Source organism: Lycium ferocissimum, chromosome 8 (genome assembly GCF_029784015.1).
Source record: "Lycium ferocissimum isolate CSIRO_LF1 chromosome 8, AGI_CSIRO_Lferr_CH_V1, whole genome shotgun sequence".
NCBI lineage: Eukaryota > Viridiplantae > Streptophyta > Magnoliopsida > Solanales > Solanaceae > Lycium > Lycium ferocissimum.
The window spans coordinates 67179652-67306528 of NC_081349.1; the positions used below are offsets into that span (position 1 = coordinate 67179652).

The 126877-nt window shown below is 39.6% G+C and overlaps 4 non-coding genes and 22 pseudogenes across 4 annotated transcripts; all 26 read right to left on the reverse strand.

Annotated features, from left to right (window-relative positions):
- Window positions 1-22211: 22211 nt before the first annotated feature.
- Window positions 22212-22330, reverse strand: LOC132068955 (5S ribosomal RNA; annotated as a pseudogene).
- Window positions 22331-22558: 228 nt separating this feature from the next.
- LOC132069121 (5S ribosomal RNA) lies at window positions 22559-22677 on the reverse strand. Its single transcript, XR_009417687.1, has one exon. It is a non-coding gene; the product is annotated as a 5S ribosomal RNA (ribosomal RNA).
- Window positions 22678-22894: 217 nt separating this feature from the next.
- LOC132068979 (5S ribosomal RNA) lies at window positions 22895-23013 on the reverse strand (annotated as a pseudogene).
- Window positions 23014-23248: 235 nt separating this feature from the next.
- Window positions 23249-23367, reverse strand: LOC132068959 (5S ribosomal RNA; annotated as a pseudogene).
- Window positions 23368-43150: 19783 nt separating this feature from the next.
- LOC132068900 (5S ribosomal RNA) lies at window positions 43151-43269 on the reverse strand (annotated as a pseudogene).
- A 225-nt stretch (window positions 43270-43494) lies between these two features.
- On the reverse strand, window positions 43495-43613 carry LOC132068952 (5S ribosomal RNA; annotated as a pseudogene).
- Window positions 43614-43826: 213 nt separating this feature from the next.
- LOC132068968 (5S ribosomal RNA) lies at window positions 43827-43945 on the reverse strand (annotated as a pseudogene).
- Window positions 43946-44180: 235 nt separating this feature from the next.
- LOC132068946 (5S ribosomal RNA) lies at window positions 44181-44298 on the reverse strand (annotated as a pseudogene).
- Window positions 44299-47751: 3453 nt separating this feature from the next.
- LOC132069116 (5S ribosomal RNA) lies at window positions 47752-47870 on the reverse strand. Its single transcript, XR_009417682.1, has one exon. It is a non-coding gene; the product is annotated as a 5S ribosomal RNA (ribosomal RNA).
- A 225-nt stretch (window positions 47871-48095) lies between these two features.
- Window positions 48096-48214, reverse strand: LOC132068947 (5S ribosomal RNA; annotated as a pseudogene).
- A 560-nt stretch (window positions 48215-48774) lies between these two features.
- Window positions 48775-48896, reverse strand: LOC132068925 (5S ribosomal RNA; annotated as a pseudogene).
- Window positions 48897-49120: 224 nt separating this feature from the next.
- Window positions 49121-49238, reverse strand: LOC132068856 (5S ribosomal RNA). Its single transcript, XR_009417544.1, has one exon. It is a non-coding gene; the product is annotated as a 5S ribosomal RNA (ribosomal RNA).
- A 220-nt stretch (window positions 49239-49458) lies between these two features.
- On the reverse strand, window positions 49459-49577 carry LOC132068972 (5S ribosomal RNA; annotated as a pseudogene).
- Window positions 49578-49803: 226 nt separating this feature from the next.
- Window positions 49804-49920, reverse strand: LOC132068911 (5S ribosomal RNA; annotated as a pseudogene).
- A 222-nt stretch (window positions 49921-50142) lies between these two features.
- On the reverse strand, window positions 50143-50261 carry LOC132068915 (5S ribosomal RNA; annotated as a pseudogene).
- A 231-nt stretch (window positions 50262-50492) lies between these two features.
- Window positions 50493-50611, reverse strand: LOC132068912 (5S ribosomal RNA; annotated as a pseudogene).
- A 225-nt stretch (window positions 50612-50836) lies between these two features.
- Window positions 50837-50955, reverse strand: LOC132068935 (5S ribosomal RNA; annotated as a pseudogene).
- A 218-nt stretch (window positions 50956-51173) lies between these two features.
- LOC132068932 (5S ribosomal RNA) lies at window positions 51174-51291 on the reverse strand (annotated as a pseudogene).
- Window positions 51292-51527: 236 nt separating this feature from the next.
- On the reverse strand, window positions 51528-51645 carry LOC132068914 (5S ribosomal RNA; annotated as a pseudogene).
- A 222-nt stretch (window positions 51646-51867) lies between these two features.
- On the reverse strand, window positions 51868-51985 carry LOC132068983 (5S ribosomal RNA; annotated as a pseudogene).
- A 547-nt stretch (window positions 51986-52532) lies between these two features.
- LOC132069001 (5S ribosomal RNA) lies at window positions 52533-52651 on the reverse strand. The gene has a single exon (XR_009417582.1). It is a non-coding gene; the product is annotated as a 5S ribosomal RNA (ribosomal RNA).
- Window positions 52652-52877: 226 nt separating this feature from the next.
- Window positions 52878-52995, reverse strand: LOC132068910 (5S ribosomal RNA; annotated as a pseudogene).
- Window positions 52996-77382: 24387 nt separating this feature from the next.
- LOC132068933 (5S ribosomal RNA) lies at window positions 77383-77500 on the reverse strand (annotated as a pseudogene).
- A 214-nt stretch (window positions 77501-77714) lies between these two features.
- LOC132068962 (5S ribosomal RNA) lies at window positions 77715-77833 on the reverse strand (annotated as a pseudogene).
- A 222-nt stretch (window positions 77834-78055) lies between these two features.
- LOC132068887 (5S ribosomal RNA) lies at window positions 78056-78174 on the reverse strand (annotated as a pseudogene).
- Window positions 78175-78396: 222 nt separating this feature from the next.
- On the reverse strand, window positions 78397-78514 carry LOC132068924 (5S ribosomal RNA; annotated as a pseudogene).
- Between the last annotated feature and the right edge of the window lie 48363 nt (window positions 78515-126877).

The following is a 126877-nucleotide window of genomic DNA, read 5'->3' on the forward strand; positions in this document are numbered from 1 at the left end:
CATGAAACTTACCTTGGATGATGATGGAACAAGCCTTGAATGAGAATACTCTTTAAAAACCCAAACCCTACTACCCTCGTTGGGATTCTTTGAAAGGAGATGACTTCTACTTGGAGTCTCGTATGCTTTGCTCCCATGAATTTTAGGTTGTTGATCATCAATTTCCCTTGGATTTCTCTTATAGATGAATGTTAGAGTATTCTCTAGGGTTCTTGAAGTGAAAGAGTGGAAATGAAATGAATTAGAATGAAGAGGTCCCTTTATATTAAAAAAGAAAAGGCGAGACCATTATACGGATCCACATACGGCCGTGCTATTTATACGGACCGTAGATGTAACCGTAGATCTGTCCGGATGTGCTTGGCCTCTTTGGTCGATTATACGGTCCATTACGACCAGTATAAATTATACGGTCCGTAGGTTGGGCCGTGTAATGTCCCGGGGTTGGATTTTCGTTCTCGTCGACTCGTTTGATCTCGATCCTTATGGAACCTTCTTAGCACTTGTTTAACACTTCAATATCAATCTTAGGGACACTATAACGGGTCTCAAACCACCACTACACCATCAAGGAATCGTTACTCATTATTCCCACCCGATCGCAACATAGGGTTTGCTTTCTCGCGCTAACTCGTTCCTTACCTCGGATATCTTTGAAACTCTTAATTAGGGCCAGCACGTCCTTTCTTGCTCGATCAACATTGCATACGTTATGACCTTCTCTCGCCTACTCATTTGTACATGTACGGAAAATTTCCTAAGGCGTAACACATTCCCGTAATCTTGCTCTTGGGGTATGCTTTTGGATGGTTCCGACAATCTTGACGATCGGTCCTCTTTAATTTTCCTCCCAATCTCTCGGAAGTGCTCCTCCATTTGTAGTACCCTGTCCCTCAGTATCTCCGCTGTTTCGCCCACAGTTCGTGTCTCTTGTTCTCCTTGATTTGCCGTGGCGATTCAACCTTTTTTTATGGAAATAAAATTGGGCAAGTTTAAACCTTTTGGTTTTTCTTTTTGATGTGTAGTTTTCAGATCACCGGACCAAATGTGTTTAAGCCTTAATATATGATAACACACATAACAAGTAGATATGTGAAATAGCAAGCATTCATGTAATCATAGCAGACATTTATACTACTCGCGTTCCTAGAAACCTTTCGAGTTAAGGTTATCCTAATTGTTTGAAGCATCTGAAGTGCCATTTGTGAAGCTGAACTATTGCCCCGAAAAATCATCATATAATAACAACAAAATATCTTCCCCGAAGGGATTATAAAGATGATGGAGCCGACAAGGGGCCCAATATAAAGCAATAAATCAGCAAGGTACTCCTCCAAAGGAGTGGTCTAAATCCGAAGTCGCACTTGGTACATGTCCATTCTGACTATCACCAGATCCGTTTCTTCTAAAATCCGGGCTAAGTGTTCGTCCGTGTTTATCAGGCATTCTTTCAGGTGATCTTCTTCTTGATTGTTGTGGGAAAGTACAGGCCTTAGAGCGGCGCCGGGGCAAATGCCCACTAGCGCTCGTGATACTGGTCGCGCCTTGCTTCGAACACATGCAGGGCGATTTTACGTAGTTTTACGGTGATTTTACGTTTGACCTTTTCAAGTAATGCTTAGGTCAGCTTGTTTCGAAGTTGAAACGAAACCTTTCCATGAAGTATTCTACCATGTCTTCCCAGACATGCCTTTATCGCATGTCTTGAGTTGCGAACCATTCGAACTTCTCCAGTTAGGCTACGACTGAATAGTCGCATTATCAGAGGTTCATTTTTCTTTACTCCAACTAGTTGGTCACAGTAGGATCGGAGGTGTGCCTTGGGATTACCCGCTTTATTGAACATTTCAAATTTTGGGATTTTGAACCCCTCGGGCAAGTCTAGATCCGGATGCATGCATAGATTATCATATCTTAGGCCTATAGCCTTTCTTGCAGATCTGTTGGACTTCTCTAGTAATTCTTCCATCTTCATCTCCATATCTCTTTCCTGCTTGTCCTGTTCGGCTCTCCAGGCTTTTTCCATTTCTTCGTAATGGTCTAGTTCTTTGTTCCCCAGATAGCACTCGCTGGGGATGTTAGGAGTGAAGAATGAGACCTGATGGGTGGTGTGGTTGAGCGGGGCAGTGGTGGTTTGCCCGATTGGTGGAGCTGGGGTGCGCAATTGGCCTGGCGGACCGACAAAATAGTCAACTTGGTAGGAAGGGACTGAGTGGCTGGTCCCCAAAATCTGAGTGTATTTTGCTGGGGAAGGAGTTCGGTATGAGGGTCCAATGTGATTTGGGTTGGTGGAGCTTAGTGGAGGTGGGAGGGTTCCTTGTGGATATACAAGGAAATGATGGGGCATTGGTGAGCTCAGGAAAGGGAATGGGGGAGGAGGCCTCCTTTCCTCTGTCGAGGTGTCCTTGCCTATTTTTGTGGCCTCGCTCCGGGCTTCTTTTTCTTGGAGCTCCGTCATGGCAGTCAGTAATGTCGCTATCACATCTTCTTGAGTTGAAACCTCTTATGGGTCTTGGGTATCTCCTTCATGGAGAGCGAGCTTAGTTCCATTCTAGGGAGCACCAGTCATTTTCTCTTTGCCTTTGTCTGATAGGGATGCTAATGCAATTTTTGATTTTGTGAAGTATGCCAACTTTCAATACTATGCTAATCGACCTCGTTCTATAAGACAAGAATAACTTAATGGTAGATAATGTTAGTCACTAGTCATACAGTACAAAAACACGATATCACACATTGATATTTAAGTGCACATAGCACATAAAGTCATATATTAAGCTCGAACGCTTTTGATCTGCTATCTTAAAGGCTCGGATGTTTATAGCTTTTGATGTTTGGGTGGATCTTGATCCAATGGGCTTTATGGCTGACTTACCATGGCAAACTCTCCCCTGCCATAGAAGTTAATCCAATGGGGGGAATTGTAATTTATATTATGTAGGGGCCGAGTCTTACGTGGGCCTACGTATCCCCCGGGCGAAATCGGAGCCGTATCATAGTTCGTTTTACAAAAGAAGGATACATATATCTAAGGTATCCTTTAAGCTAAACCTAGCTAGAGACATACCAGGACCAGGCCCGGTTAGGGCTTCCCGCGTATCCCTCCATAGGGACGTCAGGTCAGCGCGGTTCCTTATAATATTTATGGGGAAGGGGTAACCTTTTATGTGTAAAAATGGGGACACCTATTATCTACCCAAAAATACCGCTCCGCGAATCGTTGTCCTTACGGACTCGCTCTCTGTCTCGTCCTTCTTTCCTCTTAGTACTGTGGTGGCAAGATGATCAAGATCTCTTCGGTGCTGATCTTGTGTTCCAGTTCGAGCTTGAAGGCATAACACTCTTCTATATCATGCCCCATAGCTCCTGTATGATACAGATAAAACTTGTTCCTGTTAGGCCCTAATCTTTTGTGGGCTCGTGGGTAGGTTCCACGGGTCTAAAGTTTTTAAAATCTTATAAGTTTATGCCTTTTAAAGGGGAAAGGGTAGTGATTTTTTGTGAAAGTGTTTAATGGATTCTGGCCCAAAACTTATCTCTGTTGGTTTTCAAAAGAGGCTCAAGACTAACCTTGAAATTGAAATCTGGTCTCACAGCAATTTAGTGGGCCGTGGCCCAAAACTCGACTTTTGTTGGTTAAGAATTATCAAAAATCGTCCCAGTTTTTAAAAGCAAGGCATAGTATACATTTTTTTTTACTTGATTTTGAGTTTACCATGACACCAAAAACCTTTTATTGCTATTCTTTACAAACTGGGTTTACTATGAAAAGAGTTGTGTCCCTTTTAATGCTAAGTGAAGACTTTTGACAATAATTTTCATAAAAATCATTTAGGTGCTAACTTCTACCTGAGTTTCTAAATCCAATTTATTTTTTGTAGGAAAAAATTTGTTTTGCTTTATTTAGTCTCTTTGAAAGCAAGAAAAATAAAAACGGGTTTTGGAAGTTCGCAAAGGGGGGCCTAAGGTCCAACTAAACGGCTTAAGCCTTTGTTTGCCTAAAGCGTCTAGTTCCAACCATTTGGTTTCCAATAATGTTGTGAGTTTACAAATACAAATATGAAGATAAACATTCATACAATAGGAATGAAATTAACTTGGGGTGTACCAAGCCCCTTAACCATTTTCACCCATGGTTGGGCCTTCATGGATATATATTAGCTTCCCTTTTTCTCGTACTTGGCCGAATTTGAAAGAATTATCCTATTGGGCCTTAGGCCCAATAGGGAGGGTGTCATCGACCCAAGTGGCCATGCGAAGAGTAAGAGGGGGGGAGAAAAGAAAAGGAAACTAGTTAGACTGAATCCTAAAAAAAAATTCACATAGATATACATGGAAGATACACACATATAATAATAATATTGAGATAGCAGTAGCCAAACTGTTCTAGCATGATATTTTTCCTCATAATGCATTTTAGTGATGTGTGGGCTGAGTATATTGGAGTGATATTAGGGTGGTTGCCACCCTCCTTGCTCCCAGTGTCGCATAAGATTCAAGGGGTTCCATCGAACCTCAGATATGGTTGGCACTGGGGGAAGGTTTGACGAATCCCAAATGGTCCTCAACATTACCACAATTAAGAACAGTTTTAGCCTTCATCCCAGTATAGAGTGCAAACCTAACTCTTAGGAAAAAGATACTACTTCACTCTATATTCATTACTACCACTTAATCACACCAAGGAAACAAGAGCATATTCATCACACTATGTAATGCTTTAAAGCTAAGAGTGGTCTATGCCAAGTAAACTTATCGGTTTCTTTATAAAAATGTACAGTCATAGCAAGTTTCAATATGAAATTCAGTTACAAACACACACTTCACATGTATAGAAAACGAAACAGAACCTAGTAAATAAGGAAATATGTTCCAAGTCACAGTTTACAAAGGCCAAGTATAGACTGAGCAGACAGAAGCAATCATAAAAAGAGGGACTAACTTAAGTCAAGCTTAAAAGACATGAATCATGGCAGAGGGGTAGGTGAATTCCAGGTCCCAGTTGGACCTAACAAGGTGAGGACATCAAGCAAGAGTATGCAAGCTACACATATAACATAAATGGTATGCATAGAATCATTTATGTCTCTTTGGGTGGGATTCTTTTCAGAAAAGAAACTACATGATCTTTAACAATCTTAACAACTCAGTTTCAGTTTCAATCCCTTGCTTATTCAAGTTTCCTATTTCATTGTAAGTTCTTCCCTTGGTATTCAATTCAGTCATGTACAGATGTTCCTAGGTTCACCAATAAGTCTTTACTAAACCACTTGTTAATGCATGTCTGATTTTAGCTCACTCCTTTAGGTGCTAGCAGTTAGATCTACCTGATTTAGGAAAGGTGTATTCAGTCAGCATTACCACCATGGGCTTAGGAAAGTGCCACGGTGCCTTTTATGCAAAGGGAAGGTGTGGTGAATCTAACAGAGCCATGATGACCCCTTTTTTAAACCCCTTCTCAAGGCCTTTTTGAAAAGACTCTTCCTAGCCATGTGGTTTCAGCTTACCTTCAAACCTTTCCAATTACAAAAGACATTTGTTACCAGGAATTTTATCTACAACCAAGTATCTTAACAAGTTCAAATGTGTGGCTATGTAATGGATAGGATGATTTAAGCTAGGATTATTTCAATACTAGAGGCTAGCAAAATCCATGCAGAGTCATAACACAAGCCAATATGTCATCAATAAGTTCTTTAAGCCACTTCACAGAACTACCCTAGACCAGCTTAGGAATTTAACAAGTTGTGTCATATCACAAACCTCATCTGGGCAGACCATAGAAAGTGTATATGTGACAGTCAAGGAGGTAAGGACAACCAAAATATCTTGACAGGGCATTAAAGATCAAGTCTAAACATAAATCATTCAAGCAGCGGACAGTAGGCAATTCCTATTTTTATCTTAAGCTGGTTATATTCCAACAGAACTCATGCAAGAAATTTCATGTTTTAACAACACAGGCCCAATGGCAATTTGATCTTGAATATGGGATAATTACTTTCTTTTAAGAAAAGCAATCAGAGCCTCTAGATAGAGCACGAAGGGAACTCAAACAACAATTTGCGAGATGGCCATGAGCCAATATTTATTTTTTAGTAAAAATCGTCCATTTTCCCAAACAAGACCAAATCCTTGAGCTTTTAAACACAATAAGATTCACATAAGGGGAAGATGGACAGGAAGAGGAAAGGTATGCATTAACTGGCAAATGAGGCAAATTCTTGAAACTATCATACAAGTGCAAAGAACAAAATGGCATTTCATAAACAAGTCGCATGGCAAACACTTTAGGTTTCTACTCCAATTTTTAAAAGACTAGTTACTTAGCAAAAGATTGACTCAAACCCCTTGCCAACCTAATCTCTAGATAGAGTCCTCCTCAACCTACACAGGGTTCAATCTAGGCTAGGCAGTCTCACCCTAATTTTCCCTAGTCATGTTTTAACAGGCTGAATTAGTAGAGTAATGGCACTTTGTTAAACTAATGGCTCATTATTAACCTAGCCTTTTCTTCCCTCTAACAGTTCTATTTCAACACCCTCCTAGACTTACTCTCATTATAGTTCTATCCCTGATTTGCCTATTCAAACCTCTAATTTAGTAATGATTAACTACTGAGACTAAATCTGTCACGACCCAACTAGGGGCCATGACGGGTACCCAGAGCTGACTACCGAGCACCACTTATCATGCTGACTGTCGTAATCAACCTGGGCATATATCATTTTCAACACAACTTATCATGAAACAATCTTTAGACTTCTCTCAAAACAGATATAAGCATAGGCCCATAAGGCTACAAAAATGATGTACAAAATCTACCATGAAGGAGTTACATGACATCTAAAACTCACATGTATGCATCTACGAGCCTCTAAGTGGAACACTGGAATCCTAGTGATGGGACAGGACCCCGCCATGCCCCATATCTGTACACAAGAAGAAGTAACGTCAATGAAATGACAAAGAGAATAGAATTGTCAAACTCATGAAAGCCTCATTATCATAGAACATATCGCATCTCTATCTCATAAGGAGCTCTTAAGAACCTTTAACTTCCATCTTCGAGGATGTAAGAAGATCACGGGAACGTAGGGAAGAAATCACAATACAAGAGTCATGCCTTTGAAAGAAGGGGACTAGCCTTACATACCTTTACGTCTCTCTAACTCTTCCAACTAAACATTCCCCTCCAAGTTCATGATTCTACATTCAAGAGAATTTGTACTGAGATTAGATAACCGAAAACATACTTGAAGCTAAGTTAAGGCGACTAAGGGCTAACGAAAATTGGGAAGCACTTTCTTTGTTTCTACAACTTTCTCAATATAATATAACAACTCCCTCCATATAATATAACAACTCCCAAACATCAATAACAACATTGATAATATCATAGTCAATAAACTTTGTTAAGCTAGACATCATTTAATTCTCAAAATTCCCTCTCAAAGTCATCCATAACCATGATTGTGACACAACATCATACTCATTCACATATAACGCTTCTTTAACATTCTTAACATAATTCATAACAAGATTATGCCTATAACATGTCAAGAACTATCAGTCAAGTCAAATCACTATTCAAGAATACCACTATTTCCACATTTGAACTCCATATTCTACTTTCTTCCTCAATCCAAGTCATTCAACCACTCAATACTCTTATTAGCATAAAATGAACACAAAACTCACTTCTAATGGTGTAGGAACGAGCTTCGGATGAAAATACTTCACTTGGAGAGAAACCCAACTTCAATTCCAAAGAGATACTTGGCTCCTAGCAACCCTAATGAACATCCAAACACTTGATTCTGCTAATTTTTGGTGCTTGTTCTTTGATCTCTCTTGAATTTTTGTAGGTATGGTGTATGGAATGTTATAGAGCTCTTGATAGGTGTGGAGAATGAATGAAATGAAAAATGAGGACTTGGGGGACTCTTTTTATAAAAATTAAAAACTGCCCGATGAGGATTATACGGACCCTTATACGGTCCGTATAAGTGACCGTATAATACCTCCAGTGAAAGACCCCTCTCTGGACAGGTTATAGGGTCCCTTATACGGACCGTATAAGTGGCCGTATAACCCACATTTTTCGAAGTTGATCCCGTTGTTTCGTTTGATCTCCGATCCTTATGGAACCTTCTTAACACTTATTTAATACTTCATTAACAATCTAGGGAGCATTATAACTCGTCCGCAAGACATTGTTAAATTAGTATTAGCTCGTTACTTTGCAAAACCATTCAGAAACACGACTTATACTTTGCTTACCTCAACGAACTTCCTTCTCTTGCCTCGAATGTCTTTGGAATCTTAATTAGAATCGTTAAGTACCCCTTCTTACTTGTTGGGACATCGTATGCGTCTTACCCTGCGTTATTCTATTTATCGCACAACAACATGAAATATTTCGAGGTGTAACACTCTTCCCCCCCCCCCCCATTAAAAACATTTGTCCTCGAATGTTAAGTTCTCGGGAATTTTACAAAAATTTCGCCAGAGTTTCCCCTGTAATATGGCACTACCATCCTGTCACAACAACCCACAATAACATCGCCTCATAGGGCTACAACACAATGGCAAGAAAATATGGCCACACACGACCAAAAGCATTAAAAAGAAAGCATTACATACCTTATGATAATAGCGTCTTATCTTGAATCTCTTCCGGGGGTGGAAACAATTGCTAATATTTGGACTTCATGTCTCCTTCTGCTTCCCAAGTCATTTTCTCTCGGTTATTGTTCCTCCACAAGACCTTAACTGAAGCTACCTCTTTATTTCTGAGTCTCCGCACTTATCCATCTAGTATGGAAACGGGTACCTATTCATAAGCCAACCTTTCGGTAACTTCGACATCATCCACTAGAACGATTCTAGATGGATCTCCAACACATTTGCGAAGCATCGACACATGGAAAATCGGATGAACTGGCTCAAGTTCTGAAGGTAAGTCCAGTTCATAAGCCACTTGGCCCACTTTTTGGACAATCTTATAAGGTCCAATATATCGGGGACTAAGCTTGCCCTTCTTGCCGAATCTCATTACACCTTTCATCGGCGACACTTTTAGGAATACCCAATCATTGATTTGAAATTCCAGGTTTAGTCGGCGGTTGTCTGAATAAGATCTTTGGCGACTTTGAACTGTCAACAATTTGTCTCTAATAAACTTGACCTTTTCCACCGCTTGTTGAATCAATTCCAAACCTATAAGTGGTGTTTCCCCGACTTCAAACCATCCAATTGGGGACCTACATCTCCTTCCATACAGAGCTTCATACAGAGCCATCGGATCTTTGGAATGATCTTGTTTTTATAGGCAAATTCAATAAGTGGCAAATGATCCTCGCAATTGCCTCTGAAGTCTAATATACATGCTCGCAACATATCTTCTAAGGTCTGAATAGTGTGTTCCGCCTGTCCATCAGTTTGTCGATGAAATGCTGAGCTGAGCCTTACTTAAGTTCCCAAACCCTCTTGAAAAGACTTCCAGAATTTAGCAGTAAATTGTGCTCCCCTGTCTGTGATATTAGACACTAGGACACCGTAAGTCACACTATCTCCTTAAGATACAACCTTGCATAATCTTCGGCTGAATATATGGTTCTGACTGGAAGAAAATGAGCTGATTTCGTGAGTCTGTCAATGATCACCTATACGGAGTCATACTTGCACCGAGAATGAGGCAAACCTACAATGAAATCCATATTGTTCACTTCCCATTTCCAAGTTGGAATTTTCATGGTATGTAACAATCCTCCTGGCTTTTGATGCTCAATTTTCACTTGTTGGCAATTTGGACACTCGGCTACAAATTTTGCTATGTCCTTCTTCATTCCATCCCACCAATATATTAGCTTAAGATCGTGATACATCTTTGTTGCTCCTGGGTGAATGGAATACCAAGAGTAATGAGCTTCTTCTAGAATCTGACGACGTAGTCCTGCAACATCTGGAATACATAGCCTGCCTCGGTACTTGAGAACTCCATTTACATAAACTTCAAATAGAGACTTCACTTTCTTAGGAATGTATCTCTATAGTGACTCAACTGGGGGTCTTCACATTGGCGCTTTCTCACCTCCATATCCAAGGATGAAGCAATTGGGTCATGAACAACAACTTCTGCATTGCCTGAATCAATTAAACGAACTCCGAGGCAAGCTAGCTGGTGGAGCTCACGAACTAGTTCTTTCTTCTCCAGTTGAATGTCACATAAACTACCCATAGATTTGAGGCTAAGAGCATCAGCCCCCACATTTGCTTTTCCCGGATGATATAGAATATTCACATCATAGTCTTTCAACAGCTCTAACCATTGCCTATGCCATAAATTCAACTCCTTTTGCTTGAAAATATACTGAAGACTCTTATGATCTGTATAAATATAAATATGTACACCATACAAGTAATATCTCCATATCTTCAGTGCATGAATAACCGCAACCAACTCAAGATCATGGGTCGGATAATTCTTCTCATGTTTCCTCAACTGTCTGGAGGCATAGGCTATAACCTTCCCATACTTCCTTAATACACAGCCTAACCCAACGCCGGAGGCATCACAATAAACAAAATACTCATTTGGTCCTTCTGGAAGTATCAAGACTGGAGCTGAAGTCAATCTATCTTTCAATTCCTGAAAACTGCGTTCACAAGCATCAGTCCACTGAAATTTTGCTAATTTTTGAGTTACCTTCGTTAATGGTGCCGAAATAGAAGACCACAAATCTTTTATAATAACCTGCTAATCCTAGAGAGCTACGAACTTCGGTGGACATTGTAGGCCTTGGCCAAGTCTTCACAGCCTCGATCTTTCGAGTATCCACGCGAATACCATCCGCTGAGATAATATGGCCCAAAAAAGTCACAGAATTCACCCAAAACTCACATTTTGAAAATTTTGCATATAGCTCTCGAGTCTGAAGAATTCCAAGGACAATACGTAGATGATCCGCATGCTCTGCTTCTGACCGAGAATATACTAGAATATCATCGATAAACACGATCACAAATAGATCTAGAAAAGTCCTAAATACATTATTCATCAAATTCATAAACACTGCTGGAGCGTTAGTCAACCCAAATGACATCACCTGAAATTCATAATGACCATATCTAGTTATGAAAGCCATTTTCGGAATGTCTTCCTCCTTGACTCTCACGTGGTGATACGTCGATCTTAAATCAATCTTTGAAAATCACTTGGCACCCTACAATTGATCAAACAAATCATCAATTCTCGGAAGTGAGTAGTTATTCTTGATTGTCACCTTGTTCAACTGTCTATAATCAATGCACATTCAAGGGAGCCATCTTTATTTCTTTCTTACAAACAAGACATTTGCTCCCCATGGTGATGAACTAGGCCTAATAAATCCCTTTTCGAGCAAATCTTTCAGTTGTGCCTCTAGCTCTTTCAATTCTGCAGGAGCTATTCTGTAAGGAGGTATAGAAACAGGCTCGGTGTTCGGCAGCACATCAATGGTAAAATCAATTTCCCGTTCCGGTGGAAGACCTGGAAGTTCATTTGGAAATACATCCGAAAACTCATTTACTACCAGGACAGATTGAAAAGTCAGCGGCTGTGCTTTAATGTCATAAATTCAGACTAGGTGATAAATATAGCCTTTAGCAATCATCTTCCTTGCCTTAAGGTAGGAAATAAACCTACCTCTTGGGGATGCTGTGTTACCCTTCCATTCAAGCATTGGTTCTCTCGAAAATTGGAACTGAACTATTTTCGTTCTACAATCCACATTAGCATAACAAAAAGCCAATCAATCCATGCCCATAATCACATCAAAAACTAACATTTCCAATTCAATCAAATCAGCTATAGTCTGACAATTACATACCACAATCACATAATTTCTATACGCTTGTCTAGCTATTACTAGATCACCAACCGGAGTAGATACCTTGAAAGGTTTAATTGGCACGAGTTTCACCCAATACGGCTAGCAATATACGGAGTGATATAAGACAACGTAGAACCCGGATCACTCAATGCATAAACATCATGAGAGAATATGGATAGTATACCAATAACCATATCAGGGGAGGACTCAAGATCCTGTCGTCCTGCTAAAGCATAAATACGAGGCTGGGGGCCACCTGAACTAGATGCTACCCCTCTGCCCCTACCATGGCCTGCTGAAGCCCGAGGAGCCTGCCCCACGGGGTTCACGAACGAAGAAGAGTCGGCTGCTGATCCTGTAGGCTGGGCCCCAACTCTATCACCCATCGACGGGCAATTACACATCATATGCCCAACCTGACCACAGGCATAGCAAGCATCTGAGCCTTGGCAACATGGACCCAAATGTAATTTCCTACACTGACTGTATCGTGGGACCAGTGGTCTCCCCTGACTAGGATCTCCTCCAAACTGGGAACCTGAAACTCTCGAGCTCTGACCTTGTCCTGAATAAATGGGGCGGTCAAATCTCCTACCCATAAATCGAGGAGGTGCACTAGTCGCAGACTGGCCTGAATATTTGGGATATGACTGCCTTTGACCCCCTCTATACTCGCTACTCGCACCAACAGATCTAGCCCTCTTACTTTGCCCTCTGTCCACGTCACGCTCACCTCGGTGCGGTTGCTGCTGCTCTTCTAAATTCTGGGTATGGGCCTGGATACGGGAGATGTCCATCCCCTCCTACAATGAAGCTGTCAAGCAATCTTTGAACAAATGTGGCCTTAAGCCACTCACAAATCGATGTACTCTGTCTCCCATCTCAGCTACCATAGCAGGAGCATACCAGGCCAATGAATTAAAATGGAGACTATACTCCCGAGCACTCATATTTCCTTGCTTTAGATTCAGAAACCTGTCAGCTCGAGCCCTTCAAACCTTGGGTGGCAAATAGTGTCGAAAGAAAGCATCTACGAATTCTTGCCAAACCGGGGGAGGTGAATTTTCCTTCCTCGAAGATATCTAGTTTTTATACCATAGAAAGGCGACATCCCGCATTCTATAGGACGCTAAATCTACTGACTCAGTATTAGAGGCATGTATAATCCTCGGCGTCCTCAACATCTTGTCTATAAATCCCTACGGGTCTTCATCCGGCTTTGACCCAAAAAATTTCGACGGGTTCAAACTCATAAAATCACGAGCTCTGGCACTAGTGGATCTATCACCCGGACCCGCACTCTGCCGCTTAGCCTAGGCGGCAACTAGCTATGTCAACAACTGAATAGCCTCGGTCATCTACTGACCCGAAGCACCCGGTGGAGGAACTGGAGGCACTAGAGCTGGAGCAGGAGCCCTTCATGCTTCTCTGAAACAGGCGGAGTGTGAGAGGTATGAGATGGAGCCTCATTGTGGGACTCACCCTCCTCTATACGTACCGGTGGCTCCTATTCAACCCGCCTTCCCGTAATAGTCTTGCCCTTCTAGGTGGCTGTTGCTTTCCTCTTTACCGATATCGCTGAAATCATAACGCACCATTAGGGAAAAGGAAATCTTATAACATAGATCTATCGCACGATCTATGAAGAAGAAAGACGGTCATTATTCCTAAATGCCCCGCAGCCTCTTGTTTATAAGTGTGGCGCGCTTCACACTCATAAACAAGACTCTACTGGACACGGCTCGTAGACACATCTTAGGATAGAACTACTCCGATACCACTTTTGTCACGACCTAACTAGGGGCCATGACGGGTACCCGGAGCTGACTACTGAGCACCACTTATCATGCTGACTGTCGTAATCAACCTAGGCATATATCATTCTCAACACAACTTATCATGATACAATCTCTAGAATTCTCCCAAAACAGATACAAGGATAGGCCCATAAGGCTACAAAAATGATGTACCAAATCTACCATGAAGGAGTTACATGACATCAACAACCCACACGTATGCATCTACGAGCCTCTAACTGGAACCTTTGGAATGCTAGTGATGGGACAGGACCCCGCCATGCCCTATATCTGTACACAAAAGAATATACCAACAGGCTGCACCTACGGAGTAGTGGGGCAACAACAAGAAGTAACGTCAATGAAATGACAAAGAGAATAGAATTGTCAAACTCATGAAAGCCTCATTATCATAATCATTTTCATAGAACATATCTCATCTCTATCTCATAAGGAGCTCTTAAGAACCATTAACTTCCATCTTCGAAGATGTAAGAAGATCATGGGAATGTAGGGAAGAAATCACAATACAAGAGTCATGCCTTTGAAAGAAGGGGACTAGCCTTACATACCTTTACGTCTCTCTAACTCTGCCAACTAAACGCTCCCCTCCAAGTTCACGATTCTACATTCAAGCGAATTCGTACTGAGATTAGATAACTGAAAACATACTTGAAGCTAAGCTAAGGCGACTAAGGGCTAACGAAAATTGGGCAGCACTTCCTTTGTTTCTACAACTTTCGCCATATAATATAACACCTCCCAAACATCAATGACAACACCCATAATATCATAGTCAATAAACTTTGTTAAGCTAGACATCATTTAATTCTCAAAATTCCCTCTCAAAGTCAACCATAACTATGATTGTGACACAACATCATATTAATTCACATATAATGCTTCTTTAACATCCTTAACATCATTCATAACAAGATTATGCCTATAACATGTCAAGAACTATCATTCAAATCAAATCACTATTCAAGAATACCACTATTTCCACATTTGAACTCCATGTTCTACTTTCTTCCTCAATCCAAGTCATTCAACCACTCAATACTCTTATTAGCATAAAATGAACACAAAACTCACCTTTAATGGTGTAGGAACTAGCTTCGAATGAAAATACTTCACTTGGAGAGAAATCCAACTTCAATTCCAAAGAGATGCTTGGCTCCTAGCAACCCTAATGAACATCCAAACACTTGATTCCACTAATTTTTGGTGTTTGATCTTTGATCTCTCTTGAATGTATGTGGGTATGGTGTATGGAATGTTATAGAGCTCTTGAGAGGTGTGGAGAATGAATGGAATGAAAAATGAGGACTTGGGCGTCTCTTTTTATAAAAATTAAAAGCTGCCCGACGAGGATTATACGGATCCTTATACGGTCCGTATAACTTATACGATCCGTATAAGTGACCGTATAATACCTCCAGTGTAAGACCCCTCTCTGGACAGGTTATACGGTCCCTTATACGGACCGTATAAATGGCCGTATAACCCACATTTTTCGAAGTTGATCCCGTAATTTCGTTTGATCTCCGATCCTTATGGAACCTTCTTAACACTTGTTTAATACTTCATTAACAATATAGGGAGCATTATAACTCATCCGCAAGACATTGTTAAATTAGTATTAGCTCGTTACTTTGCAAAACCATTCAGAAACACGACTTATACTTCGCTTACCTCAAAGAACTTCCTTCTCTTGCCTCAAATGTCTTTGGAATCTTAATTAGAATCATTAAGTACCCCTTCTTACTTGTAGGGACATTATATGCATCTTACCCTGCGTTAGTCTATTTACTGCACAACGACATGAAATTTTCCGAGGTGTAACAAAATCCACTCAGTAACTCCTCTAACTTTACACTTATATTGTCAACAACAAACTGATCACTTTCATTAGTCAGGTCTGATCAAGAGGCCATAACCAAGTGAAACTCCAAACACATCAACCTCCCATCAAGAGAAAAGAAAAAGCACATATTAAGCTGTTAACCTTGTTTTATTTTAACTTGCTTTCACAAATGAAACAATAAACTAGACTGATCCTCATAAAAAAAAAAAGCAGGGTGGTTCCTTATTTTGTAAAAAAAGGTGAATGCTTGATATGCCTGTGTCTCTAACCCTTTTCCATCATATTTACCAAGAACAATACAGTTATTGCCCATTTGTAGAGTTTAGCCGGCTAGCAAAAATAAGACCAAATCACATAGAAGATCAACCTAAGGTATTTGTACAGCAAGGTAGCATCAACCATGGAGGACATAACACATTTGCACACACTCTTTTAGGCACAGTTTTAAAAAGGGTTTTCACTCAAGCATGGTATGATAGGAATAGAGCGGTCTTACTTTGAAAAGAAACATCACAAATCAACTGGTGACAATCTACGACATGTTTAATAATGCAGATCAAGAGGTCCTTAAACATAACTTGAAAAAACACTTAAGTCATGAATTCCTTTTGGAGATAGGTACTATCATATCATGGTGCAAGTAATACAGCGATGATCCCACAAACATGTCATAGTGACTTTTTAACACTAAGCAGTATCATCAAACAGTCATATAGGCCAAATTGATATTCTAAGCAACCCTACAACAACCTAGGTATTCTCTGATTAAACTAAGACCCTCTTGTTTCAATATATATATATATACATTAATGGTGCACTGTTGATTTTGATCAAAAATTCAAGGCCACACAAGCTATTTCCAGATTCCAACAAACCTCAAACATCTTTGCAAAGTTATAGCACTGATCTAGGACATCCAACTTAAACCAAATAATGATATACTAGATTAGACACATAAACAAGGCATCATGTTTTTTTTAAAGGGTTCACTCTAAAGCTTACTAAACAGTGCTTAAATCAAAAATCATACTATAATGCCATCAACCAAGAACATTTAATAACACAGACTAGCTACTAACTTATAAAATGACAAAGAACATAAAAAAGGGGCTGGGTATTACCTTTTTTCGATGCAGCCTTTGTCAAGAATGGATTCACAAGCTCCTTGTGCTTCCAACCCAAACTCAACCACAACAAAGAAGAAAAATAAATAAATTTTTGACTAAAGGACTCAAACCAGACGAAGGGGTTTTCTTTTTGAGTCTAAAATTATACTTTGCTTAAATTTCAAGTTTTTAACTTAAAATTCTAGCTTTTCGATTTTTTTCAATTCTGAAAACTTGTTTTTGTGTTGAAGGTTGGGGTTCTATTATAGAACCTCAAGGCTGTGAAAAAACCTAATAATACCGATGTGGGATGAGCCAATTTCGTTCAAATCACCTTTGCAAATGAAAATCTACGGTTGAAATTGACCAGATCCAAGAACGTACGGCCAGATCTGAGTATTGTTCTACTCGATCTGGACCGTTTGTACTCAACCAGTTAAGGTCAAACAAAAATACAACAATATAATAGAGAATAAAGAACAAATGCAGAAATCGTGTGCTAGATTAAAAAATTAAAGGAAAAATCGAAAGTGAAACCGACTTAGACCACGTTTGGGGCGATTTTGAGTGAGAAATCATTAAATCATTAATTGTTGCATGCATTTGGATGCACAAAAAGTTGTTGAGGTCTGAGACCTCTGAACGTTTGCCATTTTTGGAGATGAGAGAGAAGAGAGAGCATAGGCGGCGCTAGGGTTAAGCTGGAAGAGGAAAGAGAGAAGGGGAGGGGGTGTTTGGCTTTTTTCTGAAAATGAGGAGGGAAAGGTGTAATTACCCCCTTATTATTTGACTTGGTCCGGGTCAGCCCCTATTGGGCTTGGACTCGGTCCAACCGTTTCTTGAGGAATAAAATGGGCCTCTTTTCTTTGTGTATACACCAAGTGTATACACATATATGTTGTGTATACTTGGTGTATATCTTTGAATATATTAGCTATTAAAAAAAAAAGAAATATTATTGAAGAAAATTTTTGTAACGGCCCGTTTAGTCGTTATAGTGTTTTGACCGATTAAACCTTGTTGACCCTTTCCCTGAGTCCCGTTAGTACAACTTATGACTTAGTGAAGCCATTAGTTTGGGTCCCAAGGCGTTCAAAGATGTTTTGAGTCTCGAGTGAAGGCTTAATTTCATAGTTTTGGGTTGACTTGGTCAACACTAAGTTAAAATGATCTCTTTTGAGAATTCCGAGGTCACGGTTGCGTCCGTAGCACGGTTTACAATCGTAACGCATATATGGTTTGTGTTCGGGAGGCTCCGGATGAGTTTCGGGGGCTAAAACGAAGTTTTGAACTAATCAGAAAAAGCGGCACCCGCTATAGCGAAGGGTGCACCCGCTGTGCAGAAATTCGTTTTTGAGATAATAGGTTTAATTTAATTTCCAAAATTGAAATAATTATGCTAGGATAATTAATTAAGGCCACTTTAGGCCCATTAACAATTGGACCGACATTTTAAAATAATTTTAATAAAATAATTAAGGCCTAATTTTTCTCATAATTAAAAATTCTTCAATTTTAATATTTTACCTAATTGTTTTTTTTATTTATTAGATACACCTATGTATACACCAAGTATGCATATATATATAGACAAGGTATATATATATATATATATATATATATATATATATATATATATATGTATGTATGTACAAGGTATATATATATATATATATGTATACACTTGGTGTATACATATACACTAGGCCCCTTGAAATTAATGCTGACATGTATGTACAAGGTATATATATATATATATATGTATACACTTGGTGTATACATATACACTAGGCCCCTTGAAATTAATACTCAGCATTTTGGACCGAGTCCAGCTCAAGACCAGGCTGAGACCCGGCCCAACTCGTTAATGAATAAGAATTACCCCACCCCACCCTTATTTCATTTTTTATTTCATTTTCATTAACCCCAACCCCTACCCGCTTCTTTTTCCCCCCTTTCTCGTGAAAACCCTAGTGGCCGCCTAGGTTTTCCCCGCCTCTCTCATGCTAAAAATGGCATATTTACAGATGTATGCTAACATGCACAGCATTTGTATGCTCTTTGTGGTGAAATATCAAAAGATTCACTTGATTTGATGATTCTCTCTTACCCGAATATGATATAAATCCTTTATTTACCCTCTATTTTCATATTTTAGTCAAAATTGTCCTTATCTTTTGCTTTAAAGTTTATTTTACTTGCATTTTTGCTATTGGTTCATGTTCATTGGGTCAAATCGATCCAAAAAGGGTCAGATCTGACCGTATGTTGGCGTACCTTAGATCTGGGTCGTAGATTTGTTGATTATTGGGTTTGATTGTGGAAAGGAGTTTTATCCCACATCGTTGTTATTGGTTTCAGTTGAACTTTTGGGGTTCTATAATAGAACCCCAACCCTCTTGCAAAAACAAGTTTTGGTGTCACGATCCATTTTGCTTAGGCCGTGCGGGCACTTACCTTCCCACCTTGGTAAGCGAACCCTCAACCCAACAATGAATAAATACACGAAGGAATGAAATAAATAGTAGAATAAAACAAATACGTAAGTCTCACGATATATCTATATATAAGTAGTAGAAAGTGCGGAAGACGATAAATACCCCCAGGGTCTAGTCTGAATAATACAAGAGCATCTAAAGAGAATAATACAATCTGGAATACTAATACATAAATGTCTATGTCTTTGAAATAAAAATAGGACATATGATAGGAAAGTTTTCAATGTCAGTAGACGCCATGCTCACCCTGGAAACTCGAGAGGAAGTTAAAGCGTCGATTAGCCACGGGTCTCTGAAGTTGATCCGACCTGGTACTCTGCATTCATAAAATAATACAGCAAGTGCCGGTCAGTACAAACAACAGTACTGGTAGGCATCATCGGCCGACTAAGCATAGTTAACACAATTCAGATAATAAACTATCTAAGCAAATAAACCAACCAACATAAGACAATCTAATCACAACCGAGTATCCGTCATCGCCTATGTAAAGCATCTAAACCCAAATAGGTCAAGTCTAAATATATCCGAACCAATCCAATCATCACAATCCAATCACCAAGCATCCCAATCAAGTCATAATGCAATGCAGTGCAATAATGGTATGAATGCAATGCAATGCCATGCGAATGAGGTGTACACATGTACTCCGGACGGAAATATCGACGTCTCGGTAGCACAACCCAGTGTGACTCGCGAAGTCTAAGTACCACCCATCCCGGATCTTTGCCTAACAGACAAAAGAGACCCCGGATCTTTGCCCACGGGGGGATTCTCATCGGCACCACCCTGGGGAACCCGCGGAGTCCATCCACCAACAATGATTCCGGGATATCATCGGAATCGGCCATACAACAACGATGCCGGAATAGATCATCGGACATCGGCCATCTCACAATCACTCAAGTAAAAGAGTCTATCAAATATCAGTTTCACATAATTAACGATTCTGGAATTGAACTTTGGGCATCGGCCTTCTCACAATCACTCAAGTAAAAGAGCTTATCAAATATCAGTTTCATACACTCAACAATTCCGGAATTGATCTTCGGACAATGGCCTTTTCACAATCACTCAAGTAAAAGAGTTTATCAAAATATATATTTACTCAATCGACGATCTACGGATCATCATAGGGTATCGGCCATGCCTCATGAATGTGTGAGAATGCGTGCAATGCGCATATCAATCATCAACAATCAAGTTTAAAATCACAAGTACCAACAATGGGGTACGCCAACAATGTGTCATATCACAATACCAACAGTGGTGTGCCAATGTATATATCACTATATCGCCAACAATGTATCAATACGATGTAACAACGCCAACAACATATCCAAGTACAAATACCAACAACGGGTATGTCAATTCTATCTCAATCAAGACAATAACACAAATTCCAATATCTACCAACTACTCATGGCATCAAATCATCACAATGGAACAATCAAAGCACACATCACGGGGTGGCTAGTTCCATCACACAACAGGGCCTAACCTAAGGCAATATCCAACCCGACTTCATACCCAAAGGTTCACATGCTGTCTCCGACATTATAGTCTAAATATGTGGTTCGCTATACGAAGTCTTACCAAAGGCAAGCCATAACTTACCTGGATTACCGAACCGCAACACCAATAACTCACTCATTTGCCTTGCTCTTCTGCTGAGGCTCAGAACCAAAGTAGTCTAAGCATAATCGAATTCTATATTAGTAATCATGAAGAATGATACTAATATTGCTACTATTTCAATTAGGTCAATTCTAACCCTAGAAATTGGGAAAAATGGGCCCACAAGGGCAAAACGGGAAATTCGAGGGCAAAATACCAAATTGAGTACTAGGTAATCATAACCCAACCACTAATTGTTGATTTAGCTCAAGGATTAGTCTAATTTCTGATTTCAAGCAAAACCCCCAAATTGGGTATAAACCCTAAGTCTTCAATTCCAAAATTCAATGCTAAAAGTGGAAGATATATGATTAATAAGCTTAGATTAGTCAGACCAATTTATCATTAATAATCCTAGGGACAATGTTCTACCAAAACCCTCTTTGAACTCTCATCACCATGGGTTTATTAAGGGAAAAGGGGAATCTAACATGATAATGGATTAAAGGAAGAATGAAGAGATGGGCGAGATTTACCTCCAAGATTCTCGTCCAAATATCCTTAAAAAGGAGTTTCTTTAAGCTCAAATATCGAAATGGGACATAATGAGGGTCTAAGTGTTTTTTAACACTTCATTAACTTTACAAAACTGCTCGTCACCCGCTTCAACGGCACTGGGACCGCTCCAGCGGTCACTTGACCGCTTCAGCGGTCGAGGCCAAAATCCCCTTCACCGCTTCGGCGGCAGGGCTACCGCTCCAGCGGTGCCGCTGCTGCGGTGCTGGTGCCGCCAAAGCGGACACCAGACACCAGAAACTTAACCCAAGTTTCACCTTTCGATCCGATTTTTTGACTAATTCTCGAGGCCATCTGCTCACATACCAAACACATAGTCTCACATAAAAACTTGCTACAAACGGGCCCGTGGCCTTGAAATTTCCAACGGAGGTCTCGTTGACCGAGTCAACCCCCGATGCCTTAATCTCAAATTCCCAACCCAAGTCCCAAAATGCATCCAAGTGAATTGGGAACCGAACCAAATACACACACAAGTTCTAAACGACCATCCAGACCTCTCAAAATCGATGAAATTCCGACAAAGGTTCATTTGCCCAAAAGTCAACTTTAGGTCAACTCTTTTTCACTTTGAGCCTATTTTTCCAAAAATTTGCCCGAACTCGGTCCAGACACATTGGGAAGAGTGTTAACGGTCCCCTCAGGTCAAAGGTGAGCTAATCAATGCTCGGTGACGGGCCAAAACACCAAAAATACTATAACGACCAAACGGGTCGTTACAGTATGTGCAAAACTTTAAATATGTGTAACTTCGCGCTCTGTTATCCGTTTTATGTGATTCTTTTTTTGATTTTGAGTATGTTTTTGAAATATAGATTATTTTTTGAAAAATATATATTAAATATACGAAAAAGAGCCTAGTCCGAACAAAAGGAGAGATGCAACACGAGGACTTCCCAGGGGGTCACCCATCCGAGTACTACGCTCGCCCAAGCATGCTTAACTTTAGAGTTCTGTTTGGTTCCGGTGCGTTAGTGCTTCTATGATCGAATCCATCAGTCCTAGCGCTCTAAATTTTCTTAAACCCTTTCCTTCCCCCACCTCTTCTCTAAAAATAAGGCGCATAAGTGCAAAAATTTAAATATGAGCAATTTCGTGATCCGTTATCCGTTTTATGTGATTTTTTTTTATTTTTAATTTTGAGTATTTTTCAGAGATCTAGCTTATTTTTCTAAAAATATATATTAAATAGACGAAAAAGAGCATAGTCCGAACAAAAGGAAGGATGCAACACGAGGACTTCTCAGGGGTTCACCCATCCTAGTACTACTCTCACCCAAGCACGCTTAGCTTCAAAGTTCCGATGGGAACCGGTGCATTAGTGCTGGTATGATCGCAGCCATCAATCCTAGTGCTCTAAAATCTCTTAAACCCTTTTCTGCCCCTCCCTCTGCTCTAAAAATAAGGCGTATAAGTGAACAACTTTTAATATGCATAACTTCGCTTTCCGTTATCCATTTTATGCGATTCTATGTGATTGAGTATTTTTTCTAGATCTAGCATATTTTTTGAAATAATATATTGAATATACGAAAATTAGCGTAGTCCGGAAAAAGGAGATATGCAACACGAGGACTTCCCAGGGGGTCATCCATCCTAATACTACCATCGCCCAATCCTGCTAAACTTCGAAGTTTTGATAGGATCTGATGTGTTAGTGATGGTATGATCGCATCCATCAGTCCTAACGCTTTAAAATCTTTTAAAACCTTCACTCCCCCGCCCTCTTCTCTAAAAATAAGGCGCGTTAGTGCAAAACTTTAAATATGAGTAACTTCGTGCTCCGTTATCTGTTTTATGCGATTCTTTTTTCTTTTCTTTTTTTGATTTTGAGCATTTTCAGAGATCTAGCTTATTTTTTGAAAAAAATATATTAAATAGAAGAAAAATAGCGTAGTTTGGAAAAAAAGGAGGGATGCAACAGAGGTACTTCTCGGGGGTCACCCATCCTAATACTACTTTCGCCAAAACACGCTTAACTTCGGAGTTCTGATGGGATCTGGTATGTTAGTCTTTGGTATTATCACATCCATCAGTCCTAGGCTCTAAATTCTCTTAAACCCTTTATTCCCCTCCCTCTTCTCTAAAAATAACTCGCGTATGTGTCACGACCCATTTTGCTTTGGCCGTGCGAGCACTTACCTTCCCATCTCGGCAAGCGGACCCTCAACCCAACAATGAATAAATACACAAAAGAATGAATTTAAACAGCGGAATAGAACAATACGTAAGTCTCACGATATATTTATATATAAGTAGTAGAAGGTGCGGAAAGCAATAAACACCCTCAGGGTCTAGTCTGAATAATACAAGAGCATATAAGGTGTTACACCCCGTATCTTCAAAGGAGCATTTATCAAATTTGAAACGTAAGTACACTTCGAAGTATAAGCAAGCATTATTAAGTATATTTAATGAGTGAAGGATGTATATAAGGCATACCAGAAGGTTTTATAAGGAAATGAGTGGAAGAAATAGAGTAGTACGACTTTGGAGAAAGGATGGGTAATGTTTTGTGCGAAAATTTTGGTCCAACTTGGGGGAGGAATATCTCTTAGCATATGAAGTGTTTTAAGGAGGAACAAAATTCTAAAATGAAGTTCCTCGAGTCTAGTTTCTAACGCAACAAACCGCTCATCGATAGGACATTGAAGTAAAGAATTATGGACATTACAAGTTCAGCTGACAGAGCAGTAACGCGTGCTACAGTATTGCTACAGTACCGACTGCTACAGTAAAATGCTACAGTACCCCCGACCCGAATTTGACCCTTATATAAAGGGTAATAACCCCTTTTTTTCATCAGATTTTCCTAGAAAATTCCAGAAATTGAAGAGAGAGAGAGAGAGTGAGAGAGAGAGAGAGAAACAAAAAGTGAGCAATTTTTAAGTCGCGGAGTAGTGGTTTATGTCCGGATAATGCATGGTTGTGATTCTAGTATTGTTTTGCGGTGGATTTTAGCGTGGATATTGAGGATGTTGCTGTCTTAACAAGAAAAAAGGTATGAATCTTTCTCTTTTTGTATTATTTAAGGCTTATTTACGGAGATAAAGTCGTTAAATAATTGTGTAGTAAGTTGGTTGGTTATGGAAGTTGAAAAATAGCGTGTGGGCTGTTTTATGGTACATATTGGTGTTGAAAATGATGTTATTGATGTTGGTATTTTTGTTGTTGTTGTTGGTTGTTGGATTGTGACTTCGGGCTAGGCATATAAACAGGGGAGGTGCTGCCCGAATTTCGGCAGATTATAAATGGATTTATTTGAAGGACTAAGGCTAGCGTATAACAATGAGTCTAACGATTGTGTGAATCCTCTTAAATATAGACTTGCGAGCTCGGACGAATAAGTGTAGATAATTGGAGGCTGAACAGGTATGTTAAGGCTCGTCCCTTTTCTTTCAAAGGCATGATTCCTATGATTATAACTCCATAAATGTTTTCATAGCCTCCTTGTTTTCAAGGTTAGAAGTTTACGATTCAAAGGCATAATTCCTTTCCTAATAATTCATAAATGTTTTCCAAAATGTTTGTATTTTCCAAACCAGTGATTTATGACTCCGTACGCTCTTATGATAACAACGATGAACACGTTTTCGCAATGATAATGATGATGTCAAAGACGAGAATATTGCTCTATGATGGTTGTGACGATGATGATGATCCTCTTCTAGAAACTCCGAAGCTATGATTTGAGGGCATTATAAGACTACTGAGCCATTCCATGAATCCCTAGATCTTACTTATTGTTGATGGTCTCGCCTCATGTTATTCGTTCCTTCGAGGTGAGATATAGCGAAGATAATGATTCTATTTCCAATGTTATCTAAGTTCATGATTCTCAAGATTCCCGTGACATCGTCGATTTCATCTTACGATGGTTAATCCTTCAGGAATGATATGATAACGATGGTAATGCTAATGATGACGTTGATTTCATTTCTGTATTTTTATGTGTATGTATGTATGTATGCATTGCATCCCACTGATCAACTGCGGATAATATCGAGCCTATATGGTCGAGTAAGATAATATCAAGCCTATATGGCCTTAAAAGGGCATTTAAAGGCACAGGTTGATCCCTTTTATATTACTTTATCTTCATACGTTCATTATATTATTTTTTGTGTTCGGTATCTCTTAATATGTTACTATTCATGTCTTACATACTCAGTACATTGATCGTACTGACGTCTCTTCTTGTGGACGCTGCGTTCATGCCCGCAGGTGTAGATAGACGAGACAAGGAGCACTGCCGGGTCTACTGACGTCCCTTCTTGTGGACGCTGCGTTCTTGTGGACGCTGCGTTCATGCCCGCAGTTCTGATTGGTGAGCTCCACTTCTTCCTGGAGCACTGCCGGGTCTAGATATATATATATATATGTATGTATGATTTTCGTTCAGGGTATGTCGGCGGCCCTGTCCCGACTTGTATACTTTAGTCATATTCATAGAGGCTTTGCAGACAGTTCATGTGTACAGCTTAGTCATAGTGTGACGATAGTAATGTCGGCATCATGGGTCTAATGTACATATACTTATGCATGATATTATGTTCGTATCTAGCCTCTTGATCCTATTGTTTCCATTTGAGACATGAAGGATGTAAGTTATAAGTTGGTTCGCTCGGTTTCCGTAAGGTGCCGGGTGCCAATCACGCCTTACCGAGGGTGGGGTGTGACATAAGGAGAATAGTACAATCTGCAATACTAATACATAAATGTCTATGTCTCTGAAATAAAAGTAATACATATGATAGGAAGGTCTCCAAGGTCAGCAGACGCCATGCTCACCCTGGAAACTCGAGAGAAGCCGAAGTGTCGATCAGCCTCGGGTCACGGAAGTGGATCCGACCTGGTACTCTGCATTCATAAAAGAATGCAGCAAGTGCGAGTCAAGACAAACAACGACTTGGTAGGCATCATCGTCCGACTAAGCATAGTTAACACAATTCAGATAATAAAGCAGATAAGCATATAAACTGTTATATCCCGTATTTTGTACATTGGGACATTCCGAGCTAACCATGAAAAGTTAAGGACAAGACTATTCCGGGATACGAGGTTGAGAATTTTGACCTTCGATTTTGTGTTAAGGCATAAGTTGCTTATGATTATGGAATATTCAGGAAAATTTGGGGTTAAAAGTGAATTATGAAAAGTTATTATTTTTCATGAAATAGCCATGTTGGCCGTGTGATGTGGTGTGGTTCCCACACATGGCTTGGCCAAATTAAATTCATCCAAGCCATGTGTGGGCCATGGTACACTTGTATAATTCATATATTTATACAATAGATGACAAAGCAAGATTAATTCATCATCTTTCACTCTAGAAACTTAGAGAAAACATGGAGAAAAAGAGAGGACTATTCGGCCATGGCTGGCCGAATTCATGCTCTTGGAAATTGATCAAAAAAAATATTTCTTCTAGGTTTTCAACCAATTGGAAGGTCCTAAACAACATGGAGTAGTTGTTGGAGCAAGCAAACCATTCATTCGTGCAAGACACAACCCTAGCCAAGTGAAGAACTAAGTGGAAAAGGTAAGGTTCAATCTTTTTACATGTGTTGTGGAAAAGGTAAGGTTTGTACATGTTGTAGTATGTAGAAATGGATGAAATTCATGAAATTCCATGTGTTGATGATGAGCCGTATAGTGGGCTGTTTTGGTAGATTATGATGAACAAATTTTACTTAGTGTTTTGGTTGTTGATTATTGTGGATTGTATGATGAAAATGAAGGTTTGATGGGTCAAATTGGAGTTGTAAACGTTTGTGGGCTGTTTTAGAAGTTAATGTGATTTTATTATAGTTTCTTGAATTTATGAGAATGATGTTGTTAACATGTGGATTATTGATGTAGTTTATGAATTTGGAAGAAAGAAATGTGTTGTTGTTGTCCCTATGGGAGTTGGAAGGTTTCGGGTAGCATTGCACATTGGTTGGGCCGTTTGAATATTGTGTGGATCGTTTGAAATGTTCTTGGATTTTGTTTGAATGGTTTCGGATTGGTATTTGAATGTATGAGCATTGGCGTTGGCTTAATTGTATGTGGTGATTTGAATGTAAACGAAATGTCGTCGAATTATATAGAAAAGAGTTACTAACGTTAGAATGCGTTTTGAATCACTTGTTGATGTTGTTAGTATGGTTTTTGGTATTGTTGTTGATGATTTGGCCGAGTTGAATTCTCGGGGTTGTTGAATTTATAGGGGAAATGCTGCCCAAATTTCGTAAATGAAGTGCTAGCTTAGAATTGGATTTCTAAGTGCTTATGACTAATGTTTGGTGTCTAACGACGTTATTGTAGATCTTGGGAAGCCGAGACTTAAGTTTGGATTAGCTTAGGACGCGGACGAGGTATGTAAAGCCTAACCTTTCTTTCTTTTGGCATATCTTAGTTGTAAGTAGGCTACGCTACGAGCCTCGAGGTAACTCTATTCTTGCGATCCGAGCATGTCTACGATTCTTATTCACTTCTTAATGTTGGCATTTGTAATGTACTAGAATAATGGTTCTTATGTCTTTGGTATGATTGGATTTCAAAGTTTGCATAAAAAGTTTTGTTCCTAAAGGGTTCTATGTCGAAAAAGGGCCGTAACTTTCGTAGACGAACCGGATCGCCTCGATATGCTCGTAGAAGGCTCTGTAGCGTATAATGACTATACCTTCCATAGGCGGGCTCGGATTGGGTTGACGCTCGTCCGTGGGTCCCGCGACTTTCCTTTGTTGGTTCTAACGACTTTTGAAAGAACTTAGCATGACTATCGTCTTAACCCTCGAGCGCCGATTACTTACTTACCTATCGAGTCTGTAATGACGATTATGTTCTTGACTTCCATAAGCTACTTCATATGGTTTTGATACGTATCTATGATTTCTAAATTTCCATTTGATAAGTTCCCGAGTGACATTCGGGGAAAACTTGATTTGACTATTCCCTTGATTTTAAATGATAGTTCGTTTTGACTATTCTATGGAGTTTTTAAAAATGTTTTAAACTGCATATAGTCTCCCACGACTCTGCTCGTGCATATGGTTGTTATATCTTTCGCCGAGTATCGGATCGGTTATGTTATCGTGCGCACTATGTTATATTCCGGTGTTATGCTGTGTTACGGTTCACCGAGCTCCTCGCTAGAGGGTCGGGTTCCGTTTATATTTGGTGTTATGCTGTGTTATGGCGTTATGATGTGTTATGATATGTGACGGGGATACGGAGATATGAAATCTTCTGGTGTTATGCTGTGTTATGGCGCCAATGACGGGAGGGCGACCATATTCCTGAGCCCCCATGCATGATTTGTGTTTTAATAAGTAAGCATTTTGGTATTTTGAAAGTTGCATTTACTTTCTGTGCTTCCTGGTTCTGATTATGATCCTGTTTACTGTATTTCATGCTTTGCATACTCAGTACATATTTCGTATCGACCCCTTTCTTCGGGTTTCGCGTTTCATGCCGCGGTACGGATACTCGTTGTGATGATCCGACACTTAGGATTTCCATTCGGCCTATTTTGGAGCGCTCCCTCGTTCAGAGCCTATGTATTGGTACGACTCTTCCGATGCATATGTATATGACTATTCATGGGTACGGCGGGGCCCTGTCCCGTCATATGATTTTGTTGTTACTCGTAGAGGTCTGTAGACATATGTGTGGGTTGTGGGCGGTTATTGTACCGTGTGTCGTGTGATTTGTATTCTGGACGTCCCCCTGTATTATGATAGCCTTACCGGCTTATGTGCGATGTATATGCTTATATGCGGCGGTTTGAGACGACGCCTGATTTTCGCATATGTATCCTCTGCTGAAAGTTATGACTACGATATGTATGTATGTGTTTGTGATAATTTTGGGGCGACGTATTACTATTCTGTATGTATAAGATCTGGTTATGCCAGCTATGGTCTGATGTTTGACTTTTATATATGTATAATCTGTTTGTACGCTGATTATGGTTAGCAGGTGCGTATTGGTGCCCAGCTCGGGCACTAGTCACGGCCTACGGGGTTGGGTCGTGACAGAAGTGGTATCGCAGCGTTCGTCCTCGGATTGTCTACGGCACCGTGTCCGGCAGAGTCTTGTTTATGGTGTGAGGCCACACTTATAAACAGGAGGCTGCGGGGCATTTAGGGATCAGTGACCCTTTTTCTGTCTTAGATCGTGCGATAGAGCCAAGTCATAGGAAATGAGATTCCTCGTACTAACTTTTGATTTCAGCGGAAGGACGACATCGACAGAAGAAAGTGATTGACGATGTTGGAAGTTACAAAGCACGCAGGTAAGTAAAGGCACGAAAGATATATGTCAGGTAAGGTATTGAGGTACGATTGAAATGTAAAGTTAAAAATTGGAAGGAAAAAAAAAAGGGTGGACAGGAAAAGGTAACAGGTGCAGTTCGAGTTGGACACACGAGGTAAGTCCATCATTTTCATACCGTTGTTAATATTGGGAGCCCTGTGTGGCTGCGATATGATATGATATGATATATATATATATATATATATATATATATATATATATATATATATATATATATGTTGGTATTTCTGCGTGCGGTGTTTTGAGATAAGTAAGAAATACAGAGGAAACTCTGCCAAAATTTTCCCAGAAATAAAAAAGAGAATGAGATATGGGTTTGTGATATGCCTTAAAAGGTTGTGTCTATATTAAGGATAGGATTTGACTAAGTTGCAGGTGCGGCTAACCTTGAGAAATAAGTTAACTGTTGAATTGATGGTAATAGTGATTAGGAGGTCGATATCGATATGATGAAAAGGAATTTGGAAAGGGCTTGTGATATTAAGAGATGACTTAGAAGAGGTTGACAAATCTTGATAGAGTGTTATATTAAGGTACCAACTGAATGGATAAACAGGGTTAAATTATGACGAGTTTATAGTTAGAAGAAATAATAGTACGAGTGAGACAAGAGTACATAGGAAAAAGAATTGTGATGGATATGAATGTATTGATAAGACAGCTTGTGACATATTAAGGGTAAGATTGATCAGAAAGGGTAAACGATTAAGAAGTGTTTGTCACACCCTTAATCCGATAGGGTGTGATGGGCACCCGACCCTTACCTAGGGCCGAGCGAACCCGCAGACTTTCGTAATACACATAATCATACTAAGCCCGCAAAACGTAACATGAGTACAGGGTGAAAATTTTTCAAAGAACAACATACTTTTCGCCTTTTTCAAATCAGATAAAATCTGTAGTCACAACAAATCTGTAACACAATGCATAATAATACATTGGCTTACATAGCCGATTACAAAACTGACATATCACACACACGACACCGTCTACAAAGTCTCTACCAACATCCAGATACCATACAAAAGCACCCAGACTCGGCAGCACTCCGGAGGGAATGGAGCTCGCCAATCCAGCTGGAACGTCCTCCGCTAACATCATCGACTCATCTGTGGGTACCTACGCGGCATGAAACGCAGCCCCCGAAGAAAGGGGGTCAGTACGGAATATGTACTGAGTATGCAAAGCCGAGAATACAGAAAACGAAATCATAACCAAAGTGAGGTGTACAGAACGTGAACATAATAACCCGAATACCAAAGTACTTACATCCAACATGCAAATCATACCTAAGGGGTTCAGAAGGCAAATAGGATAATCAAAATGTCAAAATGCTTCGCTTTCTTTTGAAAAACATTTCTGTCTCATACATACGGAAAATCAAACATATCATATGAGCTGACATTAACCGAATGCCGAGGAACGTACGGCCCGATCCATAAATAGTATAATAATGCCGAGGAACGTACGGCCCGATCCATAAATAGTATAATAATGTCGCGGAACGTACGGCCCGATCCATAAATAGTATAATAATCATAAAAATACCGTACCCAGCCCTCTAGTGAGGGACTCGGTAAATCAAATCATATCGTCATATTATCACATATCATATCACATATCATATCATATCATATCATATCATATCATATCATCAGATCATCACATATCACATACGGTCCGTAATGGGACCCGGCGGACGGAACGTGGTCGCCACTCCATCTGGGCGCCACAACACATCATACTTCGGAAGTTTCATATCTCCGTATCTCCGTCACACATCATATATCATATCACATCACTTACCGGCATACCGCAGCCAAGAACCTAGCGGTAATATCACATACCGGCATACCGCGGCCAAGAATCCAGCAGTAATATCACATCATACTTCGGAATCACATCATACTTCAGATTGTGCGCACGATAATAACCGGCCCGGGATCCGGTGAAGGATGTAACACAGAACGCACGAGCAGAATCGTAAGTAGCCATATGCATACAAATCTTTATTACACACTCAACAGAATAACTGAAGTGAACTATTATTTCAAAACCAAGACAATAGTCAAATCAGATTTTTTTCCGAATATCACTCGGGAACATATCAAACCGAACTTCAGAAACCATAGTCACGTATCAAAATCATAAGTATACGAATCGTTATTTCAGACTTAACAGACAAATATATAGTCATACTCGGGGGTCGGAAAGGTAGTCATATTGAATTCTTTCAAAAGCCATCAGAATTTTACAGAAGAAGATCGCGGGACCCACGGACGAGCGTCAACCCAATCCGGGCCCGCCTACGAAAATCATAGTCATCATATGTTATCGAATCATTATTACAAACTCAAAAGATAAGTAAACTGATCGTACTTGAAATCGGAATAATAGTCATATCATATCCTTTCAAAAAAATCGTCAGAAGTACATAAGAAAAGTCGCGGGGCCCACGGAGGGGTGTCGACCCAAGTCGGGCCCGCCCATAAAAATCATAGTTATTATACACGTCATAGAATCATTTACGAGCATATCAAGGCCATCCGGTTTTGTTTGTGAAAGTTACGGACGTTCGTAGTTTTCGACATTATTTAGGGACAAAACTCTTTTAAAAACCAAACTTTTATGCAACTTTTTGAAAATCAATCATACAAAGACATGTAAACTATAGCTTGTCCACATAAGGATGCCAACATCAAAAGCAAATACGACTCACAAACGTGCTCGGATTTTTAAGAATAGAATTACCCCCGAAGCTCATAACATATCATAACTTAGCCATATCTAAAATATGCCAAAAGAAGGAAGGTAAGCTTTACATACCTTGATTGCTTCCTAGGCTAATCCAAACTCAAGTCTCAGCTTCTCAAGATCTACAATAACGTCATCGCATACCAAACATTAGCCATAAGCACTTAGGAATTCAATTTCATGCCATCACTTTTATCTACAGAAATTTGGGCAGCATTTCCCCTATAAATGCAACAACCCCGAGATTTCAACTCGGCCAAATTCAACAACACAACAACACCAACAATCATTCCAACAATATCCACAACCAATTCGAAATGCATTCGAACATTAATAATCCTTCTCCACACATTCCGACAACATTCCAATTATGTTCACTACAACTACATACATATAAACCAACATATAGTCAAACCAACACTAATGCTCACATACTCAATTCAATTTCATACATTCAAACTAATATCGACGATCGCATATTCAAATACCAATCCAAAACCATTCAAACAAGATTCAAGAAGGCTTCAAACGATTCGCACAACATTCAAATGACTCAACCAACATACCCAAAATCCGAACCTTCCAATTTCCATAGGAACATTAACAACACATTTCTTTTCTTTCAAATTCATAAACCATATCAATAATCCGCATGTTAGCAACATCATTCCCATAAATTCAAGAAACTATATTAAAATCACATTATCTTCTCTAACAACCTACAAACGACTCCAACTTCCATTTAAATCATTAAACCATCACTTTCATCATAGAATCCGCAACACAACATCCCAAACATACTAAAGAGAATTAATTCTTCACTTCTACACAACATAGCATATACACGGCCATAACACAACAATTACAACTTCAACTTGAATCATTCAATACCTTCATCCTCATCACATATTCCATGACAACAACAACCAAAAATACTAAATAAAATTGGGTCATTCCTTGCCATATAAAACAGCCCACTTTCGGCCACAACATCAACACCATGATTTCATGAATTTCATTCATTTCCACATACTACAACAACACCCAAGCATGCACAAACCATTCATAACATATTAAAAGAGGATTAAAACTCACCTTTTCCACTTTGTTCTTCACTTGGCTAGGGTTGGGAATTGCATAAATAAAGGCTTTACTTGCTCCAACAACTACTCCATATTGTTATACACCTTCTAAGGAGTTGAATTGCTAGAAGAAATAATTTTTTTGGACAATTTTTCTTGGCACCAATTTTGGCCAGCTTCAGCCGACTGCTCCTCTCTTTTTCTCCTCCATTTTTCTCCAAGTTTCTAGAGTGAAAATAATGAATTAAGCTTGCTTTGTCATCTATTATATGCATACATGATTCATCCATGTGTCCATGGCCCACTTATGGCTTGGATGCATTTTATTTGGCCAACTCATAGGTGGCATCCCACTAGTGCCACACGGCCAAATGGCTTGTTTCATGAAAAATTAATAACTCCCAATAATTCACTTTTGACCCCAAATTTTTCCTTATTCCAAATTTACCCTTAACACTGCATGCCAATGAAAAGATGAATATGCAACTTGTGCACTTTTGACAAAATCGGAAGAAAATATAACCTTATCCTTGACTTATCATGACTAACTCGGATTATCCCAATGTACCAAAATACGGGATATAACAGTGTTATACTATAAGATTGACTACGAACAGGATATTATGTAAATATAATAAGGATTGTTATGAAAATGAGCAAAGCCTAGCGAGAAAGTGACTAAAAGATATGACGTGATCTATGTGACTAAAGTATAAAGGTGAGCTATTGAAAAAAAAAAAAAGAGGGATTCATGAAGTTCTTCTATAGGGAAAGTTCAGAATAGAGATTATGAGATAACGAAGGTGATAGCGAGCACAAAAGAAGGAGAGTTTAATTGGAAGGAGGAAATGAAAAGAAAAGCGGGCGAGATAACAGTGCAGTAATAGATTATGACATGTATAGCCAAGAATACGAGTAATATCAGTGACGGAACTGTGAAAGATCAAGCCATAGAAAGATGAGCAATGATGTAGAAAGAGTGCTAGAAAATGACTGGTATGGTAAGAACAAATAGGGATGAACAGAATATGATTTGAAAACGAGAAAGGGATTATGTAGGAGTAATATTTTCCGAAGGACATAGAGGTATTATAGAATTCCTCGTGCACAGAAAAGAAGGATGGACATAGACTGGAAAAAAATATGGTAAGGGGATGCTAAAGGAAGCACCCAAGATAGACGTAATTAAATGGGTACGAATATGGAACAAAAAGGGAATACATAGTTATGAATGTAAAGGTGTAATGCGACGACATGGCGACAAGATAAGACTAATATGGAGACGAACTTGGTATGTTTTTGAGTAAGTTAGAAGCCTGTGTTGGGTACACAGTAAGGGTAAAAAGGCATAAAGCATAAAGGGGTACTGCGTGCGCATGACTTCACCTCGAAAATAATGGAATCTTTAAGCGACAAAGACGGTAGGCTTAAGGAACAGATGGCGCAGTATGATTTCATCGAAAGAAACAGATGATATAAGTTGAGATAAAGATCTGGGGACACTTATCGTTGGAATATAAGTGCCACCTAACTGAGAATTTGGAATGCCTACAAGTATTAAATAATTATTGATTGGAGTAAGAGACTCTTTCTGATTCGGCGGGAGATGTGTTATGAGGACGTCTTGAAACCTGTTAAGACTTCAATTTACTCCAGATTAGGTGATGAGGGTCATGCGGTGAGCTGGACGCGATCATACTAGCGTTAGAGCACCGCATTTCATCAGAGTCCCAAAGTTAAGCGTGCTGGAGTGGGAGAAATTTCAGGATGGGTGACCCCCTGGGAAGTGTTCTGAAAGTTCTATAGAGTCGGACACAGGAAAGACCAATGGGAAGCTAGGGTAGCCTAAGAGAAATCCGAGCATACAGAGTGGGCAGAAACCTTAAGAAGTCACATAGGACGAGGCAGACTGAACCAGTGAAAAGAAAGAAGGCGCATTACAGCTTTAGAATCAGGGTAAGTTGAATAGCGTTTGGGAATATTTTGTAAGCAAGATGGTAGCAATTATGTATACGTATGTATATGATATCCCATACATGGCTATATTGAATCCCAGCAATCGACGTTGTGACATATTGGAAGGCATTAATCGGACAGGGTAATGAAGTTCAAGTGAAAGGGAATAAAATGGCACAAACGTTATAAGGCGAGTTGATACTGTTTTCACTACAGGTTAAGCTCGGGAAGTTCTAATACAATGATATTTTGGAAGAGAAAGAAAGTGAGTAAATGGAAGATAAAGGGGCCAAAATGTCAGAGAAAGCGAAAGAGTAAGAAACATGAGGGGGTAAAGCCTCCAGGAGAGACGACGGGCAAAGCACGACGCTATTTAGATAAAAATTTGAGGGTAGGCGTGTGAGAGGGATAGAGTGTGGTAGTATGGAATAAAAGAGGAGTGTGTGGGGTTGAAGAACAGGCTTCGATGAGTGGGATGAGAGGATAGTGACCACGACGATGGATATCTAAAAACTATTGGTGTATTAGGACCTCCTTTTAAAGGGGGGGGGGAGCATATTGGACTTGAAAAAGATTATGACGTTCTTATGCTCCAGAAGGGAAAATTTATTAGCTTGGAGCTAGAGTTCGAAACGATCGCCAATACAAGGAAATCGGAGACACGTATACTTGTGTTATGGGAGAATCGTAAGGGAGTAAGAATTTTTGTAACCCTATGCTTTTGGGTTGTATTGTAAGATTTGAGGGATAAAGGTTAAAGAAACGATTACGGCAGTAAAGCTAAAGGAATAGTTGTGGCAAGAGCCCAAGGATTTAGTTTGAACTCGAATTATGAGTTGCCATAAGTGTAGTTGTACTGTGAGGTATAGCGAAGGGTGCAGAACCATTTCATATATACATACTTTGGATCGACGGAAGTAGTCCTGGGAAGGAACTAGGAGGAATAGTTAAGGGACATAACCATTATACCCACTAGCAACAAAGTCATGTTGAGTGAGCACTCGGAATGTAAAGGTAAATGGTGACGAGGATGTAAGGACTAATGACGTTGATCATTGAACCGCAAGTGAATCTCGATACAGTATGTCACCCGCAGACCGAGCGTACTGTCCAGACGCTAAGAGATATATTGCGGGCCTGCGTTCTTGATTTCAGAGACAGCTGGGGTGATCATCTGCCACTTATGGAGTTTGCCTATAATAATAGCTACCATTCTAACATCCAGATAGCCGTATGAGGCTTTGTATGGCAGAAGGTGCAGGACACCGATTGGCTGGTTCGAGGTTGGCGAAATTAAGTTAATTGGCCCAGAGAGGATTCAGCAAGCTATTGATAAGGTGAAGCTTATTCAGGAAAGGTTCTTAGCAACCAGAGTCGACAGAAGTCATATGCAGATAGTCGACGTCGACACCTAGAGTTCCAGGTCGACGATTGGGTATCTTTGGAAGTGTCACCCTTGAAGGGTGTTATGAGAGTCGGCAAGAGAGGGAGGCTCAGTCCGAGGTATATTGGACCTTATTGGAATGTCCGTAAGGAAGGCAAGGTTACCTATGAATTAGACCTACCGTCTGATTTGGGAGCAGTGCATCCAGTTTTCCACGTGTCTATGCTTCGCAAATGCATTAGTGACCCTTCCAGAGTATGTCCTACAGGTGACATCCAGGGATAGAGGAATTAGCCTACGAGGAACAACCTATAGCTATACTGGATCGTCAGGTGAGAAGATTGCGTACTAAAAACATAGCTTCCATTAAGGTGTTATGGCGGAACAATAGCAGGGAGGAGATGAAGAATACGTATTCCTACTTATTTCCTATGTCTTCAGGTAATCCAAATTCCCAGATGGGTTATGTTGATTGATTAGTGAATTGTATGTGGCAGCTATGAAAGAGACTCCCCCGAAGTGCTTATAAGACCCGGTAAGACCAGTTTAACATTCGAGGACGAATGTTCTAAAGGGGGGGAGGATGTTATATCCCGTATTTTGTACATTGGGACATTCCGAGCTAACCATGAAAAGTTAAGGACAAAACTATTTCGGGATACGAGGTTGAGAATTTTGACCTTCGATTTTGTGTTAAGGCATAAGTTGCTTATGATTTTATTGGTATGGAATATTAAGGAAAATTTAGGGTTAAAAGTGAATTATGGAAAGTTATTATTTTTCATGAAATAGCCATGTTGGCCGTGTGATGTGGTGTGGTTCCCACACATGGCTTGGCCAAATTAAATTCATCCAAGCCATGTGTGGGCCATGGTACACTTGGATAATTCATATATGTATACAATAGATGACAAAGCAAGATTAATTCATCATCTTTCACTCTAGAAACTTGGAGAAAACATGGAGAAAAAGAGAGGACTATTCGGCCATGGCTGGCCGAATTCATGCTCTTGGAAATTGATCAAAAAAATATTTCTTCTAGGTTTTCAACCAATTGGAAGGTCCTAAACAACATGGAGTAGTTGTTGGAGCAAGCAAACCATTCATTCGTGCAAGACACAACCCTAGCCAAGTGAAGAACTAAGTGGAAAAGGTAAGGTTCAATCTTCTTTTACATGTGTTGTGGAAAAGGTAAGGTTTGTACATGTTGTAGTATGTAGAAATGGATGAAATTCATGAAATTCCATGTGTTGATGATGAGCCGTATAGTGGGCTGTTTTGGTAGATTATGATGAACAAATTTTACTTAGTGTTTTGATTGTTGATTGTTGTGGATTGTATGATGAAAATGAAGGTTTGATGGGTCAAATTGGAGTTGTAAACGTTTGTGGGCTGTTTTAGAAGTTAATGTGATTTTATTATAGTTTCTTGAATTTATGAGAATGATGTTGTTAACATGTGGATTATTGATGTAGTTTATGAATTTGGAAGAAAGAAATGTGTTGTTGTTGTCCCTATGGGAGTTGGAAGGTTTCGGGTAGCATTGCACATTGGTTGGGCCGTTTGAATATTGTGTGGATCGTTTGAAATGTTCTTGGATTTTGTTTGAATGGTTTCGGATTGGTATTTGAATGTATGAGCATTGGCGTTGGCTTAATTGTATGTGGTGATTTGAATGTAAACGAAATGCCGTCGAATTATATAGAAAAGAGTTACTAACGTTAGAATGCGTTTTGAATCACTTGTTGATGTTGTTAGTATGGTTTTTGGTATTGTTGTTGATGATTTGGCCGAGTTGAATTCTCGGGGTTGTTGAATTTACAGGGGAAATGCTGCCCAAATTTCTGTAAATAAAGTGCTAGCTTAGAATTGGATTTCTAAGTGCTTATGACTAATGTTTGGTGTCTAACGACGTTATTGTAGATCTTGGGAAGCCGAGACTTAAGTTTGGATTAGCTTAGGACGCGGACGAGGTATGTAAAGCCTAACCTTTCTTTCTTTTGGCATGTCTTAGTTGTAAGTAGGCTACGCTACGAGCCTCGAGGTAACTCTATTCTTGCGATCCGAGCATGTCTACGATTCTTATTCACTTCTTAATGTTGGCATTTGTAATGTACTAGAATAATGGTTCTTATGTCTTTGGTATGATTGGATTTCAAAGTTTGCATAAAAAGTTTTGTTCCTAAAGGGTTCTATGTCGAAAAAGGGCCGTAACTTTCGTAGACAGAATCGGATCGCCTCGATATGCTCGTAGAAGGCTCTGTAGCGTATAATGACTATACCTTCCATAGGCGGGCTCGGATTGGGTTGACGCTCGTCCGTGGGTCCCGCGACTTTCCTTTGTTGGTTCTAACGACTTTTGAAAGAACTTAGCATGACTATCGTCTTAACCCTCGAGCGTCGATTACTTACTTACCTATCGAGTCTGTAATGACGATTATGTTCTTGACTTCCATAAGCTACTTCATATGGTTTTGATACGTATCTATGATTTCTAAATTTCCATTTGATATGTTCCCGAGTGACATTCGGGGAAAACTTGATTTGACTATTCTCTTGGTTTTAAATGATAGTTCGTTTTGACTATTCTATGGAGTTTTTGAAAATGTTTTAAACTGCATATAGTCTCCCACGACTCTGCTCGTGCATATGGTTGTTATATCTTTCGCCGAGTCCCGGGCCGGTTATGTTATCGTGCGCACTATGTTATATTCCGGTGTTATGCTGTGTTACGGTTCACCGAGCTCCTCGCTAGAGGGCCGGGTTCCGTTTATATTTGGTGTTATGCTGTGTTATGGCGTTATGATGTGTTATGATATGTGACGGGGATACGGAGATACGAAATCTTCTGGTGTTATGCTGTGTTATGGCGCCAATGACGGGAGGGCGACCATATTCCTGAGCCCCCATGCATGATATGTGTTTTAATAAGTAAGCATTTTGGTATTTTGAAAGTTGCATTTACTTTCTGTGCTTCCTGGTTCTGATTATGATCCTGTTTACTGTATTTCATGCTTTGCATACTCAGTACATATTTCGTACTGACCCCCTTTCTTCGGGGGCTGCGTTTCATGCCCGCAGGTACAGATACTCATTGTGATGATCCGACAGCTTAGGATTTCCATTCAGCTATTTTGGAGCGCTCCCTTGTTCAGGAGCCTATGTATTGGTACAGACTCTTCCGATGCATATGTATATGACTATTCATGGGTACGGCGGGGCCCTGTCCCGTCATATGATTTTGTTGTTACTCGTAGAGGTCTGTAGACATATGTGTGGGTTGTGGGCGGTTATTGTACCGTTGTGTCTGTGTGGTTTGTATTCTGGACGTCCCCCTGTATTATGATAGCCTTACCGGCTTATGTATATGCTTATATGCGGCGGTTTGAGACGACGCCTGATTTTCGCATATGTATCCTCTGCTGAAAGTTATGACTACGATATGTATGTATGTGTTTGTGACAATTTTGGGGCGACGTATTACTATTCTGTATGTATAAGATCTGGTTATGCCAGCTATGGTCTGATGTCTGACTTTTGTATATGTATAATTTGTTTGTACGTCGATTATGGTTAGCGAGTGCGTATGGGTGCCTGGGCTCGGGCACTAGTCACGGCCTACGGGGTTGGGTCGTGACATAAACCAACCAAGCATAAGACAATATAATCACAACCGAGTATCCGTCATCGCCTATGTAAAGCGTCTAAACCCAAATATGTCAAGTCTGAATATATCCGATCCAATCCAATTATCGCAATCCAATCACCAAGAATCTCAATCAAGTCATAATGCAATGCAGTACAGTAATGGTATGAATGCGATGCCATGCCATGCAAATGAGGTGTTCACATGTACTCCGGACGGAAATATCGACGTCTCGGTAGCACAACCCAGCGTGATTCGCGAAGTCTAAGTGTCACCCATACCGAATCTTTGTCCAACAGGCAGACGAGACCCCAGATCTTTGCCCACGGAGGGATTCTCACCGGCACCACCCTGGGGGACCCATGGAGTCCATGCACTAACAACGATTTCGGAATATCATCGGAATCGGCCATGCAACAACGATGCCGGAATAGATCATCGGACATCGGCCATCTCACAATCACTCAAGTAAAAGAGTCTATCAAATATCAGTTTCACACAATCAATGATTCCGGAATTGAACCTCGGACATCGGCCTTCTCACAATCACTTAAATAAAAGAGTTTATCAAATATCAGTTTCATACAATCAACGATTCCGGAATTGATCTTTGGAAATCGCCTTTTCACAATCCCTCAAGTTAAAGAGTTTATCAAAATATCAGTTTACTCAATAAACGATACCTGATCATCACCGGGTATCGGCCATGCATCATGAATGTGTGAGAATGCGTGCAATGCGCATATCAATTATCAACAATCAAGTTCAATGTCACTAGTACCAACAATGGGGTACGCTAACAATGTATCATATCACAAGTACCGACAATGGGGTACGCAAATAATGTATCATATCACAAGTACTAACAATGGGGTACGCCTACAATGTATCAATATCACAAGCACCAACAGTGGGTACGCCAATAACGTATCCAAGTACAAATACCAACAACAGGTATGTCAACTCTATCTCAATCAAGCCAATAACACGGATTCCAATATCTACCAACTACTCATGGCATCAAACCATCACAATGGAACAATCAAAGCACATATAACGGGGTGGCTAGTCCCAACACACAATAGGGCCCAACCTAAGGCAATATCAAACCCGACTTCATACCAAAGGTTCATATGCTGTCTCCGACATTATAATCTAAATATATGCTTCGCTATACGAAGTCTCACCAAAGGTAAGCTATAACCTATCTGGATTGCCGAACCACAACACCAACAACTCACTCATTTGCCTTGCCCTTTTGTTGAACCCCAGAACCAAAGTAGTCTAAGCATAATCGAACTCTATATTAGAAATCATGAAGAATGATACTAATATTGCTACTATTTCAATTAGGTCAATTCTAACCCTAGAAATTTGGAAAAACGGGCCCACAAGGGAAAAACGGGAAATTCGAGGGCAAAATACCAAATTGAGTACTAGGTAATCATAGCCCAACCGCTAATTATTGATTTAGCTCAAGGATTAGTCTAATTTCTGATTTCAAGTAAAACCCCCAAATTGGGTATAAACCTTAAGTCTTTAATTCCAAAAGTCAATGCTAAAAGTGGAAGATATATGATTAATAAGCTTAGATTAGTCAATATCTAGCATAAACATCACCAATTTATCATTAATAATCCTAGGGACAATGTTCTTCCAAAACCCTCTTTTAACTCCTATCACCATGGGTTTATTAAGGGGGAAAGGGTGAATCTAGCATGATTATGGTTAAAAGGAGAGTGAAGAAATAAGTAGGATTTACCTCCAAGATTTTCTTCCAAATATCCTTAAGAGCTGACTCTTCAAGCTCAAATATCGAAATGGGATATAATGAGGGTCTAAGGGTCTTTAACACTTCATTAACTTTACAAAACTGTCTGTCACCAGCTTCAACAGCACTGGGACCGCCCCAACGGTGCCGCTCCAGCGGTCACTCTACCGCTTCAACTGTAGAGGCCAAATCCTTTTCACCGCTTCGGCGGCAGGGCTACCGCTACAGCGGTGCCGCTGCTGCGGTGCTAGTGCTGCCAAAGCGAACACCAGGCACCAGAAACTTAACCCTAAGTTTCACCTTTCGATTCGATTTTTCGACTAATTCCCGAGGCCATCTGCTCACATACCAAACACATAGTCTCACATAAAAACGCGCTACGAACGAGCCCGTGGCCTCAAAATTTCCAACGAAGGTCTCGTTGATCGAGTCAACCCTCGATGCCTTAATCCCAAATTCCCAACCCAAGTCCCGAAATGCATCCAAGTGCATTGGGAACCGAACCAAATACACACACAAGTTCTAAATGACCATCCGGACCTCTCGAAATCGATGAAATTCCGACAAAGGTTCGTTTGCTCAAAAGTCAACTTTAGGTCAACTATTTTTCACTTTGAGCCTATTTTTCCAAAAATTTGCCCGAACTCGGTCCAGACACATTGGGAAGCGTGTCAACGGTCCCCTCGGGTCAAAGGTGAGCTAATCAATGCTCGGCGATGGGGCAAAACACCAAAAATACTATAACGACCAAACGGGTCGTTACAGTATGTGCAAAACTTTAAATATGTGTAACTTCGCACTCTGTTATCCGTTTTATGCGATTCTTTTTTTGATTTTGAGTATGTTTTTGAAAAACATATATTAAATATACGAAAAAGTGCCTAGTCTGAACAAAAGGAGGGATGCAACACGAGGACTTCCCAGGGGGTCACCCATCCTAGTACTACGCTCACCCAAGCATGCTTAACTTCGGAGTTCTGATTGGTTCTGATGCGTTAGTGCTGCTATGATCGAATCCATCAATCCTTGCGCTCTAAATTCTCTTAAACCCTTTCCTCCCCCCACCTCTTCTCTAAAAATAAGGCGCATAAGTGCAAAATTTAAATATGAGCAACTTGGTGATCCGTTATCCTTTTTATGCGATTCTTTTTTTTTTTATTTTGAGTGTTTTTCAGAGATCTAGCTTATTTTCCTAAAAATATATATTAAATAGATGAAAAAGAGCATAGTCCAGACTAAAGGAAGGATGCAACACGAGGACTTCTCAGGGGTTCACCCATCCTAGTACTACTCTCACCCAAGCATGCTTAGGTTCAAAGTTGTGATGGGAACCGGTGCATTAGTGCTGGTATGATCACAGCCATCATCCTAGCGCTCTAAAATCTCTTAAACCCTTTTCTGCCCCTCCCTCTTCTATAAAAATAAGACGTATAAGTGAAAAACTTTTAATATGCATAACTTCGCTTTCCGTTATCCATTTTATGCTCTATGTGATTGAGTATTTTTTCTAGATCTAGCATATTTTTTGAAATAATATATTGAATAGATGAAAATTAGCGTAGTCCGGAAAAAGGATATATGCAACACGAGGACTTCCCAGGGGGTCATCCATCCTAATACTACCCTCGCCCAATCCTGCTAAACTTCGAAGTTATGATATAATCCGATGTGTTAGTGATGGTATGATCGCATCCATCAGTCCTAGCACTTTAAAATCTTTTAAAACCCTTACTCCCCCGCCCTCTTCTCTAAAAATAAGGCGAGTTAGTGCAAAACTTTAAATATGAGTAACTTCATGCTCCGTTATCTGTTTTATGCGATTCTTTTTTTCTTTTCTTTTTTTGATTTTGAGCATTTTTAGAGATCTAGCTTATTTTTTGAAAAAAATATATTAAATAGAAGAAAAAGAGCGTAGTTTGGAAAAAAGGAGGGATGCAACAGAGGTACTTCTCGGGGGTCACTCATCCTAGTACTACTCTCGCCAAAACATGCTTAACTTCGGAGTTCTGATGGGATCTGGTATGTTAGTGCTGGTATTATCACATCCATCAGTCCTAGGCTCTAAATTCTCTTAAACCCTTTATTCCCTCTCCCTCTTCTCTAAAAATAACTCGCGTAAGTGTAAAACATTAAATATGCGTAACTTCGCGCTCCGTTATTTGTTTTATGCGATTCTTTTTTTTTTTTTTTAGTGTTTTTTTGAGATCTAGCTTATTTTTATAAAAAAAAATATTAAATAGATGAAAATGAGCATAGTCCGTACGAAAGGACAGATGAAACAAAAGGACTTCCCAAGAGGTCACCCATCTTAGTACTATTCTGTAACGACCAGTTTAGTCATTACCATAATTCTGAAGATTCGCAACTTTGACATCCTGTACTTGTTCGGTTCGTTGCGTACCCCCTGTGAACATCTAGCCTAATGGGACGCATCGTGTGAGTAGGAATTAAAATATCAAATTTTGGCCCTTGGACCAAGTCAGACTGCCCTAGCGCTAGGTTGACCGCCATAGCATTCACGCCTCAGCGACCTATGCCTCGCTGAAGTGAAGGCGGGAAAGATTTCATCAGACCGCTTTCGCGGTCTTGAGGACGCTAAAACGATGCCGCTGAAGCTGTATCCCGACCGCTGAATTGTTAGACGACTAGTGGCTGACTTATTTAAAGCCCCATTTATTGACTTGACCTAATATTTCATTTCCCCAAGTTACATCCGACACAGAGAGAAAATTCCAGCCCTAGAGACTTAAATGTTGGGAAGGTAACCTCCTTAAATCCCTCATTTCAACTCCCTTTAATTCTCTCTTCCTTCTTAAACCATTTATGGTTATGGCAAAGCATTAAATGAGGGTTCTTTCTCAAAATTCTTAACAGAATATTCGGTAAAAGTGGTATTGTTGACCTAGAGTAATTAGTAACTTAAAGATGGCTTATTTATTGGAAGATCTAGATTAATAACTAGTTCTAAGACAAATCCTTTCTACTTCTCAAATGGGTTAACTTATTATGTGTTAATAATGAGGAATGTGAATTAGTGAGGTAAGTTTGACTTAGGTAAACCTTGATTTCTATAAAAAGAGGTGAAATAGCAATAATTTGAGAATCTAGAATGTTATTTGAGAAATGATGATTTTACCCCTATGACCCCAAATTCCTAAAATTATTGCTTACTTGAAATTACCCATCGTTCCTAGACCTCTTGAATCTACAAATTCCCTACAAATATGGAAGATGGAGTCCAAGTGGATGTTTGTGCACCTGTTCGGCCTTAAGGTAGGTTACAGCTTCCCTCTCTTGTTAGACTCTGGTTAGACTTTCATATACGCGTGTTAGATGAAGCGGAGAATACATGTATAGTATTTCGAAGTTAGGTTGGATATTGTCTTAGGTTGGGCCTTGTGGTGTGATTTGGGGGCTAGCCACCCCGTTGCGTTATTGACTTATCTTGTTCTATTTACTTATTAGCTCGTTGCCACGTTGAGACATCGGATATTGGTGATTAGTGATATATCATGGCTATGATATTGCGGTACTTTACTTGATTGATATTGAGATGAGAAGTGATTCCATGGTGGCTTATTGTGCAGCCTTATTATTGATATTACTTGTGTGCTATGTGTGGTACTTTTTGGGATTGAATTGGTTGTTAATATTACATTGCATCGTATTCGTACTCATTTTCATGATACATTGATATTGCATGGTTATGGTACCAATGATGATAAGTGAGAGAGTGTAGCCTCCGAGGTCTTTGCCAGAGAGCGTAAAAAAGAGATGAGAGTCCGTGATCCGAGGTTATTTATCGGAGCGAAATGAGTGTACGTTGCCCGAGGTCTCTTTTCGGGAATGAATGAGTTCTCGATGCCCTAGGTCTCTTGTCGGGATTGAGAGAGTGCTCGTTGCCGAGGTTGTTGCCAGGAATAGTGGTACATGGACTTCGCGGGTCCTCCATTAGTCATGATCTCCTAGATGTGGAGGTATTCCCTCCGGGACATGTTGTACAAAGACTGCATTGGCATTGCATCCACATTACATACTTCATTGCATTGCATCTTATTCTTCCATATGCTCCTTGTTGTGATGTTGATTCGTGATTGATTATTCTTGAGACTTGGCACAGTTGGGTTTAGCTGCTATAACATAGGTGATGACTTGTTGTGATATGATTGGGATATATTGGTTCGAAATGCTTATACTGATACTTGGCATACATCCCTATTGCATTTTGTTGTCTCTCTTATGTGCTTAGCGTGATTTGGATTGTTGCTTAGATATGGATTGTGTTGGGATCTTTGTGTGTGACAAAATGGGGATGGAGTACTGTAGTTATACTTGGGTCTTGGATGAATACTCTTGAACTTGAAACATTTGGGGCTTAGTTGCTATAACCATAGGCTGTGATGTTGGATTGGGAAAGTGTGGCGCTAGATAGTATTAATACGAGTGTGTATAATTTGCTAGGTTGGGTGAGTAATGAATATTATAATGACGAGAGAGTTTTCCTTAAAACCAATTGCGGATACGATAGATGGTAGGTTGAGTGTGGTATTAGCATAGGATTGGCCCTGTTAGTAGTCGTAATGTTGCGGTATTTTGAGCATGGCTATCTAATTAGTATGCTAGATGCACTAGAACTTAAGGAATGATAAAAGTTAAGGAAATGGACTTCTAGAAGAGCGTTATTTGAATAAGGCTATATTCATGAATTGACTTAAGACCGCCTACCATGTTTATTTGTGGACTCTATTACTGTTATGTTATTCTAACCATTGTCGGCCTATGATGCTTACCAGTACTAGTGTTGTATTGATACTACTCTTGCTACATCCCTCTCGGCGTGTAGAGTTGTGCAGTTTATTGGTTGATTTTGAGTTTCCGGAAGATGTGCGGTGCCTATCTTGAAGACCTTCATCATCTTATTTCTAGATAGGGGTTAAGTCTTTTTTTTTTTCATTGTACTTTGTCTAAGTCGCTCTTGTACTAGTCTAGACTAGGTCATAGGAAAGGAGTCGGATTTATTAAAAATTGTTTGTAAACACTTCCGTTTATTTATGTATATTGGTTTTACTTCTGCATTTCGTTGTGTCTTAACTTAATGGTAAATGGATCTTGTTTCATGATTGTAAATGAGTTGGGTTTTAAGTTAAGGGTTCCCCTACCGAGGTGGAAATGGTAGGAGCTGCGCGACCCTAAAATGGGTCGTGACATATTCTCGCCTAAACACGCTTAACTTCGAAGTTCTGATGGGATCCAGTGCGTTAGTGCTAATATGATCACATCCTTCAGTGCTAGCGCTCTAAATTCTCTTAAACCCTTTGCTCCCCCTCCCTCTTCTTTAAAAAAAAGGCGCTTAAGTGCAAAACTTAAAATATGCGTAACTTCGCGCTCTTTTATCCGTTTTATACGATTTTTTTTTTTTTGAGTATTTTCTGAGATGTAGCTTATTTTTTGAGAAAAATATATTAAATAGACGACAAAGAGCGTAGTCCGGACAAAAGGAGGGATGCAACACGAGGACTTCCCAGGTGATCAGCCATCCTAGTACTTATCTCGCCCAAGCACGTTTAACTTTAGAGTTCTAATGGGATCTGCTATGTTAGTGCTGGTATTATCACATCCATCAGTTTGAGGCTCTAAATTCTCTAAAACCAGTTATCCCCCCTCCCTCTTCTCTAAAAATAAATCGGGTAAGTGCAAAACTTTAAATGTTTAACTTTGCGCTCCGTTATCCGTTTTATACGATTCTTTTTTTTTTTTTAGTTTGAGTATTTTTCCGAGATCTAGCTTATTTTTCGAAACAAATATATTAAGTAGACGAAAAAGGGCGTAGTCCGGACAAAAGGAGGGATGAAACACGAGGAATTTCCAATGGGTCACCCATCCTAGTACTACTCTCGCCGAAGTACGCTCAACTTCGAAGTTCATATGGGATCTGGTATGTTAGTGCGGATATGATCACATCCATCAGTTTGAGGCTCTAAATTCTCTTAAACCCTTTATTCCCCCTCCCTCTTCTCTAAAAATAACTCGCGTAAGTGTAAAACTTTAAATATGCGTAACTTCGCGCTCCGTTATCCGTTTTATGCGATTCTTTTTTTGATTTTTAGTATTTTTTGAGATCTAGCTTATTTTTCTAAAAAAATATATTAAATAGAAAAAAATGAGCGTAGTCCGGATAAAAGGAGAAATAAAACATGAGGATTTCCCGAAGGTCTCCCATCCTAATACTATTCTCGCCCAAACTCGGTTAACTTCGGCGCTCTGATTGGACCGATGCGTTAGTGCTGGTATGATCGCATCCATCAATGCTAGCGCTCTAAATTCTCTTAAACCCTTTATTCCCCCTCCCTCTTCTCTGAAAATAAGGCGCGTAAGTGCAAAACTTTAAATATGCATAACTTCGCGCTCCGTTATCCGTTTTATAAGATTCTTTCTTTTTTTATTTTTTTTTTTTCGAGATCTAGCTTATTTTTCTAAAAAAATATATTAAATAGACGAAAAAGAGCGTAGTCCGGATAAAAGGAGGATGCAACATGAGGACGACTTCCCGAGGGGTCACCCATCCTAGTACTACTCTCGCCCAAGAATGCTTAACTTCGGAGTTCTGATTGGTTCTGATGCGTTAGTACTAGTATGATCGCATCCATTAGTCCTAGCGCTTTGAATTCTCTTAAACCCTTTCCTCCCCCTCCCTCTTCTCTAAAAGTAAGGCACGTAAGTGCAAACCTTTAAATATGAGCAACTTCGTGATCCGTTATCCATTTTATGTGATCCTTTTTTTTTATTTTGAGTATTTTTCCGAGAACTAGCTTATTTTTTAAAATTTTTATATTAAATAGAAGAAAAATAGCGTAGTCTGGACAAAAGGAAGGATGCAACATGAGAACTTCTCAGGGGTCACCCATCCTAGTACTACTCTCGCCAATGCACGCTTAGCTTCAGAGTTCTAATGGGAACCGGTGCGTTAGTGCTGGTATGATCGCATCCATCAATCCTAGTGCTCTAAAATCTCTTAAATCCATTCCTGCCCCTCCTCTTCTCTAAAAATAAGGCGTATAAGCGCAAAACTTTTAATGTGCGTAACTTCGTGTTCCGTTATCCGTTTTATGCGATTCTATGTGATTTTGAGTATTTTTTCTAAATCTAGCTTATTTTTCAAAAAAAATATATTGAATAGATGAAAATTAGTGTAGCCCCGACAAAAGGAGATATGAATTACGAGGACTTCCTAGGGGGTCACCCATCCTAATACTACTCTCGCCCAATCCCGATAAACTTCGGAGTTCTGATACGATCCGATGTGTTAGTCATGGTATGGTCGCAGATATCAGTCCTGGCGCTTTAAAATCTTTTAAAACCTTTACTCCCCCTCCCTCTTCTATAAATATAAGGCACGTTAGTGCAAAACTTTATATATGAGTAACTTCGTGCTCCGTTATCCATTTTATGAGATTCTTTTTTTTTTATTTTGAGCATTTTCCGAGATCTAGCTTATTTTTTGAAAAAAATATATATTAAATAGACGAAAAAAAGCGTAGTTCGAAAAAAAAAAGGGATGCAACACCAGTACTTCCGGGGGTCACCCATCCTAGTACTACTCTCACCCAAACACGCTTAACTTTGGAGTTCTGACGGGATCAGGTACGTTAGTGCTGGTATTATCACATCCATCAGTTTGAGGCTATAAATTCTCTTAAACCCTTTATTCCCCTCCCTCTTCTCTAAAAATAACTCGCGAAAGTGTAAAACTTTAAATATATGTAACTTCGCGCTCCGTTATCCGTTTTATGCGATTCTTTTTTTGATTTTTAGTATTTTTTCGAGAACTAGCTTATTTTTCTAAAAAAAATATATTAAATACACGAAAATGAGTGTAGTCCGTACAAAAGGAGAGATAAAACACAAGGACTTCCCGGGGGGTCACCTATCCTAGTACTATTCTCGCCCAAGCTTGCTTAACTTCGTAGTTCTGATGGGATCCGATGCATTAGTGCTGGTATGATCGCATTTATAAGTGCTAGCGCTCCAAATTCTCTAAAACCCTTTGATCCCCTTCCCTCTTCTCTAAAAATAAGGTGCGTAAGTGCAAAACTTTAAATAGGCCGAGCGTCGCGCTCCGTTATTCGTTTTATACCATTCTTTTTTTTATTTTTTATTTTTTAGTATTATTCGGAGATCTAGCTTATTTTTCAAAAAAAATATATTAAATAGACAAAAAAGAGTGTAGTTGGAACAAAAGGAGGGATGCAACACAAGGACTTACCAGGGGATCACTCATCCTAGTACTTCTCTCGCCCAAGCACGCTTAATTTCGATGTTTTGATGGGATCTGGTACGTTAGTACTGGTATTATCACATACATCAGTTCGAGGCTCTAAATTCTCTTAAATCCTGTATTCCCCCTCCTTCTTCTCTAAAAATAACTCGCGAAAGTGTAAAACTTTAAATATGCATAACTTCGCGCTCCGTTATTCATTTTATGCGATTCTTTTTTTGATTTTGAGTATTTTTTTTGAAATCTAGCTTATTTTTCAAAAAAAAAAAATATTAAATGTACGAAAAAGAGGGTAGTCCAGACAAAAGGAGGGATGCCACACTAGGACCTCCCAGGGGGTCACTCATCTTAGTACTACTCTCGTCCAAGCACACTTAACTTCAGAGAACTGATTGATTTTGGTGCGTTAGTACTGGTATAATTGCATCCATCAGTCCTAGCGCTCTAAATTCTTTTAAACCCTTTCCTCCACCTTCTCTAAAAATAAGGGGCGTAAGTGCAAGACTTTAAATATTTGTAACTTCGTGCTCCGTTATCCGTTTTATGCGATTCTTTTTTTTTTTTTTTGAGTATTTTTCCGAGATCTACTTTTTCAAAAAAAAAAGAAATTTAAAAAGATGAAAAAGAGCGTAGTCCGGACAAAAGGAGGGATGCAACACGAGGACTTTCCAGGGGGTCACCTATCCTAGTACTACTCTCTCCCTAGCATGCTTAACTTCGGAGTTCTGATTGGTTCGGTGCGTTAGTACTGGTATTATCGCATCCATCAGTCCTAGCGCTCTAAATTCTCTTAAACCCTTTCCTCCCCCTCCCCCTTCTCTAAAAATAATGCGCGTAAGTGAAAAACTTTAAATATTTGTAACTTCGTGCTCCATCATTCGTTTTATGCGATTCTTTTTTTTTTTTTTTTTTTTAAATTTTGAGTATTTTTCCTAGATCTAGCTTATTTTTTATAAAATATATTTAAATAGACGAAAAAGAGCGTAGTCCGGACAAAAGGAGGGATGCAAAACGAGGACTTCCCTGGGGGTCACCCATCCTAGTACTACTCTCGCCCAAGAATGCTTAACTTTAGAGTTCATATGGATCAGGTACGTTAGTGCTAGTATGATCACATCCATCGCCTCTGAGGCTCTAAATTCTCTTAAACCCATTCCTCCCCAACCTCTTCTCTAAAAATAAGGCGTGTAACTGCAAAACATTAAATATGCGTAACTTCACGCTCCGTTATCCATTTTATGTGGTTCTTTTCTTTTTTTTTTTAGTATTTTTTCGAGATCTAGCTTATTTTGCTAAAAATATATTAAATAGATGAAAATGAGCGTAGTGCGGACAAAATGAGTGATAAAACAAGAGGAATTCTTAAGGGTTCACCCATCCTAGTACAATTCTCGCAAAGCACGCTTAACTTTGGAGTTCTGATGGGATCCGGTGCATTAGTACTGGTATTATCGCATCCATCAGTCCTAGCGCTCTAAATTCTCTTAAACCCTTTCCTCCTCCTCCCTCTTCTCTAAAATTAAGGCGCGTAAGTGCAAAATTTAAATATTTGTAGCCTCGTGCTTCGTTATCCGTTTTACGCGATTCTTTTTTTTTTTTTTGAGACCTAGCTTATTTAAAAAAATATTTAAATAGATGAAAAAGAGAGTAGTCCGGACAAAAGGAGGGATGCAACACGAGGACTTCCTAGGGGATCACCTATCCTCCTAGTACTACTCTCGCCCAAGCATGCTTAGCTTCTGATGGGATCTGGTATGTTAGTGCTGGTATTATCACATCCATCAGTCCGAGGCTCTAAATTCTCTTAAACCCTTTATTCCCCCTCCCTCTTCTCTAAAAATAGCTCATGAAAGTGTAAAACATTAAATATGAGTAACGTCGTGCTCCGTTATCCGTTTTATTCAATTCTTTTATTGATTTTGAGTATTTTTTTGAAATCTAGCTTATTTTTCAAAAAAAAAAAATATATTAAATGTATAGAAAAGAGCATAGTCAGGACAAAAGGAGGGATGCAACACGAGGACTTCCCAGGGGGTCACCCATCCTAGTACTACTCTCGCCCAAGCATGCTTAACTTCGGAGTTCTAATTGGTTCTGGTGCATTAGTACTGGTATAATCGCATCCATTTGTCCTAGCACTCTAAATTCTCTTAAACCCTTTCCTCTCCCTCCCCTTTCTTTAAAAATAAGGCATGTAAGTGCAAAACTTTAAATATTTGTAACTTCGTGCTCCGTTATCCGTTTTATGTGATTCTTTTTTTTTATTATTTTGAGTATTTTTCTGAGATCTAGCTTATTTTAAAAAAAATATATTTAAATAGATGAAAAAGAGCATAGTCCGGAAAAAAGGAGGGATGCAACACGAGGACTTCCCCGGGGGTCACCCATCCTAGTACTACTCTCGCCGAAGAACGCTTAACTTCAGAGTTCACATGGATCCGGTACGTTAGTGCTGGTATGATCATATCCATCAGTCTGAGGCTCTAAATTCTCTTAAACCCATTCCTCCCCCTCCCTTTTCTCTAAAAATAAGGCGCGTAAGTGCAAAACTTTAAATATGCGTACTTTCAATCTCTGTTATATTAAATGTTGACACCTAATTTTCACCTCATAAGATACGCATTTTAATTTTTAAAATTCCCGAGTCGAAGATAGAGTAAGGATGCACCCTTAAAAAATTAAAATTTTAAGAATCCAGAGAAAATTGAAAAAAAAAAAACTGACGTTTAATTATTATTTCATAAGAATTGACAATTACAAGAAAATTACGAGTTATTTTCTTTCACAGATATAATTTGAAAAGGAGATAAATATCCTGCTCCGTCTACCTTGAGAAATTTTTTAATTAAGACTACGTATGAATTACGGCTCATTTTGACCGCATCATCACATTTTTAATTATTGTTCGGAACTATGTCAATATTGAGCTCGTTTTAAAGCTTGCATTTTAACTTTACGAGTTTAAATTTTTATTTAGCCTAAATAATTAATATATTTAGCTATATATACATTTATAATATATAGTCTATTAAATAAAGAGGGGAGTTAATTTAAATTTTCTTAAAACTTGGGGGGGGGGGGGGGGGGGGGGGGGGGGTTTCTTTTTAAAAAAAGAGTGGAAGTTTATTTTTAATAAACATTCCACCCCCCCCCCCCCAAATTTTCATTTCACCACGCCGACCCTTTTACCTCTGTGAGAGGCGATTTCAGGCGATTTAGGGTTCCGCCATTGGCGGTCCACCTGCGGCTATTTATGGCCATTTTTGGCCGGATTTTTAAGGGCTTTTGTTCCTTCTCACGAGTTCTCATGATCCCCAGGTTCAATTTCCTTAGACTTGTGTTTTTCTATACCTAATTGAATCCTAATTAAGGATGTTACTCTAGGTTTCTTCATGTTATGGTTGCCATGGGTAGAACCATGAGCTCTTTGCCATCTTATGCCCCATAACACTCAATGAAGAAACCTAAGGGGAAATTTCCTAGGTGGATTCGTGGTTGGGTATGATTTTGGGGGATTTTATCTTGTTTTGTACTATTGTACCGTTATAAGGTGGTAATTTTGTTTTATTGATGACGAGGCATACTATCCTAGTATTTTATGATTTTATTTGCATTTTTTTGGGTACAATTAGTTAGATTCTTAGTTACATTATGTGATTTGTGTGAAAATTTTGTTGGATAAGGTACAATTTGATACAAATGTGCTGAAAATTCGTTTTGTCGTTTACTAAATTTGAATTTGCTTAGGATAGGGTTTTTGGAATTGGGATCTTTCCATTTCTATCCCTAGCATCATTTTTGTGCTATAAATAGAAGAGTTTATTGTCATTTGAAGAAGGCTTTTTTTTTTCCCGAAAATTTCCTAAGAATTGAAAAGAGTTCTAAACCCTCATTACTAAAATCCTATTAAGATATCAAATATACTATAGATATACTACTGAAACTACTACAATATATCAATACTATACATATATTATCCACAAATATACTACAATATATTAGAAAAATTCAAAAACAAAGGATGCTTTAAAGGATCTTGGGTGTTGGTGTTGAAGTTGTGACCCAATTTCTCTCATTTGATCTTTTGGTTGCCCCATAAAAAGGTATTATCCTATTCCAGTGCATTTTTCCTATTTCAACTTATTTGATGTATTATCTTGCCTATGTTTGATGTTAAAGCTATTTCAATTTTGCTATTGGAAGAACCTAGTATTTATACATATTTTAAGGTTATTCATGTTGATAGAAGCCCTATTTGGCTACTGTTTCATTAAAGCTTTAAGGTTGTTATGATATAAGGGAAGTATAATGAAGTTTAAAATAGTGCCTTAAGTATTTCTTTTTAGGTTTATGACTAAAAATAGAATTTAAGATAAGTATGTTGGTTTCTTTCTTTTTTCCTGATTAGTTTACTGTTTTCATTGAAGTTCTAAGGATGCTGTGAGGGTCCTTAAGTGTTAATTAGTAGGTTCAATGTAAAAATGAAGTTTAAAATGAAGTAGGTATTAATTTGATTTTTGGTTTACTGTTTCATTTGTGGTTTTAAGGGCTGGGGTGTCATCTTGTCATTTTGGAACTACTTGGACATTTGTTCTGAGATTCCTGTACACCTATAGTCTTGCTTTGTTTGCATTAAGTCCATTTCAAGTTTGTTTATTGGTTCTGGACCACATGACTTGATTTACAGGTAGTTGTCTTTGATTATCATCTAAAAACTATGTGAAATCTTGAAAACCAGCTTTTGTCCTCATATTTTATTGATAATAGTTGGGACCTAGTCTAATAAACATCTTAAAAGGACCCTAGAGAATGTTAAATGATCTTTTGAATGAGAACTAGCCCTGAGAATGACTTCAAAACCTCCTTGAATTCCCTATCTTGTACCTAAAATGATTGATAATGCAGTAAGAAAAGGATTCTGCATAATCTAGTGACTGATTTGCTTATTGTGCATTTTGTCATTTTTAACCTGGCTGGACATTTAAAAAATGCAAAAATGGTTCATTTGACTTATTTTCTAAACTCCAAGATTGTTGAGTATGGTTTAAAGCCTCTAAAAATTGAAGAATTTTTTTAAAAGTGGGAATTTGATACGTCTGTGACTTGTCTAGTTGATCTATTGAGCACAATTTGAGTTTTATTTGAATTTGTGGGTATGCTAGTCATTTGTTTAAGTTCTGTTGAGTTTGCCTTGATTAGGTGAGTTTTCAGACACCCCCTTTGCTTGCTAAACCATGTAGCAAACAAGAAGGACTAAAGCATTAGCCAAGAAGTGAGACTTTGAAACTAAGTATAGTACTAAGGTCATGATCTTCCTGATTTGTTTGCTTATGGATGAGCCTGCAACTGCATATGCTATCCTTTATATACTGTTTGACCATAATACTCTTGAACATCCTATTTTGTGATCTATGACAGAGGTATGAACAACTTTTAAGACTTGAGACTGTTTTCATATACATCCTCCTACCATATGTGACTTGCCAATGATCCTACTTGATTCATGATTACTCTTGCCTAATTTGATTACCTTTTACATCTTAGTTGAACTCTATCTTGACACTACATTTGTGATTGACTCTGTATGTGCAAATCCTGCAATACGGTAGAGAAGGTGATAGCTTAAGATCCTGTTAGTGTTCTTATGAAACTGCTTGAACATTAAGATGATCTTTTATGATTAGCTGGACCTTTATGATTTATAAATAAGCCTAAGCTGGAATATAAAGGCCTGAGTCGACACCATATGGGCATTTGGCCATTTCTGTTCATTATCTTTAGTTGCATACCTACTATAAACTTGTTAAAATTGGAATTTGTCATGCCTAATGTAAAAGAAGAAACCTAAAAATCAAAACTGCCACAGAAAAAGTAAAATGTAGCACTTGCATACTTGTGCCCATCTTGTAGTTTGACTAGGAATTTCTAAGGTTTTCCTATATGAGATTCCTACTCTTACCTACCTGTTTGAGCTAGAACCTGCTTGACATCCTTTTGCTTGACCTAAGATAGGTGGTATGAGCCCTTTCTAGTTATGATTTAGATTTCCATGGACCTATAACTGTTCTTATATATGTATCATGCCATTAGTGACTTGATATGACTATATTTGGATCATATTTGCACCTAGGGTAGTATCATGTTCCCTTCATCCTATTATGAACTTGTTAAGATTGAAATTTGCTGAACCTAGTGTAATGCCAGAAAATTGAAACTAAAATTCTTTGAAAGGGCCAAAAATGCAGTACTTGCCTATTGGCATTTGACTTTATAACTTGCTTGTGGACTTCTGTGGCTCACATACATGACCTCTCACCCCTACCCTTTTAGTTTTTCTGCTATGAAATGTTTAAAAATGATGTTTTGGACCTAGGATAGTATCATGTCCCTATCTATGCTATTTGAAACCTCTACTTGCTACATGTGTAGTTTCTGTGCAAATTCTGTAAAATAGACTAAGCGTGAACTATTTTGGGGCCCTGCTAATGCTTTAATGAACCTTTAACTGGCCTATCTTGCTATCTTTGAACTTGTTGGGATTAAAACTAAGCTAAAATGACCATAGACTTGTAAATTTGCTTCTGTGACATCCTTGTTGATAACGAATAGACTTGAAAAAATGGTTTTTGGTATTTGAATTTGTTCATTATTGGACAGGTGTGACTTCTAAGTCATTTAACCTCTAGTTCTACCCCTTCTTTGATTGCTGACTCTTTAAAACTGGAAATAGAAATATGAGGTGCGTTTGGTAGTTTGTTTGTGTATCGTTTCATCTTGTTGTGCTTGATTTCATGTACCTTTGTCCCCTCATCCCCTTGATGTAGCTGCTGCTTGTTTCCTTAGCCATCTTAACACCCCTGTGACTCATTAGCCTAAGTTACATTACTAAAAAATTGTTGAACTATGTGGCTTTTGCTTTTGCTTGTTGTTCTTTGTTTGGGTCATCCTCTTTGCTTGCTTGCTTCTGGGAATTTGCATTCCTCCTAATTCAAATAATGAGCTAAACACTAGTCCTAGAATGAATGAGTTTTTTTGACTTTCTGAAAAATTTGTTTGAGTTAAAAAATGGATATTAAGTGAATTGGGAGGGCATGCCTTAAGGTTTTTCTCTCCCATGGTGCGTATAAGGAGTGTATATCAGGTATATTGAGAGTATGCCATATGGGTTTTTCTCACCATTAGTCGTATATCATTGGAGTATATCTCGTATACACAGTCTTGACACTTATAAATTTTGAGAGGAGATTGAGTGGTATACTGGCAGTATATCATGTATATTAGAGTTCTGATACTTAGGAGGAAATTGAGAAAAAATAGAGTAGTATGCCAATGGTATATCATGTATACCACCTCTTGACACTTAGAATTTTTTTAAGGAGAGAATGGCTTGGGCTTGGGCCTGTCATCTGTGTTTCCATACTTGACTTATTATTACGACTATTCTGGGCTTATTTTACTTGAACCATCTGATTATCTACTGCTACTAGTTATAATATCTGGGCTTGGCCCAATAACGCTGTAATTCATTTTTTGGCTATGTAATAATTATTGTAGGCTTTAATTTGTGTACTTAGTTTAATCTATGAGTGTATTCTAATGTCTTGTATACTCGTTTGTACCCTTGTCCATCCAAACTCGTTGGTGGTGTTATATCCCGTATTTTGTACGTTGAAATATTTTAAGTTGGTTGTGACAAGTTATGGACAAGATTATTTTCCGACTTTGTTTTAAGACATAAATTGCTTGTGAATTTGGTTGGATGGAAATATTAAGGAAAATTTGGGGTTAAAAGTGAATATTGAAAAGTTAGCGTTTCATGAAAAATTATTTTCTTTTAGTATTCCAACCAATTGAAAGGTCCTTATTAACGTGCTTAAAAATTGACAATCATGTTGTTGCTTCATAATTTAAACTCACGTTGACAGTATTATATTTCGTATTTTTGTACGTCGGATTATTCGCAAGTTGAGGTGGGGCCCACACATTGAGATTTTTTTTTTGGGACATGAGACAATTTATATGAATCACATATGTGAAGTTAAACATAACTCAAGAAGGACCCTTGAGCCAAATCAAAGTGGAAGTCCTCCAAGCAAATATTTTTAAGTAATGTTTTCGGGTGATCGACTTCGAGCGAGAAACGGTATTATAAGTTTGGAATTTGGAAAAACACCAAAGATAGAAGTTGTAGATAATGGAATTATCTTTCCAACCATAGGTCGTGAGGATGACATCGGGATAAGGAGATATGGACGTTTTAAGCGAGAAGGTCGTGGGCTAGGCCCAAACCGGGCCCAATCGGGTTAGGCCCATGACCTATGCCTATTTAAGTGAAATAGGAGATATGGACATTTTAAGGCAGAAAGGTCAGTGGGCTAGGCCCAAACCGGGCCCAATCGGGTTAGGCCCATGACCCATGCCTATTTAAGTGAAATTTCAGCCCTTTCCACTCATTTTTCGGACCAAGAACACCCAGAAAATTCTGGAAAGAGAGAGATAAGAACCTTGGAGAGAAGAAAAACTAATTTTGACCAAAATCTGAGCCCCGAATTCCGAAGCCCATGAAGAGAAAAGTGTTGTACGCTGCGTTGTCTTCAATTTAAGCTAAAAATCAACCAAGGAGAAGAGTGATAACGTGGGGGCTGCATGCTTAAGGTATGAATACGGTTCCTTTTCATTGTTAACGAGTGTATTTAGAATTTTAATGGATTAAAACGGAGGGAATAGTGTGTAGAAATTGATGAAATTCATGAAACTTTGTATGTTGATGTTGAGCCGTGAGTATGGGTTGTTTTGTGACAAGGAATGAACTAAATTTACTTAGTGTTTTGGTTGTTGTTGTTGTGGATTCTATGATGTAAAATGAAAGTTTAATGATTCAAGTTAAAGTTGTGTTTGTTTTGGGCTGTTTTGGAAGTTAATGTGATGCTAATATAGTCTCTTGAAATTATGAGAATAATGTTGTTAACATGTGGATTATTGGTATAGTTCATGAATTTGGAAGAAAGAAATGTGTTGTTGTTGTTTTTATTGGAAATGGAGGGTTTCGGTTGAAGTAGTATATTGATTGGGTTGTTTTGAATATTTTATGGATTGTTTGAAATGTTCTTGAATCTTGTTTGAATGATCTCGGATTAGTATTTGAATATGTGAGCGTTGATGTTAGTTTGAATATATGTGGTTGGATTGGACATAATTGGAATGTTGTCGAAATATGTGGAGAAGAGTTATTAGCATTATAATTCGTTTTGAATTGATTGTTAATGTTGTTAGTATACTTGTTGGTATTGTTGTTGAAGATTTGGCCGAGTTGAATTCTCGGGGATGCTGAGTTTACAGGGGAAATGCTGCCCAAATTTCTGTAAATAAAGTGCGAGCTTAGAATTGGATTCGAGGTGCCTATGGCTAATGTTTGGTGTCTAATGATGTTGTTGTAGATTTTGAGAAGCCGAGACTTGAGTTTGGATTAGCTTAGGAAGCAAACGAGGTATGTAAAGCTCAACCCTTCTTTCTTTTGGCATGTCTTAGACGGGATTAAGGTATGACATGATTTGTGCCATGGGGTAACTCCACTCTGAAGTTTCGAACATGCTTATGATTCATATGTGCCTCTTAATATTAGTATTCTTAATATGGTCGTATTATGGTTCTTATGTCTTTTGGATGATTGGATAAAAAAAAATGTTGCATAAAGAATTTTGTTCTTAAAAGATTCTGTAACTACGAACGACCGTAACTTTCACATATGGTCTCGGATTGCTATGAAACGTTCGTAGAAGTTTCAATAATGAGTAATAATCTTTAACTTTCATAGGCGGGCCCAGATTGGGTTGACGCTCGTCCGTGGGTCCCGCGACTTTCCTTTGTTTGGTTCTAACGACCTATTTTTGAAAGAACTTAATGTGGCTATGATTCCGACCCCGAGTATGATTACTTACTTATCTAGTGAGTCCGAAATGAGGATTTTATGCATATGATTTTGATACGTAACTATGATTTCTAAATTTCTATTTGGTATGTTCCCGAGAGACATTCGGAGGAAACTTGATTTGACTATTGTTTGGCTTTTAAATGAGGGTTTGTTTGATCATTCTGTTGAGTCAGTAATGATGATTTATGTGCATATGGTTTCTCGATTTGTAAATGATGTGTCTTCTGAAGTATGATGGGTATTCTGAAGTATGATGTGTATTTCGAAACATGATGTGACACGAAGTATGATGTGATACGAAGTCTGATATGATATATGATAACGGGATGATATGATGATCTTATTTACCGAGTCCCTCCTTTGGAGGGCCGGGACACGTTATATGATGTATATATGTGATACGGAGTGTGATCGAGTTGGCATCGCACCGGTGGTGGGGCAAACCCAATGGTGGGGCAAACCCAGTGGTGGGGCAAACCCAATGATGAGGCAAAATTCCACATTGGTTTAGGCAAATCCCACATTGGTTTAGGCAAATCCCACACTGGTTTAGGCAAATCCCACATTGGTTTAGGCGAATCCCACATTGGTTTAGGCGAATCTCACATCGGTTAATGTCATCTCATATGATAAGTTATGATATTATGATGTGTTACGGTATGAATATGATGATTATTCGCTTATGCCACTCAGTTCCATTATGGGCCGGATATGATACATGACATTGATATGTATGATTCGTATTTCAGGAGTAAGCATTTTGGCATTCTGATTATTATATTTATCTTCTGTACCTCTGATGTACGATTTGTGTTTCAGATGCAAGCCCTTTGGTATTCTGGTTATTATGCTCACTTTCTGTACTCCTTACTTCGATTATGATCTCGTGTTCTGTATGCCATGCTTTACATATTCAGTACTGACCCCCTTTCTTCGGGGGCTGCGTTTCATGCCGCACAGGTATATACAGATGAGTAGAAGATGTTCCAGCGGGATTGGCGAGCTCCATTTTCTCCCGGAGTGCTGCCGAGTCAGAGTGTTAGAGTTGTGGTATTTCGGGTCATGTTAGAGACTTTGCAGACAGAGTCGAGTGTATGATATGTCAGTTTGTACGCGGCTATGTGGGCCGGTATATCATTATGCATTATGTTACAGATTTGTTTTGCAAGCGGCTATATAAGCCGATGTATTGTTGTGCATTATATTACAGATTTCATACGATTGCAGATTTTATTTGATTTGAAAAAGATGAAAAGCATGTTTGTTTTCCGAAAAATTTTCATTATGTGCTTATGTCATGTTTTGCGGGCTCAGTGTGATTATGAGGATTTCGAAGCCAGCGGGTTCGCTCGGCCCTAGGTAAGGGTCGGGTGCCCATCATGCCCTATCGGAAATTATGGTGTGACAAATTGGTATCAGAGCAATTCGTCCTAGGGGTTGTCTGCAAAGTCGTGTCCAGTAGAGTCCTGTTTATGGTGTGAAGCGCGCCACATTTATAAACAGGAGGCTACGGGGCATCTAGGGTGGTTACTCTTCTTTCACATCTGAGATCGTGCCATAGAGTCAAGTCATAGGGAATGAAATTCCTTACCCTGATTTTTGATTTCAGCAGAAGAATAGCATCGACAGAAGGAAGTGACTGACAATATTGGAAGTTATAAAGCACGCAGGTAAGCAAAGGTATGAAAGGTATATGTCGGGTAAGATATTGAAGTGCGATCGAAATGTGAAGTTGAAAACTGAAAAGGGAAGTAAATAGGAAAATGTAACAAGCGCAGTTCGAGTTGGACACACGAGGTAAGTATATCATCCTCGTATTATTATGGATATCGGGAGCCCTGTGTGGCTGTGATATGATATGATATGTATATATATGTTGGCCCTGTGAGGCACTGTTGGTATTTCCTGCGTGCAGGTTTTGAGATAGTAAGAAATATAGAGGAAACTCTGAAATTTTCCCAGAAAAGAAAAAAAAAAAAAAAAGAATGAGATATGGCTTTGTAATACGACTTGAAAGGTCGTACCGATAGTAATAGTGAGATTAAGACAAGAGTACAGAGGGAAGGAATTGTGATGTATATGAATGTATTGATAAGACGGCTTGTGAGATATTAAGGATAAGGTTGATCAGAAAGGGTAAAAGGTTAAGGAGTATTACACTATGAGATCGAATACGAACGGGACAATGTGAATATAATGAAGATTGTTGTGAAAATAAGTAAAGCCTAGTGAGAAAGTGGCCAAAGCTATGAGGTGATCTATGTAGTTAGAATATAAAGGCAAGTGTGAAACGGAAAAGTGAGCTATAGAATGATTAAGGAAGGCATTAATCGGACAGGGTAACGAAGTTCGAGTAGAAAAAGAAATATGATTGGTAGATGAGAGTACATGCTATGGTAATAAAGGAAACCCCTCCGAGATCCTTATAAGACCCTATGAGACTGGTTGAACATTCGAGGACGAATGTTCTAAAGGGGGGAAGGATGTTATATCCCGTATTTTGTACGTTGGAATATTTTAAGTTGGTTGTGACAAGTTATGGACAAGATTATTTTCCGACTTTGTTTTAAGACATAAATTGCTTGTGAATTTGGTTGGATGGAAATATTAAGGAAAATTTGGGGTTAAAAGTGAATATTGCAAAGTTAGCGTTTCATGAAAAATTATTTTCTTTTAGTATTCCAACCAATTGGAAGGTCCTTATTAACGTGCTTAAAAATTGACAATCATTTTTTTGCTTCATAATTTAAACTCACGTTGACAGTATTATATTTCGTATTTTTGTACGTCGGATTATTCGCAAGCTGAGGTGGGGCCCACACATTGAGATTTTTTTTTGGGACATGAGACAATTTATATGAATCACATATGTGAAGTTAAACATAACTCAAGAAGGACCCTTGAGCCAAATCAAAGTGGAAGTCTTCCAAGCAAATATTTTTAAGTAATGTTTTCGGGTGATTTGACTTCGAGGGGCAGAAACGGTATTATAAGTTTAGAATTTGGAAAAATACCAAAGATAGAAGTTGTATATAATGGAATTATCTTTCCAACCATAGGTCGTGGGCCCACAGGTGACATCGGGATAAGGAGATATGGACGTTTAAGGCGTAAAGGTCGGTGGGCTAGGCCCAAATCGGCCCAATCGGGTTAGGCCCATGACCCATGCCTATTTAAGTGAAATTTTAGCCCTTTCCACTCATTTTTCAGACCAAGAACACCCAGAAAATTCTGGAAAGAGAGAGAGAAGAACCTTGGAGAGAAGAAAAACCAATTTTGACCAAAATCTGAGCCCCGAATTCCGAAGCCCATGAAGAGAAAAGTGTTGTACGCTGCGTTGTCTTCAATTTGAGCTAAAAATCAACCAAGGAGAAGAGTGATAACGTGGGGGCTGCATGCTTAAGGTATGAATACGGTTCCTTTTCATTGTTAACGAGTGTATTTAGAATTTTAACGGATTAAAACGGAGGGAATAGTGTGTAGAAATGGATGAAATTCATGAAACTTTGTATGTTGATGTTGAGCCGTGAGTATGGGCTGTTTTTTGACAAGGAATGAACTAAATTTACTTAGTGTTTTGGTTGTTGTTGTTGTGGATTCTATGATGTAAAATGGAAGTTTAATGATTCAAGTTGAAGTTGTGTTTGTTGTGGGCTATTTTGGAAGTTAATGTGATGCTAATATAGTCTCTTGAAATTATGAGAATAATGTTGTTAACATGTGGATTATTGGTATAGTTCATGAATTTGGAAGAAAGAAATGTGTTGTTGTTGTTTTTATTGGAAATGGAGGGTTTCGGTTGAAGTAGTATATTGATTGGGTTGTTTTGAATATTTTACGAATTGTTTGAAATGTTCTTGAATCTTGTTTGAATGATCTCGGATTAGTATTTGAATATGTGAGCGTTGATGTTTGTTTGAATAAATGTGGTTGGATTGGACATAATTGGAATGTTGTCGAAATATGTGGAGAAGAGTTATTAGCATTAGAATGCGTTTTGAATTGATTGTTAATGTTGTTAGTATACTTGTTGGTATTGTTGTTGAAGATTTGGCCGAGTTGAATTCTCGGGGATGCTGAGTTTACAGGGGAAATGCTGCCCAAATTTCTGTAAATAAAGTGCGAGCTTAGAATTGGATTCCGAGGTGCCTATGGCTAATGTTTGGTGTCTAATGATGTTGTTGTAGATTTTGAGAAGCCGAGACTTGAGTTTGGATTAGCTTAGGAAGCAAACGAGGTATGTAAAGCTCAACCCTTCTTTCTTTTGGCATGTCTTAGACGGGATTAAGGTATGACATGATTTGTGCCATGGGGTAACTCCACTCTGAAGTTTCGAACATGCTTATGATTCATTCATATGTGCCTCTTAATATTAGTATTCTTAATATGGTCGTATTATGGTTCTTATGTCTTTTGGATGATTGGATAAAAAAAAATGTTGCATAAAGAATTTTGTTCTTAAAAGATTCTGTAACTACGAACGACCGTAACTTTCACATATGGTCTCAGCATCCTATGAAACGTTCGTAGAAGTTTCTATAACGAGTAATAATCTTTAACTTTCATAGGCGGGCCCGGATTGGGTTGACGCTCGTCCGTGGGTCCCGCGACTTTCCTTTGTTTGGTTCTAACGACCTATTTTTGAAAGAACTTAATGTGGCTATGATTCGACCCCCGAGTATGATTACTTACTTATCTAGTGAGTCTGAAATGAGGATTTTATGCATATGATTTTGATACGTAACTATGATTTCTAAATTTCTACTTGGTATGTTCCCGAGAGACATTCGGAGGAAACTTGATTTGACTATTGTTTGGCTTTTAAATGAGGGTTTGTTTGATCATTCTGTTGAGTCAGTAATGATGATTTATGTGCATATGGTTTCTCGGTTTGTAAATGATGTGTCTTTCGAAGTATGATGGGTATTCGAAGTATGATGTGTATTTCGAAACATGATGTGACACGAATTATGATGTGATACGAAGTCTGATATGATATATGATAACAGGATGATATGATGATCTTATTTACCGAGTCCCTCACTGGAGGGCCGGGACAGGTTATATGATGTATATATGTATTCTGGAGTGTGATCAGTTGGCATCAGAGCCGGTGGTGGGGCAAACCCAAGGTGGGGCAAACCCAGTGGTGGGGCAAAATTCCACATTGGTTTAGGCAAATCCCACATTGGTTTAGGCAAATCCCACACTGGTTTAGGCGAATCCCACATTGGTTTAGGCGAATCCCACATTGGTTTAGGCGAATCCCACATCGGTTAATGTCATCTCATATGATAAGTTATGATATTATGATGTGTTACGGTATGAATATGATGATTATTCGCTTATGCCACTGTTATATCCCGAGTCTTTGCCTATTCGGAAAAATTTGAAATAAATTGGGCTTGAAAGAAATAAGATTATGTTTGATTTTATTTCATAGGTGTGTTGTTCATGACCAATTAATGTGGAAATAGTGAGAAAGGCGAGGGGCAAAATCGGAAATTTTGAAAATTAATTTCGGGAATTACAAAATGAGGTCCACAATCAATTGGGCCAAAAGAACAAAAGAAGAAAAAAATTTGGCCCAAAAGAGAGGGGTGGCCGGCCAAGCCTTGGCCCAAAGCCCATGTTTTAATTAATTTTTCATGTGATTAATTGAATAAGGGGAGGAGGAAATTAATAGAAGCTTCAAAAAGAAAAAAAAGAAGAAGAAGAGCAAACATACAAGGCCATTCGGCCATTGCACCCCAAATTCACCCCCTTGAAATCTTGCTTCCAAAATTATTTTCTTGTGGTAATTCTACTAATTGAAGGACCCTCTTCAACGTGGTGTAGCTATTTCGGAAGATAGACCGCTTGTTTCGTCAATTTGACGCCTTGGCCAAGTGAAGAAGTTAGGGAGAACAAGGTAAGATTTCATTCCTTTCATCTTGAAAGAGATATGTATATGTGTTGTAGAAGGTGGAAAGGGGTGTAGAACAAAAAAATTGTGTGTTGTAGGTGTGTAGGTGTGTGGCCGAAAATGGGGTTAAGGGAGGAAGTAGATTAAATTACATTTGCTATATTAATTGTGTTGTAATGGCTTTGTGGAGTAAATGGAAGAATGTTAGCTATAATTTGCATGAAAATTGGATGAAAAATGATTGTAGGAAAATTAGTGAATTTATGGTAAATCTATGTAATTGCGAGAATGAATTGTTAAGGTGCAAATCATGATTGTTGTTAATGAATTCGGAAGGTGAAAATGCGTTATGAATATTTATGCCGAAGAATAGAGGTTTCGGACGAATTATGGTCTTGGTGGAAATTTTGTATGTTTTGCAAATAATTGGTATCATGCCATGTAATGCTTCCGAATTGCCTTGGAATGATTATGAATTAGCGAATAGACATGGAAATATTAATGTTGGATTGGAAGTGCGAAGTTAGGTTAGAAGTTGTCGCACTATATAAGAAAAATGCTATTCACGCTAGAAAGCGTTTTAGTATATGATTGTTGATGTTGTTGGTGTTGTTGTTGGGCTGTTGTTGATATTTTTAACCGAGTTGAAATCTCGGGGTTGGTGTATTTACAGGGGAAGTGCTGCCGAAATTTCGGTAGAATTTAATGTTCATTTGGAATTGAATGCTTAAACGCTTATGGCTAATGTTTGGTATATTGGCGTTATGTAGATCTTGGAGCATCCGAGAGTTGAGACTTGATTTAGCTTGCGAGCGGACGAGGTATGTAAGGCGTTATTTTTCTCTTCTTTAGCATGTCGTAGTACTACTAGGCTATGACTCGAACCTCGGGGTAACTCCACTCTTAGAATCCGAGCCTAGATGCGTATTTTATTCGTGCCTAAAGACTTATTCTTTGATGTAACTAAACTAAGGTCCTTATGTTTCCAAAAGATGAAATTCCAAAAGTCTTATAAGGAATTTTGCTATTAAAAGGTTCCAAACTTCAAACGTCCGTAACTTTTGCATATGAGCTCGGATCGCCCCAAAACATAATAGGTAACCTTATAAGACATAGCATTCCCCTAACTCCCGTAGTCAGGCTCGGATGAGGTCGGCACCCGTCCGTGGGGCCCGCGGTTTTTCTACGATTCTCCTTAATGACCTCCAAGAAAGATTTAGTATTATTTTTACCTTGACCTCCGAGCATGGATTCCCTACTTATTTGGTAAGTTTAGAATTATGAATTAGATGCCTTTTGAATAAGGATTGTTACGCATATGACTTCGAAATGTAATTATGATTTCCAAAGTTCGTTTGATATGTTCCCGAATAGCATTCAAAAGGAAACTTGATTGACCGTGACCCTAATACGTAAGTAATGGTTCGTTCGATTAATTTACTAAATTTTGGTAAATGTTTGTCCGTATACGATTTATGAATTTTGTGCATTGTATATGATTCCTACGATTCTGCTCGTGCATATTATTGTTACTTCCTTCGCCGAGTCCCGAGCCGGTTATTATCGTGCGCACAATTCGAAGTATGATGAGATTCCGAAGCATGATGAGCGTCTGAAATATGATCTGATTCTGATATATGATATGATACGAAGAATGTTGAGTTCTGAAATATGATATGGTTCTGAAATGTGATATGATTCTGAAATATGATGCGATTTGGAGGAGATGTTCGGAGAATATACAAAACTTCCGAAGTATGATGAGTTGTGGCGCCCAAGGCAGGAGGGGCGACCACGTTCCGTCCGCCGGGTCCCATTATGGACCGTATATGACATATGTTTTTGACATACAGGATTTATGTTTATAGAATAAGCATGCTTACATTCTGATTACTATATTTGTTTTTACGTACTTCGTATATGATTTTCGGTAAGTGATATGTGTATAATGTATGTGATACCTCACCGAGTCCCTCACTAGAGGGCCGGGTACGATACGTATTTACGACGATGCGATGATCTGATTATGATATGGCTTGGCTTACCGACTTGTGTATATGCATAATAAGCGGTTCAAAAGGCGAGTTATGTTTTTTTTTTTTTGGATTCTATACTTATCTCTATAACCCTCATTCCTATTTTGATTCTGTTTAATGTATTTCCTGCTTTACATACTCAGTACATACTCCGTACTGACCCCCTTTCTTCGGGGGCTGCGTTTCATGCCGCGCAGGTACAGGTACTCGTTTGGGTGAGCCGTCAGCTTAGGACTCCGTTCAGCTACTTTGGATTGCTCCTTTGTCCGGAGCCCACATTTGGTACAGACCCTTCTGTTATATATATATATTTGTGTATATTTATTCCGGGTACGGCGGGGCCCTGTCCCGTCATATGATTTTGCTATGACTCTTAGAGGCCTGTAGACATGTACGTGGGTTGTGGGTAGCACATTGTTCGGTTATGTTTGTGTTCGTACATTTCCGCATTGTATGTATGGTTTGTATATATATATAGGTATGTATATGCACCACCGTGTATGTTTTACATATGAGTTCTTAATAAGATGCTATGAACGGGTTACGGTTAGTAAAGGGTACGAGTGCCCAGCTCGGGCACCAGTCACGACCTACGGGATTGGGTCGTGACAGAAGTGGTATCAGAGCGGTTAGTCCTCGGAATGTCTACAGGCCGTGTCTAGTAGAGTCCTGTTTATCGGTGTGTTGTGCACCACATCTATAAACAGGAGGCTACAGGACATTTAGGATATTATCCCCTCCTTCTGATCTTAGATCGTGCGATAGAGCTGTATTATCAGGATGACTCCTCCCTAACGAATTGCTATGTTTTCAGCGATGCCTCCGAGAAAGGCGACTGGGCAAGTTTACTGCAGTGGGAGAGACCAGTCGGGCCCAGAGAGTTACTAGGGCCCGTGCTCAGCTCGAGCCGGAGATTGTGCCCCCGTCGGCCAGTTCCGCCACCCCATCACCTTCAGAGAGGCACAGCGCGGCGGCGGCTGCGGGACGGAGGCGGCTCCACCGCCCGCCCCCGAGGTTCGAGTGCCGAGCCTCCCGAGCCCTCGGCCGGGAGCGGAGGACGAGGCTATGAGGACGCGTTCAACTATTGACCGGCGGGGCGCGGGGCGGGTCCCGAGACACGTAGCCGGGGATGATTACCGTGCTGGTGGACGTGATAGTCAGAGGGCCCGTTATTTCCTGACCTGTAATCCGCGAGTTCTTCGGGTCAAAGCCGAGGAGGACCCTCGAGTTCATTAGACGGATGCGGTGTACGCTACGCGGCTTGTCGGGCCTGCGAGGCGAGTCGGTGGAGTTGGCGTCGTATCGGCCGCACGACATAGCGACTAAGCCGGGTATGAGTCATGGGAGCTGTCCAGAGGTGAGGGTGCTTCCCCAGCCGTATGGGATGAGTTTGTGGAGGCCTTTCTGGGCCATTTTCTACCCCCAGAGACTAGACGAGCCAGGGTTCACAGATTCATACATTTGAGGCAGGACGGTAGGAGTGTTCGGGAGTACAGCCTGGAGTTTGATTCCCTGGCTAGATACGCACCCCATATTGTGGCTGACATGACTGACCGAGTGCACCAGTTTGTGATGGGGCTAGATGATTATACGATGAACGGTGTATGGCGATGGCCTCCCGGCCCGGCATGGATATTGCACGGGTACGGGCATATGCCCGGGCGTGGAGGGACCGACACCGAGGGCGCCGGCCCCGGGGAGTTATGACGGGGGCCGGCCCAAGAGGGCAGGGTCGGTCGGGTATTCTCGGAGATTTTCGAGGCGGCGACCTCGGCGAGCGACGCGGCCGCGGTGTTCCTCCCGGCCGGCCGGAGTACACCCCCACGGTTCGCGGATAGGAGGGCGGCTAGGCACGGGTATTCGGGAGCCGGTCGAGCTCCGCAGCTTCGTGGTCGCAGAGGGACGAGAGGTTCGGTCGGTCGAGGCCACCTATACCTCGGTGTTCTCACCGCGGGGGATATCATCCGGGGAGAGAGTGCTACCGTGCCACCGGTGCTTGTTTTGCTTGTGGCCGTCAGGGCCATGTTATAAGAGATTGTCCGTACAGAGGTGGTCCGGGTGGTGCAGCCCAGCTTACGGAGTCAGTTGCCGGTCCATCTCTCCCTTCCGCAGCGATGCGCCCTACGGGGCAGGATATGCCGGCACCAGCGGGCCGCGGCAGAGGTCGCGGCAGAGCCTCCAGTTCTAGCGGTCCTTCGAACCGCATATATGCTCTGACTAGCCGACAGGACCAGGAGGCGACACCAGATGTGGATACAGGTATATGAGCCTTTATTATAATATTTTTATGTATGTGTGTTTACTGTATGAATGTTATTTGATGGCGATGGGCAGAAATTCGGAAGCCGATAACCAAGTAGTTGTAAGTAACAGCGGTTAAGGCGTATTCATTGTCATTACGGCTCTAAGAGTCTAGGACGGGAAGTAGAAATAACCGTAGGTGGCAAGTAAATATGTAGAATCGAGAGAGGGGTAAAATAGTAATTGTGTTATAAGGGCGTCCGGGAACCTGTCAAGACTTTACTTTACTCCAAAATTATGTAACGAAGGTCGTGTGGTGAGGTGGATGTGATTATACCAGTGTTAGAGCATCGTATTTCATCGACGTTCCGAAGTTAAGCGTGCTAGAGTGAGGGAAATTCCAGGATGGGTGACCCCCTGGGAAGTTTCTGAAAGCCTTACAATTTTAGCCAGAGAGGCAAATGGGAAGCTAGATTAGTCTAAAGGGACTTAGAATATACTGAGTAGATGAAAATTTTAAGAGGTCGCGTAGGCCGGAGCGGACTAGACCGGGGAAAGAAAAAGAGGCGTCACAGTTCTGGAATTGGGGGTGGATTTGAGTAATGTTTAGGAATCTTTTGAGAGTGGGATGTTGGCAAGTATATATATGTACAGGAAAGTGGGTGATACCCTATATTAGCGGGTGTACGTATTTCGACAACCAATGTAACTGTATTTGGAAGGCGTTAATCGGACAGGATAACGAAGTTTGATTGAAAAGAAAAATAACTGGCGCGAATGTCCCAAGCAAGCTGATGCTGTTTTCGCGACAAGTTAAGCTTAGGAAGTGTTAATACAATAATACATGGAAAAAGGAAGAAAATGAAAAGGTTAACGGCACGGGAATCAAAATGTCGGAACAAAAGTGTTGCTTGACGAAGATTAGAAAATGCGGATAAGGACAAAATATAATCAAATAATGATAAGTACACCCCAAAAGGGGGGGTGTGAAAAATAAAATGTTGAATAGATACAATCGACATTACAAAATACCGGATACGTATTGGTATGGAAAGTTCTTTATCGAGACGAGTTCATAAGGCATAAAGCCAACAAGGAGGGGGTGGAAATTAGGATAGAAATTGAGATAGTGCTGAAAAATGAGTTGTAGGGGTTTTGGAGAATGTGATGTTAGAAAGCGGGAACAAAGTGAGAACGTTAGAGGAATGAGTAAAGGAAGGGAAAATAGAAGAGTTTAAATTAAAGGCAAGGAAGTAATCCGAGGAAATGCGTTTGAAGTGTTATAAGTCGGGTATAAGATGGTTTGAGCGAGATGATCAGAGTAGTTGGCTACCAAAAGAGGGCGAACTTATGTGCTCAACGAGAGGCGTAAGAAGATTCGACAAGGAGGAGGAGTCTAACTCGAGATATGTCTTGGACCTTGTTACATTGTTATAAGGTGAGAATGTTGCGCACTAAAGACGTGGCCGTCTTAAAGTGTTGTGACAGAATGATAATGGAAAGGAGATAACTTGAGAGGCTAAAGAGGAAATTACAAGAGAAATACCATCGGTAAATGAGATTGTATATTATGGCAACAAAGGAAACCCCCGAGATACTTATCCAATTTTATAAGACTAGTTGAACATTCGAGGACGAATGTTCTAAAGGGGGGAAGGATGTTATATCCCGAGTCTTTGCCTATTCGGAAAAAATTGAAATAAATTGGGCTTGAAAGAAATAAGGTTATGTTTGATTTTATTTCATAGGTGTGTTGTTCATGACCCATTAATGTGGAAATAGTGAGAAAGGCGAGGGGCAAAATCAGAAATTTTGGAAATTAATTTCGAGAATTACAAAATGAGGTCCACAATCAATTGGGCCAAAAGAACAAAAGAAGAAAAAAATTTGGCCCAAAAGAGAGGGGTGGCCGGCCAAGCCTTGGCCCAAAGCCCATGTTTTAATTAATTTTTCATGTGATTAATTGAATAAGGGGAGGAGGAAATTAATAGAAGCTTCAAGAAAAAAAAAAAAAGAAGAAGAAGAGCAAACATACAAGGCCATTCGGCCATTGCACCCCAAATTCACCCCCTTGAAATCTTGCTTCCAAAATTATTTTCTTGTGGTAATTCTACTAATTGAAGGACCCTCTTCAACGTGGTGTAGCTATTTCGGAAGATAGACCGCTTGTTTCGTCAATTTGACGCCTTGGCCAAGTGAAGAAGTTAGGGAGAACAAGGTAAGATTTCATTCCTTTCATCTTGAAAGAGATATGTATATGTGTTGTAGAAGGTGGAAAGGGGTGTAGAACAAAAAAATTGTGTGTTGTAGGTGTGTAGGTGTGTGAAAATGGGGTTAAGGGAGGAAGTAGATTAAATTACATTTGCTATATTAATTGTGTTGTAATGGCTTTGTGTGAGTAAATGGAAGAATGTTAGCTATAATTTGCATGAAAATTGGATGAAAAATGATTGTAGGAAAATTAGTGAATTTATGGTAAATCTATGTAATTGCGAGAATGAATTGTTAAGGTGCAAATCATGATTGTTGTTAATGAATTCGGAAGGTGAAAATGCGTTATGAATATTTATGCCGAAGAATAGAGGTTTCGGACGAATTATGGTCTTGGTGGAAATTTTGTATGTTTTGCAAATAATTGGTATCATGCCATGTAATGCTTCCGAATTGCCTTGGAATGATTTTGAATTAGCGAATAGACATGGAAATATTAATGTTGGATTGGAAGTGCGAAGTTAGGTTAGAAGTTGTGCACTATATAAGAAAAATGCTATTCACGCTAGAAAGCGTTTTAGTATGATTGTTGATGTTGTTGGTGTTGTTGTTGGTTGTTGTTGATATTTTTAACCGAGTTGAAATCTCGGGTTGGTGTATTTGTTGTGGGAAGTGCTGCCGAAATTTCGGTAGAATTTAATGTTCATTTGGAATTGAATGCTTAAACGCTTATGGCTAATGTTTGGTATATTGGCGTTATGTAGATCTTGGAGCATCCGAGAGTTGAGACTTGATTTAGCTTGCGAGCGGACGAGGTATGTAAGGCGTTACTTTCTCTTCTTTGGCATGTCGTAGTACTACTAGGCTATGACCTGAACCTCGGGGTAACTCCACTCTTAGAATCCGAGCCTAGATGCGTATTTTATTCGTGCCTAAAGACTTATTCTTTGATGTAACTAAACTAAGGTCCTTATGTTTCCAAAAGATGAAATTCCAAAAGTCTTATAAGGAATTTTGCTATTAAAAGATTCCGAACTTCAAACGTCCGTAACTTTTGCATATGAGCTCGGATCGCCCCGAAACATAATAGGTAACTTCATAAGACATAACATTCCCCTAACTCTCGTAGTCGGGCTCGGATGGGGTCGGCACCCATCCGTTGGGCCCGCGGCTTTTCTACGATTCTCCTTAATGACCTCTAAGAAAGATTTAGTATTATTTTTACCTTGATCTCCGAGCATGGATTCCCTACTTATTTGGTAAGTTTAGAATTATGAATTAGATGCCTTTTGAATAAGGATTGTTACGCATATGACTTCGAAATGTAATTATGATTTCCAAAGTTCGTTTGATATGTTCCCGAATAGCATTCAAAAGGAAACTTGATTGGACTGTGACCCTAATCTGTAAGTAATGGTTCGTTCTGATTAATTTACTAAATTTTGGTAAATGTTTGTGCTGTATACGATTTATGAATTTTGTGCATTGTATATGATTCCTACGATTCTGCTCGTGCATATTATTGTTACTTCCTTCGCCGAGTCCCGGGCCGGTTATTATCGTGCGCACAATTCGAAGTATGATGAGATTCCGAAGTATGATGAGCGTCTGAAATATGATCTGATTCTGATATATGATATGATACGAAGAATGTTGAGTTCTGAAATATGATATGGTTCTGAAATGTGATATGATTCTGAAATATGATGCGATTTGGAGGAGATGTTCGGAGAATATACAAAAACTTTCGAAGTATGATGAGTTGTGGCGCCCAAGGCAGGAAGGGCGACCACGTTCCGTCCGCCGGGTCCCATTATGGACTATACATGACATATGTTTTTGACATACAGGATTTATGTTTATAGAATAAGCATGCTGACATTCTGATTACTATATTTGTTTTCTGTACTTCGTATATGATTTCCGGTAAGTGATATGTGTATAATGTATGTGATACCTCACCTAGTCCCTCACTAGAGGGCCGGGTACGATACGTATGTACGACGATGCGATGATCTGATTATGATATGGCTTGGCTTACCGACTTGTGTATATGCATAATAAGCGGTTCAGAAGGCGAGTTATGTTTTTTTTTTGGATTCTATACTTATCTCTATAACCCTTATTCCGATTTTGATTCTGTTTAATGTATTTCCTGCTTTACATACTCAGTACATACTCCGTACTGACCCCCTTTCTTCGGGGGCTGCGTTTCATGCCTCGCAGGTACAGGTACTCGTTTGGGTGAGCCGTCAGCTTAGGACTCCGTTCAGCTACTTTGGATTGCTCCTTTGTCCGGAGCCCACATTTGGTACAGACCCTTCTGTTATATATATATATATTTGCGTATATTTATTCCGGGTACGGTGGGGCCCTGTCCCGTCATATGATTCTGCTATGACTCTTAGAGGCCTGTAGACATGTACGTGGGTTGTGGGTAGCACTGCTCAGTTATGTTTGTGTTCTGTACATTTCCGCGTATTGTATGTATGATCTGTATATATATATTCAGGTATGTATATGCACCACCGTGTATGTTTTACATATGAGTTCTTAATAAGATGCTATGAACGGGTTACGGTTAGTAAAGGGTACGAGTGCCCAGCTCGGGCACCAGTCACGACCTACGGGGTTGGGTCGTGACAGCCACTCAATTCCATTATGGGCCGGATGTGATACATGACATTGATATGCATGATTCGTATTTCAGGAGTAAGCATTTTGGCATTCTGATTATTATATTTATCTTCTGTACCTCTGATGTACGATTTGTGTTTCAGATGCAAGCCCTTTGGTATTCTGGTTATTATGCTCACTTTATGTACTCTTTACTTCGGGTATGATCTCGTGTTCTGTATGCCATGCTTTACATGCTCAGTACATATTCCGTACTGACCTCCTTTCTTCGGGGGCTGCGTTTCATGTCGCGCAGGTATACGGTATGAGTAGAAGATGTTCCAGCCGGGATTGGCGAGCTCCATTTTCTCTAGAGTGCCGCCGAGTCGGATTGTTAGAGTTGTGGTATTTTGGGTCATGTTAGAGACTTTGCAGACAGAGTCGAGTGTATGATATGTCAGTTTGTACGCGGCTATGTGGGCCGGTATATCATTATGCATTATGTTACAGATTTGTTTTGCAAGCGGCTATATAAGCCGATGTATTGTTGTGCATTATATTACAGATTTCATATGATTGCAGATTTTATTTGATTTGAAAAAGATGAAAAACATGTTTGTTTTCCGAAATTTTTTCATTATGTGCTTATGTCATGTTTTGCGGGCTCAGTGTGATTATGAGGATTTCGAAGCCAGCGGGTTCGCTCGGCCCTAGGTAAGGGTCGGGTGCCCATCATGCCCTATCGAAAATTAGGGTGTGACAGGTGGGTCCCAACGGGGCCCACTGGCGTATCTAGATCGAGTTTACCAACTTGGAGCAAAAAATGGAGCATATGTTTGGACCCAAGGATTACCCCAAATGCATAACACATTCTTATTGGGTTTGGTCGGCCCAAGTCCTTATCTCTTTACTTACGAATTTTATTTGAGTATCTATTTTATTTATTGGAACCCTTTTAAAATTTGTCATGAATTTATAGTTTCCAAACAACCATTTTTTAAGCTATAAAATTGATTTTTGATAAAGGTCAACGTGCAAATGATTTTTTTGAGACTAAAACTGCCTTCTGGGAAAAAAATGGACATTCTTTAAATGCAAATCATGATTTTGGACAAAAACGACTTGACAAATTTTATGGGCTTAAAGACAAAAACTGATTATGGACCGTGCATACGAACATTTTGGACAAAATTAGACATAGACTATTTTTTGAGATAATTTGGACTAAAAGGATAAAAATCTAAAAAATATAAAATATGGTTAAAATATGGATAATAATAGTATGCCAAATAATGATTTTATAAAACTTCAAAATCTTTTTTCTAAACTCGGGTGGGCTTATGTAGTGTTCTACTTAGGTTAACGCCTTCGGGTTATAACCTAGGTATTCTAGTCAGAAACCCAAAATGCCCAATTTTGGGCAAAGCTTTACCACTTTTATTTCTTGAAAGTGTTGTATTTTGCATGAATGACTAACCTTTATTTACGAGAATCTAAAACAAAAGCAGTTTTTATCAAAAAACAATTTATATTCACAAGGCATACTACTAGAACCCGTAGTTCAATCGTATTTTACGAATCCTTCATATCGGGGTGCCTAACGCCTTCCCCGGGGGATCACCAGAATCCTTACCCATACTTTGGTATAGATTGATTTCTTATAAAATTTAACCGTTTTAAATGAATCCTTTCGAACTGGTTTTCCTAACTTACCTATAAGTTAGGTGGCAACTCTAAAACGATGTCTATTTAGAGCACCATCCACGTAGGAGTTTATTTTTTCCTTTTTTCCGGTACGATTGACAACCGTACTTTCTCGGGACACTTTTTTTTTTAAATGAGGCAAGTGCAAATCCGAATCGGAAAAAATACGATACATTAAATAGATGAGAAAGATTGTAGTCCGGAAAAAAGGTGGGATGAAACACGAGGACTTCCCCAGGGGTCACCCATCCTAGTACTACTCTCGCCCAAGAACACTTAAATTTAGAGTTCATATGGATCCGGTACGTTAGTGCTAGTATGATCACATTCATCAGTCTGAGGCTCTAAATTTTCTTAAACCCATTCCTCCCCCTCCTTCTTCTCTAAAAATAAGGCACATACGTGCAAAACTTTAAATATGCATAACTTCGCGCTCTGTTATCCGTTTTATGCGATTCTTTTTTTGATTTTTAGTATTTTATCGAGATCTAGCTTATTTTTCTATATCAAATACATGAAAATGAGCATAGTCCATACAAAAGGAGAGATAAACACGAGGACTTTCTGGGGGGTCACCTATCCTAGTACTATTCTAGACCCAAGCTCACTTAACTTCGGAGTTCTGATGGGATCCGATGCGTTAGTGCTGGTATGATCGTATCCATCAGTGCTAGCACTCCAAATTCTCTTAAACCCTTTGCTCCCTCTCCATCTTCTTTAAAAATAAGGTGCGCAAGTGTAAAACTTTAAATTTGCATAACTTCACCTTCCGTTATCCGTTTTATACGAATTTTTTTTTTTTTTGAGTATTTTTTCGGGATCTAGCTTATTTTTCGAAAAACATATATTAAATGTACGGAAAAGAGCGTAGTCCGGACAAAAGGAGAGATAAAACACGAGGAATTCCCAGGGGGTCACCCATCCTAGTACTATTCTCCCCCAAGCACACTTAACTTCGGAGTTCTGATTGGTTCCTGTGTGTTAGTGCTGGTATGATCGCATCCATCATTCCTAGCGCTCTAAATTCTCTTAAACCCTTTGCTCCTCCTCCCTTTTCTTTAAAAATAAGGCGCGTAAGTGCAAAACTTTAAATATGTGTAACTTCGCTCTCCGTTATCCGTTTTATGCGATTCTTTTTATTATTTTGAGCATTTTTCCGAGATCTAGCTAATTTTTTGAAAAAATATTTTAAATGTACGGAAAAGAGCGTAGTCCAGACAAAAGGAGGGATGAAACATGAGGACTTCTCGGGGGTCATCCATCCTAGTACTACTCTCGCCCAAGCACGCTTAGCTTCGCAGTTCTGATGGGATCCAGTGTGTTAGTGCTTGTATGATCACATCTATCAGTCCTAGCATTCCAAATTCTCTTAAACCATTTCCTCCACCTCCGTCTTCTCTAAAAATAAGAAGCGTAAGTGCAAAACTTTAAGTATACGTAACTTCGAGCTCCATTATCCGTTTGATACGATTCTTTATTTGATTTTGAGTATTTCTTCGAGATCCAGCTTATTTTTTTGAAAAAATATAATAAATAGATGAAAAAATGAGCATACTCCAGACAAAAGAAGAGATGCAGCACCAGTACTTCCCTGTGGTCACCCATCCTAGTACTACTCTCTCCCTAGAACGCTTGACTTCTGAGTTCTTTTTGCTTCCGGTGCGTTAGTGCTGGTATGATTGCATCAATCAGTCCTAGCCCTCTAAATTATCTTAAACCCTTTCCTCCCCCTCCCTCTTCTCTTAAAATAAGTCGGTAAGTGCAAAACTATAAATATGCATAACTTCGTGCTCCGCTATCCCTTTTATGAGATTCGTTTTTATTTTTTATTTTTAGTGTTTTTTCAAGATCCAGCTTATTTTTCAAAAAAATGTATTAAATAGACGAAAAATGAGCGTAGTCCGGACAAAAGGATAGATGAAACATGAGGTCTTCCTAGGGGGTCATGCATCCTAATTCTATTCTCGCCCAAGCACACTTAACTTCGGAGTTCTGTTGGGATCCTGTAATGACCCGCTAGGTTGTTATCGGGGTGACTTAGTAAACTAGACCTCCGTTGAGAATTCCAAGGCTGCGGTTGAGTCGGTAGCGTGTTTTTATGTATTTGTGCATGTTTGGTTTGCGTCTGTAGGGCCTTGGATTTGAGTTGGGATTTTGGGGTGAAAAACTGGTGGAAAAACCCAAGCTACTGGTCAAAATAGACCACTGCTGCAGTTGTGGGACTGCTGTAGCTAGTCCGTCATAGCGGCTAGGAGACTGTCGCCGTGAGGCCGGGGAAATTAATGAGGTCTGCCATAGCAGGACCGCCGCAGCGAGAAATCGGCCGCTGCAGTGGTCGACGAGAGGCAGAATCAGCGTTTTATATTCTTATTTCTGAATTCATTCCCCACATAACTCCAAAACAGATTCCAAGAACCCTTGTGACAAATTTCTAAGGCTAGGGCTAAAATACTCTTGAAAGGTAAGTCTCAACCCTTTACTTTGGTCATTCCATCATCTTACTAAATTACATGATTAGTTTAAGGTTCGCTAATGGTGAATGAAAGGATGAAACCCTAGAACTTAAGAAACCCTTAAATAATGAATGGGTTAGTGATTTTGTTGTTATTTATTCATCCAAGGTTATGGATTATCATTTCCTAGGGTGGGAATTCAAGTTCCAATGGATGAGAATGATGTATTGAGACTTAGGGTTTCATAAAGATGGTAACTTTGGCATAAAAACTGCTTGTAAAAGGGTTGAATTGATTAGAAAACCCATGAATGGGAATAGTATAATGGTTGGGGTTGATTTTATGATGAATTCACATTTAGTGATAGTTCACCCTTTTGAAATGGGTAGAAGTAGTTGGGTTCTCTTCCCCAATTGTTGTTTGTTTGAGTAGATGATCCATTACTCACTTAGCGTTATGATTGCTAGACTTTGAACGTTCTGAAGCTTTGTGAAAGGGGAAAGCTATTTCGGAGTGATTGCATTGTTCCAGTTCGGCTTTGAGGTAGGTTACGGCCTACTTGATTTAGACTTTGATTAGTTGATTGTATATGTTATGAAATTGATAGGAGAAAGCACGATTAGGGCTTCAGACATAAAGTGTGATTGGAAATTCCTATGTTTGATATTGATTATGTGATGAACTATTATAATATGATAAAGAAGAAGTTAATGAATACTCTTCTCGTTGACTTGGAGTAATCCCTTATTCATGATATTGATGAATCGATTCTTGAGTCTTGATATGACTTGTGGCGTGGTGACTTATGCTCCTTGATATTGATTCATTGATTGTTCACATTCCTTATTGATTGTGGAATGGAAATACATTGTGATGAGAAAGATAATATAACTATGAAAAGGCACATTTGACAGGGGGTGAAGATGTGGCCTAGTTATGGGCTCGTGATCCGAGGTCAGTTCTGGAGCGAGTGGTACATGGACACCATGGGTCCCCTGCAGGTCATGACTATTTGGGCAAACAATACCATTTAGCATGTGTGTACAAATATGTGACAGAGTTGAGATAATTCGTGAGTTACAGTTGTGTTGGTAATAACATAGGTTGAGTTACTCTTATTGATGGTTATTTGTGTGGACTTGTCTTATTTTGGTGTTGGGTGATTTGTGTTGATAATTTCATATGGTTATGTGTTGTTGTGCCTATCTGTCTATTTTATTGATTTTATGATTTTACGCATGATACTTGTTACGGTTCACTTTTACGCGGGCGCATAAAAGCAACTAGGAGGTTGTTGGTGCTCTAATTGAATTTTATGCATTTTTAGAGTCGCCACCTAATTTATTAAGGGAAATTAGAAAAACCAGGTAAAAAGATTTTTTCAAGCAAAAGAGAAATCCTTTGGTACCAAAGTTCGAGGTAAAGGTTCTGGTGATCCTCTAGGGAAGGTTTTATGCACCCTAGTATTAAAGATCCATAGAATACGGTTGACCTACGAGCTTTAATGTGTGATTAATATATTTATTTGCTAAAGTGTTTAATTTTCCGCAAAAATTGTCATTCATTTATCATAAAATTCAAAATTTTGGCAAAATATCCCCTTTAGAATAAGGGGGTTTTGGTTTCAAAATCCGTACAAGTGTTCAACTCACTTTATTACCGGACTAAGACGCACTCAGGATTTCTCCCAAGTAGAGTCACTACTATTTTAGTCCTAATAAAATGAGTTTAGTACTTATAGGTTTTTATTAAATATATAGGAAAGTATGGAGTATATCTCCCATATATATATGTATAGAAAGAAAGTTTATTTAAATCCATTTTTTTCCATTTTTTGAAGCTCAATAAGTCAACTTATATTAATACCCAAAGCCATCTTATCTCTATTTAGTCCAAGTGAATTTCCCTTTGTTTTTTGTCCTTTAAGCCCAAAAATCTCATCTTTTCTTCTCTGAAAATTTCTCTAAGTCCAAACAGATTTAAAATGGATTCAGTATTTCTTGGAACTCCTAGATGTCTGTTTCTCAATCATTGATCCGGGTTTCGCAAAAAACAAATTTGGTATTCAAGTCTTTTTTTAAAGTCCAATTTCAATCCTAACTCAATGCCAAGGCCCAAAGGGACAAAACAATTACATATTTCGATCCGAAAACAGTTCATCAGTGGGCTTAAGGCCCAAAATCAATTTAATCATTGCCATTTTTATTTCCAGATTTTACAAAGGGCAGAGGGCCCAAACTATACTTAGTCTCATTTTGAAAATTATTTGACTTAAAACCAGTTTTAAATTTGAAAAGGATTAAGCACCGATTTCATGCAAGATTAATATTACTTGAGTTAAAAAAAAAGGTTTAGGCGACATTCCTAATAATACTATGCGTTTCCTAAGTTCTAGCATCCATATGGGTTTCAATGTTTACAAGTGTTTTTACAAATTACAAGTATATACAAGAATGAAATAAAGGAGAGGAAAGTTTAGGCTGGTGGGCCTACCTAAGCCCACCAGTTACTATATTCACCCATAGTTGGGCCTTCATGCAAATATTAGCTTCTCTTTCAAACTATCGGACTCGATCAAAGATAGAAAGGTTGGGCCAACAGGTTTCAGATGCAAAGGAGTGGCCCGAGTGTCCCGGTATGTAATCACTGTTACACCTCGTAGTTTTTGTACGTTGAGATTTGCTAGGTGCTAGTTGTTCAATTATGGACACTGGAGTTATTGTCGAAGTTATATGAGATTAGATGTGCTTATCTTGTGGTTATGAGGGTTTAAGCTCATATAATAGGTCATGGAAGGATTGGAGAACAAGTGAGTCAAGGAGATTAAGTTTTCGGAACTCTGGAGAAAAGTTGGGTAAGATTTCGCATGACAATTTTGGTTTAACTTGGGGAAAGAATATCTTTTAGCATATGAAGAGTTCTGAGGCAAAGTAAAAGCTTAAATTGAAGTTCAGGAAGTCTAGTTTCCAATGTAGCAAACCGCACATCGATCCGATATCGGAATCGACTGTTGTGAGCATTTTAAGATAGACTGCCAGAGCAGGGATTAACTATGCGCGAACGCGCCTGGAGGTAGCGCGAACGCGCCTGGAGGTAGCGCGAACGCGCAGAGGAGCTAGTGGATAGCTCAGCGCAAATGTACCCTAAGGTGGAACGACCGCGCTGAGCAAATTCTAGGTCGGTGCAAATCGACTCTAGAACTTTATAAAAGGGGGCTTACCCGCTCATTTTTCATCCAAACACCCCTTTAAACTTCCCAAATTCTCTGGAGCCTTCCCCCAACTTCCGGTCATAAAATTTTAGCGCAAATTAAGTGGAATCTCCTAATTTAGGTTCGGACAGCATATAGTTGTGATTATAATATCATATTACGAGGGATCTTGGATTGGATTCAAGGCGGATATTAAAGATATTGAGGTTCTAGCAGGAGCAAGGTATGAATCTTTCTTTATTGATATTCATTTAGGTTAGTTACGGAGGTAAAGCTACTAAATGATTGTATAATGAATTTGTTGGTTGAGAAATTAGATAAACATCGTGTGGGATGTTTTATGGAGTATTTTGGTATGGATGATGATGTTGTTGACGTTAGAGTTGTTGTTGTTATGTTGGTTGTTAGTATTGTGATTTTGAGCTAGGGATATAAACAGGGGAGATGCTGCCCGAATTTTGACAGATTCTAAAGGAGTTTAATTTAAAGACTTAAGATAGGCATATGACAACAAGCCTAACTATAGTATGAATTCTCTTGAATGTAGACTTACGAGCTTGGGAGGATAAGCATTAAGTAGTAGGAGATCAATCAGGTATGTTAAGGCTAGTTCCTTTATTTCTAAAGGGATGATTCTTTTCTTATGAACCCATACATGTTTTCCATAATATCCTTATTCCCAAAAGCTAGAAGTTCATGATTCTCAAGGTTCTTATGATGCTAAGGATAGACGTTTTTCTATGATGATAATGATAATGATAATGATCCTATTTTTAGAGATTCTAAAGCTTATGGTTTTGATGTTATTATGAGACTATTGAGCTTATTTCAAGATTTTCTTGATTTTATTCATTGTTGTTGATCTCACCTTATGTTACTTGTTCCTTCAAGGTGGGATATAACGATGATGATTGTTCTATAAGATAATCGGAGGTTACCGACCTTACATCACTCCGATAGAGTTGTATCTTTTAATTGGGCTCTCATGCATGCTTTATATATATATGTATGTATTTTAATAACACCGTGCCTACATGGTCGGCAGACACCACTTCGGTGGGCGGCTTATGGATAATGATAATAACACCGTGCCTATATGGCCGGGCATACACCACTAGTGGGCGGCCTGGGATGATTACCCGGACGCGGGCTAGTGATTATGTTATATATGTCTGAGAAATGGATTTTTTAAAAATAAAGCTAAGCATGCATGATATCTGCCTTACTAGGCAATCGGATGTACAGGTTAACTTTATCTCGTGCTATGTTCTATATTTCTTCTTATGTTATTTTCATGCCTTACATACTCAGTACATTATTCGTACTGACGTCCTTTCTTGTGGACGCTGCGTTCATGCCCGCAGATAGGTAGGTAGACGGACTTGCTCCTTTGGAGCTTATCAGCGGAGTTTCAAAAAGTCTCCAATTGTCGCGAAGATGCAGCTTATTGGTATTACTCTTTTGTGTATATATTTGGCACGGCGGAGTCTTGCCCCGTCCTTATGGATTCCTGTATTCTATACATAGAGGCTCGTAGACCGAAGCATATATCTAGATATTCCTTAATCTTATCAGTACATATTGATGTATAGTATTTGGACAGCCTTGTTGGCTTATGTTTATGGGCACGGTTGCTGATGATTACATAACGACGTGCCATTATCTTGTGATACATGTCCTTACAGAGTATGATGCATATGAGCTAGCTTATGGCCCACCTAGAAATGATTATGAGATGTATGTTTAGAGGTACTCGGTAGGTTAGCTCCGGGTGCCCGTCATGGCCCTCTAGTTGGGTCGTGACAAAAGTGGTATCAGAGCAGTTCGTCCTAGGGCGTGTTCACGAGTCGCGTCCGGTAGAGTCCTGTTTATGGGTGTAAAGCATGCCACACTTATAAATATGAGGCTGCGGGGCATTTAGGAATAATTGACCTTCTTTCTTATCCTAGATAGTGCGATAGAGCCATGTTATCAGGATCCCCTTTTTCCTAATTGTGTGCTATGATTTCAGTGATGCCTGTGAAGAGGAAAGCTACGGCTGCCCAGAAGGGCAAGACGGTGGCCGGAAGGAGGACATAACGGGAGCCACTGGCAGAGATAGAAGAGGGTAAGTCTCGTAACGAGGTTCCATCTCGGACCTCTCCTACTCCACCCCTATCAGAGGAGCATGCAGGGGCCTCGGGTCCCGGCTCCGCACCCCCGGTCCCCGCGCCGCATGCCTCGAAGCGCAGATGAGAGAGGCTATTCGCCGTCGACCCGTTAGTTACAGCTTAGGCCTAGCGGCAGGGCGCGAGCTAGGGTGATAGAGCTGTCAGCGAAAGAGCCCGTGATTTTATTAGTCTGAACCCTCTAGAATTTTACTGGTCAAAGCCAGATGAAGACCCGCAAGGCTTTATAGATGAGATGCTGAGGACGTTGAGAATAATACATGTTTCTGATACTGAGTCAGTGAAATTGGCTTCCTATAAAGTACGGGATGTGGCCGTCCATTGGTACAACGCTTGATGTCTTCGAGAGGGGCAAATGCACCTCCCCCAGTATGGCAAGAGTTCGTGGATGCCTTCCTCCGATATTATTTGCCACCGGAGGTTCGACGGGCCCGAGCCGACAAGTTCTTGAATCTCCGACAGTGGAATATGAGTGCTCGAGAGTACAGTCTTCACTTTAATTCTTTGGCTAGCTATGCCCCGACCATGGTAGCTGATATAAGAGATCGTGTACACTGATTTGTGAGTGGTTTGGGGCCACATTTGATTAAGGAGTGCTTGACAGCCTCGCTCCAGGACGGGATGGATTTTGCTCGTATTCAGTCCGATGCTCAAAATTTGGAGGAACAGCAGCAGCCGCAAAGGGGCGAGCGTGATTCTGATAGAAGGTACAGTAAGAGGGCCAGATCTTTCGATGCCGCTAGCAAGTTTAGAGGGAGTCAAAGGCAGCAGTATTCCAGTCATACAGGCCAATCAGCAGCCGGTGCACCTCTGTGATTTGCAGGCAAAAGATTTGATCACCCTATTTATTCGGGACCGGGCCAGAGCTCCAGGGTTTCGAGTTCCCAGCATAGAGGCGATCCCAGTCAGAGGAGACCACCCGTACCACGGTGTACTCAGTATGGTAAGCTATACTCAGGACAGTGCCGCCTGGGTTCAGATGTTTGTTATGCCTGTGGTCAGCCAGGACACATAATGCGTGATTGTCTATCAGTGACTGGCAGAGGTAGAATCTAGCTCGCAGGATCAGTAGCGGGTTCTTCATCATCCGTGCGCCCTTTGGGGCAAGGTTCGCAGGCACCAGTAGGTCGCGGTAGAGGTAGGGGAGAAGCATCCAATTCAAGCAGTCCTCATAACCATATCTACATACTAGTCGGACCACAGGATCTCGAGTCCTCTCCCGACGTTGTCACAGGTATATTGTCAGTATCCTCCCATGATGTGTATGGATTGATAGATTTGGGTTCTACTTTGTCATAAATTACTCCTTATATTGCTAATCGTATCGGGGTGAAACCTGAGTCAATTAAACCTTTTGAGGTGTCCACACCTATAGGGGAACCAGTGGTAGCTAGTCGGGTATATAGGAATTGTGTGGTTGTAGTCTGCAACCGCCATACTTTGGCTGATTTACATGAGCTGGAAATGTTAGATTTTGACGTTATTGTGGGTATGGATTGGCTGGCCTCTTGTTACGCCAATGTTGATTGTAGAACAAAGATGGTCCGATTTCAATTTTCGGGAGAACCAATCTTGGAGTGGAAAGGTAATATAGCATCCCTGAGAGGCAGGTTTATTTCCTATCTCAAAGCGAGGAAGATGATTGCTAAAGGCTATATCTATCATTTAGTCCGGGTTCATGACACCGAAGCAAATCTGCCAACTCTTCAATCTGTTCCAGTAGTGAATGAATTTCCAGATGTGTTTCTGGACGAGCTTCCAGGTCTTCCTCCAGAACGGGAGATCGAGTTTACCATTGATGTGTTGCAAGATACTAAGCCCATATTTATCTCTCTTTATCGAATGGCCCCTGCAAAATTGAAGGAGTTAAAGGCGCAACTAAAAGATCTACTTGAAAAAGGCTTTATTAGGCCTAGTTCATCACCATGGGAGGGGGGGGGGGGGGCGGTGCTGTTCGTGAGGAAGAAAGATGGCTCCTTACGGATGTGTGTTGATTACAGGCAATTGAACAAGGTGACGATAAAGAATAAATATTCACTTCCAAGGATCAATGATTTATTCGATCAACTGCAAGGTGCCAAATGGTTCTCAAAAATAGATCTAAGATCGGGATACCATCAAGTGAGGGTTAAAGAAGAGGACATCCCAAAGACAGCCTTCAGAACTAGATATGGCCATTATGAGTTTCGGGTAATGTCGTTTGGATTAACTAACGCCCCAGCAGTATTCATGAATTTGATGAATAATGTATTCAGGCCTTTCCTAGATTTATTCGTGATTGTGTTCATCGATGATATTTTGGTATATTCTCGAACGGAGGCAGAGCATGCAGATCATCTACGTACTATTCTTGGAATTCTTCGGGCTCAGGAACTACATGCCAAGTTTTCAAAATGTGAGTTTTGGCTGAATTCTGTCACTTTCCTGGGGCATATTATTTCAGCTGACGGTATTTGAGTGGATACCCAGAAGATTGAAGCTGTAAAGAATTGGCCAAGGCCTACAACGCCTACAGAGGTCCGTAGTTTCCTGGGGTTGGCCGGTTACAGTAAAAGATTTGTAGAGGGATTTTCTTCTATTTCAGCACCACTGACGAAGCTGACTCAGAAATCGATAAAATTCCAGTGGACAGAAGCGTGCGAGCGCAGTTTTCAAGAGTTGAAGGATAGATTGTCACACCCCAACATTCGTCAGGGTGTGACGGGCACTCGACTCTCATCAGAGTCAAGCGAACCCTTAAACGTCAACTCAATTTTTTTTTTTTTTTTTAAAACAAGAATTGAAAGTTGTAAATGAAATACCAAAATCGACGCGTAACTCGAGGCATCTCAAACATGATATATAGATACATACAACATAAAACAAGGCGGGCCAAAGGCCTCCGCCATTTCTGTACAACAAAATAACGGCCGACAAGGCCAAACAAGAACCATGACTCCCACGCCGTTCGCGTACTTCTATAGAGTATAACCGTACAATATATAAAGCTATACCAAAACAGGACAAGCCTCCGAGCAAATGGAGTCGCTCGACTCCCGGCTATCTCCCTCTAAGCCGGGTCCCCCGGTCGCGTCCCCGAACCTCGCGGGCATGAAACGCAGCCCCCGAAGGAGGAGGGTCGTACGGAATATGTACCGAATATGTAAAGCATCACCGAAGCAAGGAATAGGAGGGTTCAACAAAGAAGTTTAGATTACATCTTAAAAAAGTACAACGGAAAGCAAGTTTAGATTACCCGACATGAACTAAATATTTAAATAAAATAGTCCTTCGGACGGCCGCTTCCGGCCTAATAATAATAACAATAATAGTAATAACAATAGCAATATCAATAATAGTAGTACTAGTAATCCCCTTCGGGTGTACCGGTTCCGACATACGTCTATCCTGGCCCCTTCGGACATGCCGGTCCCGGAATAAAATAATGGCCCCTTCGGGCATGTCGGTCCAACATACGTCTACCCTGGCCCCATCGGACATGCTGGCCCCGACATAATCCTAGCCCCTTCGGGCATGTCACTCGCGGCATACGGCTACCCTGGTCCCATCGGGCATGCCACTCGCGACATAATACTAATCCTAGCCCCATCGGGCATAATAATAATAGTAGTAAGAATAATAAAATCTCACACCCCCATCGGAGTGGTTTTGTACGCACCCCTTCGGAGTGGTTTTAGAAAAGCCTTAGAAAATAATATATCACACCCCCTTCGGAGTGGTTTTAAGAAAGCTTTAGAAAATAATATATCACACCCCCTTCGGAGTGGTTTTTGAAAAGTTTTATAAAATAGCACTTAATAGAGTCATTTATAGAAGTTCCAAGGCAATTCGATTACATTCCGGCAAGTTACGGACGTTTGAGCATTTTTCCAACAAGATAGGAGGATACTAGTTCAATTGCACTGAATGAATAGTGCTCCATTTCAGAATTGGATTTCGGTGAACAGAATAACCCCCGAGGCTCAAATTCAAGCCTAGTACACCTAGGACATGCCAAAAGAAGGAGAGGGATAGCTTCACATACCTCACGGGTGCCTTATGCTCGCTTGAGCTCAATTCCCGTATCGTCCAGAATCTGCAAATGGTCACCTTTACCAGATTACTATTCATGAGAGTTAGCATTTAAGTCTTGGTTTCTATTTGGCTACCGAAATTTCGGCAAAGACTTCCCCTATAAATATAGCATCCCGAGATTCAACTCGGCTCGTAATAACAACAACCAACCCAACAACAACATCAACAACATCAATAATCGCTACAAAGCACATATGAACACAAATAGTCTTTCGTTCAACATAATACGTCAACTTCCGTTCTAACTTCACACTTTTCATCCAATATCGATATTTTCATATTTGTCTACTAATTCAAGGCCATTCAAATACGACTCAAGGACATTTCACCTTATTCTACAAAACATACAAGATTTCCATCAAACCATAAGTTATCCAAAATTTCTAATTTTCAACATAAATATCCACAACATATTTCCATCTTCCATTTCCATAACCCATAATCACAATTCACATCTAAGTTCTTACTTTCATCATTATATGAAAACTACATAAAAATCACATAATTTCTCATAACAACATAAAACCAATTTCAACACCAACTTAACTCATTAAACCTTTCTTTTTCATTACAAACGTCACAACAACACAACTAATATACTAAATAAAATTAAGGTCACCTTCCTTCACCAATGCTACCACACGGCCACACACTTCAACACACCATATTTCTATGATTTCCATTCAATTATACTCATCACAACACTTATAAATCTTCTATAACACGAAAAGAAAACACAAAATCCTTGCCTTTTCTCAAGACCATGGCTCACGGCCACCACCATATTTCACATGCACACACGCCATGCACACACACGTCATATTTTCATAATTCTCATACAATTCTAATCATTATATCATGCACACACCTTCCATAACTTGAAAGAATAGAATTCTTACCTTATTCTTCAAAGTTCAACTTGCCGCAAACGTCGTTCTTTTGCTTAACTAATTATATCACGTTGAAGAGCGTCTTGAGCTCGCTACTAATTCAAGAAAAACAAAATTTTTGGATGAAGCTAAAGGACTTGGAAATTTTTTTTTTCTTTCTTCTCTTCTTTTTCTCCTTGGAGCCGAGAGCTCTTCTTCTTTTTTTTCTCTTCTTTTCTTTTAATTTCTTGAAGTTTCTTGATCTTACCTTCCTTAAATAATTAACCACATGATTAATTATCATGGGTTTGGGCCAAGGCCACCTTATGGCCGGCCACCCCCTCCTTTTGGGCCTCTTTTCTCTTATTTTTTTTTGAGCCCAATTATTCCATGAGTCTTATTTTGCAAATTCCCGAAACAAATTTCCAAAATTCTAGTTTTGCCCTTGGCCTTCTCCAATGTTCTCGTGTCAATATTTTCCATAAGTAACGACATACACACCACATAAACTCAAAGCATAGCCTTATTCTTACAAATCACAATTATGTCCAAATTTTCAAATACGCAAGAATACCGGATGTAACATAGATTGACTTCGGCCCCAGTCCTAACACTTCCAGAGGGATCAGAGGGCTATGTTATTTATTGCGACGCTTCAGGTGTTGGACTAGGTTATGTGTTGATGCAACATGGCAAAGTTATTGCCTATGCTTCAAGGCAGTTGCAGAAACACGAGAAAAACTACCCGACTCATGACCTAGAGTTGGCTGCAGTTATTTATGCACTAAAGATGTGGAGACATTATTTGTATGGCGTTCATGTGGATATTTCTATGGATCATAAGATTCTCCATTATATTTTCAAACAGAAGTAATTGAATTTGCGGCAAAGGCGGTGGTTGGAGCTATTAAAAGACTATGATGTGAGTATCTTATACCATCCTGGCAAGGTGAATGTAGTAGCCGATGCTCTTAGCTGCAAGTCCATAGGTAGGTGATGTTCAGCAAAAGAAGAGGGAGTTAGTTCGTGAGCTTCGACAACTAGCCAGCCTAGGAGTTCGCTTAATGGACTTGGGCAGGCTTGCCTCGTTCCCAGCGTAAGTATGACTCTATATGGGTGATTGTTCCATTGTCACCAACTTATCCTAATCAAATGCGATATCCTCTGATCATTTCCTTCGGGGTTCTCCTCTTACCTTTGACCTTCTCCTGACTTTCACTTAATAAGTCTTTCCCATAATTTTGACTCACCTATCTGTCGTTTCGGTTTAGCAATCAAGTGGACCACTTAATTCCTTAACTGCCCATCTTCTATGTCTATATCCTTAAACCCTTTCCTTGCGATCTTATCTCCAACTACTTCCGTAACTTCTCCTTATTTTGGCTTTGCCCAGCCTGTTTCGCGTCTCTTTATTTCTTTACTAATGGACAACTTCTCTTGTTCGGCTGGGATACTTCTCCTTACTCGCTTTCTGGTGCTAACTTAGATTGTCTCTCTTAGTACTGGTTGACTTTATATATAGCATATCATGCCCTTTTAGCTTCTTGGTCGGACCCCTTAATTCCTTACAATCTCATAATAGTCTCATCTGCGGTATCGCCCGGGTGATTGGTATTAATTTCTCTCTACTAATGTCTTATTATTCTCAGTGATAATTTGTCCTCAAATTGTTTACCCAATGTATATCGAGTAGCCGAGAGGTTTATATTCAAATTGGACTCAATCAACCAGACTTCTTTTCACAATCTGTCCATGACAACAATCGTAACACAATACCTTATACACTTGTATACGACCCTTCCTCATTATTATTATTATTATTATTATCTCTCATAGAAAAGTTACATTCATAACATATTAACAATCGCAACGTAAGCTAGCTTACGACTCAAGATGTCTTTAAATCCATATTTGGAACTTCCCTCCAATTTCCTCTCCTTAAATCTTAACATAATTAACAAAATCTCGCTTAATCACAACCTTCTATAGTTATTCCTCTTTGCTAATACCATCATTTCCTCTTATACTAAAATCTCCTTTTTATTTCTTTCATTATCTTGTGAAGTACTTTGTTGCATATTTGAAAGTAACTCAGAATGTGAGTGATTTGAGCCATAGCCGGGGAACGTAATGTATTTTATTGATAGGATTTATTGTTTTGGTCTTTGCTAGTTCTTCACCATCTTGTCATGCATTCTTGTTCCACCTTTGTTTCGTTTCATATACACCTGCATTTAGTCCATTCCCACTTTCTGTTAGTAAACCGGTACATCTCAACTTTGGCTTCTTCTAGTCGATATATTTGCCCCTTTCCGAGCTTAGGAGTATTGTAATTCACCTCGAAACTGAATTTAGCTTTCCCCCGCCTTTTCAGGAATATGTTTATATACCAGTAACATTCAAATACTCGCCATCTCTGGTAAATATCTGGCCAGCTTTAGCGGTCCTCTAACTCTTTATCCTATATAATACTGGAATGCCTTTCATTGCTTGATTTTAGTCATTCCTCTTTCATTAGCTGAACTTTTGTACCGAGTCAAAAGTTTACACATATTGAATACAATTCCGACCACTTCTTCCTTTCGTGATCATTAATCCTCTAGGCCAATGAATTAATGGTGCCATCAAAGCCCATCAGACTCTTTATGGAGTTTCTCCCCATACACCGCTCCTTCAGTCGAAATCTTCATTTATAACTACCTTTTTACTGTGATCCTTCAGATTCTTAATACATCCAAGCTGTTTTGCATGAAGTTACTCGTCGTTATCCTTTTCCGCTAACACTACCAACCCTTAGTCCCTTATTTAGGTCTATCTGATTCCATCTTTCTTGCAAAATGACTTTAATTCTTTTACACCCTGGATCTTCTGTAACTAAGATTTTTGCATCATCCATAAGCTTTTGCTTTCAAGTTTCCATCACTAATTCTGCTTTGTTTCTCCATTACTCGGCCTTTCGTAGCATCCTTGTCTTAGAACTTCGAGTAAGGCTTTCCTTGAAATCTTCTAACCTTATCCTTTTTGAAGTGGTTCCTGGTTCCTCTTTCATTACCTTAGTTCTACCTTTGTCTTATATTCATGTGTCCTTATATTCGTACCTCCGTAGACGTCCTTGCCAATATATTTTATGTGATAAAATGCCCTTGTCGACACCTGGCTCTTTTGGTAACGTACATCGTTCTCTTACCTCGGTTACCTCTTTGTACTCTTAAATCATTAGCATATTTATACTCAAGGGTCATATTTAAACATATACTTATACCTTCCACTTCTTACCTTGAGAAAAAGTTACAACTCCTATCTAATCATCCTGACGCCTCACTAATGGAACACTTTGAAAGGTTTAATCGACTCACGTTTTACCCCGATCCGACTAGCAATATAAGGAGTAACAGATAGAAATGTAGGAATCGGACCAGTCAATACATATACATCGTAAGGAAATACTAATAATTTACCTGCAATAATGTTAGGTGAAGACTCATGACCCTGTCGCCTAACTAGTGCGTAGGTATGATATTGAGGATCACTCGACCTGGACACTCCTCTTTGATATCTACCCCGGTCTGTTGATGTCTGAGAGCTTTCCCTGGAGGGCGTAAGAATGACGAAGAATCGGCTGCTGATCCTGTGGGCGGGACCTTACCTTTACCACGCATCCATGGACAGTCACGCCTAATATGTCCTGGCCGAGCATAGGCATAGCAAATATCTAACCCCAATCGGCACGGTCGAGAATGCAGTTTGCCACAATGTGTACATCGTAATATAGGTGGTCTCGTCTGACTGGAACCAATCCTAATCTGAGAACTGGAAACTCTGGAGCTCGAACCGGCCTCCAATAAAACGGATCTATCAAACCCGGGTCCAAGAAACTGTGGAGGTGTACTAGTTGTTGAACGAGATGAGTGCCTAGAGAACAGCTGCCTCGGGCCACTTCTGAACTCACTGTCAATCCTTGAGGACCTGAACCTCTTCCTTTGGCCCCTATTACTGTGGCCCGCACCCTATTGCCGATCTTGAGCTGCTACTAATCGGGTCAGCAAAAGGATAGCCTGTCTTATCTCCTGGTCCGTGGCACCTGGTAGAGGAACTGGGGGTGCTGAAGCTGGAGTTGAGGCCCCTTCGTGCTTCTCTGAAATAGGTGAAGTATGAGAGGTCCGAGATGGAGCCTCATTATAGGACTCACCCTTCTCTATGTCTGCCAGCAGTTCTTGCTCAATCCTCCCTCCAGCCACTATCTTGCCCTTCTGGGAAACTGTTTCTTTCCTCTTCATAGGCGTCACTGAAATCATAATGCACGGTTAAGAAAAGGGGATCCTGATAACATAGTTCTACCGCAAGATTTAAGATAAGAAAGGAAGGTCAATCATTCCTAAATGCCCTGCAGCCTCCTGTTTATAAGTGTGGCGTGCTTCACACCCATAAACAAGACTCTGCTGGACATGGCTTGCAGACAACCCTAGGACAGACCTGCTCTGATACCACTTTGTCACACCCCAACCTTGGTGAGGCTTGACTGGCACCCAGCATCTCACGGAAACTGAGCGAACCCACTTATTACTCGCATTCTCTATGTCTCACATGGCAAAATAGGGCCAAGAAGGCCAACTGTGAATAAGGTAGCATGCATACATATAAGTACCGTAAGCTTACGACGTCAACATCTCCACTTAACAAAACATAACTAAGTTGTATACAGGAATCTGTCCGCAAAGCCTCTATGAACATGACTGGAGTACCGAAGTCGGGATAGGGCCCCCGACATACCTTTGATACAAAATGCATATACAAACCCAGATTCAGGAATGCTCCAGGAAAAAGTGAAGCCCGCCAAGTAAAACTAGTACCTGAAGGCAGCCTACTGTGGAGGGTCCTCGTCTCGTCTGTCTATATCTGCGGGCATGAACGCAGCGTCCATAAGAAGGGACGTCAGTATGAATAATGTACTGAGCATGTAAGGCATGCATGACAGAATAACAAGAGACATGAAGCATAAAATGAGATAAAGAGATAACCTGTACGTCTGATTGCCTCGTAAGGCGAATGTCATGCATGCTTGGCTTTTTCTTAGAAAAAAATTTCTCATACATATATACACAAAATAGTAATGCTGCGGAACGTGCAGCCCGATTCGTAAATAAATTATATTGTCGTGGAACAAATGGCCCAATCCATAGATCAGATAATAGTGCCGAGGAATGAACGGCCCAATCCATACCTATATATCCCGCGTCCGGGACGATGTCATAATATACCAGTTGATCAGGTGGCTATGCATATATATATATATATATATAAGGCTTAAGGCTTAACAAGAAAAAAGGTATGGATCTTTCTCCTTGGGTATTATTTAAGTCTTATTTACGGAGACAAAATCGTTAAATAATTGTGTAGTAAGTTGGTTAGTTATGGAAGTTGAAAAACAGCGTGTGGGCTGTTTTATGGTACATATTGGTGTTGGAAATAATGTTATTGATGTTGTTATTGTTGTTGTTGTTGTTGGTTGCTGAATTATTATTTCGGGCTAGGCATATAAACAGGAGAGATGCTGCCCGATTTTCGGCAGAATATAAAGTAGTTTGACTTGAGAGCTTAGCACAAATATACTACGATGAGTCTAACGATTGTGTGAATCCTCTTAAATGTAGACTTGCGAGCTCGGACGAATAAGTGTAGATAATTGGAGGCTGAACAGGTATGTTAAGGCTCGTCCCTTTCTTTCAAAGGTATGATTCCTATAGTATGATTTCATAAATGTTTCCATAACCTTCTTGTTTTCAAAAGCTAAAAGTCCATGGTTCTTAAAGCTTTTCATGATGTCGAGGATAAGAATGATTTTATGATGGTGACAACGATAATGATGATTTTGTGTTTTAAGAACTCAAGTTTATGATTTCAAAGCGAATATGAGAATGTGAAGCTACTTCTAGATTTTTTCAATTTTATTCATTGATGATGACTTTACTTCTAAAGGCTCCAAGGTGTATGTAAAGCTATCCCTTCTTTCTTTTTGGCATGAATTACATAAAACGAGCGAACGATGAGCATACATGACTCCAATGAACTCTAGTTCTCTGTGGTACTTGACATGACAGTTGCCTTTAATTCTCAAGTGTTGGTTCATTCTAATTATTCTATCGAGTCTCAAATGATGATTCAGTTTGTACATGATTGCTCCTAATATTCTATTCGTGTACATTGTTGTGGCCTCACTTCACCGAGTCCCTCACTAGAGGGCTGGGTATGTATTCGTGCATATTGTTAATGTCACGACCCAAACCGATGGGCCGCAACAAGTGCTTGACCATTGCCGGCCAAGCACTCCTATGCTTGCATTTACTTCTCACTGACTGTCCTGGGCCCATATACAATCTGTAACTATGCTAAACTGTCTCCAGAACAATCAACATAAAAGACACCGTACCTGGAACTCACGGCCAACGCATACACATAAACATAAACACTGAGAATAACAGCGTGAGCCGATTTGGCCGCCACACATATATATTGTACAACAAAATAAACGCCGATGAGGCTGCATAACATCACGACTACATATCACTGTCTACAGACCTCTATGGAGTACAAACTGTAGAAAGGACAGGACAAGGCCCTGCCATACCCATATATGTACATATCGGAATAGCATACCAAAAGGGCTGAAGCTCCGGATCAATGGAGCGTACTGACTGCCGCTGAGGGGAGGTCCTACTGCTGCAAATCGTCTAACTGGCTACCTGGTCCTGCGGGCATGAACGCAGCGTCCACAAGAAGGGACATCAGTACGAATAATGTACCGAGTATGTAAGGCATGAATAGTAATATAGTAAGGGATGTAAAGTATGACTAATAATAGAATGGAAATATAGAGCATATCGTGAGATAAAAGAGTAACCTGTACATGTGGGTGCCTCTTAGGGCGGATGCCATGCATGCTTAGCTTTCTTTGAAAAAAACATTTTTTGTTCATATATACAGAAAATAGAACATATCATGTTGCCGAGGCGTCGGCTCCGATCCATTTAACCACATATGTCCCGCGTCCGGGCATCCCGCGTCCGGGATGATATCATGTCATATTATACCAACTGATCAGGTGGCCATGCGTCTATAGCGCCTCGCCCTTTTTCCCATATTCCCCATATACATATATATATATATATATATATATATATATATATATGTATCATATACATATATCATATAAGCAGCATGCATGAGAGCCCAAGGAAAGTTATGTCTCTATCGGAGTGACGTAAGGTCGGTAACCTCCGATTATATTATGGAATAGTCATCATTGCTCTATCTCACCTTGAAGGAACAATTATCATAAGGTGAGACTAACGACAATGAATAAAATTAAGGAAGTCAAAAGATAGCTCAATAATCTCATATCGTCATTGAAATCATAACTTGGAACCTTTAAACATGAAATCGTTCTCATCATAGTCATCATAGAAAATATTCTCATCTTTGGCATCATTGTCATCATGATAAAAACATGTCCGTCGTTGTAGTCATAAAAGCTTAATTACAAAATCATAAACCTTTGTTTTGGAAAACTACGGACATTTTGGAAAACATTTACGGTTTATCAGGAAGGGAATCATGCCTTGGAATCATAGACTTTTAACTTTTGATAACAAGGAAGATATGGAAACATTTATGAAATCATAACATAGGAATCATGCCTTTGAAAGAAAGGGACGGCCTTAACATACCTTTTTCGTCGTCTTAACTTTAACTATTCAACGCTTGGCCTCCCAGGCTCGTAAATCTTATTCTTGTTAAAACAGCGATATCTTCAATATCCACCTTGAATCCACCGCAAAACCATACTAGAATCACATCCATGCGTTTATCCGAGCTTCGATTAATACTCCGTCGCTTGAAAATTGCTTACTTTGTGATCTCCTCTCTCTCTCTCTCTTCAATTTTTTGGAATTTTTTGGGCAAATCTGGTGAAAAAAAGGGATTTTTACCCTTTATATAGGGTCAAATTCGGGTCGGGTCACTGTAGCAATTTACTGTAGAAGTACTGTAGCATGCATTTTTGCTTTGTCAGCCGAACTTGTAACGTCCATAATTCTCTACTCTGATGTCCTATAGATGAGCGGTTTGTTGCGTTGAAAACTAGACTCGACGAACTTCATTTTAGGCTTTTGTTTCTCTTCAAAACACTTCATATGCTAAGAGATATTCGTCCCCCAAGTTGGACCACAATTTTCACACAAAACATTGCCCATCCTTTCTCCAAAGTCGTACTACTTCATTTCTTCCACTCATTTCCTTATAAAACCTTCTGGTATACCTTATATACATCCTTCACTCATTAAATATACTTAATAATGTTTGCTCCTTATATTCCAAAGTGGTTTTACTTAACCCTAACTCAACGTACTTATGTTTCAAATTTGATAAGTGCTTTTCGAAGATACGGGGTGTAACAGTTAATGTATCACTTCACCGAGTCCCTCACTAGAGGGCCGGGTACATATTCGTGCATATTGTTAATGTATCACTTCGCCGATCCCGGGCCTGGTACGTATTCGTGCACAGTTTCATTGCATTGTTCACCGAGTCCCTCAAGAGTTGGGTATGTATATTATATATATTTTACTAAGTCCTATAATGGGCCGGGTACGTTGTATATTTTATCGAAGCCCATAATGGGCCGGGTACGCTATATATTTCACCGAGTCCCATAATGGGCTGGGTACGCTATATATTTCACCGAGTCCCATAATGGACCGGGTACGGTATATATGTATATGACTTCATTCACCGAGCCCCATAATGGGCCGGGTACGGTATATTATATATATGCATGACTCTCATCTCATAAGGCACAGATGCATTGGTATCTTTGATTATCATACTCGTCTCCTATCATCTTTTTACTCAGTCATGATCTTATTTATTGTACTTCATGCTTTACATACTCAGTACATTTTCCGTACTGACCCCCTTTCTTCGGGGGCTGCGGTTTATGCCCGCAGGTACAGATACTCAATTTGATGATCCTCTTGAACTAGACTTCGCCAACTTTTGGAGAGCTCCATTGTTCCGGAGCTTGAGTCATTTTGGTACAGATCCTTTTGACATAGAATTATGCATATTCAAGGGTACGACGGGGCCCTGACCCGTCATATGTCACTATTTTACTCTTAGAGGTCTGTAGACATATGTGGGTTGTGTATATGGTTTGGTCGGCTATACCGATGTAGATCATTTTGGATGTTCCTGCGTACAGTGGCAGCCTTGTTGATTTGCATATTTTGTTATGTATGGTTAACTGTGACTCCTCAGGCGACAGGTTCATTCTGATATATGGCACTACGAGTCTATAACATGCTTTTACAGATTTCCACATTGTCCTTAGTATCTGTCTGACTATATCTAACAGGTTTGTATACGAGTGTCCAAATCGGGCACTAGTCATGGCCCATCGGTTTGGGTCGTGACCGAAGTGGTATCGCAGCAGCTCATCCTGAGTGTTGTGCTATCGTGTCCAGTAGAGTCTTGTTTATGGGTGTGAAGCCGCCCACACTTATAAATAGAGACGCCGGCAGGCATTTAGGAATCATTGACCTTTCTTTTTATCTTAGATCGTGCGATGAGAGCCAAGTCATAGGAAATGAAATTTCTTGTACTAACCCTTAATTTCAACGGAAGAATGTTGTTGACAAAGGAAGAGGATGATGATATTGGGATTACAGAGTTAAGTCACTTTGTTGAAATTACGTCATCATGATATGCATCTTCTATGAGAATAAATTGGTCATAATCAAGATAAGCCGATTGTATAGTAAAGGTGGGGAATTAGTTACATGTATAATTTAATGATAAGTTTAGTTGTAAGATTGAAATGACAAAAGTCAAGGAATCAAGACAGAGGTAAGTAATGGTAAAAAGGATTATAAGCCAGATATGGTAAGAATGTTGCAAGTATTATTGAAATGTATAGCCAATGAATGGAAGAGAAAGTGACCAGGGAAATATACAAGGACAATTGATAAAAGTTCAAATATATTCCAAGTTGGTGACGCATGAGGTAATTTTCGTCATCTTTGCATTTCTGTTCGATATTGAGAGCCCGGTGAGGCTAAGGTGTGTCCCTGTGAGGCATTGCATGTATTTTCTAGGCTGCGTGCAGGATTTGGATAGTAAGAAGTATAGGGGAAACTCTGTCAAAATTTTCCTAAAATTTAAGGACGAGGTCCAAGGATTTAAGAGATAACAAAGATTATACGTCTATGATTGCTATAGATTGATTAAAGGGAAAGTATAGGACACGTTGATATGGGATGATATAATAAAGACGACGCTACAAGTGGACATCGGGCATCAGTTATTGGAATCAAAAGTACTATTCCAGCTGGACAGATAGTTGGGCACATCACTATTTCGAGTATCCCCATAAATTTCGATCGAGAATGGCAATGAAATACAACACTATAAGGTAAAACCTTTAAGGGGGGAAACAAGTAAGCTTGAGTACGAGCACAAGGACTGACTAAGGTATTGGAGGAATTATGACACCCGACAATGGGGCAATCGAAAAGTAATAGGGAGTTATGAAGCAAGATGAGCTAAGAAAATGTAAGGAGAAGCCATGAAAGTGGACGGAGATAAGATCGCAAGAAAAGGATTCAAGGATATTGCGTTGGTCGAAACGAGCTGGTGAAAATGAACCCTCGCGAAATTTCAAGCCGCTAGTTATATCAATTGCAAGAGTATATGACATAGAACCATACAAACAATCGCCATGATCAGATGGCTAATAGAATGGGGCAAGCACGATGTGGAGGATACTTCACTACTGCTGCCCTCCGTACCAAGAGGAGGAAAATTTGGCTACGAGTATACGGTCTTTATTGGAACTTCTTATGTGTGTACAACTATTGCAAGATACCATTGATAGTCGACAAATGGAAGTTTTGAAAGGACTGATAACCAAAGTGCTTATAGATAACGGCGGCTAAAATTTTTTACCGCTACAAGGAATCTTAACATTTAGGAATGGAAAGCAGTTGTATATGTTGATTGATGGCTTGTCATCGGGAGTTCCAAAGGCTAAAATAGCATTTGCTTCGACGGAAGAGTTAGGAATCCTTTTAATCTGGGGGGAGATGCATTACGAGAATTTATCGGAATCCGTTAGAATTTTAGCTTGTTCTAGGTTATGTGATAAAGGTCACGCAGTAGGGTGGATGCGATTATACCAGCACTAACGCACCAGATCCCATTAGCACTCCAAGGTTAAGCGTCTTTGGGGTGATAGTAATACTAGGATGGGTGACCCCCTGGGAAGTGTACTAAAGGTCTTACAAATTTAGAGATAAGGGACAGATGAGAAGCTAGAGTAGTCTAAGGGAAATTGGAGTATGCGGAGTGGTTGGAAACCTTAAGAGGTCGCGAGGGACAAGGCGGATTAAATTGGTGGCGAGAAAGAAAGTGCATCACAGCTCTAGAATTGGGAAGAGTTTGAATAGTATTTGGAGATACTTTGTAAGTGAGGGGATGCTAACTATATATATGTGTAGGTATGATAGCCCATATGTGACCGCGCCAAATTGGTATGTGTGTCCTTAAAGAATTGGTGTTGCTATATATACCGAAGGCATTAATCGAATGGTAGAAGTTCAAGTAACAAATGTTACAAGGTAAGTTGATGCTATTTTCACTACAGGTTAGAATTGGAAAGTCCTAATGCCATAACGCCAGGAAAAGGAAGAAAGTGAGTATATAGAAAGTAAAAGGATTAGAATGTCTTAAGTGTAAGGAACGAGGGAGAGTGAAGTTTCCAAGAGGGACGATGGGTAAGGCAAGGGACTATTTGAATGAGATTCGAAGGTAGGCATGCGAAAGGGATAAAGTGTGGTAGTATGGAAACAAAAGATGAATGTGTAGGGTTAGAGAACAGGCTTCGATAAGTGGGACTAAAGGATAGTAATCACCAATAGGGATGGAAAGTAAGAGAAAGAATGATCAGGCCTTGCAACGATGCTAAGAGATTTCTAGCTCTCGAGAGGTATATAAAGGGATAAATGTGTAGTCATATTGACACGGTTGCCTCGGACACGGAGGAGCCTTCCTAAAAGATGGTTCAAAAATAGAACGGGTTTGCGCGTTTAAAGGAATATTTCATGGACTTTAGGGTGGAAAGAAGAGAGTATAATTCAGCGATTTCACGATACGAACAAGAAGTGGCAGAACACTGGAAGAACTACAACCCATAGGTGGACGCAAATAAGTAGTCAAGGAAAATTTCGGATAAGTGAGCTAAGTGAAAAAAAAAAAGATTGATAGTGGAGGTGGAAGAGTGTAGCATATTAACTCTCAATGATATATTGTAGACGCAAAGTGAAACCGGAAACTCAGAGTAAGAAGAATTTCAGTGATAATAGTTATGGAGAAAGACGAGGGATAAAAAGAGCAAACTGTGACCAAACGCTCCGTAAAATGTTTTGATGGATTCCAATGTTCCCATTAACCCGTTGATTCGGGAAATGTTCAGTCATAAAAGGTGGAAGTAGAAAGGCCTTAAAGAAGGCAGCGAGAGTGGATCTGTAATGCATAAGCGCTTCGTTTAAATGCAAAACCCTCGACTAGCTGAAAGAAAATAAGTCAAGTTATACGATGAGAGAACTCCGGTATTATGAGAGACCAACCGAGTTGGAAGATCGTTAGGGTTGGCCAATGACTACCAGTACTCGGGAGTTATTAGTGTGTAAGAACACCCTTAAAAAGGGGGGAAGAGCAGATCTAATTCTGAAAGGAGGTGTAGCATTGTCAAAAGTCCAAAGAAAGAAGGATGTTAGCTTAAAGAGGCCAAGACTCGGGATGTAATGGCATATCAAGAATGTATTAAAACGGAGCAGAAATGAATTAAAGTTAAGCAAACCACAAGCAGGTATGAAAAAGAAATTACGATGGATCAAGAAATACTTCATGCGGACGTGAGATATGATTTCCAGGCCCGGCATATTCTAAAGAGTAATAAAGAGAGGGAGAAAGGTCTTCAAAATGAATTCACAGAGAACGATGGAAAGGGTGACGAAAACAAAGGATGCCACAGTGGGGAGCTACCTATTAGTATGTAGATAAGGATGAAAAAAATGGCATGATTATCAGAGTACTTGCAAGACGACGAGTGATTATGGCATGATAAATCAAGACTACGATAAAGGAAACAGAACGAGCGCGGGATACGAGTTGATATCTGATTATGTACATAAGAACAAAGAGGTGATGGAGTGCATAGATGAGTCCAATGAAAGAGTTAAGAGCGCGGGAAGAAACTGACCAATGTATAGTATAAAGATACGACAATCGGATTCTAAGAGGAAGGCAACGAACCAACGGAGATGTTGTGGGTTGTAAACTACAACATTCGAGGACGAATGTTTTTAAGGGGGGAAGGATATTACACCCCGGGAAATTTCGCATTACCAAGACTGTAGGCGGCTTAGTATGAGCTCAAGGGAGAGTAAAGTTATACAAGGATTAGGGATGAAGATTATATATATATAGTATAATATATATATATATATATATATATATATATATATATATATATTGGAGACTGTATGGAGTAAATCAGTTAACACGTTACTTGATGAATAGCCTTCGTAACCGTAAGTTAAGGTGGGGCCCACATGTCGGGGTTTTATAAAGGATATATGAAAAGTGATATGAGTAGTACATGGGAAGTTGATCAAGTCTTAAGAAGGACCCTTAAGCCAAATATGTGCATAAGCCCTCCAAAAGGATGATTTAAGGATACGTTTTTGGATGATTTGACTTGTAGGGGCCAAAACGCTATTATAAGTTTGGAATTTGGAAACACACGAAAAATGAAAGTTGTAGATAATTGAAAGATATTTCCAACCATAGGTTGCGGGTCCTCATACGGTATCGGGATCAAGAGTTATGGTCATTTTAAGATAAAGACTCCAAGCTGCCAAATGGCTTTCGCGGGTCCCACTTGAGAAGGTCGTGAACCGATGAGAGGTATAAATACCCCATTAACTCCATTTTTCAGCATTTTACATTCTCAAAAGTCCTAGAAACTTCCCAACACAACCCCCAAACATTTATAGCCCATTAAATCAAGAATTTAACAAGATTACACCAAACTAGTCCATGAAAGGTGATTGTTCTTGCTTCTACTTGATGTGGTGGTAAGTTTGGTGTTGAAGAAAGTTGGTGTGGCTGAGTTTCTTCAAGTATAAGGTATGTTCTTCATCCTATCTCTTATGTTGAGTTGATTTGAAGGTTTAGCAAGTCTTAAAAGTGAAAATAGTTATGGAGGAAAGGTCATAAAGTGTTGTGTTGTAGTTGTTGTGTTTATGGACTTTTTTGAGCATGTTGTGGCCATGTGGTTGGGCTGATTTACATGTATAGAGATGGTATCTAATGTTGTTGGTGTGTTGATGAGATTATGCTCCTTGATTGGGAAGAAAGGAAGTGTATATTGTTGTTGTATGTTGAAAAACATCGTGTGGGATGTTTATGGAATATATTGGTATGGATAATAGTGTTGTTGATGTTGGTATTGTTGTTGTTGTTGATTGGTTGCTGAATTGTAATTTTGGGCTATGCATATAAAAAGAGGAGATGCTGCCGAAATTTTGGCAGATTCTAGAAAGATTTATTTGAAGGTTTAGGATAAGTATATAACAATGGGCCTAATCATAGTATGAATGGTCTTATATTTAGACTTGCTGTTCGGACGAATAAGCGTAGGATACTGAGGTTGAACAGGTATGTTAAGGCTCGTCCCTTTCTTTCAAAGGCATGATTCCTATGGTATGATTTCATAAATGTTTCCGTAACCTTCTTGTTTTCAAAAGCTAAAAGTCCATGGTTCTTAAAGCTTCTCATGATGTCGAGGATAAGAATGATTTTATGATGGTGATAATAATAATGATGATTTTGTGTTTGAAGAACTCAAGTTTATGATTTCAAAGTGAATATGGGAATGTGGAGCTACTTCTAGATTTTCTCAATTTTATTCATTGATGATGACTCTACTTCTAAAGGCTCCAAGGTGTATGTAAAGCTATCCCTTCTTTCTTTTTGGCATGAATTACATAAAACGAGCGAACGATGAGCATACATGACTCCAATGAACTCTAGTTCTCTGTGGTACTTGACATGATAGTTGTCTTTAATTCTCAAGTGTTAGTTCATTCTAATTATTATATCGAGTCTCAAACGATGATTCAGTTTGTACATTCGTGCTCCTAATACTCTATTCGTGCACATTGTTGTGGCCTCACCTCACCGAGTCCCTCGCAGAGGGCCGTAGTACGTATTATGCATATTGTTAATGTATCACTTTACCGAGTCCCTCACTAGGGCCGGGTACGTATATATTGTTATATGTATTATTTCACCGAGTCCCTCGGTACATAGAGGGCACGGTATGTTCATATATATTTTCATCGAGTCCCTCACTAGAGGGCCGGGTATGTATATTATATATATTTTATCGAGTCCCATAATGGGCCGGGTACGTTATATATTTTACCGTGTCCCATAATGGGCCGGGTACGCTATATATTTCATCGAGTCCCATAATGGGCCGAGTACGGTATATATATATATATATGACTTCATTCACCGAGTCCCATAATGGGCGGGGTACGGTATATTATATATATGCATGACTCTCATCTCATAAGGCACAAATGCATTGATATCTTTGATTATCATACTCGTCTCCTATCATCTTTTTACTGAGTCATGATCTGCTTTATTATACTTCATGCTTTACATGCTCAGTGCATTTTTCGTACTGACCCCCTTTCTTCGGGGGCTGCGTTTCATGCCCGCAGGTACAGATACTCAGTTTGTGATCCTCCAGCCTAGGACTTCTACTTGTCGCTCGAGAGCTCCATTGTTCCGGAGCTTGAGTCATTTTGGTATAGATCCTTTGACATAGAATTATGCATCTTCGTACGGCGGGGGTACGTCATATGTCACTATGGGGCCCGAGGTCCGTCATATATGGTTTGGTTTGGACTATACGAGATGTAGATCGTTTTGGATATTCCCGCGTACGGTGGCAGCCTTGTCGACTTGCATATTTTGTTATGTATGGTTAACCGTGACTCTCCAGAGACAGTTCATTCGGATATATGGCATTATGTGTCTACAACATGCTTTTACAGATTTCCACATTGTCCTTAGTATCAATCTAACTATATCTAACAGGTTCGTATACGAGTGTCCAAATCGGGCACTAGTCATGGCCCATTGGTTTGGGTCGTGACACGAACCTTACAAGCAAGAGCAAAGCTGGCCGTCCAACGAGGCCACCACTGCTGCATCTGCGGCCGAAGCCAGTAATAATGAGATGCCCCAAGGATACACTCGTCCACCGTCCCCGACTTGGTGGGCAATTGCCCTCAAAGCCCATGCATGCCCCTATAGGGTCACGCCAAGGCATGTGAGATGTGAGGAAATCTATAAGAAGATGACTGTGCGGGCTACGTGCCTCAATCACGAAAAGCTACCTCCTTGTGCTCCAATCTACGCGCATAAAAGATGTCTGTTCCATAGGAATCAACCGGCCGTACCACCGATGAGTGTGTGGCCCTGAAGAGGAGGATCATAAGAGGGATTGACGATAAGATGACCAACAATTTGTGTGGACCACAATTTTTATTGGTCCATGACACAGTCATGCCAAATGTAGGAATCACACTCAACACTCACATCCGGCGCTATGACTTCACAATCTTCAAAGACTTGTACGCGAGCATCTTCCAAAAGCTAGAAAGCACTGGGAAGATCCGTTAGATCGAAGCCACTTGGAAAGCCTCGCCCGCCTGGCAGAGCCAAAGGAAGTTCTGCTTGTTCCATTCTGGGGCACCTGTGCACGACATCGAAGAGTGTGAAGGCTTCAAGTTTGAATTGTAGCATTTGGTCCACACTGGGGAGATTTGGGTAGTACTCCCCCCCCCCCCAAATTACTAAGAAGTAAGGTCTTTTACTAGGTGCGTGGTTGTAAGGGAAAATAAACCACTTCGATCTCGGGGAGAGGTCACCTTTTGAGTAGGTTTAGGTGCCCCATTTGCAAAATCAAAATGTTACGCCTTCCCATTTATATGTAAAAAAAATTACGTCCAACTTGATGTCCCAAGGAGGGATACGTAGGAAGCCCTTATCGGGCCTGGTCCGGGAAAGCTGTTGGGTAGAACAAAAATAGGAGTTATTTTATGTAAACAGAACTATGGAAGGGCCTGATTTCCTACAGAGGGATACGTAGGCAGTCTACGTAAGACTCGGTCCCTATATTATATATATATTTTCCCTCTCTTTTCTATTTTTAGTGTAAGAAAACATCAAGAGGATCACTTAAAGAAAGTAAACCATAGACTTCCAAACCAAAATCCACAAATGACTCAAAAGAGCCAAACTACCCAAAACCTGGGAACAGAGGATCAATCACACATTTGAATCAAATACGTGAATTTTATATGCTTTATGTGCGAGCTATGTGCGATATCTTGCATTATTTGTTATTGCCTAACGTACTAACGTCATTTTCCTTTGAGTTGCTCTTCTCTTATAGAAAAGGTTGATCTGTGTCATTCCATACTGGCATACTTCACTAGATCGGAAGCTGCAATAGCATCCTTTTCCAAGCAAGACAAAGGTAAGATAAGAATGACTGGTTGTTCGAAAGACGAACACAACAGGAATGAACTCGTCATCAGGGACTCACCCCCTCCAAATCTGAAAGAGCCCTTACACTCTGAGGATGTAATCAACATGCTACTCGAGAAAGTTGTCAACCTTTAAAAGAAGGTCGCAAGAGCTGAAATGGCCAGTGCTGCCAAACAAGCACCTGCTGAGGCAAGAAGGCCTCCTCCACCTTTTCCATCTCTGAGCTCACTACTGCCCGGCCATTTTCTCGCTTACCCTTCTGGAGCGATGCCATCGGCTCAAAACCCACTCGCCGCTAGACCAAATACGTCTTACCACACCCTCACCGCAACCCGCTTACACTAACCCCACTATACGCCCAAGCACCGTCTCTCTACAAACTGTAAGAACTACCCACACACCTAAAAGCCATCCCGCTCACCCAATTGTATCTTTCCATACCTCTATCAGCCCAAATACCTTCTCCCATGAACACCATGAGCTCGACCTCTACGAGGAGATGGAAAAAGTCTGGAGAGCAGAACAATTCAGGCGCGACAAAAAGATGGAAGGCAAAGTGGCTGAAATGCTTGAACAATCCATGAGAGCCACTCGTAAGGCGATTGGTGGAAAATGCGACCATCTCTGCATGCATTCAGACTTGGATTTTCTCGAAGGTTTTAAGGTGCCCAAATTTGAAATTGTCAACGGAACTGGGAACCCCAAGGCCCACTTGCGATCTTACTACAATCAATTGGTCGGGGTAAAGAAGAACTAAGCACTCATCATGAAGCTATTCAGCCGAAGCTTCACTGGAGAGGATACCGAATGGTTCACCGCACAAGACATTCATCGATGGGCCATATGAGAAAGACATGGCGCGGTCCTTCATAGAAAGGTTCTGATTCAACGTTGAGATAGTACTCGATCGGTATTATCTAGAAAAGGTCAAGTAGAAGTCCACAGAGAACTATTGGGAATATGCAAGTAGGTGGCGGGCTGAAACCGCCAGAGTTCAACCACCGATGAATGAGGAGGAATTAGTTTCCGTCTTTATCCAGTCACAAGAAATGGATTTCTATGACCGAATGCTATCCATGGCCGGAAGACCATTCTCTGAATTAGTAAAAATGGGAGAGGCTATAGAAGATGGTCTAAAAACTGGAAGAATCATAAATATGGCCAGCAAAGCCGCCAATCAAATCATTGTGGGGCCTGCTAGAAAGAAAAAAGTGGATGTGGGAAACATCTCCCACACACCTAACCCAAAACCCAAAAAGCGAGAAGAGCCGCAATCGCCCCTCGAAATCTACCAATCACCACCACCCAGCAATGGAAATGAACACAGTGCTGAAGACTGCATCAATCTGAAGCATAAGATTTAAGATCTGGTCGATAAATGAGAGATCACTCTTCAGACCACTGCGCCGAACGTGAACACTAACCCTTTACCCAATTATGGTAACAATACTATCCATATGATTGAGAGCGAAGAAGACTGGACCATATGCAAGCCAATAGTTCCAGACCTTGTCAAAAATCTTGACCAAACGGTGGTGTCACTCACAATCCCAGAGTGCCCATAATTTAAAGTGTTAATCCCTGCGCCAATCATAACGCTAGTATTCTAAGAGGTGGTGATAGCGCCAAGGACAGAATTCATTGTCCAAGCGGCAGTTACCCATGGAATAAATCGGTCTCGGAGGTGTTATACTCTCAAAGAACAGGCCCAAGGAGTGCCACGCAAAGAAGGGAATAAAAGAAGGCCCATTATTGAGGGAGAGGCTGAAGACTTTTAGCACAGAATGTTGTTGAAAGAATACTCCATTGTGGAGCATCTGAAAAAGACACCAGCCCAAATATTTGTGCTGGCATTATTGCTAAGTTCACCTCAACACCGTCTGGCTTTAATTAAGGTACTAGGCAAGGCTCATGTCCCCGCTGGCACGAGTAGCGAGAATTTTACCAAAATGCTAGCACACGTCATGGGTGAACATCAAATCTCCTTCACTATGGAAAAACTGCCCCAGGAAGGCACAACACATAACAAGGCGCTATATTTCACTATCATGTGCCAAAACATGGTTATAACCCGAGTATTGATCAATAATGGGGTTGGCCTCAACATTTTCCCTGAACCCACTCTTAGCCAACTGGGTTATGACATTAGAAAAATTCGCCAAAGCCGCACGAATGTGAGGGCATTGGACGGAGCCCAACGGGATCCTATTGGAGAAGTGGACCTCTGGGTTCAAATGGGACCTGCTGAGTTCACTACCAAATTCCAAGTCATTGAAATCACGGCCAATTACAATCTAATTTTGGGAAGGCCATGGATTCACATGGCCGAAGCCGTGCCGTCTTCACTTCATCAAGTTGTGAAATTCATATAGGAAGGCCACGAGGTCATGATTCATGTAGAGGGTAGCATCCACAACTACCCAAAGAACTCGGTGCCGCGCTCATCGAAGAAACTCCAAAGGGAAAAGATTTCCACGTGGTGGAACTAGTGGGGGCTGCCCAAAAGAAGATTCCGCACAAATGCCCATGCCTTCGGTCTATAAAATGATTACCTCAACCATGCTTCAGAATGGGTTAACTCGGGCGAGGTCTAGGAAGGGACCGACATGGCATCACAGAGTTAGTCCCAATTCCTCAAGATAATAGTCGTTTTGGTTTGGGTTATGTTACCAATGATGATGAGATCTTCAAAGCTAACAGAAAGAAGAAGAGTATTGAAAAACTGTGCAAGCCAATCCCAAATTTGTACCAGTCATTCCCAGTCCAGATAGATGCCCAAGCCTAGCGACTTCGGTAGAGAAATGATGAATTTATGCTTCAAATCAGCAAGAATCTATCGACGTCCGATTACTAGCCATTTGCACTTTAAATTACCTCGTGATGTTTTCAAAATGGAAATAACTCGATGTTGATCCAAGTCAGGACCACAGTCTGTACCTCCTTTTGTTGAAATTAATGAAGCCTCGACCTATGACAAAAAATAACTCTTTTGTTTACTTACGCATATGTTTTACAATAACCCTGCTTTGCCTTGCTTTTTTTAGTAATAAAAATGATAAAACAACCTTAAATGTCATGACATATTGCAAAATGAGTGATTCAAGTGACATAGATAAAGAGGAATACAAAAAGTACGATGAGGAAATGATGTTACCTGAGGGTCTTGTGGAAGAGGTAGAACAGTTTGAGAATGAGTAAAAATCCAACCTAGATGAAAAGAAGTAATTAATCTAAGAGACAATGAAACAGTCAAAGAAACCAGGATAAGTGCGCATTTGGAGCGTCCTAAAAAGAAGAATTAATAAGCTTGCTAAGAGAATATGTAGACATCTTTGTGGCCCACATATTGCCCATCAATCCGGGCTTCGCCCCGGTCACACAGAAAACCAGGCAGTTCAAGCGTATCTTAACATCCGCATCAAGGATGAAGTGGAAAAACAAATTAAGTCCGAAGTAGTGGAAGTAACTTTATACCCGACATGGTTGGCCAATATAGTGCCGGTACCTAAGAAAGGCGGAAAGATCCGTATGTGGACTATCGTTATCTTGTTAGAGCTAGTCCCAAGGATAACTTCCCACTCCCAAACATCCACATACTCATTGATAACTGCGTAAAACACGAGTTACAATCATTTGTGGATTACTTTGCAGGATACCATCAAATCCTAATGAGCGAAGAAGACGCAGAAAAAACGGCCTTTATCACCCTATGGGGAGTATATCACTACAGAGTAATATCGTTCGGCCTCAAAAAAGCTGACGCCGCTTACATTAGGGATATGACTACCATTTTCCATCACATGATCCACATGGAAATTGAAGTATACGTGGACGATGTCATTATCAAATCAAGAGAAATCTCAGAGCATACAATACATTTACGAAAGTTCTTTGACACACTCCAGAAATTCAATATGAAGTTAAACCTGGCCAAATGTGTATTTGGAGTACCTGCCGAAAAATTGTTGGGATTCATAGTCAGCCGAAGGGGCATAGAGCTAGACCCAACAAAGATCAAAGCCATCCAAGAGCTGCCACCTCCAAAGACTAAGAAAGAGGTCATGAGTTTCCTGGGAAGACTGAATTACACTAGGCATTTTATAGCCTTATCCACCATTATTGTGGAGCCAATACTCAAACTATTAAAGAAAGATACACCAACAGAATGGACAGAGCAGTGTCAGAAAGCATTCGACACCATCAAGAAATACTTGTCCAACCCACCGATCTTGGTACCTCCTAGGCATGGGAGTCTGTTAGTGCTATACCTGTCGGTATCAGATAATGCCTTTGGATGCATGTTGGGACAACACAACTGAACCGGCAAAAAGGAGTGGGCGATTTACTATTTGAGAAAGAAGTTCACTGCCTGCGAGGCGAGGTACACACTGGTGGAAAGGACATGCTGTGCTTTGACATAGGTATCCCAAAAGCTGAGGCACTACCTATCGTCATACACCGCTCATCTCATATCCAAGATGGATCCACTGAAGTATATCTTGTGCCAACCCATGCCTATAGGAAAATTAGCTAAATGACAAATGCTATTAAGCGAATTTGACATCACATATATAGCACAAAAGGCCGTCAAGGGACAAGCATTGGCTAATTTACTAGCATAAAGCCCAGTCGATGAAGACTTTGAATCACTTCGAACTTACTTCCTAGACGAAAAAGTACTGACAGTAGAAGAAGACATAGCCATACCCTACTCAAGATAGAGGTTATTTTTTGATAGTGCAGTCAATTACAAGGGTTTAGGAATCGGAGCAGTCTTGGTATCAGAAATAGGGCAACATTACCCGATGGCCGCAAAACTCACGTTCCGATGCACCAACAACATTGCAAAATTAAGCCTGCATCTTGGGCCTCAGAATGGCTTTGGATATGGACATCCATGAGTTATTGGTCATAGGCAATTTAGATCTGTTGATCTACCAAGTACAAGGTGAATGGGCCACGAAGAATGCAAAGATCTTATCATATGTGAATCTCACGTAGAGGTTGTGTAAGAAGTTCAGGAAGATTGACTTCAAGCGTACCCCAAGGGCTCAAAATGAGTTTGAAGATGCTCTGGCTACCATATCATCAATGATACAATATTCCAAAGGCAGTCACATTGACCCGCTGGAGATAAGTCTAAGAGAAGAACATGCCTATTGTTCCCATGTGGAGGCGGAGCCCGATGGAAAGCCATGGTATATTGACAAAAAGATATAACTACAAAAGCGAGAGTATCCGATAACACTTCAAGCAATCAGAAGAAAACCATCCGGAGAATGGACAATGGTTTCTTCCTAAACAAGAAAATTCTCTACTAAAGAACGTCGGATCTAGGATTACTTCGATGCGTGGATGCTATCGAGGCCACGAAATTACTAGAAGAGGTACATGTTGGAACTTATAGTCCTCACATGGATGGGTTCGTCCTGGCTAAGAAAATCCTCCGAGCTGGTTAGTATTGGATGACAACAGAAAACGACTATTGTCAATTTGTGCAAGTATGCCATCAATGTAAAATCCATAGAGATCTGATCAGAGTCTAGCTAACCGAACTCAATATTATGAGCTCACCTTGGTCATTCGTCGCCTGGGGCATTGACGTCATTGGATCCATCGAACCAGCAGCATCAAATGGACATCGATTCATCTTGGTTGCCATAGATTACTTCACTATGTGGGTAGAAGCCACACCACACAAATCGGTGACAAAGAAAGTAGTAGCGGATTTCATGCGAAACAACATCATATGCTGATTCGGCATACTAGAGTCCATCGTAACGGACAATGGAGAAAATCTAAACAGTCACCTAATGAAGGACATCTGTGAACAATTCGGAATAAACAATTGAAATTCCACCGCCTATAGGCCACAAATGTGTAGAGTTGTAGAGGCGTACCAATAAGAATATCAAGAGGATATTGTGGAAAATGACAGACAACTAAAAGCCTGGCATGAACAACTGCCCTATGCATTGCTTGGATACCGAACAATAGCTGGTATATGGTACTAAAGCAGACATACCTGCCAAAGTAGAAATACCATCACCAAGGATCATTCAAGAAGCAGAATTGGGCAATATCAAATAGGTCCGAAATCGATACTAGCAACTGGCTCTAATCAACGAAAAGAGAATGATTGCCGTATGCCATGTCCAATTATATCAACAAAGAATGGCACGTGCTTTCAACAAGCGAGTCAGAGCCTGGCTCTTTCAAATAGGACAACTGGTACTCAAGCAAGTGTTTCCACACCAAAATGAGTACAAAGGTAAATTTGCACCCAACTGGCAGGGCCCATACATGGTCTGGAAGGTACGCTTAGGATGAGCGGTGATACTAGCAGAAATGGATGGCCAAGAGTGGCCCAAAGTAATCAAGCAGTATTATGCGTGAAGACACGCTTTTCAATTTGTAATAGTTATTTATTTTCTTGTAATCATTTTGTAATAGATAGAAAAACCAAATGATTTCCTTATAACATGAACTACGCAATGACCTAATTTTCCAAGGTGGGATACGTAGGCAGTCCATTTAAGAGGGTCTGAAAATTTGTTCCATCAAGATTCGGCACGAGAGTTAGCCAAAGCAAGACTTCGAACCGAGGCAGAATTTCTGAGAGGGTCTCAAAAATTCCACTCAAGAAATCTGAAGTTCTGACCACCGAGTGCAGCAGAAGGATGAAGATTCCTCGTTCAAATGCACATGTCATGACAATTGATTCAAACAGTTTTTCAAATTTTACTTTTTACAAACAAAGGTTTGAAAAAATTTTTGATCAACAATTTGCAAAAAATGCTTTACTTTAAGATAGATTCATCTTTCAAAACTACTGAATCCAAGAGGATCGAATCTAGGAGAGCAGCCAAGCCGGCGAAGCAACGATGCAACAGAAGATAATAACGTGGATCAATCTTATAGGACACTAATACTCTTCGCATGCAGGTCTCCACTGCGTCAGGAGGATGACCATTTATTGCTAACTTTGTTTGTTCATAAGGATAAAGCCGGTAAATGTAACTTATCAGAGGAGAATCCATACCACAATTAAGCCGAGGAGGCTACACGAAACAAAAGCGCCACAAAGATGGCCCAATCAAGCCAAAGAGGGCTACAAAGGGAAAAAAACACCACAAGGGAAACAATCTAGCCAAGAAGGCTACAAAAGGTCAAATATGCCACAAGGGCAACAATCTAGCCAAAAGGGCCTACAAAAGGGCAAAAATACCACAAGAGTGACAATTAGGCCAAAAGGGTCACACAATGAACAAAGCAGCGTATCGGACCAAGAGGGTCACAACCGACATAAAGGATGAAACAAAGACGATTCAGCTAAGAGGGCCATATCTGTCATTCACATGCCAAGAGGGCCATTCATCTTGCACTACCAAGAGAGTCATTCATATCAAACACTGCCAAGAGGGACATTCATACAAACTGCCAAGAGGGTCATTCAGACAAACTGCCAAGAGGGTTATTCATATAAACTGCCAAGAGGGTCATTCATACAAACAGCCAAGAGGGCCATTCATATAAAGTGCCAAGAGGGTCATTCATACAAACATTGTCAAGAAGTCCATTTCATGCAGACAATGACCAAGAGGTCAAAACAAATCAAAACAGGGCCCATAAGGTCACCTATTTTTGAAGAAGTTAGCCGAAAGGGCCATGCATCGGAACCTCGCAAAGGTGGTAAAAACATTACAAAGAAGACCAAGGAGGACATTCAAATTAGAAGGTACCAAGAGGGTCACCAATTTTAAAGAACTAATCACAAAAATTACAAGCGACGAAACCATGCAAGGGTGGTAAAACAACTACACCAGACCAAGATGGTCATTTCATTCGAGCGATGCCAAGAAGGTCACCTCGCAAAGTCAAGCAAAGAAGGTGCAATCACAAAGCCACGCAAGGGTGGTAAAAGTGAAACAAAGGCCAAGAGGTCAACCACAATACTACCCGGCAGATGGAAGCAGGTTAGCAGCCACGAAGGAGAGGAGAAAGCTGATCAAACTAGACCCGGATCCATACAATGCAAACATGAAACTTTTTCTTACGCAGGCGGTCGAGATACAGTGCCCATGAGAGTTAAGCTCTCTGACCACGAATTGGAAGATCAATCCACCTCGTACTCAGCTGCAAAAAATTAATTTGCTTTATTTGCTTTCTTGTCAAAATTTCTGCAACCGGTCGGGCACACATTGGAAAGCATAAAGGCACTCTCGCATAAGGGATACCCTTTTCTTCCAATTGAGTCGAACTACAAGTGACTTGATTCCTAAGACCAGGGATATGTAGGAGGATTCAACACCAGAGAGTCAGTGACACTCCAACAAACCACTCCGGGCTTCTCAGTTTTGACACCGGAGGATTCAGGATTTGTTTGAAATTTGCATTTAAAAGTCTAAATGAGTCGAACTACAAATGGCCTAAATTCTCATATAGCCTGATATATGTAGGAAACTTAGAGACCAGGTGTCACGACCCGACTAGGGGCCATGACGGGTACTCGGGGCTAACCACCGAGCACCGCTCATACTATTACCCATCGTACTCATCCTGCGTTCATTCATTATTCGCATACTCAAAATCATAGGAAAACCATTTCTATTTTGAAACATATTTACTTTTATCTACATAAGCCCTTCGGCTATCAAAATAATATATATACAATGAGGAAATCGTGAGACCATACTACCCATACATACGTATCTACGAGCCTCTACTAAAGTACTAGACATATGGACGGGACAGGACCCCGTCGTGCCCAAAATATATATATACACAAAATCATAAGCAATGGCACCTCCAGGACAATGGAGTGCTCTCAAGTCTGGCGATAGCTCTATGAATGGATCACCTCAATACTACCTGTGGCATGAACACGGCGTCCGAAAAAGAAAGAGGACGTCAGTATGAGCATTGTACTGAGTATGTAAGGCATAAACAATAATAATACATCAATGAAATAGAGAGATATCAAATGAAGAACAACCTGTAACTGACTGTAAAGTTTGATAGAAATAAAGCATGCTAACTCACTTCATTAACATCATCATATCATGTATGCAGTATATAAGCTGCCCGACCATATAGGTACGGTGTGATCATCATTAGCCAGTGTCAGGCCTCCCGCGTCCGGGGTAACCATCTCGCCGCCCAGCTGGTGGTGTACGCATGTACCGTCTAGACATAGTGTATACGCTACCGCTTTAGCGGTGTACGCGGCCATATAGGCGCGGTGTAATATCATCATCATGTACATCTCATAGGCTTATCATAATCTTGTCATACTCTTATCATAATGCATGCATAGGAACTCAAAGACAACTATACATTATCGGGGTGATATAAGGTCGTGAACCCCCGATTCTGTTATGGAGCATTCATAAGCATTCTGCCTCACCTTGAAGGAATTAGCATATAAGGTGAGTGTATACAATAAGCATCATCATTATCATAGTCATCATTATCATTCTCATAACGTATCTCTTTTCTTTAACTCATATGTCTCTTCATGAACATAGACTCATAATTCTTGGAATTTAAGAGGGTCATAGAGAATAAGGGAAAATCATGCCATGGGAGTCATGCCTTAGAAAGAAAGGACTAGCCTTACATACCTTTTCATTTAGCTATTCTATCGCTTGATCGCTCTCCTTCAATGCTCACGTTTCTACCTTCAAGAGAGTTCGTATTAACATTAGCTAGTCGATTATATGAACATGCTTACTAAAGCTAGAGAAAATTGGGCAGCATTTCCTTTGTTTATACAACTTTCCTCATATCATATATCAACTCCCAAACATATATAATAACATTCATAACATTATAACCAACAATCTTTATTCATCTACATTACCCACATTTCACAATTTCACTTCAATTCATCCATAATCATGGTCGTAGTACACTAGTACGTTTTCTCACATATAATGCTTATCCCATGTTCTTAATGTCATTTGTAACATATTTACAATCACAACATATCAATAATCATGACTCATCCCAAGCTACTACTCAAAATCTCATTATTCTCATCTTTGTGAACCATTTTCTATCTCCTTTCATAATCTAAGTCTTTCAACCTCTCAATACCTTAAACAACATGGAATGATCATAAAATTTACCTTATATAGTGTAGGAATGAGCTTTGAGTGGAAATACTTCACTTGAGCCAAAACCCTAATTCACTTCCAATGGAATTTCTTGACTTGGATGAACTCCAATGAGTTTCTTACACTTGATTTCCTTGGTTTGATGAAGTTAATCACAAATCTCTCTTGAGTTCTTGTGAAAGAAGAGTGGAGAGGTTTCTACAGAATTCTTGAAGTGTGGAGAGAAAGAATGAAATGAATTAAATGAGATTGGGTCCTTATATCAACTTTTAAAATCTGTCCCGACATCATTCTATGGACCAACATACGGTCCGTATCTTTTATACTGGCTGTATGTCTGGCCGTAGATTTGGTCCAGTGAAAGACCCATTCTGGGAAGAACATACGGCCAGTACGCTTTATATGGCCAGTATGTTGGGCCGTATAATGCCCAGCTTTTCGAAGTTCGTTCTCGTCGACTCGTTTGATCTCCAATCCTTATGGAACCTTCTTAACACTTGTTTAACACCTCATTGCCAATCTAAGGGACATTATAACTCTTCTCCAAGACATCATTAAGCCATCATTAACTTAGTATTCGAAAATCTCTCCCGATGCACAACGTATACCTTGCCTTTCTTGGCAAACTCTCTTCTCTTGCCTCAAACGTCTTTGAAATCTCAATTAGGATCATCAAATTCCATTTCTCACTTATCGAAACATCGTATACTTCGTGCCCTTCATTGGTCTATTCGCTGTGCATGAACTAATTTTTTTTTTTTTGAGGTGTAACACCAGGGTCCGGGCATAAATTAGAAAATTGCATGGAAAAGAAGAAGTATTTTGAAAATTGGTCAACCAAAATTAGGTTTGTCAAATTTCGATGATCAGGGATGGGCTTGCCATCCCCGAACAGCAAAGGAGCAGTTGTTGCCACCTAATTTTGACCCTCCAATAAATTTATTTAATTACTGAAAGTTCTTGACTACCAAATAGAGTAAAATATGCATTTTACAAAATCAAAATGATTTTTACAAATTATTCTCATAATATTTTGCCATTTTATTTGGCAAAAAAATCTCAAATATATATATTGTAGGTCATTTTAAATATTTTCCCATAAATATTAAGTGTATTTGTCAATTTAATCAAAAATAGTCTAAAACAATTATTTAATTAATTGTTTAAAGTATTAATACCAAAATGGACAAGTATTTTACTCCGTTAAATCAAGGAAATTGATTAATTAAATAATATAACCAATTTCATCTTAATTTTATGATTTTTATTTGGCTACAATTGCATTTATTTTCAAAATTGATTACAATTAGTTGCCTGAGTAAATTGTGGCTATAATTGAAATAGCCAATTGGTTGCTATGTGTTAATTGTGGCTATAATTGAAATAGCCAATTGTTTGTTAAGGGTAAATTAAGGTTATAATTAGAACAATTAATTTATCTTATGAATTTGGTCACACTTGAAAAGGGTTAATCGGTTTTAATTTGGCCATAATTGAAGTAGTTAATTAATTGTTACACTTTTTAAAATCGGCTATTGGTAAAATTAGTTTAATTGCACGTTTTTCCCTTGTATACCTGTGTATATATAAGTATATATGCAGGAATGTATATGCAACTGGGCCTCATCTCTTTCATTTTTTTTAGACCGAGTCCAGCCCAACACAAGGCCAGATCAGGCCCAAATGCGCCTTTAATTTACCAGGTAGAGAGCGAAACAACCCCTTTGTGTGTAGACAAGGGTTTTTATTAAGAAACCCTAATCGCTTCCCTTTTGCCTTGCCAAAAATGGCAAAAGTATTATGCATTTCTGTCATACACGGACCATGCGTGGTCTTTTTGGGTAAAACATTAATTGTTCTACTCTCTTTCCACTAAGATTCAACCAAACGAGGTACAACATCTCTTTTACCTTGCTTTTTCTGCTTTTTTACGGTCAATCAAGATGAGCACAGTAATGATTTTTGTTTGTATATGATTTTGAATACTCAATTTTGATTGGTTGATTGATTTGAGAGGGAATTCAAGAGAATTCCCCCTAAAATCCCTCAGTCCCACATCGAAATTAGGGTTTGAGGCCATCAAATTTGGGGTTCTATATAAAGAACCCCATACCTGACAATTACACATCCATTCACAAGTATACACACCCACAAAGTCTCAAATCAGAGCAAAAAGGGTTCAATATACTTAGGGATCTAGCCTTTGCTGGAACCTTTAACTTATTGAGCTCATTAGTTGCAATTTTAACTTGTCTTTCTCTTTGTTTGTGGATGAGCTTTGGAGAAAATGGATCTTCCAACTCCATTTTTGACCTAGGCTGCACAAAGAAAAGGTAAACCTTCTTCCTTTTGAATAATTAATTTTGATTGGTTGATCGATTTGAGAGGGAATTCAAGGGAATTCCCCCTAAAATCCCTTAGTCCCACATCGAAATTAGGGTTTGAGGCCATCAGATTTGGGGTTCTATATAAAGAACCCCACACCTGACAATTACACATCCATTCACAAGTATACACACCCACAAAGTCTCAAATTAGAGCAAAAAGGGTTCAATATACTTATGGATCTAGCCTTTGCTGGGACCTTTAACTTATTGACTCATTAGTTAAAATTTTAACTTGTCTTTCTCCTTATTTGTGGCTGAGCTTTAGAGAAAAAGGATCTTCCAATTCCATTTTCGACCTAGGCTGCACAAAGAAAAGTAAACCTTCTTCCTTCCTTTATTTTAATGTATTATTATTGTTTTGGTATTTAGTTTAATTTATGCTTATGTATTATTTAATATCTGTGTTCATGTTAGTTTAGTTTAGCTTAATTTAGTTAATCTAGTGTAGTATAAATCAGTTTAGATAATCATGTGGTTAGTTTAAGAAGCTATATGATAATCCTATTCATTAACCTGATCATAGGTTAGGTTACTTTAAATTAGTTAGTTATGGTAAAACACATGTTAAGTAGGTTTTGTTCATGTTTATGAATCTGGACTGGTCTAAATATGGTTTGAATCTTGTTTGTTGTACACCTATTGACCCATTCATGTGATTAGGGGGCTGCTATACCTTTTATGTCCACTTTTATACACATAATCATATGAAATAAATATGTTAGCTTATCTTCAACCAGTATGTGTTCATTGTTGGACTTAAGACTGATATAGGCCTAATCTGTACTAGAGTATTTTGTTTGGCCATATGTTTTAGTGTTATGAGTTTGTCTAGGACATTTGTGCTCATCTAATGTTTACTTAAGGTATTTCAGTCTAACATAGCTTCAATACAATCTCTTATGCTTGTTTATCTTTTGCTTCAACCATATGATGACTTATATACTCCTTTTAGCAGCTCTTGTGTTCCATGTTTTAAGTATGTGGTTTGGTATGGACTATCTCAGTAATAGTATAGTTGTTTGAATGAGTATGCACGTTTGTTTGAGGCCTTGAGTTATTTGTTCAGATCGAATGGGTCACATGCATGCCCTTTGCTGTCACTGCCCTATACTTATTCATCTCTTGCCCATTTGATAGCTTGTATGTGGCTTTATTGCCTTTATAGGATCCTGTAATAACATTATTTTTTTTATTTCAAGATGAAATGTTGGTATCTTGGTCTGAGTCTGTGACTATTGGCTTGAGAAGCTAAAATGACATTGAGTCTGTGTTAACTAATCATATGTGAATCATGTCTACTTTGTTCTTCATATTTATGCTGAAACTGCTATTATGGCTAAATCACTTAGTTTAAAGGTTCACCTGCTTAAAACAAGATCTAAAAGATGTATATTAGGATTATGCCTGAAGAAACTTGTCTTCTCTCTTTTGAGGTCATTAGGGACTAGAAGAATGTGCTGGCTGAGTACTTGTTTCCTGTTGTAATGCCTGTCTAAGTAAGATTAGTGTGGAAATGGTTGAAAGATAGCAAAGGTTTGAGAAAATGATCAGTTCTTTTTATCACTTTAGCATAAAATAGGCCAAAGCAATTCATTTATGTAAAGAATGAGGTGGTATTTGATCTTGTAAGTAAAAATGAGTTCAAAATGGTTGCCACTTAATTTGTGGTAACATGAGAAGTGATTTACCTAGGGCTAAGGATGGTCTTGGAAAGTCTTTGAGTTCCCACTCATACTAGTACTACCCATCCTAGGCTGCTGGGGTTCCTTATGAAATCACAATATCATGGACCCTTCTTGATCTTTGAAGGCATAAAGGGAACACTGTATAGGCACAATGATGAACAATTGGATTTTAGTTTGATCTTTCCTTTCCCTTACCCCATCCTATGACTGCTTCTTGCTTAAAACATGTAATGATTTTGATTTGCTTAAAGAGGAATAACTCTGTTTGCATATGATTACTGATAATGTGACTGATTTTCCCTTGCCTATTTTCAAAACCAAATTGCTATGTGTTGGTTGCTTATGATTCAATCATGTGAAAATGTTTAGACATAGATATATTGAATGCATATGAGTACACACCTGTGTGTTGATAATGTTTGAAGAACATGTTACGCCTTGCCTCTCCTAGTAATCAGTTTTCCATCAGAACTTCTTCATTTTGAGTTGTTTGAACTACTGTATGGTAATGTATGAACCTCCCCTCTCATGCCCTGCCCCTTCAACTCTCTTGTGCTAGAAGTTACCTCTGAGAAACTAAACAATATGTGATGTGATATGGTTGCTCTAAAAACAAATGAACTCCAACTTGTGTACACTTCCTATCCACTTGAATTATTCACTTAACCCTTTCTGAACTTTGGTTTGAGACTTGGTATTTATTCATGCTACTGAATGTTGTGACAAACTGTACAAGTGCCCTTTGAATTGAGGATCATAGAATTTCTTATACTTCTATTTTACTCTTTCTGAAAAATGTTAAAGATCAGGTCTGAAATGACTGTGTATATTTTTATCATGTTAAGTGTAGGGTTTGAACATGTTGATCCTAGAATATGGATAGAAATTTATTTGAAATGAATGCATCACTATTTATTCAAGAATTATTCCCCTGGTTCTCTCTTTATGTGTCAAAGAAAATCTGTTAAGGTGTGAGATATACATAAGCATATTGGATATATACACCACTTATATATCTTGGTGTATACTGAGCTGTATATCAAGTATACCTCTAGTATATATTACGTTGTGATTCAGGGGTGAAATTGTTACCTGCTGAATATGGGCTTAGCCCCTCAAATGTAACCATTCTGGGCCTTGTTTCAGTGTTGTTAGCCGCGTGTGTCGTATTGGGCTTATGTTCATGTCTTTTTCTTTGCTCTTGGACTATTTTGGCCTGTTTCTTTGTCTTTGTGGATTTCTTTCACGTTATTGAGTGTATTCAGTTTAGATTATGCATGATATATACGTATGTGACCATGTATGAAATGTTCCTCCCTTTTAATTTATGTTAAGTGAATTATTAAGTTTAGGTGCTCTCTAACCGCATTTCTCCTCCCCCCTTTTGTCTTGCATGGAAATACAACGTGGGCTATTCGGGCAACTTCTTTGCGAACCATTGCTGGGCCAGGGGCCCAACACTTTTCTTTTATAGAGTCCGACGCTTAGAAGGCCCAACCATGGGTGAAAATGGCGACTAGTGGGCTTCGGTAGGCCCACCAGCCTAACTCCCTCATTTTCTTTCATATCTGTCATGATTGCATATGTATATGTAAAGATACTTTTATAAATATTGGAACCCAAATGGATAGGACTTAGATACCAAGTATAATTAATTAGGAAAGCTTTCAAATAATTTTTTTAAATTTAGAATCACCCAAATGATAAATGATGCATGAAATATGTTAAACAATTTGTCTTAAACTATATGATATTTTGAAACTGGTTCTGAGACGGTATATATACGTATATGGTTTTGAGAAAAGATGTTGACTTTAAATTAAAAACATGGTTGTTTAGTTTGAAATAAACAAGATGTTTTCGGTAAAATTGGACTTCAAAAGGACCAAAACTGATTTCAAAAATGAGGCAAGTGTTACAAATGGATTTCCAAACTATTACAAACTTTAGGTTCTCTTTAAATTTTTTGGGCCCAAGACCAAACCTTAGTTAAACAAACAAGAGGAAATACACTTAAACATTAGTTTGGGGAGAAGGTTTAAAAGTAGAGTATGGTTGACCTAAAAATAGGATGAAAATTGAACAAAGTGTTACAAATCACCTTTTGTATACTTGTACAACCCATGACATTTTTACAAAGGAAATACACTCAAATTGTTTTCAATAACATTTATAAGGACTAAAAGATATGACATCAGACCAAGTTAGTTGAACTCTATTTAAGAGAAATCTTAAGTGTGTTTTGGTCCGTGAATGAAATGACTTCAACCCTTATATACATTCTCCAAAGGAAACCTAGCTCTTTCTCCCTCAAATAAAAGATTTTTTGCCAAAAGACATTTTATGATATGCTATCACAGTTTTACATGAAAGAAAATCATTTTAGCAAATAATTACAATAATCACACATTAAAACTCGAAGGTCAACCGTATTCTACAGATCCTTATACTAGGGTGCTTAAAACCTTCCCTAGCGAATCACCAGAACCTTTACCTCGAACTCTGATTTAAAAGGATTTTTCTCTTGTTTGAATAAACCCTTTTTAAACTAGAAGATTTTTGAAACTGGTTATGAGACGGTCTATATACATATATGGTTTTGAGAAAAGATGTTGACTTTAAATTAAAAACATGGTTCTTTAGTTTGAAATAAACAGGATGTTTTCGGGTAAAATTGGACTTCAAAAGGACCAAAACTGATTTCAAAAATGAGGCAAGTGTTACAAATGGATTTCCAAACTATTACAACCTTAAGGTTCTCTTTAAATCTTTTGGGCCCAAGACCAAACCTTAAGTTAAACAAACAAGAGGTAATACACTTAAACATTAGTTTGGGGAGAAGGTTTAAAAGTAGAGTATGGTTGACCTAAAAATAAGATGAAAATTGAACAAAGTGTTACAAATCACCTTTTGTATACTTGTACAACCCATGACATTTTTACAAAGGGAATACAATCAAATTGTTTTCAGTAATATTTATAAGGACTAAAAGATATGACATCGGACCAAGTTAGTTGAACTCCATTTAAGAGAAATCCTAAGTGTGTTTTGGTCGGAGAATGAAATGACTTCAGCCCTTAAATACATTCCCCAAAGGAAACCCAACTCTTTTTCCCTCAAATAAAAGACTTTTTTCCAAAAGACGTGTTATGATATGCCATTACAGTTTTACAAGAAAAAAAACCATTTCAGCAAATAATTACAATGATCACACATCGAAGCTCGAAGGTCAACCGTATTATACAGATCCTTAATACTAGGGTGCTTAAAACCTTCCCTAGCAGATCACCAGAACCCTTACCTCAAACTTTGGTTTAAAAGGATTTTCTCTTATTTGAATAAACCCTTTTCAACTCGGTCTTCCTAATTTCCTTTAATAAACTAGGTGGCGACTTAAAAAATACAAAAATACAAAAGAGTCCACAACCTGTTAGTAGCTTTTATGCCTCGAGTAAATGTGAACCTTAACAGTCAATAAGATCAAATAAAAACTCGTTGTAACTAGTACGCCAATCCTGTAACAAAGGAATACATATATGAACTTAGATGATACTAGTATATCATGTATATCGAGTAATAGTTCGATTCTAAAATGAAACGGACAACATTTCCCCTATTCTTTAACAACCACAATTCAGCCAACAAAACCAACAAGACTAACACAACAACTATGATTTCTTTTACACCTTCTTGAACTCGAACACCAAAAACACAAGGATACACACAACCAGCTTGATATACACTTATATACACTATCTTTATACACTTTCTTCCTTCAAATTCTTGAAGCAAATCAACAACAACACAACAACCACATTAACCACTATCCATATACAAGGAAAATTCTCTAATAACACAACAATAACATATTCTATAACAGTCCATAAGTTCAACACAAGTTCTAAAATAACTTGAGTTTTCCTTTCACAACCTCTTCATCCAACAATTTGTTTAAAGGATAAATAAACTCAAGAAGAACATGTAGGAGGGATGAAATCTTACCTCAATATACAAGAACAAGTCCAAATTAAGATTACTTCACTAGGAGGAAACCTCCAACTTCAACACCCAAGGAGTACTTGCACTTCTACAATACTTACAAACTTATATACACTTGAACCACCTTGATTCACCTTAGATTCTCATTAATTTGGTATAGGAACTCAGGGAGAGGTTTTTTAGAAGTATAGGGGTGATGTAGGAGTGAAATATGGCAAAAAAATAGGCTGATTAAATATATAAGAACAAAAAATTAAAAGCCCTCCCTCGGGTGCATGAAAAATTGCACTAAGCATTTTTGGAAAAAATTAAGAATTTGGGGTCAAAAACGACCCCATCGTTTAGGCATGGGGCCCCATCACGGTCTACCCCGACACCGAAATTGGGGAAACGTTCTCTTTGATTTGTTTAACCTCTAGTCCTTTCGATACTTTCCCAACATGATCTTAAACTCTTATATACTCAGGATAGACATATCTAAACTCATATGACCTCGAAAATAATCCCGCTCTCTCAGCTTATGTCGAATAAACCCCAATGAAATATTACAAAAGTACAAAGTGTAACGGGCTCAAACCCCTACAAATGTTGTCTGTTCGCCGATCCCAAACACGAGATGGTGGTCAAATCGGGAGGTTTTTTGCTATGTTGCCCCTTGGGCTGGGCGATCACTCGGCCTCCCGACCCCGGGAAGGTTATCTGAGGTCGGGTCTCCCCCCCTTTTAAGGGCATCCTTCCCCGGGCCTCCCCTCCTCTACCGAAACCCCTATCCTCGCGGGCAAAGGCTTAACGCCCCTCCTGAACATGCTAACTTTAAATATTCGGTGCAGTTGATCAATAATATTTTGAGGATCGTCATCCTGATCTATCCCTGAGAACTCTGGGGTCTCAAACCGGCAAACCCCCCCTGGACTCCCCACCCTTGGGGGTATCCCCCGCATTTTTGTTTGATCTAAACCCGACGTCTAATTGTGACAATAACTATATTTCCCCATTCCAAATTAATGGGGGGGAACAGGTGTTTTACTTTAAATTTAAAGAGTTTGTACGTTTGGGGG